Source organism: Dermacentor silvarum, chromosome 5, assembly GCF_013339745.2.
Source record: "Dermacentor silvarum isolate Dsil-2018 chromosome 5, BIME_Dsil_1.4, whole genome shotgun sequence".
NCBI lineage: Eukaryota > Metazoa > Arthropoda > Arachnida > Ixodida > Ixodidae > Dermacentor > Dermacentor silvarum.
The window spans coordinates 134,917,047-135,061,225 of record NC_051158.1 but is presented as its reverse complement, the minus strand read 5'-3'; the positions used below and the strand labels follow the sequence as shown (position 1 = coordinate 135,061,225).

Here is a 144,179-nt window from a genome sequence, read left to right as displayed (position 1 = left end):
CCAACTAGGGGATGCTGCAGCACTTAAAGTGTAAGGCTGCAGGCGCCAGCCGTGCATTGCTGCTATAACCAAATATAAGATACCCGAGAGAGGGCACATACACAAGGTTAACCCAAGCCGCCTGTGAAAATCAGGAAGTGACAGAAGAGAAGAGTTGATAGGAGAGTAAAAGAAAGCAGATAGGAAAGCAAAAGGTTGGAGACGGGGACAGGAAAAGGCGACCACCAATTTCCTCCGGGTGAGTCAGTCCGGGGTGCCATCTACGTGAAGCAGAGGCCAAAGAGGTGTGTTGCCTCCGCCGAGGGGCCGTAAAGGTCCAAACACCCGGCAACGGGTCAAACCCCAGGATCACATTTTCCTCGAACACGGCTAAGCCGCGCAAGTTTAGACGCGGGAGGGTCCAACCCGCATGTGCTCGGGTTCATGGTGTCGTAACACACCAAACGCCTCCTTACGCCGACGCCCCTGCGGGGGGGGGGGGGGGGTTAACGGCCCGACCATTTGTCCCTAAGCCTAGACGGTGCTTCGAATGTTAAAGATTCGGCCACGGCTAGCAGCGCTGTCGTAGTCAAATAACTTGTGCAAGGTGCGGACTCCAGGGCCACTCCTCCGGCAGCTGTAGTGGCACACCTCACTGTGTGAACTGCACTGGTGACCACGCAGCCTACTCACGTTCCCGTCCAAACTGGAAAAAAAGGACATAATCACCCTAAAAGTAAAAGAAAATATTTATTTCAAGGAAGCCCGTAAGAGGGGCTTACTTTTCCACAGGACACCTTGTGCTGATGCGGCGCGTCGGGGGGCAGCGTCGCAGCGGCCACTGCCAGCTGCCCAGCCCGCGCGCAGCGAGCCGTCGCTTGCGGCTCCTGCCCCCAGAGTGGAAGGAACTAAGCCTACTCCACCCAAGCAGGAAACAGGCCGGGTTACCCAAGGGTTGCCGGCACCACAACAGTCCTCGGCGGCAGCCTGCGCTAAGCGTAGCGAACCCGCAGGACCACCAGCAGCTACCACGGTGGGTGCAGTCAAGGCTGCCTCACTCTCTCCGGCTCCTGCTGGCGCTGGCAACCGCCGGCGCAGCTCAGGCCCAAAGGCAGCCCTATCGACCTCCGGGCTGGTGGGCGCAAAGGTCTCGTCCTTCGAGGCGAGACTTTCTCGCGAAACTCCTCGCTCGCAACAGCGCGTGTCCGGCGCCTCACAAGAGGCAATGGACACTACACCCATCCCTTCGGCGCACCAAGCGCGAAAGGAGCAGCGAGGCTCCCTCGACCGCTTCAGAAAGGACAAATCCCGCGTTACAGGGCCCGGAAAGAGCTTGTAGTCTAAGACAACGCTTGCTTCTTTTACTTCGCACAGCGTCAATTTACTTTCAGTGTGGTTACACAAATCATACAATGGGACGTCAAAGGTTTTCTTTGGAACCTGGATGACGTGAAAGAACATCTCCACGAACACAATCCAAAAGTGTTAGAGAGGACGCTAGGTGGCGTCGAGGAGTGCGGAGGCACTCACATCGCGCTTCGCAGTTCCATGTTTTTTTGGTGTGTTCCGCCCTAAACACCCAGGAAAGTTCGATTCCATTTGACTCGTGAAGTCACCCGGAATCCGTGGACACCACTTTTGTGACCCGGGAGCCGTTACTTACACCGCGACGTCAGAAGAAGCACTCCACTACGTGGCAGCCGCGCCAAGCCTACCGATAGGTAGGAGACGCTGGCAGCTGCGCCGGTGGTGCCGGCAACGCAGACGCTGACGATGGCCGAGGCGTCTGCGCTCGACACGAAGAATGCCGACGGGCGTTCCTCTGCTACGACGGAAGAGGACATGGACCTTACCGGACCTTCGACGAGCAAGACCGACGGCATCAAGCCAACGACAACTCACTGTGAAACTATTGAAAGAACGACCACTGAGGACGACTGGCACACCGTCCTCACTTTGCGGCAAAGAAAACAACAAGCGAGAGAGAAGAAACAGGGACTAAGAAGACCCGAAGAACGAAAACCAGAGGAAAACCCACTGCGAACCCAAAGGAAAAGGAAGGGGATCAAATACCCGCCGTTTCCGAAAGACGACTTCAAGATAGTGATTCGACCCCACCAAGGCTTACCACTACGAACAATCACCACCCCGGAGATGGCTACGGCAGTCTCATCCGCCTGCCAACACACTGTAACAGGTGAGCACTTTCTGTTACGGATAAAGCCGGGATCGAACATAGTTATCATATCAACCTCGGAACAAGAAGTGGCAGAGCGAATTCGTCGCATAACCACGCTCACACTAAATGGTCGCAAACATGCCGTAAACGTGTACGCGGCGACTGGCGAAGAAGCCCTCAGGGGAGTGGTGCACGGGATACCAGCCAGCACACCCACTGAAACGCTCATGGCCAACTTGCGGGTGAGAACGCAAGGGGTGGAAATAATACATGCACGCATGATGGGGGAAACGAAGAGTGCAGCGATCACCTTCTGTGGCCCGACTCTCCCGCGCTTTGTGTATTACTGCGGAGGAGAACTAGCCTGCCACCCGTATAGAGCAACGGTGCAGGTGTGCAAGACCTGCTACAGCAAGGGGCATCGTACAGATGTGTGCCCCCAACCGGACACTCGCGTCTGCCGCATATGTGGTACGAGGGACCCGCTTGACGGACATATGTGCGCGCCAAAGTGTGCCTCGTGCGGGGGGGAACACGTCACAGGTGACCGCAGCTGTACACAGCGACTCAGACAGCCGAGAACACCCGCCAGGCAACCGAGAAAGCGCTCGCCCAGCCCAAAGGGTAGGGCTATCTGATGGTTTACATCTGAGGAAGAGGAATCGGAACTTTGCAACCAAGTGAAGTCGCGATCGCCAAGCCGACACAGGACTCCGTCACCCAACGATCGAAGAAGAGTCCGGGAACGCTCCAAGACACCGCCTCCACCCCGACGGGGATCGAGCTCAATGTCCGAGCCTTCACCGACAAACAACAGCCCGAAACATCAAGCAGGCGGATCGCAGCTGCCCACTCGACCCGCCACGGAACCGGCGGGACAGAAGTCGACGCCTCCTACGAACACGCAGGTAAGCTGGGCTAGGGTCGCGGCTCCCATGACCACCCCAATAATACAAAGTGAGGAATATCAGAGAATAATCGCAGAAAATAAGCAACTTAAATCCAGTCTTGCTGAACTACAGGCCGAACTCGCAGCACTCAAACAACATCTAGCAACTGTGACCCAAAGCCAGAACACAAAAAACCAACCAACACAAATGCGAACGGACACGACACAATACGCTACCCCCGCGGCGCAACACGGGGAGGGACAGCTACGCAACATAGAAACCCAGCTCAAACTTCTCTTTGTGGAGATAGGAAATCTCAAGCAATATGTCGACGACTCCATCAAAGGGGCCAAAAAAACACGGAAACGGGGAAACCCAAGCCCCGGAGGCCGCGATCCCAAGGTCTTGTTAACGACTGACACGGAGACAAATTTTGAGAGCTCCTATGATGGCTAAACAACACACGCGCAGTCAAGAGAATCTCGAGTTGTGGCAGTGGAATTGCCGTTCCGTGCACAACAAAGAAGCTGCACTGACACAATTTGTGGAAGCAGCGGCAATTGCACCAGATCTTATATGCTTGCAAGAAGCAGGGAAACCGAAACGCTCAATAAAAGGATACACACTCCACAAAAACGCCGATCACACGGGGACGGCAATATTGGCTAGGAAGGATCTCGAGGTGAGCGTCGAAACTATACCGGGGATTCAAATACCACATCAAATAGCCACGGTATGGCCGGTAAAGCGAGGTCGCCCGAAGAACATCGTAGCGAATGTATACAGCTCACCGCGAGACCACAAGGCGGACTTCACACCAATTATCTTAAACATCATGAACACCGCGAAACGAGGAGATAGAGTAGTATTGCTAGGGGATTTCAACGCCTGGCACACGGAGTGGGGTTACAGAAGGGACACGGCCAAAGGTACCAGCCTACTGAAGGCAACTCAGACTCACGATCTGATCCTCGTCACGGAGCCTGACTCGCCCACCAGACTGGGAAATAGCGTGTCAAGAGATACGGCCCCTGACCTCACTTTCGTAAGCGATGAACGAGGAGTCACTTGGACTAACCTAGACGAGACATTGGGGAGTGACCATTACATTATCAGTGTCTCCATTCAAACGGCAAAAATAAGACATCCGATCGGCACGGCACGTCTGACAGACTGGAAGAAATTTAGGGAATGCCAAACTGAGGCCCCGAACTTCAACACGATACGAGATTTGACGGGGTACTTACGGGACGCGGCGGAACAAGCCACCAGACAATTGCAAACTACACAGAAAAACCCAGTGGTCGACAACCATCTGAGCCACCTTTGGGATGCAAGAAGAAGCCTCACTAAAAGATGGAAGAAACAGCGGCACAATCGAAAGCTTAGAGAGCGCGTAGCACAACTCACGGAGGCCGCCAATGTGTACTCGCAAGAGCTGTGCACTACGAACTGGAGGAATTTCTGTGACTCTCTCCGCGGCACTCTAAACACGAAGAAAACGTGGGCAATCCTTCGCAGTATGCTCACCCCTGCAACCACGCGGAGAGAAACGACGCTCGCCCTCAGGCGCATAGCTAACAACTACGCAGCCTCAGACGACGAGCTACTGAACGAGCTCCAAAACACGTACGTGGGAGAAAGGGTGACCCCAACCACCACACCAAGTTATACGGGATCGGCTAACCCCACCCTTGACGAACCGATATCGTCTGCAGAAGTATACGCTGCAGCGCTGTCCTTTAAGAGGAACACGGCGCCCGGACCGGATCGTATAACAAACGCCATAATCAGAAACCTGGGCACGGAAGCTTTAGAGAAACTAACGCAGCTCTTCAACGACACGGTTTGGAAGATAGGAGGGTCCACACCACCTGAATGGAAAGAAGCTGAGATCATTTTAATACCTAAGCCGGGGAAACCAAAATCACTACAGAACCTCCGACCAATCTCGTTAACCTCCTGCCTTGGCAAACTTTTCGAAAAAGTCATCCAAACACGGCTTGGGAGATACTTAGAGGACAACGAACTCCTACCAAATTCGATGTACGGTTTCCGACATGGGGTTTCCACGCAGGACGTCTTCCTCCTACTTCGGGACGAGGTTCTCAACCCACCACCAAGAAGCATGAACAGAATCCTGCTTGCCTTGGACCTGCAGAAGGCCTTTGACAACGTTTCACATGACGCGATACTCACCGGCCTACAAGAGGTAGGCTGTGGGGAGAGGATCTACAGTTATGTGCACAGTTTTCTCAGACAGAACGGCGTCCATAGGGCTGGGCCACCTACGATCGGACACGATTCACATGGCCAACAAGGGCACTCCACAGGGCTCTATACTCTCCCCCCTGCTTTTCAACATAGGGATGAGGAAATTGGCTCTAGCGTTGGAGGAAGACCCGGAACTTGGAGTAGCTATCTACGCGGACGACGTCACCCTTTGGGCGACTAAGGGGTCCTACGGGCACAGACAAGACACTCTACAAAGAGCGATCAACACAATTGACGAACACGCGAGGAGGGCAGGCATGAGATGTGCACCGGAAAAATCAGAATTTATACAACTCAGACCTAAAAATACCCAGCAGACACGCTCCCCCATCGTCAATCTGGAGATCAACGGAAGCCAGGTCAAACAAGTGCAGGAGCTCAGGGTGCTAGGCATGCTAATTCAGGAGACGGGCAGCGTATCGTCAACGCTAAACAAACTCAAACACACATCCAGGAGCGTATCGAGGCTCATAAGAAGAATCGCCCGCAGTAAGGACGGCATGAGGGAAGACGACACCAGGAGACTGGTAGAAGCCTTCGTCATCAGCCGCATTACGTACGCTCTGCCATACCAGCTTTCACGAAGATGTGAAGCAGAGCAGGCCAACGTACTCATACGCACTGCCTACAAAGCTGCACTGGGCCTCCCTGACTGCACTGGCACAGAACGTCTGGAGAGTCTGGGTATTTACAATACGTACGATGAACACGCCGCGGCAGTCTTGATCGCGCAAAGAGAGAGACTCAACTCGACAACCCAAGGTAGAGCTTTACTACAGAGACTTCACTACCCCTTGACACCCCAATTCTGCGGGGAGGAGACGCACCAAATACCCAGACAAGACAGGGAACGCATACACGTGCACCCAATACCCAAGAACATGCACCCCATGTTTAACGCCGGCCGCAGACGAGCGAGAGCGGTGGCACTCGAACGGTTACGCAACGACCCAAACACTCACTACACAGACGCAACTCCCTACCCATCGAGGCTGAGAGCATTTGCTGCGGTCGTCACTAGAGAAAACCAAGCAATCACGTCGGCTACGATCCGTACCAAGAGCACGGCCGTGGCCGAAGCGGCGGCCATAGCACTAGCCATACGAGCGGCAGAGGGCAAGAGGCAATCTGCACACGTTCTCACGGATTCGCAAGAAGCTTGCCGACTGTTTCTGAGGGGCGTCCTCCCTCGGAGCGTCCTAGGCATACTAGGAAACAACCTTCGAGAAGACCACATCATCACATGGTGCCCCGCTCACGAAGGTGTACAGGGAAACGAACGGGCGGACCGCCTGGCTCGAGGACTAATTTTCCGAGCCGCGGACATATCGACCCGGGAGGAATACCTCACACCTACGCTGCCGCGAGATATCCTCGACAGCCAAAGACGCGCAAGGCAGACAATGGCGCCACCCCACCCTAAACTCACACGCTGGCAATCCAGGGACTGGAGACGCCTACAAACGAACACATATCCCAACATACACGCACTCAGCAAAATACACCCGTCCCAATACGATGACTGCTGTCCTTGGTGCGGCGACACACCAACCCTCAAACATATCACTTGGCATTGCAAACAAAGACCAGCAGAGGGGAACTCACCCCTCGTCACACGGAACGAACTTGAAAGGTCGTGGGAGGCGCGACTCGCCCGGCAGGACCTGGGAAGCCAGCAGGCAACCTTGGACCAAGCCGAACGAGCCGCTAGAGCCAGTGGGGCCCTGGAATAGAGGCTTCACCCGCAAGAACCTCAGTCTGCTGATTCAATAAAATGTTTATTCCTCCTCCTCCAAAAGTGTTGTGTGTAGAGGAAACTCACTTAAAATCGACACTTACAAACGTTCTCCGACAGTATGTTACGTTTCGTAAAGAGCGTGATGATGCTCTCGCATCATCAGGTGGTGTTTCCATTGTAATTCACAAAAGCATAGCCTGTCAACGTTTACAGCTGCAAACGCCCCTTGAAGCAGTGGCAGTTCGACTTGTTCTCTTTAACAAACTCATCACCATTTGCTCGCTATACATACCCCCACATTACCACTTACACAAACATGAATTTTAGTCCTTTATAGACGAATTGCGAGAACCGCACCTTGTTCTTGGGGATCTCAATGGACACAGCAGTCTGTTGGGCGACTCTCCCATCGATGCGCGAGGCCGTCTAATTCAAGACTTTCTTTTCTCATCTGGTGCGTGTCTCCTAAACAAAAAAGAACCTACATGGGATGAAATTTTACCATACGTGACGTTTGCTTACAATACCGCTGTGCAGGAGACCCCCGAGTTTACACCATTCGAGCTCATCTACGGACGTCGCGTTACGACCCCCTTAGACGCCATGCTCCCGGTAGACCACGGAACCACAAGGAATGACGCCACTGAAGAGTTCGTCGAGAAAGCAGAGGAAGCTCGCCTGCTTGGTCGGAATCGCATCCGCACCCAGCAGAATACCGACGCCTGCCGTTACAACCGGACCCGACTGAACGTCCAGTACTCATCAGGCGACCGTGTGTGGGTGTGTACACCTATCCGACACCGTGGGCTCTCGGATAAATTGTTGCGCCGCTATTTTGACCCCTACGAAGTTGTACGCCGCCTCAGCGATGTGAACTACGAGGTTGTGCCTCAAAGCTCTGACCCTAGTTCGAACCGACGCTGTCCACGTGCTGAAGTCGTCCACGTACGGATGAAGCCGTACTACGCACGCGAGTGATAAGCAACAACCTTCACAAACCGCTTCAGCATTGTGTACAATCTTCTATGCTTTTTTTTCATGTTGGCACTCTTGCCCATAGTGCTCGCCCGCTGCCCTTGAAGCGACCGGGTCGGTCGCTTTTGAGAGGGGAGCAATGACGCGAAATAAGTTTGCACGTGGCGACACTGGCGCCTTGAGGCGAGAAAGACGAAGTTCGTGGTTGCGCGCGCACTCTCCGAGGTCCAGCCATTATTAAAGGCTGACGTGTTTTTGTCTGTTGCTGGTCAACTATTCTAGCTGTACTAGCTGGGTGACAATATTATTGTCTCGCAAACAAAACTTTTTCCTCTATAGATCTCAGCATGGATTGTCTATGCACATTACCTGAACTTGAATAGGAAGTTATAAAAAACCCTTACGGGAGCGACCATTTCTCAATACTGCTGAGAAGACCAAGACAATATGAATCTCCACCACATGCTCCCCGGTGGAAGGTCGATGCAGCGGACTGGGAGAAATTCCAAACACTTGCCAGTACGCCCTCGTGGGCTGACATTTCTTCACTCGGAATTGACGGGGCCGTCGACTATTTTACTAATTTCATAATTGATGCAGCTCCTAAGTGTATTCCCTAATTAAGTGGACTTTCTACTAAACGCCATGTTCCGTGGTGGAATGAACAATGCCGGAAAGCGCGTAGGCAGCAGAACAAAGCATTGAGGCAGCTTCGCGATTTTCCCACTGCTGAAAACCTTGTCAATTTCAAGAAAATCAAGTCCCAAGGTAGGAGAACGCGCAGACATGCCAGGAAAGACAGCTGGCAAAAATTGTTATCAAGTATCAACTCATACACGGATGAGGTCATGGTTTGGAATAGGGTCAATAGAGTAAGAGAACGACCAACACATCCACCTCCACTGGTACACACGCAGGGAGACAGCCTGGAGGACCAAGCGAACCACCTGGGTGCACATTCTGAACATGTGTCCAGTTCATCGTATTATTCTCCAGCATTTACAAGATACAAAGTAGCAATGAAAAAACAAAAACTAGACCAAAAGAGCACCGGGAACGAGCCATATAACCTAACTTTCTCTCTAGAAGAGCAGCATGCATCACTCACCTGTTGCAACCAATCTGCCCCAGGCTCTGACCGCATACTCTACGAAATGTTGAAGAACCTGCCCTCGGAAACGAAGAAAACCCTTCTCTGCCTGTATAACTCTATATGGACCTCCGGCGAGATCCCCTCTGCCTGGAAAGAGCCCATAGTGATCCCTATCCTGAAGCAGGGCAAGGATCCATCGTCCGTATCGAGTTATCGGCCCATACATAGCTCTAACGAGCTGCATCTGCAAAGTCTTCGAGAAAATTATAAACCGCCGTCTGATACATTTCCTAGAATCAAACAAGCTGCTTGACCCATACCAGTATGGATTTCGCGATGGCCGATCCACCACTGACCATCTGATACGCATCTAGGCTCAGATTGGTGAGGCTTTTGTCCACAAAGAATTCTTCCTGTCTGTTTTTCTCGATATGTAAAAAGCATACGACACCACGTGGCGGTTCGGAATACTGAGAGACCTCGCGCACTTTGAAATACGTGGCAATATGCTGAATATCATTGAAAGTTACCTGTCCAACCGCAGATTCCGTGTTCGTGTGGGTAATGCCCTATCAATACCATATGTGCAGAAAACTGAAGTACCACAGGGTGGTGTGCTCAGTTGTACCCTCTTTATCATAAAAATGAACTCTGCGTCTGTACATCCTACGCAACATATTTTAATCAGAATATGTCGACGATGTACAGATAGGGTTCACCTCATGAAACCTTGCAATCTGTGAGCGGCAGGGTCAGCTTGGGCTGATCAAGCTGTCTAAGTGGGCAGACGAGAATGGGTTTAGGCATAACATACAAAATTCCACATGCGTCCTGTTCTCCAGAAAGAGAGGTCTGCACCCTGATCCCAACATCGAGATGCAGGGTGAGGGTCTCCTGCAACAACGGAACACAAATTCCTGAGCGTAATTCTAGACGCGAAGCTAACATTTATCCCACATCTAAAGTACCTAAGAAACAAGTGCATGAAAACAATGATCATCTTGAAAGTGTTGTCTCGCACTACTTGGGGTAGTGACACAAGATATCTATTGAATCTCTATAAGAGCCTCATCCGATCACGTATAGACTACGGTTCAATTATTTATCACTCTGCGACGCCGAGTGCCTTGAAGATGTTGGACCCTGTCCACCATCTGGGCATCCGCCTTTCTACGGGTGCGTTCAGAACAAGCCCTGTAGAAAGCGTCTACGCTGAATCAAATGAATGGCCGCTCCATCTACAGAGAACGTACTTATCCTTTGTGTATTTCCTTAAAGTGAACTCAAGCAACACGTACCCTACCTAAACAACTATAAATGATATGTCCAGTGCCCAAGCCTTTCAGAACCGCTCTTCCGTGAGAAAGCCCTACACACTACGAATAAGAAGTCTTGCCGAAAAAATGGATGTGTCGCTCCACGAGCACGATGTCATGCCCCCTCCTGTACAGCTGCCGCCATTGCAATGGCAGCTGATTGACTGTCCTTCGTTGATGTTTCAAAGCATGTGCCGGTCGCACATATCCGTATACACTTCCTCGAACTGCAGCACAAATACACTTGTCCAGAATATTTTACTGACGCTTGAAAGTCACAGGATGGCGTGTCTTACGCGGTGGTCGGTCTATCCTTTTCGGCTGCCGGAGTTCTACACTCAAACAGAACCATCTTTACAGCGGAGGCATACGCCATCCTGGCGGCGGTTAAACACATCAAACAGTCACACATACCCAAAGCAATCATCTATACTGACTCTTTAAGCATGTTGAAATGTTTAAAAGCTCTAAGTAGGTGCAGAAACTCCGTAATTATAGCTCTCTGTTCCATCATTTTCACCGCGTATGCATCCAAGCAGCAAATTGTGCTGTGCTAGGTGCCAGGGCACCGCGAGATCGAAGGAAATGAGCTGGCCGACAAGTTAGCCACATCCACTGCCACTTCGCCCATAGCCGTCCCTGTAATGGACCTAAAGCCCTTTATCAAGAAAAAGGTCAGTGCATACTGGCAACGTCTGTGGGACAGAGAAACGAGCAACAAACTACATACTGTCAAGCCTACTGGCTCATTGGCGGCCAGGATCGAAGACACGCCACACACAGGTTACACTTTGCAGACTCAGGATAGGACACACACAGTACACACGCATACTTATTGTCCGGTGGCGATCCGCCTGTCTGCGATGACTGTGGTGAGCCACTCAGTGTACTTCATGTCCTCATGCAATGCCGTGAACTGGAGGCTTAGAGGCAAAAACATTTTCGTTTACCATTACGGCAGAATCTTCCATTGTATCCTTGTATGTTTTTGGGCAATGAACCTATTTTTAAATACCAATCCCTTGTCGCGTTTTTAAAGCATATACATAATTTTCGAGTTATATATCCAGGTGACCTGTAGCACGGCCTCTCTGGAGAGGCCACTGTTGCGGTATTTTATTAAAGAAAGCACGTGCCTCCTGGGCTTTGTCCACAAAGGCCTTTGGCAGGCGTGCTACTTTTATACTCTTAATTTTAGCACCATGACCATTTCTCATGCATTCACGACCCACAGATCATTCCACGCGTCACTGCCATAATTCTATTCGATATATGTTTTACACTTCTATACCGCGATCTGTTCTTAGGCCCCTTTACAGCCACATTGCATCCTGTCATCGGAGCTCACTGATCATGGCAAACATATACCATTCATTGTCTTGGTGTTCTTCGGCCACATTTGGCCCTTGCGCCACAAAACACCAAATATCATCATCATCAGGAACGGAAGTCACTTGACCGTAAGTGTAGCCGAAACGAACCTTTGAATCGGCCTTTCTGCGTTGCGGAGCTGAAAGCCTCCTTAAATGCATGTCAGAACTCTGCTCCGGGACCCAACAGAGTTATGTACGAAATGGTTAAGCACCTTTACAGAGACACACAAATCACACTATTCGAACTCTTCCAAACTCTCCGGGAAGCTGGGCATCTTCCATCCTCAAGCAAAGGAAGCTTGTCATCCTTATGCTAACACAGGGTAAAGATCCCGCCTCAGTGACAAGCTGTCGCCCGATAGCTCCATGCAAGCAGCTGCATCTGCAAGTTGTTTGAAAAAAAAAGATAAATCGTCGCCTTCTACATTACCATGAATCAAACAAAATGCTTGATCCGTACCAATGCGGATTTAGAGAAGGACGGTCAACAACCGACCACCTCCTGCGCGGTGAGGGTAATATTCGTGACGCTCTTGTCGATAAACAGTTCTTTTTATCTATATTTCTTGGCATGAAAAAGGCTTGCGAGAATCCTCGGAATCCTCTCCGAGACCTGTCACGGATTGGTATTAGGAGGAATATGCGGAACGTTATCGAGTTAACCGTCGCAACGTACTTTCTGCGTAAGAATATGCAACGCACACTCGTGGCCATTTACGCAAGAAACGTAAATAACCCTGGGAGGCGTCCTCAGCTGTGCACTTTTTATTGTGAAGATGGAAGAAAGAAAATTACGCTTCGTTATATCTCGGCGACTGCTGTTCGCTTTATGGAATAAAAAAACTGATAACTTATCTTTGCTGAAGATGCTTGAATGCTTGCAGCACGGACGAGGGGGTTAAGTTAGACATTGCAAGTCAGGCAGATCTTCACAAGGTGCGGAAACCAATTGAAGGAGCGCTGCGCTAGTGCAGAAAGCACTGCAAGCGCTGTTTTCTTCGGGTTGTCTTCTGCGGTGCTGGGTGCATTTTACGTTACGCAGCGAAATGTGTCGTCAAAGAAAAATTGAAAAGGAAAACGCCTGCTTGTCTGTTCTTTTTTATGAAATGTTCATCTGTGATGTGCGATGTTCGCCGTTGTTACAAGGTCGATCCACATAGGTCGCGAAGCTTCGGGCGAAAAGTGGTTCAGAACCAAGTGTCACCGACATCAGCAAGGGTGGTTATGGGAGAAGCGATTGAATCGCGACTTTGTTTGGAGGGAATAAACACTTTGAAAAAAAGGCGTTTTTTTAATTAAAGCGAGACACAGTTAGATTCATTCAACGAAAATAAAATTCCTAATCAATTTTATATACGCATGGCGAGAAAAGAAGACACAACTTCATTTTAATTAATCATCATCAATAAATATCTCTTTTGAGCTCCCACCGTAAGAGCGCTCACCGATAGCGGCTGGCGTTGACGCCGCTATCACTTGCAATGCAATGCAGCTCTTGGAGTGCGTGGAAAGGCGCGGTCGTAAAGTTCCCCTGTTACAATACGCCCCCCTCATGTGTTGTGTTGTTTTGCTTTCGACGTTTGCCTGAATTATGTGGGCCGGGTAGTTTTATTGTTTCTTAACCTGTACAGTCAAAAGTAGTGAGTTGCGACCGTCAGATACTTGTTTACTTTAGTTGTTTTCACGCGACAGCGCTGGCCGATGGGCTTGCCGTCCGACGAAAGGACGAGCACTCTACGCAATCTACGCCCAAAGCGTTCGTCGGCCTCCAAAAAAAGTATGTTCTGTGCAGCGATGCAATTTCGCCACCCGTAAGGCTGACCTTTTCCTGCATCGCTTTCCGCGCTCAAAGCTCGGAACGCCCATCTAGTCGAATGGCGGGGCATTTGAATATACAGCTCTAGTGGCAGGCCTTCGAAAACAAATTTCGCGCCTATGAGAACAAAATGACGTCACTTCTGTTTTTAACGGATATGACGTGAAATTATTTTTTCTTCCACCGGAAGTCTTCCCTCCACACACAGATGGCGCTAAGCCCCATGAACCGCCTATAAGCCGCCATGTTTTGAACGTATGGGCTTCTATGGAAACTTCGCTACCAGGTGTATTTACCTTGGTTGTTAACTGAGAACTAAGCAGACGAGCCGATTTTGTTCAGAACGAGAGAATTTACCTTAGTGTCCAGTCGCGCTGGCGCAGTGCGTACGAAGGTGCTTACATCGGTTCTGTGCGACCCACGCGCTCCGGTGTTCCCGCAAAGTATTGCTCCCCTGTGCAAAACAAATCCTTCTAGAGTAGGAAATGGTCATGGACCGTTGACCAGTGGCTTACAACTTTTGGAAGATCGTCTTCCAGTAAAAGGCATTCTGCAGAACTAGGAAGACCAGGAATATACGAAAAGGTTGAACAAACTAATCCGTCAGTGCCTTATTGACAAGCGAATAAGAAATTCAAGGATCAAGATAATTTAGCTGTAAGAAACTGATCAGTGTTTTCAGACAACTGCTCAGTAAGCAGCATTACAAAACCTGTTCTTTCCGTATAGTAGAAGTTAAAATAGGAATTTGGATTGTTAACTTTTTGTGCCATATTTTTAGCATAAATCCCACAACAAAATATAATAAGAGTTAACATACTTGAAAGCACTGTTTGTCGTAAAGAGTGCTGAAATTTGTTCCTGCATATGCGTTGTGTGAAAGCATAAAACGTATTCCATTATTTTTTCCAGACTACAGCTCCAGCACAGCCAACTCCACCTCGTGTATCTTTCGTTATGCGAAATGTGCTGCCTTCAGTATTTCAACCTGTCTCGCGTAATGCTAAATGTGCTGCCTTCAGTATTTCAACCGGTCTCACGTAATGCTAATTTACCTGTTGCGACAAACGATTTGCATTGGTAGGATGCGACAATGGAATAGATAGCAGTGAGCCGTGTTGCCTCACGATAGTGACGACAATGGTCCTGCAGGAGGCGACTACTTGCGCACCCAGTTAATAAATCAGAGCGGAATAAATTTTCTTCAAGAAACACTTCAAGAACAAATGACGCATTTAATAAAGCGCACAAAGTTCCAGGTACCTGCGGCGTAACCTGCTGTGAGATGAATATTAGAACCAGTATTTAAAAATATGTAATAAAGAGACTTGCTTCTGGGGTGTCTTTGTGTTTACTTTAATATCAACACCGTGAAAAATTCTACATTCTGCTGCGCTCAAACTTTCTATTCCAGAAGACACATTCGAGAAACTCTATAAAAGCTTTCCATGAAAGGTCGTTGACCCGCCGTGCTGGCGTAGTGGCTTCGGCGTTGCGCTGCAAAAGCCTGAGGTCAGAGGGTCGAATCCTGGCCGCGGTGGTCGCATTTCTACGGGGGCAAAACGCAAGAACCCCAGGTAGTCAAAATTCATTTGAAGTCCCCTCTATGGCGTGCCTCATAATCATATCAGGTTTTTCGCGCGTGAAACCCCATAATTATATTTTTAAATTGTTGATTTCATGGAGCCTCGCGGAGGCTAGATAACATCTCAAACAAAAGAAATGGAACGCAACGTACGTAACGAATTACATGCAAGTAATTACTCGTTATCAATAAAGCTTTCTGGGTGTTTTGTAATTTAACGATTACTTTCTTTATCCCGTAAAGCTCACGGTAATTGAATTACTTTTTTCAATAACCAATTACTTGTGCCATTACATTTCTCTCGAAACATTGGTTAACAGGTGACGCAGCATTGAGGATGTATATTTCGCAGGAGCTACAGTGTCCATGCGGATTAAAACCTCTACCTGGGTCATCTCGTTCCCACAATCAGCGCCCCTCAGCTTGGCATCGATCGCCTGAACATGGTAGGCTTGCAAATTTGCAAACCTCTCTTCGAAGACCGGCCGACCTCTCAGCCTTTCTCTTATTTTAATTTTGACTCTGTCATTCTCTCTTCTCAAAATGCCTTTAAGTGGCCTTCATAGGCGCTAAGATGTGCTTCTCCAATCTTCTTGGCTTATTGCATTTTCTTATTGCACTGAGATTGACAGAAGTTCTTGGTTATTAAACACAAATGCTTATATCTCTGTGACATTACACTCCTCACAAACACCTAGTTTAGCTATCGTTACACATGAGCAGCGTTTTTAGAGGTGAATAATACGCGGCTTTATATTTATTTCAATAACCCATTTGGTCACATTTCCAACGAACGTGAATGTTTGCTGGCAGCCGTTACAATTAGTCGGTTTAGTGTAAATGGTTAACGAGTGAAGGGCGCAGTAAGTAGGTCTGCCAGATGTCGTACAACAAATTTCAACGGTCTGTCTCAAAGGCGTTAAAAAAAGGGAATAGGTAATGGACGATTTGTCAGTTACGGACTGGCCCTATCGGGAGAGGCTTCCCCAAGTCCCAGCAACAATGAAACACTACGCTTCACAGAGGTCACAGACCCGGGCATTCTAGGCATTGAATGACTACAATCTAGTGCGCAAGATGTTCGTACTTTTCAACACAGCCCTTCTCTCAAGCGCGCACATCGAGGGAGTTTTCATTGGCGATGCAGGTATGTTCAGAAGAAAACGAAGTAAAATTAATTAAAACATTTTCGAAAAGCAATTGTTAGTGAATGTACGTAACGTGTGAATGGGTGCACATGACGCATTAAAATGATTATTGTGCAGACACGCTGCGCAAGCGCCGTCTTCTATTGAGCAGTGCGCAAGAAGAAAAAGACAGCGGCAGAAAAGTTCGCCTTATTCATGATAAGATTCGAGTTGACGACTTGTTATTTTGGGATGACGTACTAAACACTCGGAAACTAATTCCAAATAAAAAAGACAGGGCAGAAATGCGCTCAAAACCCACCGACTAGCAACCACAGTCGCAGCAGTTCCGGCTGCTTTCACTAAATGCCCAAAGTATTGCCAATAGAGAAACTGCTGGATATTTTACTGGTTTACGATCCTCATGTGTGTGTTATATCCGAAACTTGGTTGCACGATGGGGTGCATGATGATGAAAACCACCAGCTGTTTAGAAAAGATAGGGGCTCACGAGGCGGTGGCGTCGCAGTTATTGCAAAGAATAGTGTTGTTGTAAGGGAACTAGAGCAGATTGATAACCATGAAAGTTTGTTTTTGAGTGTCTCTGTTTGGGGTGTGCCATTCATATTATGTTCTGTGTATCGGACACCAAATGCTGATGATCAATTTATGCAGAAATTATATGATCATCTTTTAAAATATAGAGGAAAAATCTTAATAATTACTGGTGATTTTCATCTCCCACAAATAGAATGGCAAAATTAGAGTTATGGACACAGTCTTTCCTCTGATTTACTCATTGATATCATGCTAACTTTCAGTCTCCAGCAGGTTGTTAATGTGTGTACTCGGGGAGGGAATATTCTTGACCTCTTATTGCTCAACGAAGTTTTCAGTGAAGGAACCGTTGAAATTGAAACAAGCATTTCCGACCATAAATTGATTTCTTTTTCGTCATCGATGGCTGTGAATAATGTCAGACTACCCAGAGAAAAAATTCAGGTTAGATATTATGCTAAAGCAGATGATGAATCAATAATTGATTACTTGGACCTGCACCTTAATATTGTCCAAGATGATGTCGAGCTTTCATGGCAAAGATTCAGAGATACTGTTACTTATTGTATTGAAAGATTTATTCCATTGAAGGGGCTCAAGAAACCTCCATGTAACCCTTGGATCAACAGAGATATTATCCAAACTAGGCGGAAGTTGAAAAGAATGAAACGAAAACAAAAAAATAAAGAGTGCGCATGTCAATGAATTAAAAAGTGAATTACTGGCAAAAGTTAAAGCTGCACGAGAAAGATTCTTCAGTCATAGCCTTGCTGATGTTATTTCAAATGCTCCACAGAAGTTTTGGCGCTATTTAAGTACATCAAAAGAGGCATCACATAAAATAAAGATTAATGGCAAAGTGACTGAAGACGCCCACATAATTGCTGAGCACTTTAATGATTACTTCGGAAGTGTATTCTCTGACCTAGATGAATTCGAACGATGCAATACAAATAGGTCTTTCTTACGCGACATTATGGTTTCCCGAGAAGGTGTTTTGGAGATGCTCCTTAATATCAACGTTAGGAAATCTGCAGGCCCTGATAAGCTTCCGAATCGATTTTTACGAAGGCATGCAGAACAGATATGTGTATTCTTAACAGATTTTTTTCAAATTATCCTTACATTTAGCAGAGATACCATCAGACTGGCGTAAGGCAAGAGTTGTCCCAATTCATAAAAAGGGCGATCGCCTTACAGTGTCAAATTATCGTCCTGTTTCTATTACAAGCACATGCAGCAAATTGTTAGAGCACATTGTCGCAGGCTCTATTCGTCAGTATTTAACAGATCACAATATCCTATCTCCACTTCAGCATGGGTTCAGAAAGGGATTATCGACTTCAACTCAGCTTGTGTCAGTTGTTCACAAAATCTCTGAAGTACTTGACTCGTCCGGACAAGTTGACATGCTCTTTTTTGATTTTAGTAAAGTGTTCGATAAGGTACCCCACGGAAATTTAATCCACAAGCTTGAGTGCATTCGTCTTCCTTCAAATATTATATCATGGATCCAGGCCTATCTCCGACATAGGCAGCAGTTCGTAGAAATTAATAAATGTTCCTCAAGTGTCCGTCAGGTAACTTCGGGCGTACCGCAAGGCAGCGTATTAGGACCCCTTTTATTTTTGATCTATATTAATGATATAATAGACGAAATCCCCGATGATGTGCATGTTAATTTATTTGCAGATGACTGTGTCATATTTAAAAAAATAGCTTCACGGAACGATCACGCATGCTCGCAGAAGTCAGTTATTGCAATTTCCGATTGGTGTAAACTTTGGGGCATGGAAATAAATGTACATAAAACAGTCTTGCTGCGAGTAACACGGAAAAAGGAACCTAGTATATTTTCTTATGTTCTAAACGATACAAAAATAACTGATGTTGAAAAATACAAATACTTAGGCGTCACATTCACTAACAGATTCTCCTGGTCAGACCATATATCCCTTACATGTTCAGCAGCTTTGCGCAAATTATGGTTCTTGAAAAGAAAACTTAGAAAGGCACCGGTAAACACCAAAATTTTAGCATATAACACATTCGTGCGATCGAAACTTGAATACGCGGCGGTTGTATGGGATCCTCATACCAAGAAGGACATCATGAGTTTGGAACGTGTACAAAGGAAGGCCGTTAGATTTATCTTTGTAAAATATAAAAGAGAGGATTCCCCGTCCCTACTAATGCTTAGAAATAAAATCAGTTCACTAGAACACAGGCGTAAAGTTAGTCGTCTCCAGTTTTTACATAACATCATAAATGGAAAAATCGGGCTTCAATTGCCTCCTTATGTAACGCCTCTTAATGCTCGAACAATAAGACATAGACACAACTTTTCCCTTAGGCCAATATTTGCTAAAACAAAATCTCACATGAATAGTTTTATCTGCGTACTATAAACGAATGGAATTCCCTCCCTGTTGATGTACTACCATGAGCGAACTTCACAAATTAGTTAGAAAACTATTTGTCACATAAATTATTACAACCATAAGCAGTATTTGTACCTATTTTCTCGTTTATTTATGTGAAATTTCGTCTATTTAGTTATGTCTAGTGCCCGATTGTTGTTGGCACAGCTTTTTTTTTCATCCACGTATAAATTCAAATGTGCGGTTCTTTTTCTTGTAGTTACATATTACATTTTGATTTTATAACGTGGCCATGGGCTGCATCCTTTTCATGCACTGTTTAAATTTTGCTCTTTTTGTCTATTTTTTTGTCATTTCTCGTCAACTGTATTGCCCCTCCTGCATGGGCCAGTATGTTGGCCTGCAGTATGAATAAATAAATAAATAAATAAATAAATAAAATACAAAAATAGCCAGGCCAGCTCGTTTTATTTAATGAATTTGTGCAATGTTAATAAACGTACGGAAGAAAGTAACGTTAAGGTAATCGATAACTTTTTTACTAATCCTTCAATTATTTGTTGGGGTAGTAATTGGTATCTAATCAATTACATTTTTCAAGAAGTAATTAGTAATCGGTTGCTTCTTTTCTGATACGTGTACGTTACAAAGGTACATACGTTACAAGAACCAAACACGTTGAAACTCAAAAACTCGCAAACCTTTTTTAAACATGCAAACTTTTAAAGTCAAGCTTTTTTCCCAACCACAACCGGGTTTGCATAGTTCTGTTGGTCATGCTCACCTACTAAGCGCAGTGGTTATCTCGCAGAGGCCGTTCTTCATTAAAAAAAAACTACGTGCTACACAGCGAGGTTTGAATCAAGGTCCCCCAGGCAGCCCGATGCTCCATCATGACTCAGGACGTTTAATTCTCAGCTTTACCGCTTTGTTCATGGCAGCTAGCGTTTCGAGATAATTGAAAAACTCCTTTGCGCGTTTAAAGCGACGAATAGCTATCAGGTTTAGCGCGATCTTTAACCAAGAAATAATTCGCACCGATTTTGATAGTGTGTAGGGCCTGAACGATTTCTGTTTCTTAAGAAACTGTGATAGGGTGGATTTTGTTCATCAATTTGCATGACTAATTCTTTGACGGACTGCACGTATTTTATATGCAGCGTGACGACGGATAGGCGTGTGGTAGTTTCGGTTGCAAGTCTCTTTAACCTGATGACACCCTGTTTCCATTTCTGTGGACATTTGTTGAAAATTATTAGATAACAAACGGCCCTTCCAATCACCCTGAACACTCGCCTATAGCTGTTTACAAGTCTATGCTACTATCCAGCTAAGTGTGTGCAGTTGAGAGCGTAACGGAGCGGCATGACGTCATTGGGAAGCGGTGGCTTCAAACGGGAACACGTTTCACAGTAGAAGATTACGTGGGTATCCCAACTAGGTATCCTCAAATGATTCTCAGGCTAAATAGAAACATTGCAATGCGTTCTTGAAGGAACTGAGGCAAACGCAAAGAGTTCGCTGCGTTTATGGCACAAATGTATCTTTTTTTAATACTGAGTAAATGTTTGTGTACCCGACGGTAGACATTGAGACTCTACTGACTCTTAGTTTGGTCCGTACGCCTAGTTGGACGAGTTGGTTTGACATGACGATGACGTCAATGCGCTTAAACGACGAGGGTGATAGGCGAAGACAAGATGGTCTAGCGCATGTGTTACGCGCATTTACGTCATCGTCAGACTACGATTTCGGCGCGCATTCCTCAAATTCGCAAGACAGAATTTGGTTTGGGCCTGCATAGCTGACTGGCTACCCACTTCGCCGCTAGAGAAGGACACATATTGGGACAAAGATGGCCTCCTAGACGACCCCCTCGGACAAAGAATCCGCTCCCACGTGCAATAATAGCGCGAACATCTCAAGCACTACATTTTATTTAAACACTGACATCAAAAACGCCGCTAGATTCCGTAACCATGGCTACTCCAATAAGACTCACATTGTTGCATTGCAAATTGTGCAACTGTGCATTGAGGTTGATCGCAGTTGTTTCGTACAACTTCACTCGAAGTGATGATGATGTTAATGCTGATAATGATAAATAAGAAGCTCTGTAGTGTTGTTGCATCTAGACTTACATAAAGGAAAAAGTTTTATGAAACTGCGGGAAGAAATGCTCTATTTGTACTTGTTGTACTACTTAAGAGTTGGTGGGTCCATGTTGCTAGACATGTATTTCTTTTGGAACTGCAAACAAGCAAAAACATATTACTTCATGAATGATCTAATTCCTGCAATGAATTTCTAAGATTTAATCCAATAATGCCAACGCAGAGTTTTTAACGGGACCGACAAGGTAATACCTTATTCTTTATCTATATTAATGATATAGGCATCGGCGTAACCTGAAAGATTAGGCTTTACGCAGATGACTGCGTCGTATACAAAAACATTACTAATGATTCAGATAAAGATGCCCTACAAGCTGACCTTAACAAAATATATACTTGGTCTAACACGTGGCTTATGTGTCTCAACATTGCTAAGTGTAAGCACATACGCTTTTCTAGAAAACAAAAGTCACTTCCAGCCCACTGCTACTTGAATGATCAGCCCATTTCACAAACAACGGAAGCAAAATATTTAGCTGTATAACAGCATGGGGCTCATCACCAGTAAGGGTATGTAGAGCCAGAATGTATAACCAACTTCTCGAAATGAGGATAGCTGACTTTGTGTCATGAAACCATCTGAAACCAGCTGTTGTTGTGGCTTCATTAAAGTCAGCAGAAGCGCCACATATGTTCCCGCCCTCACAATCCAAGCTAGGCGTGATGTTATTTCATCGAGCGTAAGGGTTACACAGAGTTCATCAGCATTTAGTTGATTGAATCTTTGTTTAACATAACCAAGATTATTCCTTTCTGAGTGATCATTTTCTGGAGACATCTTGAAAGACGTGCCCACACTTATTGTACTGGGATAAGGCAAGGTAAGAGCGCTGGTCCTCCGCAGAAAGGTATAGGCGTGCGTTGATATTGTGTGCAGAGATACATACAAGTACAGTGAGAGGTGAGCTGTGCTGAACCTGCTGTTTCCTAACGAGCAGTACCTGCTTTATCAGGAATTCTACTCTGTTTTTTTTTTTTCATGCTCATCAAGACAGTTTTGCAACTTCCGGACAAGAGGTAAAATGACATTAACGAGGCCAGAACAGCTTTGTGGTTAATCAGGTAGCTTGCAAAGTTTTTCTAAAACATCGAGAAAGGAATTCATATAACGGATACTATTTGACAAAACAGCGTCACCTAACCTAATTTTCTAATCTGGAGCCATGTTCTGTAACAATTCAGTTTCCAAAGAATTTAATTTGGCGGTGGCGTTACATTTGGGTGGTCTGCTGGCCTAATGAGAACGAGAGGAAGGACAAAACACAATCGCCACGCAGGCTTTTTCTCTGAAGGTGACCGTCACAAACCAAGGAAAAATATAGCAAATTAGGAACGCTTCTTCCTGTGAACGCCGATCTCGCCCGTGCACACGGCACGCACAAGCTATGCACACGGCACACAGCGCCTTTGAATCACACCGAAGCACCTCACGCCACATCGCTTCGTAGAAGACAACGCATTCGGTTTCCGCATGATTCACATGCGTGACGTCATCATAATATGCGTGCACACCCCGAGGCGATGGCGTCACACAGGTGGCGACGAATCACTCCTCGCAAAGCGAATTCTTCGAAAACCGACAGCGCTGATAAAAACCCCTTTCATCAGTGCCGTCCAGACAGCGACAGGGCCCGACACCGACCATGACAAGCTGACTGTCACGGAGATGCCACGGATTGGTGCGAGAGGCCAACTTCGAGGAATTACAACCGTGGGACCGGCAACGATCTTGGTTTCCCAGATGGCCACACAGTTGCAGCAGATGCAAGGGCGAGCATGCAACATCAGAGGCCGAGTTCTGTGAACAATACAACCCTCTGATTGGCCGCACCAAGGTCATTAGATTCTCTAGTCGGGCCAATTCGGAAAGACGACTGCTTTATAAGCGGACACATTTGGTTCAGTGGGGTGGTTCTGACGTGTTCTGAGACGAACTCAGACGTTTAATATACTCCTGATGGAGTGGGCGTCCGTACCAGTGGCCAGTGTACACAATGTAAATTAAACCATTTTTCCTTATTCCTACTGCTGGACGTACTCATCAATCGGCTTGGTGGAATCATGGCCCAAACGCCTCATCGAGCGGTAACAAGGCGCTAAAGAGCGATAACGGCTTATAATAATCGGAACGTCATCAGCGCACCTGGTACCGCTACCTGCAGTAGTTTTCTTGAATCAGGGTTGTCAGATTTGGCTACTTTTGAAGTCTCGTGGCGGGACAATTTTGGGGTTGGTACTTGGCTCCTTTCTGGGCACTCTTAAAGTAAAAAATTTTCTGCAAGAACTACAGACAAACCAAACAACCTGTTATAAATGAAGGGCATCATTCGCTGTACTACGCCTGTTATGACACAGAGGATGTGTATGTGCCTATTTGGAAGGGAGGACGCAGCGTACCTCCACCTTGTTACCGACGAAATTCATTTACCAGGAACACCTCCTGCTCATTCCATGGAACGTATCATTTTATAGTTAATCGCTCTGAAAATTATAAGGTGGAAACACAAGTTTTATGACGGTTCCATGATGAATTTTAGTAAAGGCATGTGAGAACACTCATATATGACTATAAAAACTACTAGAAAAACAGTTTTATTGAGTGAAAAAAAATCCTGACTAGTACATTAGATTCCCTTGCAATGTTGAGATATGGAACTTTTGTAATTCGCCTTGACGAATGACAAAAGAGCAAAAATTGTGCACGCGACATATTTGCTGGTGTTGAAGTTGTGACAACTGCTTGCGCTTACTTAATCATTTATACAGGGTAACAATTCCCAAATACGAATACGGAGCCACCACTGCAACCCGATCCCCAAAGTCACGTTCTAAATAAGTCGAAGAGTACCAAACGTCAGAGCTCCAAAGGGAGCAGATGATAACCGGCTACAGCAATGTTTCGTTCTTACGTGATTGGTCATGGCGCCAACCTCGCGACTTTTTTGGCTACATTTTCAGCACCTGCAACGAAGTGGATACTTTTCTGGCTACATTACGCGATTTCCTGACCACTTTTCACTTTTCGGACCTGGAAACCCGGCTTGCGTCATCATTTCACCTTGCGCCGCCATCCACAGGAGTTCGTGCCGTCGCAGCGCTGGCATTTGTACTGGCCGGATCTGGCTTCATATTGATAATGACACCAGGCTGTCTGGAGATGAGCAAGTGGCACACTGCTTACGCAGACTTAGATAACTCCCACGGAAGCTTTCTCGTATTTTTTTTCTCGTCTCTACAGGTCGTTTTTGTGACCTTACTCAATCGTGTTTTAGCACCGAGAAGAAGCACTTTTAGGGGAGGGAAGGTTGCCATGCGTGTTTTGCATCTTCATTCCACAGTGGTCATCCTCAGATCGGGCGCCCATTTTCGGACTAGCTGGACGTAGAATACGACTTGAACGACGTTGGTGGTTGTTGCCACTTTGCTGCCAATGGACTTCTCTCGCCTTTACTTTATCGACAATATTCTTTAGGTAATGTGCTTCTTTTTAATACCGTATACTGCTGCACAAAAATAGCTGCCAAGGCACAATGTTTAGGGGATGCCCGATTCCCGAAAACGTACGCGTTACAGTTTGTAGAGTAATAGGTACATGTTTGCAACAATGGTTCTCTGAAACGCCGCTTTAGTTTGACACAAATCATTGCTTTTATTGCAGCGGCTGTAGGGTTGCTGCAAGAGCTGCTATATTCTTGCAATTGCCATAGTAGGAAAGTAATGAAATCAGTTTTATGCACAAACCTCTGAAGTCACATTGAGACTCCCTTCGCAACAGCTTATTTCTTGGTTCAAAAGTTAGAATGCCTATGAAACACTTTGTGCATTGATCTTGTAAGATTTCACTACGCCGGACATCATTATGCGAGCGTTGAAAATTGCGAACAATAAAAAGGAACAGGTGAGGTGGAGGTCTGAACCAAAATAACGGCACCTAGCAGCGTCGCCTTGCGTCATAGAGCACTATAAAATAATTAAGGCTATTCAGGTACTCCACTTCCGTTGCATGTTAGTCACGCCATATATGCGCTGTTCCTGTGGTGTTTTATGATTTTGATACGTTCACCATTGCTACATTGGGCGTTTGAGCACGCCTGTGTCAAACTACTAAAAATGGCGTATCTGAGACACGATGATAGATTTCTTCTGGAGGAGCTTGCCATCAGGGCCGGGCAACAGAAAACAATCCGCCTGAACAAGGCTTACAAGTGTGAACAATTCGCGTGTTCAGGGAACAGTGCACCATTAGTTTACAGCGATCGCTAATTTATACTAGAAGTTCAAAAGTGTTCTGTGGTAACATAGGGCAAGCTAAATGCCTGTGTGGACCAAGCGCACACTGTCAGCTCGTGTGCATTCACCTTATACAATACAAAACCTACATGTGTTATTTAGTAGTCTATTTAAGTAAACTTTGCTAATTCACTTTTTATTCATACATGATAAATTATCCGTAGTATATATTTGAACTTAAGTTTGAAACTTTATTTCTGGACGCATGCAAGTCCATTGCTTGCAGGCCCTGATTCAGGCTCCCTTACAAAGTACACGGCTTCTAGGTATAAACATAGGTTCACTTACGTTCACATTCACCGAGTCACGCCTGATTGAGACGTGCGTAAACAAGCTCGTACTGATGCTGGCTCGAGTTCACACAAGTGCCGCAGCACTTCTCAAACTCAGCTCGACTCACTTACACTGAAACGACGTTCACTAAGACTCCCTCGACTCACTAAAACTCAGACTCAACCCTTTAGGACTCTCTCTGTCTCACTCAGACTCAGATTCAGGGGTCTGTCTCAGTGAGTCTGTGCGATTCGAGTCAAGTGTGAGTTTGTCAACCTATGTCTTCAGCTACTCAGCATGTAATATGACGGCTTGCTTCGGGCATTGGGAAAAAAGGCTTACACTTGTGAAAACATGTGTATAAGTCGAATAACGAGCATCACGGGGTGCACGTTGAACGCTGAAAATACAGCGATGAGGATAAAGTGCATAGAACAGGTACTGGAGGACCAATTTCCTTAGGGTCATCTGCATCAGCAAGTGTTTAGTGTGTTGCGACACCAGGAAGCGCATTTACATTCGCACGCCCGTACAGCCGGTCGATTGCAGCGCGCCCGCGCGGCGCTAAAGGGAACTACAGATCTAGGTACTTGCTGGAGGCGCGTCTCCGCGAACGCCCCTAGCTCTGTGAGTCCCTGCGCCCTAGAGCCGCCGCCTCCCCAGCTTTTGCATGGCCTCCCGGAGCGCGCCGCGCTAATGGCCAGGCGGGCGCGTCGCCGTGGTCCGTCAGAATGATGCATTGAGTTAACGGTGTTTAAAACTGACTGGACACAATTTGTCACTTAGCTTGGATCTCAATTTCTTTCCCCTTTTAGTTCTACCATACGTTACCGCATACGCTAACGTGCGTACCATGTTTTGCGAGCCGAGCCGGACCAAGTCTAAACATAGCGAGCAAGTGGCGTCGGCCACAGAGCCCACGCCGTGCGTGTCCGCGTCTCGCGTGCGTTTTTCACCATGGTAGGACCAAGGGACGAGTTAAATTTAATTCACCTTCTGCGACGTGGCGAAGTGGCAGCAAGTATGACAGTCCCTCTAACCGGAAGCATAACCTTGAGCTGAACTGAACTTGTGGCCGTACCCTTCGTACAGGCGAGTAATATTCTCAGGCCGAATGAGAAAAAAAGATTCAAATAACCGGAAAAAAAACTGAATATAAAGCGTGGCACAAAAAAAAAAACACTTCAGGTTGGTGGCGCCATCTAGTGACGCAGACTTTACTTAGAGGGGGCGCTGAGTTTTTATTGCAGTAACTAACTATATTCTACTTATCTGCTGGTGTAAAGTGTCGACAGCGGTGCAATTTACAACAAAGAGTCTTATTTTTATTATTGCTTCGACAAACACACCTACGTAACAAAAAAAGGTTTCACGTGTTATTGAAGGCAATTCCGTAAATAATACGTGTATAGACAAGCTAAAGCTTTCTAGTATCTGCCAAAATTAATATTTCGCACTCAGCACATAGTTCTTGCATTCTGCAAGGCCTAAATGTTAGCCGTTATCATCATTATCAAGTTACCGTACGCATCGAGCACACACGCAGCCCAAACGTATTCGGTCATCGCCGAATACGTTTGGTAATGGACGATTTGTCAGTTACGGACTGGCCCTATCGGGAGAGGCTTCCCCAAGTCCCAGCAACAATGAAACACTACGCTTCACAGAGGTCACAGACCCGGGCATTCTAGGCATTGAATGACTACAATCTAGTGCGCAAGATGTTCGTACTTTTCAACACAGCCCTTCTCTCAAGCGCGCACATCGAGGGAGTTTTCATTGGCGATGCAGGTATGTTCAGAAGAAAACGAAGTAAAATTAATTAAAACATTTTCGAAAAGCAATTGTTAGTGAATGTACGTAACGTGTGAATGGGTGCACATGACGCATTAAAATGATTATTGTGCAGACACGCTGCGCAAGCGCCGTCTTCTATTGAGCAGTGCGCAAGAAGAAAAAGACAGCGGCAGAAAAGTTCGCCTTATTCATGATAAGATTCGAGTTGACGACTTGTTATTTTGGGATGACGTACTAAACACTCGGAAACTAATTCCAAATAAAAAAGACAGGGCAGAAATGCGCTCAAAACCCACCGACTAGCAACCACAGTCGCAGCAGTTCCGGCTGCTTTCACTAAATGCCCAAAGTATTGCCAATAGAGAAACTGCTGGATATTTTACTGGTTTACGATCCTCATGTGTGTGTTATATCCGAAACTTGGTTGCACGATGGCGTGCATGATGATGAAAACCACCAGCTGTTTAGAAAAGATAGGGGCTCACGAGGCGGTGGCGTCGCAGTTATTGCAAAGAATAGTGTTGTTGTAAGGGAACTAGAGCAGATTGATAACCATGAAAGTTTGTTTTTGAGTGTCTCTGTTTGGGGTGTGCCATTCATATTATGTTCTGTGTATCGGACACCAAATGCTGATGATCAATTTATGCAGAAATTATATGATCATCTTTTAAAATATAGAGGAAAAATCTTAATAATTACTGGTGATTTTCATCTCCCACAAATAGAATGGCAAAATTAGAGTTATGGACACAGTCTTTCCTCTGATTTACTCATTGATATCATGCTAACTTTCAGTCTCCAGCAGGTTGTTAATGTGTGTACTCGGGGAGGGAATATTCTTGACCTCTTATTGCTCAACGAAGTTTTCAGTGAAGGAACCGTTGAAATTGAAACAAGCATTTCCGACCATAAATTGATTTCTTTTTCGTCATCGATGGCTGTGAATAATGTCAGACTACCCAGAGAAAAAATTCAGGTTAGATATTATGCTAAAGCAGATGATGAATCAATAATTGATTACTTGGACCTGCACCTTAATATTGTCCAAGATGATGTCGAGCTTTCATGGCAAAGATTCAGAGATACTGTTACTTATTGTATTGAAAGATTTATTCCATTGAAGGGGCTCAAGAAACCTCCATGTAACCCTTGGATCAACAGAGATATTATCCAAACTAGGCGGAAGTTGAAAAGAATGAAACGAAAACATAAAAAAATAAAGAGTGCGCATGTCAATGAATTAAAAAGTGAATTACTGGCAAAAGTTAAAGCTGCACGAGAAAGATTCTTCAGTCATAGCCTTGCTGATTTTATTTCAAATGCTCCACAGAAGTTTTGGCGCTATTTAAGTACATCAAAAGAGGCATCACATAAAATAAAGATTAATGGCAAAGTGACTGAAGACGCCCACATAATTGCTGAGCACTTTAATGATTACTTCGGAAGTGTATTCTCTGACCTAGATGAATTCGAACGATGCAATACAAATAGGTCTTTCTTACGCGACATTATGGTTTCCCGAGAAGGTGTTTTGGAGATGCTCCTTAATATCAACGTTAGGAAATCTGCAGGCCCTGATAAGCTTCCGAATCGATTTTTACGAAGGCATGCAGAACAGATATGTGTATTCTTAACAGATTTTTTTCAAATTATCCTTACATTTAGCAGAGATACCATCAGACTGGCGTAAGGCAAGAGTTGTCCCAATTCATAAAAAGGGCGATCGCCTTACAGTGTCAAATTATCGTCCTGTTTCTATTACAAGCACATGCAGCAAATTGTTAGAGCACATTGTCGCAGGCTCTATTCGTCAGTATTTAACAGATCACAATATCCTATCTCCACTTCAGCATGGGTTCAGAAAGGGATTATCGACTTCAACTCAGCTTGTGTCAGTTGTTCACAAAATCTCTGAAGTACTTGACTCGTCCGGACAAGTTGACATGCTCTTTTTTGATTTTAGTAAAGTGTTCGATAAGGTACCCCATGGAAATTTAATCCACAAGCTTGAGTGCATTCGTCTTCCTTCAAATATTATATCATGGATCCAGGCCTATCTCCGACATAGGAAGCAGTTCGTAGAAATTAATAAATGTTCCTCAAGTGTCCGTCAGGTAACTTCGGGCGTACCGCAAGGCAGCGTATTAGGACCCCTTTTATTTTTGATCTATATTAATGATATAATAGACGAAATCCCCGATGATGTGCATGTTAATTTATTTGCAGATGACTGTGTCATATTTAAAAAAATAGCTTCACGGAACGATCACGCATGCTCGCAGAAGTCAGTTATTGCAATTTCCGATTGGTGTAAACTTTGGGGCATGGAAATAAATGTACATAAAACAGTCTTGCTGCGAGTAACACGGAAAAAGGAACCTAGTATATTTTCTTATGTTCTAAACGATACAAAAATAACTGATGTTGAAAAATACAAATACTTAGGCGTCACATTCACTAACAGATTCTCCTGGTCAGACCATATATCCCTTACATGTTCAGCAGCTTTGCGCAAATTATGGTTCTTGAAAAGAAAACTTAGAAAGGCACCGGTAAACACCAAAATTTTAGCATATAACACATTCGTGCGATCGAAACTTGAATACGCGGCGGTTGTATGAGATCCTCATACCAAGAAGGACATCATGAGTTTGGAACGTGTACAAAGGAAGGCCGTTAGATTTATCTTTGTAAAATATAAAAGAGAGGATTCCCCGTCCCTACTAATGCTTAGAAATAAAATCAGTTCACTAGAACACAGGCGTAAAGTTAGTCGTCTCCAGTTTTTACATAACATCATAAATGGAAAAATCGGGCTTCAATTGCCTCCTTATGTAACGCCTCTTAATGCTCGAACAATAAGACATAGACACAACTTTTCCCTTAGGCCAATATTTGCTAAAACAAAATCTCACATGAATAGTTTTATCTGCGTACTATAAACGAATGGAATTCCCTCCCTGTTGATGTACTACCATGAGCGAACTTCACAAATGAGTTAGAAAACTATTTGTCACATAAATTATTACAACCATAAGCAGTATTTGTACCTATTTTCTCGTTTATTTATGTGAAATTTCGTGTATTTAGTTATGTCTAGTGCCCGATTGTTGTTGGCACAGCTTTTTTTTTCATCCACGTATAAATTCAAATGTGCGGTTCTTTTTCTTGTAGTTACATATTACATTTTGATTTTATAACGTGGCCATGGGCTGCATCCTTTTCATGCACTGTTTAAATTTTGCTCTTTTTGTCTATTTTTTTGTCATTTCTCGTCAACTGTATTGCCCCTCCTGCATGGGCCAGTATGTTGGCCTGCAGTATGAATAAATAAATAAATAAATAAATAAATAAATAAATAAATAAATAAAATACAAAAATAGCCAGGCCAGCTCGTTTTATTTAATGAATTTGTGCAATGTTAATAAACGTACGGAAGAAAGTAACGTTAAGGTAATCGATAACTTTTTTACTAATCCTTCAATTATTTGTTGGGGTAGTAATTGGTATCTAATCAATTACATTTTTCAAGAAGTAATTATAATCGGTTGCTTCTTTTCTGATACGTGTACGTTACAAAGGTACATACGTTACAAGAACCAAACACGTTGAAACTCAAAAACTCGCAAACCTTTTTTAAACATGCAAACTTTTAAAGTCAAGCTTTTTTCCCAACCACAACCGGGTTTGCATAGTTCTGTTGGTCATGCTCACCTACTAAGCGCAGTGGTTATCTCGCAGAGGCCGTTCTTCATTAAAAAAAAACTACGTGCTACACAGCGAGGTTTGAATCAAGGTCCCCCAGGCAGCCCGATGCTCCATCATGACTCAGGACGTTTAATTCTCAGCTTTACCGCTTTGTTCATGGCAGCTAGCGTTTCGAGATAATTGAAAAACTCCTTTGCGCGTTTAAAGCGACGAATAGCTATCAGGTTTAGCGCGATGTTTAACCAAGAAATAATTCGCATCGATTTTGATAGTGTGTAGGGCCTGAACGATTTCTGTTTCTTAAGAAACTGTGATAGGGTGGATTTTGTTCATCAATTTGCATGACTAATTCTTTGACGGACTGCACGTATTTTATATGCAGCGTGACGACGGATAGGCGTGTGGTAGTTTCGGTTGCAAGTCTCTTTAACCTGATGACACCCTGTTTCCATTTCTGTGGACATTTGTTGAAAATTATTAGATAACAAACGGCCCTTCCAATCACCCTGAACACTCGCCTATACCTGTTTACAAGTCTATGCTACTATCCAGCTAAGTGTGTGCAGTTGAGAGCGTAACGGAGCGGCATGACGTCATTGGGAAGCGGTGGCTTCAAACGGGAACACGTTTCACAGTAGAAGATTACGTGGGTATCCCAACTAGGTATCCTCAAATGATTCTCAGGCTAAATAGAAACATTGCAATGCGTTCTTGAAGGAACTGAGGCAAACGCAAAGAGTTCGCTGCGTTTATGGCACAAATGTATCTTTTTTTAATACTGAGTAAATGTTTGTGTACCCGACGGTAGACATTGAGACTCTACTGACTCTTAGTTTGGTCCGTACGCCTAGTTGGCCGAGTTGGTTTGACATGACGATGACGTCAATGCGCTTAAACGACGAGGGTGATAGGCGAAGACAAGATGGTCTAGCGCATGTGTTACGCGCATTTACGTCATCGTCAGACTACGATTTCGGCGCGCATTCCTCAAATTCGCAAGACAGAATTTGGTTTGGGCCTGCATAGCTGACTGGCTACCCACTTCGCCGCTAGAGAAGGACACATATTGGGACAAAGATGGCCTCCTAGACGACCCCCTCGGACAAAGAATCCGCTCCCACGTGCAATAATAGCGCGAACATCTCAAGCACTACATTTTATTTAAACACTGACATCAAAAACGCCGCTAGATTCCGTAACCATGGCTACTCCAATAAGACTCACATTGTTGCATTGCAAATTGTGCAACTGTGCATTGAGGTTGATCGCAGTTGTTTCGTACAACTTCACTCGAAGTGATGATGATGTTAATGCTGATAATGATAAATAAGAAGCTCTGTAGTGTTGTTGCATCTAGACTTACATAAAGGAAAAAGTTTTATGAAACTGCGGGAAGAAATGCTCTATTTGTACTTGTTGTACTACTTAAGAGTTGGTGGGTCCATGTTGCTAGACATGTATTTCTTTTGGAACTGCAAACAAGCAAAAACATATTACTTCATGAATGATCTAATTCCTGCAATGAATTTCTAAGATTTAATCCAATAATGCCAACGCAGAGTTTTTAACGGGACCGACAAGGTAATACCTTATTCTTTATCTATATTAATGATATAGGCATCGGCGTAACCTGAAAGATTAGGCTTTACGCAGATGACTGCGTCGTATACAAAAACATTACTAATGATTCAGATAAAGATGCCCTACAAGCTGACCTTAACAAAATATATACTTGGTCTAACACGTGGCTTATGTGTCTCAACATTGCTAAGTGTAAGCACATACGCTTTTCTAGAAAACAAAAGTCACTTCCAGCCCACTGCTACTTGAATGATCAGCCCATTTCACAAACAACGGAAGCAAAATATTTAGCTGTATAACAGCATGGGGCTCATCACCAGTAAGGGTATGTAGAGCCAGAATGTATAACCAACTTCTCGAAATGAGGATAGCTGACTTTGTGTCATGAAACCATCTGAAACCAGCTGTTGTTGTGGCTTCATTAAAGTCAGCAGAAGCGCCACATATGTTCCCGCCCTCACAATCCAAGCTAGGCGTGATGTTATTTCATCGAGCGTAAGGGTTACACAGAGTTCATCAGCATTTAGTTGATTGAATCTTTGTTTAACATAACCAAGATTATTCCTTTCTGAGTGATCATTTTCTGGAGACATTTTGAAAGACGTGCCCACACTTATTGTACTGGGATAAGGCAAGGTAAGAGCGCTGGTCCTCCGCAGAAAGGTATAGGCGTGCGTTGATATTGTGTGCAAGATACATACAAGTACAGTGAGAGGTGAGCTGTGCTGAACCTGCTGTTTCCTAACGAGCAGTACCTGCTTTATCAGGAATTCTACTCTGTTTTTTTTTTTCATGCTCATCAAGACAGTTTTGCAACTTCCGGACAAGAGGTAAAATGACATTAACGAGGCCAGAACAGCTTTGTGGTTAATCAGGTAGCTTGCAAAGTTTTTCTAAAACATCGAGAAAGGAATTCATATAACGGATACTATTTGACAAAACAGCGTCACCTAACCTAATTTTCTAATCTGGAGCCATGTTCTGTAACAATTCAGTTTCCAAAGAATTTAATTTGGCGGTGGCGTTACATTTGGGTGGTCTGCTGGCCTAATGAGAACGAGAGGAAGGACAAAACACAATCGCCACGCAGGCTTTTTCTCTGAAGGTGACCGTCACAAACCAAGGAAAAATATAGCAAATTAGGAACGCTTCTTCCTGTGAACGCCGATCTCGCCCGTGCACACGGCACGCACAAGCTATGCACACGGCACACAGCGCCTTTGAATCACACCGAAGCACCTCACGCCACATCGCTTCGTAGAAGACAACGCATTCGGTTTCCGCATGATTCACATGCGTGACGTCATCATAATATGCGTGCACACCCCGAGGCGATGGCGTCACACAGGTGGCGACGAATCACTCCTCGCAAAGCGAATTCTTCGAAAACCGACAGCGCTGATAAAAACCCCTTTCATCAGTGCCGTCCAGACAGCGACAGGGCCCGACACCGACCATGACAAGCTGACTGTCACGGAGATGCCACGGATTGGTGCGAGAGGCCAACTTCGAGGAATTACAACCGTGGGACCGGCAACGATCTTGGTTTCCCAGATGGCCACACAGTTGCAGCAGATGCAAGGGCGAGCATGCAACATCAGAGGCCGAGTTCTGTGAACAATACAACCCTCTGATTGGCCGCACCAAGGTCATTAGATTCTCTAGTCGGGCCAATTCGGAAAGACGACTGCTTTATAAGCGGACACATTTGGTTCAGTGGGGTGGTTCTGACGTGTTCTGAGACGAACTCAGACGTTTAATATACTCCTGATGGAGTGGGCGTCCGTACCAGTGGCCAGTGTACACAATGTAAATTAAACCATTTTTCCTTATTCCTACTGCTGGACGTACTCATCAATCGGCTTGGTGGAATCATGGCCCAAACGCCTCATCGAGCGGTAACAAGGCGCTAAAGAGCGATAACGGCTTATAATAATCGGAACGTCATCAGCGCACCTGGTACCGCTACCTGCAGTAGTTTTCTTGAATCAGGGTTGTCAGATTTGGCTACTTTTGAAGTCTCGTGGCGGGACAATTTTGGGGTTGGTACTTGGCTCCTTTCTGGGCACTCTTAAAGTAAAAAATTTTCTGCAAGAACTACAGACAAACCAAACAACCTGTTATAAATGAAGGGCATCATTCGCTGTACTACGCCTGTTATGACACAGAGGATGTGTATGTGCCTATTTGGAAGGGAGGACGCAGCGTACCTCCACCTTGTTACCGACGAAATTCATTTACCAGGAACACCTCCTGCTCATTCCATGGAACGTATCATTTTATAGTTAATCGCTCTGAAAATTATAAGGTGGAAACACAAGTTTTATGACGGTTCCATGATGAATTTTAGTAAAGGCATGTGAGAACACTCATATATGACTATAAAAACTACTAGAAAAACAGTTTTATTGAGTGAAAAAAAATCCTGACTAGTACATTAGATTCCCTTGCAATGTTGAGATATGGAACTTTTGTAATTCGCCTTGACGAATGACAAAAGAGCAAAAATTGTGCACGCGACATATTTGCTGGTGTTGAAGTTGTGACAACTGCTTGCGCTTACTTAATCATTTATACAGGGTAACAATTCCCAAATACGAATACGGAGCCACCACTGCAACCCGATCCCCAAAGTCACGTTCTAAATAAGTCGAAGAGTACCAAACGTCAGAGCTCCAAAGGGAGCAGATGATAACCGGCTACAGCAATGTTTCGTTCTTACGTGATTGGTCATGGCGCCAACCTCGCGACTTTTTTGGCTACATTTTCAGCACCTGCAACGAAGTGGATACTTTTCTGGCTACATTACGCGATTTCCTGACCACTTTTCACTTTTCGGACCTGGAAACCCGGCTTGCGTCATCATTTCACCTTGCGCCGCCATCCACAGGAGTTCGTGCCGTCGCAGCGCTGGCATTTGTACTGGCCGGATCTGGCTTCATATTGATAATGACACCAGGCTGTCTGGAGATGAGCAAGTGGCACACTGCTTACGCAGACTTAGATAACTCCCACGGAAGCTTTCTCGTATTTTTTTTCTCGTCTCTACAGGTCGTTTTTGTGACCTTACTCAATCGTGTTTTAGCACCGAGAAGAAGCACTTTTAGGGGAGGGAAGGTTGCCATGCGTGTTTTGCATCTTCATTCCACAGTGGTCATCCTCAGATCGGGCGCCCATTTTCGGACTAGCTGGACGTAGAATACGACTTGAACGACGTTGGTGGTTGTTGCCACTTTGCTGCCAATGGACTTCTCTCGCCTTTACTTTATCGACAATATTCTTTAGGTAATGTGCTTCTTTTTAATACCGTATACTGCTGCACAAAAATAGCTGCCAAGGCACAATGTTTAGGGGATGCCCGATTCCCGAAAACGTACGCGTTACAGTTTGTAGAGTAATAGGTACATGTTTGCAACAATGGTTCTCTGAAACGCCGCTTTAGTTTGACACAAATCATTGCTTTTATTGCAGCGGCTGTAGGGTTGCTGCAAGAGCTGCTATATTCTTGCAATTGCCATAGTAGGAAAGTAATGAAATCAGTTTTATGCACAAACCTCTGAAGTCACATTGAGACTCCCTTCGCAACAGCTTATTTCTTGGTTCAAAAGTTAGAATGCCTATGAAACACTTTGTGCATTGATCTTGTAAGATTTCACTACGCCGGACATCATTATGCGAGCGTTGAAAATTGCGAACAATAAAAAGGAACAGGTGAGGTGGAGGTCTGAACCAAAATAACGGCACCTAGCAGCGTCGCCTTGCGTCATAGAGCACTATAAAATAATTAAGGCTATTCAGGTACTCCACTTCCGTTGCATGTTAGTCACGCCATATATGCGCTGTTCCTGTGGTGTTTTATGATTTTGATACGTTCACCATTGCTACATTGGGCGTTTGAGCACGCCTGTGTCAAACTACTAAAAATCGCGTATCTGAGACACGATGATAGATTTCTTCTGGAGGAGCTTGCCATCAGGGCCGGGCAACAGAAAACAATCCGCCTGAACAAGGCTTACAAGTGTGAACAATTCGCGTGTTCAGGGAACAGTGCACCATTAGTTTACAGCGATCGCTAATTTATACTAGAAGTTCAAAAGTGTTCTGTGGTAACATAGGGCAAGCTAAATGCCTGTGTGGACCAAGCGCACACTGTCAGCTCGTGTGCATTCACCTTACAATACAAAACCTACATGTGTTATTTAGTAGTCTATTTAAGTAAACTTTGCTAATTCACTTTTTATTCATACATGATAAATTATCCGTAGTATATATTTGAACTTAAGTTTGAAACTTTATTTCTGGACGCATGCAAGTCCATTGCTTGCAGGCCCTGATTCAGGCTCCCTTACAAAGTACACGGCTTCTAGGTATAAACATAGGTTCACTTACGTTCACATTCACCGAGTCACGCCTGATTGAGACGTGCGTAAACAAGCTCGTACTGATGCTGGCTCGAGTTCACACAAGTGCCGCAGCACTTCTCAAACTCAGCTCGACTCACTTACACTGAAACGACGTTCACTAAGACTCCCTCGACTCACTAAAACTCAGACTCAACCCTTTAGGACTCTCTCTGTCTCACTCAGACTCAGATTCAGGGGTCTGTCTCAGTGAGTCTGTGCGATTCGAGTCAAGTGTGAGTTTGTCAACCTATGTCTTCAGCTACTCAGCATGTAATATGACGGCTTGCTTCGGGCATTGGGAAAAAAGGCTTACACTTGTGAAAACATGTGTATAAGTCGAATAACGAGCATCACGGGGTGCACGTTGAACGCTGAAAATACAGCGATGAGGATAAAGTGCATAGAACAGGTACTGGAGGACCAATTTCCTTAGGGTCATCTGCATCAGCAAGTGTTTAGTGTGTTGCGACACCAGGAAGCGCATTTACATTCGCACGCCCGTACAGCCGGTCGATTGCAGCGCGCCCGCGCGGCGCTAAAGGGAACTACAGATCTAGGTACTTGCTGGAGGCGCGTCTCCGCGAACGCCCCTAGCTCTGTGAGTCCCTGCGCCCTAGAGCCGCCGCCTCCCCAGCTTTTGCATGGCCTCCCGGAGCGCGCCGCGCTAATGGCCAGGCGGGCGCGTCGCCGTGGTCCGTCAGAATGATGCATTGAGTTAACGGTGTTTAAAACTGACTGGACACAATTTGTCACTTAGCTTGGATCTCAATTTCTTTCCCCTTTTAGTTCTACCATACGTTACCGCATACGCTAACGTGCGTACCATGTTTTGCGAGCCGAGCCGGACCAAGTCTAAACATAGCGAGCAAGTGGCGTCGGCCACAGAGCCCACGCCGTGCGTGTCCGCGTCTCGCGTGCGTTTTTCACCATGGTAGGACCAAGGGACGAGTTAAATTTAATTCACCTTCTGCGACGTGGCGAAGTGGCAGCAAGTATGACAGTCCCTCTAACCGGAAGCATAACCTTGAGCTGAACTGAACTTGTGGCCGTACCCTTCGTACAGGCGAGTAATATTCTCAGGCCGAATGAGAAAAAAAGATTCAAATAACCGGAAAAAAAACTGAATATAAAGCGTGGCACAAAAAAAAAAAACACTTCAGGTTGGTGGCGCCATCTAGTGACGCAGACTTTACTTAGAGGGGGCGCTGAGTTTTTATTGCAGTAACTAACTATATTCTACTTATCTGCTGGTGTAAAGTGTCGACAGCGGTGCAATTTACAACAAAGAGTCTTATTTTATTATTGCTTCGACAAACACACCTACGTAACAAAAAAAGGTTTCACGTGTTATTGAAGGCAATTCCGTAAATAATACGTGTATAGACAAGCTAAAGCTTTCTAGTATCTGCCAAAATTAATATTTCGCACTCAGCACATAGTTCTTGCATTCTGCAAGGCCTAAATGTTAGCCGTTATCATCATTATCAAGTTACCGTACGCATCGAGCACACACGCAGCCCAAACGTATTCGGTCATCGCCGAATACGTTTGGTAATGGACGATTTGTCAGTTACGGACTGGCCCTATCGGGAGAGGCTTCCCCAAGTCCCAGCAACAATGAAACACTACGCTTCACAGAGGTCACAGACCCGGGCATTCTAGGCATTGAATGACTACAATCTAGTGCGCAAGATGTTCGTACTTTTCAACACAGCCCTTCTCTCAAGCGCGCACATCGAGGGAGTTTTCATTGGCGATGCAGGTATGTTCAGAAGAAAACGAAGTAAAATTAATTAAAACATTTTCGAAAAGCAATTGTTAGTGAATGTACGTAACGTGTGAATGGGTGCACATGACGCATTAAAATGATTATTGTGCAGACACGCTGCGCAAGCGCCGTCTTCTATTGAGCAGTGCGCAAGAAGAAAAAGACAGCGGCAGAAAAGTTCGCCTTATTCATGATAAGATTCGAGTTGACGACTTGTTATTTTGGGATGACGTACTAAACACTCGGAAACTAATTCCAAATAAAAAAGACAGGGCAGAAATGCGCTCAAAACCCACCGACTAGCAACCACAGTCGCAGCAGTTCCGGCTGCTTTCACTAAATGCCCAAAGTATTGCCAATAGAGAAACTGCTGGATATTTTACTGGTTTACGATCCTCATGTGTGTGTTATATCCGAAACTTGGTTGCACGATGGCGTGCATGATGATGAAAACCACCAGCTGTTTAGAAAGATAGGGGCTCACGAGGCGGTGGCGTCGCAGTTATTGCAAAGAATAGTGTTGTTGTAAGGGAACTAGAGCAGATTGATAACCATGAAAGTTTGTTTTTGAGTGTCTCTGTTTGGGGTGTGCCATTCATATTATGTTCTGTGTATCGGACACCAAATGCTGATGATCAATTTATGCAGAAATTATATGATCATCTTTTAAAATATAGAGGAAAAATCTTAATAATTACTGGTGATTTTCATCTCCCACAAATAGAATGGCAAAATTAGAGTTATGGACACAGTCTTTCCTCTGATTTACTCATTGATATCATGCTAACTTTCAGTCTCCAGCAGGTTGTTAATGTGTGTACTCGGGGAGGGAATATTCTTGACCTCTTATTGCTCAACGAAGTTTTCAGTGAAGGAACCGTTGAAATTGAAACAAGCATTTCCGACCATAAATTGATTTCTTTTTCGTCATCGATGGCTGTGAATAATGTCAGACTACCCAGAGAAAAAATTCAGGTTAGATATTATGCTAAAGCAGATGATGAATCAATAATTGATTACTTGGACCTGCACCTTAATATTGTCCAAGATGATGTCGAGCTTTCATGGCAAAGATTCAGAGATACTGTTACTTATTGTATTGAAAGATTTATTCCATTGAAGGGGCTCAAGAAACCTCCATGTAACCCTTGGATCAACAGAGATATTATCCAAACTAGGCGGAAGTTGAAAAGAATGAAACGAAAACATAAAAAATAAAGAGTGCGCATGTCAATGAATTAAAAAGTGAATTACTGGCAAAAGTTAAAGCTGCACGAGAAAGATTCTTCAGTCATAGCCTTGCTGATTTTATTTCAAATGCTCCACAGAAGTTTTGGCGCTATTTAAGTACATCAAAAGAGGCATCACATAAAATAAAGATTAATGGCAAAGTGACTGAAGACGCCCACATAATTGCTGAGCACTTTAATGATTACTTCGGAAGTGTATTCTCTGACCTAGATGAATTCGAACGATGCAATACAAATAGGTCTTTCTTACGCGACATTATGGTTTCCCGAGAAGGTGTTTTGGAGATGCTCCTTAATATCAACGTTAGGAAATCTGCAGGCCCTGATAAGCTTCCGAATCGATTTTTACGAAGGCATGCAGAACAGATATGTGTATTCTTAACAGATTTTTTTCAAATTATCCTTACATTTAGCAGAGATACCATCAGACTGGCGTAAGGCAAGAGTTGTCCCAATTCATAAAAAGGGCGATCGCCTTACAGTGTCAAATTATCGTCCTGTTTCTATTACAAGCACATGCAGCAAATTGTTAGAGCACATTGTCGCAGGCTCTATTCGTCAGTATTTAACAGATCACAATATCCTATCTCCACTTCAGCATGGGTTCAGAAAGGGATTATCGACTTCAACTCAGCTTGTGTCAGTTGTTCACAAAATCTCTGAAGTACTTGACTCGTCCGGACAAGTTGACATGCTCTTTTTTGATTTTAGTAAAGTGTTCGATAAGGTACCCCATGGAAATTTAATCCACAAGCTTGAGTGCATTCGTCTTCCTTCAAATATTATATCATGGATCCAGGCCTATCTCCGACATAGGCAGCAGTTCGTAGAAATTAATAAATGTTCCTCAAGTGTCCGTCAGGTAACTTCGGGCGTACCGCAAGGCAGCGTATTAGGACCCCTTTTATTTTTGATCTATATTAATGATATAATAGACGAAATCCCCGATGATGTGCATGTTAATTTATTTGCAGATGACTGTGTCATATTTAAAAAAATAGCTTCACGGAACGATCACGCATGCTCGCAGAAGTCAGTTATTGCAATTTCCGATTGGTGTAAACTTTGGGGCATGGAAATAAATGTACATAAAACAGTCTTGCTGCGAGTAACACGGAAAAAGGAACCTAGTATATTTTCTTATGTTCTAAACGATACAAAAATAACTGATGTTGAAAAATACAAATACTTAGGCGTCACATTCACTAACAGATTCTCCTGGTCAGACCATATATCCCTTACATGTTCAGCAGCTTTGCGCAAATTATGGTTCTTGAAAAGAAAACTTAGAAAGGCACCGGTAAACACCAAAATTTTAGCATATAACACATTCGTGCGATCGAAACTTGAATACGCGGCGGTTGTATGAGATCCTCATACCAAGAAGGACATCATGAGTTTGGAACGTGTACAAAGGAAGGCCGTTAGATTTATCTTTGTAAAATATAAAAGAGAGGATTCCCCGTCCCTACTAATGCTTAGAAATAAAATCAGTTCACTAGAACACAGGCGTAAAGTTAGTCGTCTCCAGTTTTTACATAACATCATAAATGGAAAAATCGGGCTTCAATTGCCTCCTTATGTAACGCCTCTTAATGCTCGAACAATAAGACATAGACACAACTTTTCCCTTAGGCCAATATTTGCTAAAACAAAATCTCACATGAATAGTTTTATCTGCGTACTATAAACGAATGGAATTCCCTCCCTGTTGATGTACTACCATGAGCGAACTTCACAAATTAGTTAGAAAACTATTTGTCACATAAATTATTTCAACCATAAGCAGTATTTGTACCTATTTTCTCGTTTATTTATGTGAAATTTCGTGTATTTAGTTATGTCTAGTGCCCGATTGTTGTTGGCACAGCTTTTTTTTTTCATCCACGTATAAATTCAAATGTGCGGTTCTTTTTCTTGTAGTTACATATTACATTTTGATTTTATAACGTGGCCATGGGCTGCATCCTTTTCATGCACTGTTTAAATTTTGCTCTTTTTGTCTATTTTTTTGTCATTTCTCGTCAACTGTATTGCCCCTCCTGCATGGGCCAGTATGTTGGCCTGCAGTATGAATAAATAAATAAATAAATAAATAAAATACAAAAATAGCCAGGCCAGCTCGTTTTATTTAATGAATTTGTGCAATGTTAATAAACGTACGGAAGAAAGTAACGTTAAGGTAATCGATAACTTTTTTACTAATCCTTCAATTATTTGTTGGGGTAGTAATTGGTATCTAATCAATTACATTTTTCAAGAAGTAATTGTAATCGGTTGCTTCTTTTCTGATACGTGTACGTTACAAAGGTACATACGTTACAAGAACCAAACACGTTGAAACTCAAAAACTCGCAAACCTTTTTTAAACTTGCAAACTTTTAAAGTCAAGCTTTTTTCCCAACCACAACCGGGTTTGCATAGTTCTGTTGGTCATGCTCACCTACTAAGCGCAGTGGTTATCTCGCAGAGGCCGTTCTTCATTAAAAAAAAACTACGTGCTACACAGCGAGGTTTGAATCAAGGTCCCCCAGGCAGCCCGATGCTCCATCATGACTCAGGACGTTTAATTCTCAGCTTTACCGCTTTGTTCATGGCAGCTAGCGTTTCGAGATAATTGAAAAACTCCTTTGCGCGTTTAAAGCGACGAATAGCTATCAGGTTTAGCGCGATCTTTAACCAAGAAATAATTCGCACCGATTTTGATAGTGTGTAGGGCCTGAACGATTTCTGTTTCTTAAGAAACTGTGATAGGGTGGATTTTGTTCATCAATTTGCATGACTAATTCTTTGACGGACTGCACGTATTTTATATGCAGCGTGACGACGGATAGGCGTGTGGTAGTTTCGGTTGCAAGTCTCTTTAACCTGATGACACCCTGTTTCCATTTCTGTGGACATTTGTTGAAAATTATTAGATAACAAACGGCCCTTCCAATCACCCTGAACGCTCGCCTATTGCTGTTTACAAGTATATGCTACTATCCAGCTAAGTGTGTGCAGTTGAGAGCGTAACGGAGCGGCATGACGTCATTGGGAAGCGGTGGCTTCAAACGGGAACACGTTTCACAGTAGAAGATTACGTGGGTATCCCAACTAGGTATCCTCAAATGATTCTCAGGCTAAATAGAAACATTGCAATGCGTTCTTGAAGGAACTGAGGCAAACGCAAAGAGTTCGCTGCGTTTATGGCACAAATGCATCTTTTTTTAATACTGAGTAAATGTTTGTGTACCCGACGGTAGACATTGAGACTCTACTGACTCTTAGTTTGGTCCGTACGCCTAGTTGGACGAGTTGGTTTGACATGACGATGACGTCAATGCGCTTAAACGACGAGGGTGATAGGCGAAGACAAGATTGTCTAGCGCATGTGTTACGCGCATTTACGTCATCGTCAGACTACGATTTCGGCGCGCATTCCTCAAATTCGCAAGACAGAATTTGGTTTGGGCCTGCATAGCTGACTGGCTACCCACTTCGCCGCTAGAGAAGGACACATATTGGGACAAAGATGGCCTCCTAGACGACCCCCTCGGACAAAGAATCCGCTCCCACGTGCAATAATAGCGCGAACATCTCAAGCACTACATTTTATTTAAACACTGACATCAAAAACGCCGCTAGATTCCGTAACCATGGCTACTCCAATAAGACTCACATTGTTGCATTGCAAATTGTGCAACTGTGCATTGAGGTTGATCGCAGTTGTTTCGTACAACTTCACTCGAAGTGATGATGATGTTAATGCTGATAATGATAAATAAGAAGCTCTGTAGTGTTGTTGCATCTAGACTTACATAAAGGAAAAAGTTTTATGAAACGGCGGGAAGAAATGCTCTATTTGTACTTGTTGTACTACTTAAGAGTTGGTGGGTCCATGTTGCTAGACATGTATTTCTTTTGGAACTGCAAACAAGCAAAAACATATTACTTCATGAATGATCTAATTCCTGCAATGAATTTCTAAGATTTAATCCAATAATGCCAACGCAGAGTTTTTAACGGGACCGACAAGGTAATACCTTATTCTTTATCTATATTAATGATATAGGCATCGGCGTAACCTGAAAGATTAGGCTTTACGCAGATGACTGCGTCGTATACAAAAACATTACTAATGATTCAGATAAAGATGCCCTACAAGCTGACCTTAACAAAATATATACTTGGTGTAACACGTGGCTTATGTGTCTCAACATTGCTAAGTGTAAGCACATACGCTTTTCTAGAAAACAAAAGTCACTTCCAGCCCACTGCTACTTGAATGATCAGCCCATTTCACAAACAACGGAAGCAAAATATTTAGCTGTATAACAGCATGGGGCTCATCACCAGTAAGGGTATGTAGAGCCAGAATGTATAACCAACTTCTCGAAATGAGGATAGCTGACTTTGTGTCATGAAACCATCTGAAACCAGCTGTTGTTGTGGCTTCATTAAAGTCAGCAGAAGCGCCACATATGTTCCCGCCCTTACAATCCAAGCTAGGCGTGATGTTATTTCATCGAGCGTAAGGGTTACACAGAGTTCATCAGCATTTAGTTGATTGAATCTTTGTTTAACATAACCAAGATTATTCCTTTCTGAGTGATCATTTTCTGGAGACATCTTGAAAGACGTGCCCACACTTATTGTACTGGGATAAGGCAAGGTAAGAGCGCTGGTCCTCCGCAGAAAGGTATAGGCGTGCGTTGGCATTGTGTGAGAGATACATACAAGTACAGTGAGAGGTGAGCTGTGCTGAACCTGCTGTTTCCTAACGAGCAGTACCTGCTTTATCAGGAATTCTACTCTGTTTTTTTTTTTTCATGCTCATCAAGACAGTTTTGCAACTTCCGGACAAGAGGTAAAATGACATTAACGAGGCCAGAACAGCTTTGTGGTTAATCAGGTAGCTTGCAAAGTTTTTCTAAAACATCGAGAAAGGAATTCATATAACGGATACTATTTGACAAAACAGCGTCACCTAACCTAATTTTCTAATCTGGAGCCATGTTCTGTAACAATTCAGTTTCCAAAGAATTTAATTTGGCGGTGGCGTTACATTTGGGTGGTCTGCTGGCCTAATGAGAACGAGAGGAAGGACAAAACACAATCGCCACGCAGGCTTTTTCTCTGAAGGTGACCGTCACAAACCAAGGAAAAATATAGCAAATTAGGAACGCTTCTTCCTGTGAACGCCGATCTCGCCCGTGCACACGGCACGCACAAGCTATGCACACGGCACACAGCGCCTTCGAATCACACCGAAGCACCTCACGCCACATCGCTTCGTAGAAGACAACGCATTCGGTTTCCGCATGATTCACATGCGTGACGTCATCATAATATGCGTGCACACCCCGAGGCGATGGCGTCACACAGGTGGCGACGAATCACTCCTCGCAAAGCGAATTCTTCGAAAACCGACAGCGCTGATAAAAACCCCTTTCATCAGTGCCGTCCAGACAGCGACAGGGCCCGACACCGACCATGACAAGCTGACTGTCACGGAGATGCCACGGATTGGTGCGAGAGGCCAACTTCGAGGAATTACAACCGTGGGACCGGCAACGATCTTGGTTTCCCAGATGGCCACACAGTTGCAGCAGATGCAAGGGCGAGCATGCAACATCAGAGGCCGAGTTCTGTGAACAATACAACCCTCTGATTGGCCGCACCAAGGTCATTAGATTCTCTAGTCGGGCCAATTCGGAAAGACGACTGCTTTATAAGCGGACACATTTGGTTCAGTGGGGTGGTTCTGACGTGTTCTGAGACGAACTCAGACGTTTAATATACTCCTGATGGAGTGGGCGTCCGTACCAGTGGCCAGTGTACACAATGTAAATTAAACCATTTTTCCTTATTCCTACTGCTGGACGTACTCATCAATCGGCGTGGTGGAATCATGGCCCAAACGCCTCATCGAGCGGTAACAAGGCGCTAAAGAGCGATAACGGCTTATAATAATCGGAACGTCATCAGCGCACCTGGTACCGCTACCTGCAGTAGTTTTCTTGAATCAGGGTTGTCAGATTTGGCTACTTTTGAAGTCTCGTGGCGGGACAATTTTGGGGTTGGTACTTGGCTACTTTCTGGGTACTCTTAAAGTAAAAAATTTTCTGCAAGAACTACAGACAAACCAAACAACCTGTTATAGATGAAGGGCATCATTCGCTGTACTACGCCTGTTATGACACAGAGGATGTGTATGTGCCTATTTGGAAGGGAGGACGCAGCGTACCTCCACCTTGTTACCGACGAAATTCATTTACCAGGAACACCTCCTGCTCATTCCATGGAACGTATCATTTTATAGTTAATCGCTCTGAAAATTATAAGGTGGAAACACAAGTTTTATGACGGTTCCATGATGAATTTTAGTAAAGGCATGTGAGAACACTCATATATGACTATAAAAACTACTAGAAAAACAGTTTTATTGAGTGAAAAAAAATCCTGACTAGTACATTAGATTCCCTTGCAATGTTGAGATATGGAACTTTTGTAATTCGCCTTGACGAATGACAAAAGAGCAAAAATTGTGCACGCGACATATTTGCTGGTGTTGAAGCTGTGACAACTGCTTGCACTTACTTAATCATTTATACAGGGTAACAATTCCCAAATACGAATACGGAGCCACCACTGCAACCCGATCCCCAAAGTCACGTTCTAAATAAGTCGAAGAGTACCAAACGTCAGAGCTCCAAAGGGAGCAGATGATAACCGGCTACAGCAATGTTTCGTTCTTACGTGATTGGTCATGGCGCCAACCTCGCGACTTTTTTGGCTACATTTTCAGCACCTGCAACAAAGTGGATACTTTTCTGGCTACATTACGCGATTTCCTGACCACTTTTCACTTTTCGGACCTGGAAACCCGGCTTGCGTCATCATTTCACCTTGCGCCGCCATCCACAGGAGTTCGTGCCGTCGCAGCGCTGGCATTTGTACTGGCCGGATCTGGCTTCATATTGATAATGACACCAGGCTGTCTGGAGATGAGCAAGTGGCACACTGCTTACGCAGACTTAGATAACTCCCACGGAAGCTTTCTCGTATTTTTTTTCTCGTCTCTACAGGTCGTTTTCGTGACCTTACTCAATCGTGTTTTAGCACCGAGAAGAAGCACTTTTAGGGGAGGGAAGGTTGCCATGCGTGTTTTGCATCTTCATTCCACAGTGGTCATCCTCAGATCGGGCGCCCATTTTCGGACTAGCTGGACGTAGAATACGACTTGAACGACGTTGGTGGTTGTTGCCACTTTGCTGCCAATGGACTTCTCTCGCCTTTACTTAATCGACAATATTCTTTAGGTAATGTGCTTCTTTTTAATACCGTATACTGCTGCACAAAAATAGCTGCCAAGGCACAATGTTTAGGGGATGCCCGATTCCCGAAAACGTACGCGTTACAGTTTGTAGAGTAATAGGTACATGTTTGCAACAATGGTTCTCTGAAACGCCGCTTTAGTTTGACACAAATCATTGCTTTTATTGCAGCGGCTGTAGGGTTGCTGCAAGAGCTGCTATATTCTTGCAATTGCCATAGTAGGAAAGTAATGAAATCAGTTTTATGCACAAACCTCTGAAGTCACATTGAGACTCCCTTCGCAACAGCTTATTTCTTGGTTCAAAAGTTAGAATGCCTATGAAACACTTTGTGCATTGATCTTGTAAGATTTCACTACGCCGGACATCATTATGCCAGCGTTGAAAATTGCGAACAATAAAAAGGAACAGGTGAGGTGGAGGTCTGAACCAAAATAACGGCACCTAGCAGCGTCGCCTTGCGTCATAGAGCACTATAAAATAATTAAGGCTATTCAGGTACTCCACTTCCGTTGCATGTTAGTCACGCCATATATGCGCTGTTCCTGTGGTGTTTTATGATTTTGATACGTTCACCATTGCTACATTGGGCGTTTGAGCACGCCTGTGTCAAACTACTAAAAATGGCGTATCTGAGACACGATGATAGATTTCTTCTGGAGGAGCTTGCCATCAGGGCCGGGCAACAGAAAACAATCCGCCTGAACAAGGCTTACAAGTGTGAACAATTCGCGTGTTCAGGGAACAGTGCACCATTAGTTTACAGCGATCGCTAATTTATACTAGAAGTTCAAAAGTGTTCTGTGGTAACATAGGGCAAGCTAAATGCCTGTGTGGACCAAGCGCACACTGTCAGCTCGTGTGCATTCACCTTATACAATACAAAACCTACATGTGTTATTTAGTAGTCTATTTAAGTAAACTTTGCTAATTCACTTTTTATTCATACATGATAAATTATCCGTAGTATATATTTGAACTTAAGTTTGAAACTTTATTTCTGGACGTATGCAAGTCCATTGCTTGCAGGCCCTGATTCAGGCTCCCTTACAAAGTACACGGCTTCTAGGTATAAACATAGGTTCACTTACGTTCACATTCACCGAGTCACGCCTGATTGAGACGTGCGTAAACAAGCTCGTACTGATGCTGGCTCGAGTTCACACAAGTGCCGCAGCACTTCTCAAACTCAGCTCGACTCACTTACACTGAAACGACGTTCACTAAGACTCCCTCGACTCACTAAAACTCAGACTCAACCCTTTAGGACTCTCTCTGTCTCACTCAGACTCAGATTCAGGGGTCTGTCTCAGTGAGTCTGTGCGATTCGAGTCAAGTGTGAGTTTGTCAACCTATGTCTTCAACTACTCAGCATGTAATATGACGGCTTGCTTCGGGCATTGGGAAAAAAAGGCTTACACTTGTGAAAACATGTGTATAAGTCGAATAACGAGCATCACGGGGTGCACGTTGAACGCTGAAAATACAGCGATGAGGATAAAGTGCATAGAACAGGTACTGGAGGACCAATTTCCTTAGGGTCATCTGCATCAGCAAGTGTTTAGTGTGTTGCGACACCAGGAAGCGCATTTACATTCGCACGCCCGTACAGCCGGTCGATTGCAGCGCGCCCGCGCGGCGCTAAAGGGAACTACAGATCTAGGTACTTGCTGGAGGCGCGTCTCCGCGAACGCCCCTAGCTCTGTGAGTCCTTGCGCCCTAAAGCCGCCGCCTCCCCAGCTTTTGCATGGCCTCCCGGAGCGCGCCGCGCTAATGGCCAGGCGGGCGCGTCGCCGTGGTCCGTCAGAATGATGCATTGAGTTAACGGTGTTTAAAACTGACTGGACACAATTTGTCACTTAGCTTGGATCTCAATTTCTTTCCCCTTTTAGTTCTACCATACGTTACCGCATACGCTAACGTGCGTACCATGTTTTGCGAGCCGAGCCGGACCAAGTCTAAACATAGCGAGCAAGTGGCGTCGGCCACAGAGCCCACGCCGTGCGTGTCCGCGTCTCGCGTGCGTTTTTCACCATGGTAGGACCAAGGGACGAGTTAAATTTAATTCACCTTCTGCGACGTGGCGAAGTGGCAGCAAGTATGACAGTCCCTCTAACCGGAAGCATAACCTTGAGCTGAACTGAACTTGTGGCCGCACCCTTCGTACAGGCGAGTAATATTCTCAGGCCGAATGAGAAAAAAAGATTCAAATAACCGGAAAAAAAACTGAATATAAAGCGTGGCACAAAAAAAAAACACTTCAGGTTGGTGGCGCCATCTAGTGACGCAGACTTTACTTAGAGGGGGCGCTGAGTTTTTATTGCAGTAACTAACTATATTCTACTTATCTGCTGGTGTAAAGTGTCGACAGCGGTGCAATTTACAACAAAGAGTCTTATTTTTATTATTGCTTCGACAAACACACCTACGTAACAAAAAAAGGTTTCACGTGTTATTGAAGGCAATTCCGTAAATAATACGTGTATAGACAAGCTAAAGCTTTCTAGTATCTGCCAAAATTAATATTTCGCACTCAGCACATAGTTCTTGCATTCTGCAAGGCCTAAATGTTAGCCGTTATCATCATTATCAAGTTACCGTACGCATCGAGCACACACGCAGCCCAAACGTATTCGGTCATCGCGGTACGTTACCGCACTTACCGTACCGTAACACGGCACTACTTAAACTTGACTAAACAGTCGCGACAGGAGTAGAGCAGCAATGTATTGTCTTCTTGCCTGTTTACTAATGGCAAGAAATTAGGCTCTAGCACTGTGGCATAATCACAGAATAAAAGTTAAAAGTTCTTTGAGGTATGACTCCGAGCTTGATGCTCTACCATTGGTCCACGATCGCATGCATACTTCCCTCCGAAATGTAATCACGTTTTAACACTTCGCCGGCGCACAAATGCCATCGTCGTTTTAACATTGACCATATGACACAAACGTAAGTCCGTACGGTTGTATACACTGTCGCTAATCGTATCAAAATCCCGTGTTTCTCTAGTTAATGCGCGTTCAATACCTGCGCTAGAACCCAACAGTCGGCTCGCCACGGCCGCACTAGAAAACGATCGTCTTCTCAACGTGGTCGTCGTCGCGCTGTTTGCGCACGCACAGCTCCGTTCACGCAAACGCGTTGTTCCACCTTGTATCGCTTCGTTTTATCTCAAACAATGCAGGACAGACATCGATTCCCGCAGTGTGCGCACCACCTGCTCGCGGCGAGTTGCCGAGCCTGGCCGAGCGAAGGCGTCCCCGCGGCTATGGCGGCGAGCGGCGACTAGGAGGATCGACTATGCCACCATAGCTCGACGGAGATAGGTACGCGCGACCCCTATGACCGAAAAGCACCTAGATGCGTAGTTCCCTTTAGCGCCGCGCGGGCGCGCTGCAATCGACCGGCTGTACGGGCGTGCGAATGTAAATGCGCCACCAGGAACCCGAGCACATGGGGGCTGGACTTTCCCGAGCCTAGCCGTGCGCGGCTTAACCGTGTCCGGAGAAGAGGAGATGCCGGGTGTTCGGACCATGAAGGTTCCTCGGCGGAGGAACTATGCCCCTTTGGTCACGGCTTCACGTAGGTGGCCCCAACATTACTAGAACCACCTCAGTTTCATAGCTACGCTGAAAACATGGGCCCGTGGCGGTTGCCAGAAATAACAGCGCTACGATCGAGTTGTGCTTAGTCGTGCCACGGGCAGCGCTTGCGGCGGTGCCTTTTTCGCTGCGGCTACATACCGTGTAGTGTTTCGTTGCTGTGCTTTTGATGCGTCGTGTACAAGTTTATTCGGAGCTCGCGCTGGTCGGCGGAGGTGTCGAGCATGCAATACGACGATTTGTTTTGCTTCGGGTTGTAAACGCGGCTGTCGTCAGCTAAGTGCCACATTTAATGCGTAAGCCTTATTGGGCGAGTACCATAGGTATGTCACACGAAGAGTGTGGCTAAATATCTCATGTAGGTTTTGTATTGTATAAGATGAATGCACACGAGCTAACAGTGTGCACTTGGTCAACACAGGCCTTTAGCTTGCCCTGTGTTACCACAGAGCACTTTCGAACTTCTAGTATAAATTAGCGATCGCTGTAAACTAATGGTGCACTGTTCCCTGAACACGCGAATTGTTCACACTTATAAGCCTTGTTCAGGCGGATTGTTTTCTGTTGCCCGGCCCTGATGGCAAGCTCCGCCAGAAGAAATCTATCATCGTGTCTCAGATACGCCATTTTTAGTAATTTGACACAGGCGTGCCTAAACACCCAATGTAGCAATGGTGAACGTATCAAAATAATAAAAACACCACAGGAACAGCGCATATATGGCGTGACTAACATGCAATGGAAGTAGTGTGTCTGAATAGCCCTAATTATTTTATAGTGTTTTATGACGTAAGGCGACGCAACTGGCACCGTTATCTTCGTTCAGACCTCCACCTCACCTGTTCTATTTCATTGTTCGCAATTTTCAACGCTCGCATAATGATATCCGGCGTAGTGAAATCTTACCAGATCAATGCACAAAGTGTTTCATAGGCATTCTAGCTTTTGAACCAAGAAATGAGCTGTTGCGAAGGGAGTCTCAATGTAACTTGAGAGTTTCTGCATAAAACTCATTTCATTACTTTCCTCCTATGGTAATTGTAAGAATATAGCAGCTCTTGCAGCAACCCTACAGCCACTGCAATAAAAGCAATGATTTGTCTCAAACTAAAGCGGCGTTTCAGAGAACCATTGTTGCAAACATGTACCTATTCATCTACAAACTGTAACGCGCACGCTTTCGGGAATCTGACATCCCCTAAACATTGTGCCTTGGCAGCTATTTTTGTGCAGCAGTATACGGTATTAAAAAGAAGCACATTACCTAAAGAATATTGTCGATAAAGTAAAGGCGAGAGAAGTCCACTGGCAGCAAAATGGCAACAACCACCAACGTCGTTCAAGTCGTATTGTACGTCCAACCAGTCCGAAAATGGGCGCCCGATCTGACGATGACGACTATGGAATGAAGATGTAAAACACGCACGGCAACCCTCCCTCCCCTAAAAATGCTTCTTCTCGGTACTAAAACACTATTGAGTAAGGTCACAAAAACGACAAGTAGAGAACAGAAAAAAAATACGAGAAAGCTCCCGTGGGAGTTATCTAAGTCTGCGTAAGCACTGTGCAACTTGCTCATCTCCAGACAGCCCGGTGTCATTATCAATATGAAGCCAGATCCGGCCAGTACAAATGACAGCACATACCCGCCGGGGTGGCTCAGTCAGCTAAGGCGTTGCGCTGCTGAGCACGAGATCGCGGGATCGAATCCCGGCCGCGGTAGCCGCATTTCGATGGAGGCGAAGTGCAAAAACGCCCGTGTGCTTGCGTTGTAGTGCACGTTAAAGAAACCCAGGTGGTCAAAATTAATCCGGAGCCCTCCACTACGGCGTGCCTCATAATCAGAACTGGTTTTGGCACATAAAACCCCAGAAAGAAGAAGAAGTACAAATGACAGCACTGCGGCGACACGAACTGCAGCGAATGGCGGCGCAAGATGAACTGATGACGCAAGCCGGGTTGCCAGGTCCGAAAAGTGAAAAGTGGCCAGGAAATCGCGCAATGGAGCCAGAAAAGTAGCCACTTCGTTGCAGGTGCTCAAAATGTAGCCAAAAAAGTCGCGAGGCTGCCGCCATGGCCAATCACATAAGAACGAAACATTACTGTAGCCGGTTATCAACTGCTTCTTTGGAACTCTTACGTTTGGTAGTCTTCCACTTATCAAAAACGCGACTTTGGGCATCGAGTTGCAGTTGGTGGCTCCGTATTCGTATTTGGCAATTGCTACCCTGTATAAATGGTTAAGTAAGCGCAAGCAGTTGTCACTGAACTCAAATACCAGCAAATATGTCGCATGCACAATTTTTGCTCTTTTGACATTCGTCAACCTATCCCTGTTCCATATCTCAACATTGCAAGGGAATCTAATATACTAGTCAGAATTTTTTATCACTCAATAAAACTGTTTTTCTAGTAGTTTTTGTAGTCATATATGAGTGTTCTCACATGCCTTTACTAAAATTCATCATGGAACCGTCATAAAACTTGTGTTTCCACCTTATAATTTTCAGAGCAATGAAATGTAAAATGATACCTTCCATAGAATGAGCAGGAGGTGTTCCTGGTAAATGAATTTCGTCGGTAACAAGGTGGAGGTACGCTGCGTCCTCCCTTCCAAATAGTCACATGTACATACTGTGTGTCATAACAGGCGTAGTACAGCGAATTATGCCCTTCATTTGTAACAGGTTGTTTGGTTTGTCCGTAGTTCTTGCAGAAAATTTTGACTTTAAAAGTACCCAGAAAGTAGCCAAGTACCAACCCCAAAATTGTCCCGCCACGAGACTTCAAAAGTAGCCAAATCTGACAACCCTGATTCAAGCAAACTACTGCAGGTAGCGGTACCAGGTGCACTGATGACGTTCCGATTATTATAAGCCATCATCGCTCTTCAGCGCCTTGTTACCGCTCGATGAGGCGTTTGGGCCATGAATTCACCAAGCCGATTGATGAGTACGTCCAGTAGTAGGAATAAGGAAAAATGGTTTAATTTACATTACGCCCACTCGATCAGGAGCAAATTAAATGTCTTAGTTCGCCTCAGGACACGTCAGAACCACCCCACTGAAGGAAATGTGTCCGCTTATAAATCGCCTTACCTAGTTGGCCTGACTACGGAATCTAATGACCTTGGTGCGGCCAATCAGATGGTTGTATTGTTCACAGGATTCCGCCTCTAATGTTGCATCCTCGCCCACGCATCTGCTGCAACTGCGTGACCATCTGGGAAACGGAGGTCATTGCCGTTCCCACGGTAGCATTCCCTCGAAGTTGCCCTCTCGCATCAATCCGTGGCATCCCCGTGACTGCTACCTTTTCATGGTCGGTGTCAGGCGCGTCGCTCTCTGGGCGGCGCTGATGAAAGGAGCTGCCTCGGGGCAACAGCCAAAGGTTGCGTATTGCCGATTTGGGGCGCTTGTTTGCCCATCACCGTCGGTGTCGGGCACTGTCGCCGTCTGGGCGAAGCTGATAAGAGGGGATGCCTCGTGGGAAACATCCAAGGTATACGCTGGTCCAGGCTGAGACGTAACAGCCTTATCCAACCGCGCCGAACCACCATTGACCGCGAGGAACTGTATTGTTGCGGCCGCGCAGGCTGTATATCTTCAAAGCAATCTGCGATGAGGACAGAGAGCGCCGACTGCTGATAGCTTTGTGTGCTCTGTATTCACGCCGCTTAGTATGTGTTGAAGAGAGACACGGGGGCCGCTATCTTGAAAGCGATCAGCCATAGGGGCACAGTCCGGTGAGTGCTCATAGCTTCGTGATAGCTGCGTTCTCGCCGCTTAGTTCGCGTTGAAGGCAGAGGTAGCACGAAGGCGAATTCGCTCGCTTCTGCGGGCCGTACTTTGAAAGCAATCGTCTCACGGAACGGACGAACGGTTTTTGTCGTTGGGTAAGCTTACATATGCTTACGGATTTAAAAAAAAACACCGACGATTACGATACTGTAAACAGATGTGGAGCTGCGTTTTCATTTTGTGGTATATAGGCTGGCGCGGATAATCGGTCTCGTAAGGCACGTTGCAAACGGAGCGAAGTGTTTCGCAACAGCCTCGCTAATCTGGAGTTCGCGCAAGCGAGCCCGTGGAGCCAGGGCGTGAGGGACGCGTGGGCGCGATTCACAGAAGCCAGCGCCGACAGACCTCCCAGACGACGCGCGCTATTCTGGCACCGCCATCTTGTAGCCATCGTCACCGCACTGCTGTGCTTTTCTTCTCACGCTTTCGCCATCCATCCTCCGCTTTCCGCCTCATGGTTCCGCTGCACCCTCTTCTTCGTTTTCCCCCTTGCGGCTATTCGCTCTCGCCACAGCGCGCCACGTTCGGTCTCCTCTTTCGCTAAGCTCTTTCGCTTGGTTACGCTGGGAACGATGACAATCGTCGCAGGAATGGGTGCCTAAGAGCGGTGCTCTAAAATTTGCCTCCATTCTACCCTGTAAAAGTGGATGTAAAACGAAGCTGGTGCGGGCATTAGACAAATGCCACCACCCTAACTGACGTTAGACGACGCTAGACAAGAACCACCACTACCACAAGCGACGTACGTCACGCATGCACGCACGTGTGCGGAAGTGCAGCATACATCCTCATTCTTCTACGCCCTCCGCCAAGTGCAAGTGCCTCATTCAAGCAAATTGTTGTTTAAAAGTAAATTGCCTCAGAAAATGCGTAAAGTACGACTTACACAAGCTGCAGATTGTAATACGAATATATCAGAATGCATAATTTTGTTTCACAGAAACTGAAAGAGAAAGCCCTTTTCAAGCTGCCGTTTGAGGTCTGCCTGAGTGGCTGCTAGGTCGCGGTACTGTAGTTAGACAGTGTTTGCTGTAATGTCGATTACCGTCGCAGTACACGTTGTGCGACAGACGTTGTAAATTAGTATGGAACTGAGGAGGAGGAAAAAACTTTATTTATTTAGAGAGAGAGAGAATAAACTTTAATCAAAAGAGCAATCAGCAGACGGTAAAATCGTCCGAGGTGGGCAGCGTCTCTAGTCCAGGATGCCGTGGGCCTGAGCCGATAGCTTGGCCCTGCTCATCAAGCGATGCTGGTCTTCAGTGCTCGGGCTTGTCAGCTGGGCCTCCCACTGCTCGACGGTTGGTCCGGTGATGGGTGGTGTCGATGGGTTTTGTCGACATTCCCATACCATGTGGTAGAGGATATTGGGCGCAGAGCAGAAGGCGCATTTGTGAGTATGATACATGGCTCGTAGGACACATGGCGTGTAGCAGGGTGCAGTGCGGGAATGTGATGGTCTGTAGTTTGCGGAAGATCACCACCTCTTCTCTTATCAGCTTGGGATGCAGGGGTTGGTATATCCTCCTACCCAGTCTGTGATGACTCAGGATATCGGCGTATCTTTTCGGGACGCTATCATGTTGGTCAAACGGTGCTCGTGAACCCGGTGGGATAGCCCGGAGAATGTGATCTCGGGCAGTGGCGTTAGCTGCTACATTACCCGCCAGGGACTCGTGTTCCGGGGCCCAGACAATGTACAGTTCTTGAAAATTGTCTAGTTTTTCAAGGACGCTCAGGGCTTGTTTGGAAATGCGGCCCTTTTGGTAATTTCTACATGCTGTTTGTGAGTCCGTGATGACTGTGATGTGGTCTTCCTCTCGCTTGCCCGTAGTGGCCGCCAGGGCTATCGCCGTTTCTTCCGCGCAGTCGATGTCTAGAGTGCTTACCGAGGCTGCTGCTACCTCTGGTCCTTGGCCGCTGATCGCACTGATAGCGTGGGCCGCTCTGTTCTTGTACTTTGCCGCGACGGTGCATCTGACTTCTCCTTGTTTTGGTCCTTCGTAGGCCTTACGTAGAGCTTGCAGTCTCGCTCGCCTCCTTTCTCTGTTGTACTCAGGGTGCATAATTCTCGGGATGCCGGCCACCGTGATCTTCTCCTTCAGAGGTAGAGAAACCCCCTGTTTTCTGGACTCATATTCGACTGGGTAGCCCAGTCTTATTAGGGTGTCCCTGCCCGTGCTGGTGAGCTGCCGGAGTCCAACAAGGGGACGCTGCAGCACCATTGTGTAAGACTGCCGGCGCCAGCCGTACATTGCCGCGATAACCTTATATATAAACCCAAGAGAGGGCACCTACACAAGGTTAACCCAAGCCGCCTATGAAAAGTGAGGAAGTAACAGAAGAGAAGAGAATTTCTCCTTTTCTGCTGACAGTTTGTATTTATGAACTTGTTGGAATATTTCGCCGAGCTAGAGACATTATAGAAGTGCTCCCCAAGTTTATTCGCTTGTTCTTGTAGTGTTCTACTTCGCTTGTTCGCTTGTTCTTCGCGTACTTCGCTTGTTCTTCGCTTGTTCTTCGCGTACTTCGCTTGTTCTGAGTGCCTGAAGGCATAAGCACGGCCGCTCGATGAAAACCACACGGTGTGGCCTGCCGCGTGGAGCGGATACTGCGTGGCGCGCCTAGTGCTCCGGGCTGCCGCCGCGGCGCCACCAATAGGGGAGCCTCTGGGGAGACCGAAAGCGAGAGCGCCGGAATTATTGCGGCGCATCGCGGCTTGACAGCGCAGCTGCTATGCGCTTGTTAGTTTTTAAAGGGTTACAATAAACTTGCTCTAGCGTTAACTATATTGGTAATCGTCCTACCGAATGTGCGTCGGCGATGCTTCAACCTAAATATAGCAAGTGTTAGTTTTATCTGAAGTGGTTGCTCGTGCGAGTTGCGATTTTTCGCGTCATGTTTTCTCTCTTTTGTTGCCGTTGCGCTGTTCACCCTCGATAATGTATGTTTGTGCTACAGTTATTTTTGCAATAGGAGAGTCGCTCACTGACAGGTGCGGTTGTATTTCCGGAATGATTGTTGCTCACACCTTATAAACAAAAGCATTGTGAACATCAAGGGAGTCATAATTTCTTTATTGCACGTGCGTGAAAAAAGGATCACTGTGTTATTGGAATCACAGGCGCAGCACTTTCCTGGCCAGAGGTTTTTGAGCCAAGCGTTCGAGACGTTCAACAGACATATTAACATTTCCTGCCCAGTTGGCAAGAAGCGCTCGTAAGAGCTTTCTGATGAAAACTTTGCAGACTTCCATGGCGTGGTCGTCCGCCCCGCAAGTCAGCTCCCGGCACAGCAGCAGGTGTGGCGAAAGCGCAGACGATGTGCTCCTCGTTTGGTGCTTGGAATTTCGAGTATGGGCCGTGCGCCCTAACACTGCCAATGTCATGAAGGGCATACCATTTCGCCACCATTTTCATAAGTTCAATGGTGGCAGAACATTCCTGGAATTCCTCTGTATCTGGATGGCACTGGGGATATTCCTGAAGATACTTGAGTGTCCCAATTACAACGTCTGAGAAAACTTGTGTTGCCCTGCTGACTTTCATTTTTTGTAGGTTGTTGTGCTCTACGTGAGACCTCGTGAGAAACCTAACTGGCTTTACCAGCAGATGAGCTTGAATCTCGAGCAGCTTTTTCAGATACGTGCCTCCTCGTATACTGCTTCGTTGCCATCTGTTAGCTCTCTCTCCGGAAAGTTAGTCCGGATGTTCTTTATCAAGTGATTTGGATCAAATGACAGATAGAGAGGAGCACCTTCTCGCAGAGGGTGCGGCACTGCGTGATAAAGTGTGCCATCTTCGTTCAGGCGTTTCAAAAATGCTACGTTCGTCTGATGGTTATCGGTTACAATACTCACAACACGAAATCCCACGTGCTCAACCACTTTCAGCACTTCCATGGTCATAGAGAACAGCTGGTCACCTTTCAGACATCTCGTGAAAAAATATCCGACAGGAATAATATATGATGTTGACAAGCCTCTTTGTCACAGACCCCGGTGAACGAGGCGCAGACGCCGGACTAAATTCCAAAGCCGACTTATCAGCTTCCGAAAATAATCCCACGAAAGCAAGGACAATTAAGAGTGGGCCCTCTGGTGCGCCAGCGAACGCCGGTTGCTGTCCAAAGACCGAGTCAGAGCCCAGAGTTGTCAGAACACAACAAAATATATTCTTCACACAAGGCAGTTACACACACACTTGCACACTTAGGCTAGACACAACACAATACAAATCAGATGGGTATTAAACACAAGAAAATAATTCACGACAAGCACTAAGAGTCCAACACGTAAAGTACAAAATAAATAGGAACACTAAGTGTCCAATCGTATTCACCAGTGTTGGTCTTGGAAGTCAGACGATCTCGGCGTAACTTGGGGGCAAATCTCGAAGAAAGAACTTCTTCCGGAAATGCAGACGCTCGATGAACTCGTCGACTAGCTTGCCGGGGAATCCCCTTCTTCCGCAGACGCTCGGTCTTCACGTTACATCACTTCACCGGTGCGGACTGAACTCCTGAATTCCCGGATTCCTGGATTCCACTAAACGATTCTCGCACGGCGGTTATATAGCTTCCACAGGCGTTCTCGAACATTCCTATCGGTGTCGTGATCTCGTAGCATGGCCAAAGCTTGGGAAGCTTCTACTCTTTTCTCGTACCTTCGACCGCTGCTTTCGGAACATTCTCGAGGGGGGGGGGGTGATGACTCATGCTGTTGGCGCGCGCGCTCACGCTGTAGTTATGTCTGTCGACTCGCCGGGTGAGAAGGTGTCTCGGCGCGCGCGTGTGCTCCCTCTCTCTCTCCCTCTCCGTTTAACGTCGCTTCGTCGAGCCTCTTCTAGACGTTTCGGCGCCGTTGTTAGCGTTGTTGCTTGAGGCGTGTGCGCTGTCCGTCTATGTTGATGTTGCCGGGGGGCCGGCGTGTTCTTTCGCTGGCTTGCGTATACGCGGCGCGCGCTTGGATTACGCGCTCTTTTGTGACACTGCCCCCAACTTTAAGAATAGTATGCAATAATATTCAAGAAAACACAAAAGAAGCGCGCACAAAAGTCCACTACACACGAGTCCGTAAGTCCATAAATCAGTCCACCACAAATCACACATCACTCGCGATACATCGAATACAAGCACAAGTCACACAAGTACACTTGGACTACACAATAACACATCGCTCGAGTAACAATTACACTTGTACTATACAAAAATACATGTCTCGTGTAACAAGACAATCCTATGAAATGTAACATGTGCAACAAGTATACAAAACTATGACATGTTAGTTTACAGAACACACATAAACATGATACATAAACAAACACTCGGTGCACTCAATCAAAACGCTTTGCACCACGGATAATCGTCAACGGCTCTTAAATTTAAATTTCCTGTCCTTGGTCTTTCGATAGTAGTGTTTCGCGTGGTCATGGGTCCCGGTCGGTTTATTTTCGGAATTGGGCCTGGAAAGGGGCTGGAAAGGTCTTGCCTGGGCCTTCGCTCGAGCTCGGAAGACAGCTGCCGCGTTGTTCTCATCAGCAGTTGAGGGTTTTCCGCGAGCTTCTTCAATCGTCGATGATTCGATTTTCGGTGATTCCTTCAAAGGTTTCGGGTCGTCTGGGCCTCGAACTCCCTCGATGTTTCCTATGATTAAGTCATACAGTGGGCTGTCCATGCAAAGCGCAGTGACATTCCCACTGTAATAGGGGGTATCGACCTCAATTTTGGCTTCGGCAAGCTTCCTAGCCGTACCATCGACTAGGTAGACCAAACTGGTTTCGCCCGTGAGCTCTTCTTTTACTAAGTCCCTTCGCACTATCACTGTGCTGGTGCCGGAATCTCGTAACACCGTGATTTGTTTGTCTGCCAATTTTCCGGCAAGTACGGGCATTCCCTTATCGGGAAATTCGGGGCGTTGGGTCATCACCGCATTAACAACCGGAATTCTTTTTCCGTCTCGAAGTTCTACCAAGCTGTCGTTTATGTCTTCTTTATGTTTTGGCGGGGTATACACACAGGATGCTTGGGGAGTTTCCTTCACTCCGTTGCGACATGAATCGGCTTTGTGCCCCGTTCGCCCACATTTAAAACATTTAACCTCATTGGTGCGTGTAAAGTTGGTACGACAACTGCTAGCATGATGGCCCAGTCGGTTACAAAGATAACACCTCGGAACCGGCTTCGGAGGGTATCTCCTTTCATCGGATGCCGGTTTCTTTGCGTCCCCTGGCTCCTCTTTTCTGATCTTGGAGAGATTGGTGCCTCCCTGTGCTTCCAAAAATTGATCTGCCAATTCCAACATATCTTGAAGCGTTTTAGCTTTCCTTTCTTTCAGATAGAGTGACAGGCTCGGGTGGCAACTGATGAGGAATTGCTCCTTGATCAGAAGCTCTCTAAGTGCACCGTACTCCTGTGCAGTCTCTGAAAGTTCGGTCCACCTATCAAAATAGTGACTAAGCCGCGCGGCAAATTGCGTGGCAGTCTCGCCATCGGCGGGCTTTCCAGTCCTAAACTTATCTCGGAAGCCTTCTACGGTGAACCTAAATCTTTTCAGTAAAGCAGCTTTCACCCTTCCATAATTAGAGGCATCGGTTGGCGTCAGCCGACCGTACACACTAAGTGCTTCGCCACTCAAACACGTGCTCAACGCAGTGGCCCATTGATCCTCTGGCCAATTCTGGGTTTTAGCAACTGTCTCAAATCTATGCAAATAAGCATCCAGATCATCTTTTCTTTCATCGAATGCCACAAGCAGTTTGCTTGGGTTCAGACGGAAGCTAGTTTCTTCCCTTTCAGTGCTATCGACTCTTGCCTGGGCGGGAGCGTCTGTACGCTGCTGCAATCGAAGTCGTTCGAGTTCTAACTCATGCTGTCTCTGTCTTTCTCTCTCAGCTAATTCAGCTTCTCTTTGTTCTTTTCGCTCCATTGCCTCTCTTTCTCGCTCTTTTGCTTCTCTTTCTTCTTTTCGCTCCATCGCCTCTCTTTCTTCTTTGGCCCGTTCGGCCGCTAGCTTCTCTCTTTCTACAGCTTCTTTTTCCTTCTGACTAACCCACTTCCGTAGTTCCGCTCCGGAAAGACCCATCTTCTCACCAAGGGCAACTAATTTGTCAAGATCCATATGCCCTTCAAAATTCTAGCCGCGTGCAAAAATTATCTGCCTGGATTTCAACAATCGAACTGCTCTCTGCACACAAGTTAGCGAAACGTGGTGCAACACTCAAAATCGTTTACAATAGCAATGTAAACGACCCTAGGCTCTTTCTCCCTACTATGGACACACAATTTGCACCATAAAGGTCCTGTCGCGGACGCCAGAAATATTGTCACAGACCCCGGTGAACGAGGCGCAGACGCCGGACTAAATTCCAAAGCCGACTTATCAGCTTCCGAAAATTATCCCACGAAAGCAAGGACAATTAAGAGTGGGCCCTCTGGTGCGCCAGCGAACGCCGGTTGCTGTCCAAAGACCGAGTCAGAGCCCAGAGTTGTCAGAACACAACAAAATATATTCTTCACACAAGGCAGTTACACACACACTTGCACACTTAGGCTAGACACAACACAATACAAATCAGATGGGTATTAAACACAAGAAAATAATTCACGACAAGCACTAAGAGTCCAACACGTAAAGTACAAAATAAGTAGGAACACTAAGTGTCCAATCGTATTCACCAGTGTTGGTCTTGGAAGTCAGACGATCTCGGCGTAACTTGGGGGCAAATCTCGAAGAAAGAACTTCTTCCGGAAATGCAGACGCTCGATGAACTCGTCGACTAGCTTGCCGGGGAATCCCCTTCTTCCGCAGACGCTCGGTCTTCACGTTACATCACTTCACCGGTGTGGACTGAACTCCTGAATTCCCGGATTCCTGGATTCCACTAAACGATTCTCGCACGGCGGTTATATAGCTTCCACAGGCGTTCTCGAACATTCCTATCGGTGTCGTGATCTCGTAGCATGGCCAAAGCTTGGGAAGCTTCTACTCTTTTCTCGTACCTTCGACCGCCGCTTTCGGAACATTCTCGAGGGGGGTGATGACTCATGCTGTTGGCGCGCGCGCTCACGCTGTAGTTATGTCTGTCGACTCGCCGGGTGAGAAGGTGTCTCGGCGCGCGCGTGTGCTCCCTCTCTCTCTCCCTCTCCGTTTAACGTCGCTTCGTCGAGCCTCTTCTAGACGTTTCGGCGCCGTTGTTAGCGTTGTTGCTTGAGGCGTGTGCGCTGTCCGTCTATGTTGATGTTGCCGGGGGCCGGCGTGTTCTTTCGCTGGCTTGCGTATACGCGGCGCGCGCTTGGATTACGCGCTCTTTTGTGACACTCTTATTACAAAAGATAGTAATCGGTTTGCCACTTGGGGTACCGCTGTTGAGTGCTCTTCTTCACCACGGTCAACGAGACCAAAACGTTTGTCGACTTGTCGGTCGTTTATGACCCTCTGCTGTATGGCCATCTCGTCAATGATCAGGGAGCAGAACGCTTCTTGCTCTACAGTGAGACCCTTGAATTCGATGCTCGAAGTGACGCCGATTTCACCTGTTGAATGGCCTACATATTTCTGGAGCCTTGAGCGACAAGGGAGCCTAAAAAGATTTCTGGACCTTGCATGCTCATAACCTTTGTTGGAGCATGCCTTCCAAATTAGACATTCCCTTAGAATGACGTCACTGTAGTGGGGCTTCTTCGTCGAGAAACTGCGGACTTGGTTTCTAACGAAATCGGCAGTCTTGTCACCTTGCGCAGCACCATTGAGCACCTTCATAAAACATGCAATGTCCGTGTTATTTTCATAAAATTGTGCGCGCTCCTCAGCCTCATCCACGTTTTCTTGAAGGGCCTGCAGTGCTCCTTTCATACGAGAGATCTTCGCTTGGAAGCAGCGCGTTTTTCGAATGTAGTTTCGGTAGGTCGAATGTAGTTTGACATGATGCATCTGAAAATGATGCAATTTCCACACACGCTTCATTCCCTAGTTCGGAGTTGTTGGGCGTCGTGGCTTCAGCGTCGTGGGCGTCGTTCGGAGTTGTTGGGCGTCGTGATTTGACGAGCCGTTTTGGCTAATTACAGGCCTGCCTCTTGAAGCAGCATTGCCCGAGCACACGGCACGCGACTGCGCATTATCGTCTTCTATTTCCAAGCGTGGCCGCTTCTTCCTCGGAGCAGGCATGCTCCTCGTGCTCATGTAGCTTGGATAACCGGGGAATACTGTCGGCACAGCCGTTGGCAAAAGTATCCTCAACTTCTCGGTCTTCTTGTAGTTCTGCTCCGTAAAATGCAAGGCGCACACCAGGGACCTGTCATTCGGCTGCCATACTGTTCCCTTCCCGCCGGGTCCTTCACGGGAAATATTTCGCAGCCATGCGGCCCTGCGTTACTGGGAAACTCGTGGTAGCGTATTTGCGGGTCCTTCGATGCATTCGTGGAACACAACGGCACACAACAGTTGCGCGGCATTTTGCCTAACGCATAAAATATCACACATGGGCACACTGTCTTGAGTGACACTCAGTGCGAGCGATTCCTGTGGAGAAAAACCACTATCTCGACCTACGCGCTTAAGGCGCGCTCCTCCCCGCCCGCGCGTCGCGTGGAGCCCTCCCCTACTACTGGCGCCCTCCTAGCGAAATGCGGCGACAACTGTCAACTCCTCTTCCACGCTCTCGCCCATTGCCTGCGCCACGACGCGGCAGGCCGCACCGTGTGTTTTTCATCGAGTGGCCGTGGCATAAGTAAGAGTATCGTGTATGATGAGTGGTCCCCTATAAACTTTCTGACCTGTTCCCACATCCTTTTGGATGTGATGGTGCTACTAATTGTACATGTGTTTTTCTGCCAAGACAATATTTCAGCTTGTCTTCGAATATATCGAGCTTTTTCATTTTTGAAATTGAGGAAGTTGCTACGTGTTGGATATCTACGCAAGATTCCCCAGGCCTTATTTTAGTTCTTTTTTGCTTCTGTGCATTCGTGTGTCCACCAAGGATTCAACTTTTTTCTAACCATGCCCGAAGATTGAGGAATAGTCTTTTCAGCTGCGGCAATTATAGACTCAGTAATTTTTTCATTAATTTTATCAATGCTTAGGTTTGTCGTAATAAGCTCCTCCAGCCTGGCACTTTCCGTGAAAATAGACCAGTCTGCCAGTTCTAATTTCCAACGGCGCGGTTTATGAAGTATAATAGGCAGCGTTGGTGAGAGCTTGATTATGGCAGGTAAATGATCACTGCCATATGAGGTGTCTAGTACTTCCCATTTAAAATCAGTAAAAAGAGACGGTGAGCAGAAGGTTAAATCAAGGCAACTAAAATTACAGGAGTTCGGTGAAAAATATGTTGGCGCACCCGCGTTCGAAAGACAAATGTTATTTGTTCAAACGAAGTCTTCCATAAGTTGCGCTCTTTGGTCAGTTTTATCGCTGCCCCAAAGGGTGCAGTGCGCATTAAAATTTCCTACTAAGACAAAAGGCTGAGGCAGCTGGTCTGTTAAATGTTCCAGGTCTCGGGCTGTCAAATGGGTATGTGGCGGAATGTACAGGGAACAAGTGGTGACAGTTTTATAGGATAAAACGGTGACGGCTGCAGCCTCGTACGGGGTAATTAGTAAAACGTTCCGTGTATAGGGATGCCGTCTTGCACAACAATAGCGACTCCTCCAGATAGACGGCTGGAGCATTCGCGGTCCTTACGCACAACAGTGAAACCTTTGAGAAAATGTGTATTTTTGGGGCCTAGGTTTGTTTCTTGAAGGCAGAATGTTACTGGCGATAACTTATTTATTATGTCTTCAATGTCACCTAGATCGTGGCTCAGGCCTCTGCAATTCCAATGAATGATGAAAGCCATTTTATAGGCACTGAAAATATTTACTTATGCGTGTAAGCTTAGAATTTGTACGTGAGAAATATTAGAACAATTGATTACTCTTAAGGGCGGTAACCGTTCAGGTTACCGGTCCCTTTCTCGGCGCAGTTACAAGAAGTTTCTCCTTCTTGGCGCGCTCCAGAGAGCGCGGATCTTTTGGCGTCAATGACACTGGGGCTTTCGGGTCGACCTCCATTGTCTTCTCCGAGGCGCTGGACGATCGAGAGCCTGGCACCGAAACGCGCGTCTCGGGCCATGAAGTTCGGTTCAACTTTGGGCCCTGCGACACTGTGGTCTGCCGGCCCGTCTTCGATGATGATGGCGCAGCACTCGCTGCATTGGAGTAGAATCAATAGATGTTGAGCATAATATTTTGAAGGTCCTAGGCCACTCCAACCCACATTCTGTAACATGGTATGACGATATGTGATGTCCTGATTCTCGCCGGAATAAACAGCTTTCCGAATAAAACCTGCATGTCTGGGTGGCCACTGCCAAACCAAAGTCCAGCCAAAAGCATGTTGCTCCGCTTCAGAAATATTGGAAGTTCGTTAACCACAAACTGGATTGGCCACAGGCTGTCTTTTGAAGAGTTGAACACTCTTGCACCATCTCTGTTAACTGTGATTGTGATGTCGGCCCACTCCGAGTGCTTCCGGCATTTCTTCAGTAACGCTCCGTCGGTGATGTCTTTCATACATGATGCATCTCCAGGACTACTCAGTTGATCGAATAATGCTTTTGCTATTGATTCGTTCTGAAGAAGGTCCTCCAGCTGTTTCTTTACATTACGTGTAGAAAAGAAGTTGCTCTTCTTGAAGTTTGACACGCAGACATTTTCGCCACAAGTGCTGCAAGTGATGGCTAGGACAGCTGGGTCCCCGGCGTAGGTTTTACATGTGTAACAAAAGAAATTATGTTGCACAGAGCTTGAACTTGCCCACATTTTTCGAAGAATGTGTCGTGAACATGGAATAACTTTGTCTCCGAGCAAAAAGTTCACCAGTTTAACAAAGTCTTCCACTTGATTCCAGTTGAGACCAGCAGACACACTGTAGGTTAGGATGCTCAAAAGTGCTTCAGCAACAGTGAGCACAGAATTGGGCAGTGTTGTTTGGAATAGTGCGTTCCAGTCATCTTCTGGCACTTCATCACTGCACATGTCAGCGTCGTCACAGGAGGTTTTACCTTTATCCAGATCGAAGCCGTCATTGCCTGCACAGAAACAAAATGACAAAAATTAAATTAAATTATGGGGTTTTACGTGCCAAAACCACGATCTGTTTATGAGGTACGCCGTAGTGGGGGACTCCGGAAATTTGGACCACCGGGGGTTCTTTAACGTGCACCTAAATCTAAGTGCACGGGTGTTTTCGCATTACGCCCCCATCGAAATGCGGCTGCCGTGGCCGGGATTCAATCCCGCGACTTCGTGCTCAGCAGCCCAACACCATAGCCACTGAGCAACCTCGGCGAGTAAACAAAATGACAAACTTGGGCTGATAATAGAGTACAAGCGTGATCACGTGAAGTTTGAAAATTACAAGGTCAATAAGGTCTTGCTATTATGTACTCAGCCATGCACAATGACTAATTTGATTGCTTTCTCCGATTACTCAACTGCAGCTCCTAACACAAGGCTACTACTTAATTCTCAGGTGTAATAATACGTACTGTCACTGTTGGGGCCTTGGTATTCGTCTTGTGGGACACTGGACGCGTGCAAGCAGCCCGTGCTCTCGCTTTAAGTCTGAGCTAGCTCGTCGGCTTCAGCGGATGCTTGAGAAGCGGACCCGCTGTCGGCAAGTTCGGCAGACTCCTATGGTTGCAAAAATGCTTTTTCACGCCATTTAGTTGTTCTTGGCGGATCACAGCGCACATCCGGCTCAAGATAAATCTTCCTCTTGCCTTGAACAGCTTTAGAAGTGCTTGCCTCGGCAGCATCCAAGCTCGGCAGCCTTCCTCCATGCTCGGCAGGATCAGATGATACCATTGTTAGCAGCATGCGGAGCAAGACAGCTAGACTGCTGTGTGCACAATGAAGGCGATTCTGTATATCAGCTTCCGATGCGCGAAGATCAGCAAAAAAGGTGTCCATAACTCAAATCCCACGCGACAGTTATCCCTGAGCATCAATATCAAATACTATGCTTTAAAATTTGCAAGCCAAATTTCAAAAGCCGAAAATACGTCATGGCCGCCATGTTTTACGCATCTACTCGTTTTCCGTCTAGATAGAGTGACCTAGAATATGGGAGAGTGTGCAAAGCGCCGGCCGAATGCATGGGAGGAGCGAGGACGTTTTTGTGTGAACTCCCAAGCCGCGGCGCTGCTGGACCGGACCCGTGGGCTTTCTCCGCTGCGGAAGCTGCGCCAAGGCGGCGGGCGTCTGCTACGAGCCTGATATTTTGGTTGCTATTAGCCAACATCGTCATAATTTGGGATATATTAACTACCACGTCACCGCAAGGTAATACCGCAGTGATTCACCGCACAGAGAACGCCTTTGCCGGCTGTGAATATGGGTATTTTGACTATTTCCTTCTAGGTCGCTTGGTCCGCGCTTACGCGGCTGTTTGAGCAACGCATTCCGCGCGCTTACTTCATTTAGTCATGCGTGGAATGAGCAAGGTGAACGTGCTGCAGAAGAAAATAAGCTGGAGATCGCGATGATAACCAGGAGAACGTAGCAGATATGGCTAGCTCATGCTAACGCTTTTACACCCTATCGTTTTCTTTCTTTTATTTCATGCATTCGATTTATTTTACGAGACTTCCTCCCGCGCTCTGCTCTTTCTTTATTAAGGCGAAATCCTTAACTGGCTCTTGGGAAGCGGGATGTGTCCGTCGGCGGGGCTGCGGTACTAAAAATAAATACAAACCGCGTAACTCTCGCGTCTCGTTCACTTGGTATGTATTCCAAAGTATAGTGTGGAAAGGCACAAATGTGTGACTAAGATGACTGATGGGTCATGGCATTAGTAACTTGACATCCTTGCATTCACGTCGCGATTAACGACAACAGTATCATGTGTGGTGCAAACCCACATTTTTCGGCCAGAAATCCCTCTTATGGTGTGGGTCTGACGATAAGAACGTGTTGAATGCCAATCTCGATCTCAGCGTGTCGAACTTGCTCATATATCATGAAGATCTGAGAGTACAGGTAAAGGGTAATAATAGTAATGATAATTTCTGGGGTTTTACATCCAAAAATTACAATACATTGGCTATGAGAAACGCCGTATTGGAGGGCCGGTACTTTCAACCGTCAGGGGTTCTTTAACGTGCACCTATATCTATGTACACGGGTGTTTTATGCATTTCGCCTCCATCGAAATGTAAGCCGCCGTGGCCGGGAATCGAACCCACCTCTTCGAGTTTAGCAGTCCAACCTACCAAAGCCACTAAGCTAAGTACGTAAACGCCACTAAGCTAAGCTAAGTACGTAAACGGTACGCTAGAAATATACGGCGGCAAAAAACACGACAAAATAAAATAAATGAAACGCTAACAGTGCAACGTTGTTGTACGTACGCCTAATTTCATAATTACGAGCGAACGTCAGAAAACGAACGTGATGCATTACGGATGTGCAACTCGTCTTTCGCCTTCTTGTACTGCAAGAGCACAAGCACTAAGCGAATTTTAACAGGAAAGTAACTTTAGGAATATTTATTGCGCATGCTCGCTGGTTCGTACACAGCAAATATACTTACTGATAAATAATTACGTACTTGTAGTTACGTAATGGAAGAGGCAACTAATCACCAGAACATAAACTTCTCATGTTTTACTGATTGAAGGTAACTATTTTAGGGATATGTAGAATCAATAGCGATATTTGTAGTGCATCAAAGATTGTAATTTTCAAGACGATTTTCCACTCAATATAATGCAAGCACAAACATCATCACGCGCCATGAATGCTTGTTAGTTTATGTAAAAAATCACAGGTTAAGCAATAACTATTATATCATGAGAAGTTATATGTTGGTAATTTCAGAGAGGATTCACGGATTAATAAAACAAGGCTATTGCTGCAATAATTTTGCATAAGAAATGAGTGAATAGCTAGGCCAGTAGTAGCTATCTGTTCATTTCAATGTAGAAAAATATATATTTGTTCACCTTTTTTATGTTTGTTTACCTATTGGGTGGAATGGCTTTTCTTTCGAATGTCTGAATATTAAACCAGCTTCGCTCACGGTGAACCTTAAGGTACATCGTTCGCGAAGTTTGTATTGAAGAGATAGCGTACAGCAAGAATTGTTCGTGTACGCTATTTCTGAAGCGAAATAGGCCAACAATATTGCGGCGTTAGGGCCGTTTCTGCTCCTTCTCTTGTTTCTCTTACACCTTCTCACGGCGCTTTGTTCATAATAAAGTATTGTCGAGGCTAAAAAAATTAGGAATAAATACATATGGATATCGCTCTAAACCACTACTGACCGTAAGCGAAATGCGCGAAGTGGTGAGCGAAACGGTCATTGCACGCACGTAAGTATTTCACTTGACTGCGCGAGTAATTTACTTTTTTCGCTACTCTTATTCTTGCAAGCATGGTGCTATTGCCCGCGTACCCATGCGAATAACGTTTCTTTTTTTACGTTCTTTCCTTGCGCGGGCTCATTTAGCACGTTTCTACGCACGCACAGTTACCGTGATACCGTTCCCGAACTCTAGCACCGGAGCTAGGCCGCGCTGATGAGTTTGATACGTTAGTTTTTGCATTATCTTGCTGCACAAGCACAAAGAAACGCTCAAAGATGGGTAAGTTCCATGCAGCACCACACTGTCGAAGTTAAATAGACTTTAAGTGCTTTGCGTGGAAAATGAACGCAAAAAACTACAGCGCGTAGCAGACGACCCTCGCTTCCCGCGCGCTTCGCGAGCGCGAAAAGCCCACGGGTCCGGAGCAGCAGCGGCGCGGCGCGGCAGTTCACAGAAAAAGGCCCTCGCCGGAGCCGGCGCTTTGGACACTCTGCCATATTCTAGGTCACTCTAGTGTAGATGCGGCTAGAGTGTACTAGACAACGTATTCTAGTACACTCTAATGCGGCTTTCGGACGCCGCGGAACCGTTAGCCGAGCCGCTTACCGGTGACATACGCGGAGGGTAGCAGCGCGTATGAGCAGCATGCAAGAAAACGAGCACGCCCCCGTGTTATATTACCCATATGTAAGGTTTGTGGATGATTGGAAATGGCCCAAGCCGGGAAAGGTTTACAGAGCAAGACGATGTCCAAGATGGCTTTTTCGGCGCGCAAGTTTGGTAAGTTTACTGTTTGCATTATCTGTATCAAATATAGATGTTCTTATTTGTTTTATGTAGTTGTTTTTTATGATATTAGTGTCGCCGCAGTTGTTCTAAAGCGCGATATAGGCTGCCGGCCGCTTCTGCAATACATGTAAAAGGAGAATTCGTTTTTCTCGGCAACCACGGCACCAAACTTGACGAGGTTTGTTGCATCTAAAAGAGAAACCTAAAATCTAGTGACTGGTTGCTTCGAATTTTTGGGTTAGGTCTTCCATTTTTTGTTTAAAAGTTGGCAAAAATTGAAAATGAAACTTTGGTTTACAACTGTGTAACTCGGCAAAAAATTATATCGCGCAGTTATGTGGATTGCACCTAATAGTACATCTAAAGCGGACAAAATTGATATGTCACAAATGAATCTCAAAAATTTAGTAATGGAAATACAGCTTTTCTAGAACCCATGTACAGAACGTAACGAATCGCCTCAGATATAAATTGACATATCGAATTTGTCCGCTATGATCTAATGAATGCCCTGTAACGAACCCCGATATCCGCTCTTGATGCAGAGCTATAGTAATTTGTAAACTTCGTGCTTCTATATTCTCGAATTTTCGAAAAATCCTTTTAAGAAATCTAGGCCTTAAATTGAAATTTCGCTTCTAACAGTCACTAGAAATAAACTTTTTCTCTCAAATACAACACATTTCATTAAAATCGATGCAGGTGTTATCTCAGAACAACGTTTGTGCGTTTTACATGTGTTTGAATAGGCCGCGTCGGAGTTGCGCTCGAGCTAAAGCTTCCTCTTAATTACTTTCGCCGGCATCGACTGTTAATTACACGCCTAGTTTTACATCATGGGCACGCATGCAGCTACAGCTAGACGTTCAGTTTGGCTACATGAAAATAAACGATTGCAAAGTTTGACCCACCACCTCTTTGTTTTTGCGATAGCCTGTGCACGCGTGCTTGTTGATCTGCGGAGGTATAATCATAACGAGGAAAGGGTTCGTACAGGTTTTCCAAGGAAAAAATTCAAGGATATTCCAGGAATTTCCAGGACCTGTCACAGGTTTTTCAAGGACTCAAAGCGCCATCCAAAGTAGGATTTCTTTACTCTAATATTTCCAAAAATGACTAGTTTTATTGCACTTAGAATAAATAAATGTATACCACAATTATAATAAAAATGTCTAGCCTTGATAACTTCTCAAGATCACAACACAAATGAACGCTTACAACAGCGGCTGAGATTTCTCCAGTATAGACCTTTTCGCTGTTTACAAACATGCGCCCTGGATGGCTTCCAGTTTGGCTCAATGAAGTAGTCCGCTAACTATAGCGAGCAAGAAAGGCAGTGGCGGTGATGTAGATTAGCAGGAGTGAGCTTTGTGATCCGGCACAGTAGAGTGATAAGGCCCGTGAACGGAAGTTTCTTGGGAGCGCACTATCGCTTCTGTTATCGCGCGAGAGAAAAGGCGAATAGGCCGAGTAAAGTTCATCAAAAATATTCAAAACATTCAGCATATACAGGTTATTGCACTAAAATAAAAAGAAATGTATATCCAAATGACGTGAATAATCTCTAGCTTTGATCACTTTGCAAATTCACAAATACCAAAAAAAAACAGGTCACAGATCACAATGAACGTTCCCAACAGCTACTCTGACTTCTAGCTCCAGTATTAACTGGGCAAGCTTTTACCGAACATTTCCAAACCATTCAATGTATAGTGTTGCTACACACATCCATTATACTATAACACATGTATATTGCAATTTTAAAAAACATGTCTTGATCATTTCTCAAGTCCGCAGTATTAAAAGTTAACACAACGAACACTCACAACAGCTGCTCAGGCTTCTGCAGTATTAGCTGGGTTGGTTCATCAAACATTTCAAAAGCATTCAGCATACTGTATTTTGCGGTGTATAAGACTTTTTTTTCTGAATTTTTCGTCGGCGCGTCTTATAGAACGGTGCGACCTATGTACTTTTTTTTTCCAGAAAAACTGCCGTCAAAATCGGATCCGCTGTTATGGCCACGCGAAGCGCACTGGCTGACTTAATCCGCCTTTTTAATTTTCCTGTGCTGCCCTCTGCCGCACACCGCTGGTAACGTTTTGGAAGGGTACCGGGGCTTTCGCCGGTTGATTTCTGTACCTGCGCCCGTGTTGAGTGCGCATCGGTCGTGCGTTTCGTGGATCGCGAATAATTATTAATGCCTTCTCCGGGGCGCCGTGTCGTTCCTGGACATACAGACAGACAGAAAAACTTTATTTGTTGCAAGTAAGTTTGGACTCCTTTAAGTCCCTGGACCACCGCACGGTCTCACACTACGTCGAGACGGTCATGTTCCTTTTGTTCATGACATCGGCGGCCCGAGCCACCGCAGCAAGCTGCGATGTCGGGTCCGTAGACGAGAGCAGGACCTCCCAGTCCTCCCAGCTTGAGATGGCGGGCTGTCTGCGGGCGAGGATCAGCAGGGCAGCCAAAAAGGATGTGGGAGAGTGTGGCGTGAGGGTCGCCGCATAAGGAGCACGTAGGGGAGGTGCCACAGTAGTGGGATAGCAGCTGAGGGGATGGGAGAGAGCGGGTCTGGAGGCGTCTCCAGAGGATCTGTTGGGAGTGGGTAAGGGAGGGGTGGGGAGGAGGGTAAGTCCGACAGTCCAAACGGGATACTCTGCAAAGCTGTGCGCCCGCTCCCACGAGAAGCCCGGATCGAGGCTGTCCTGAGCCCGGCAAATCAAACCTCGGGCCAATTTATCGGCAGCCTCGTTTCTGGGGTTCCCAGCGTGAGCCGGCACTCACCGGAGCTCTATCCTGCGTGGTAAATTCTGGGTGGGGGTGTTCAACAAGTGCCAGGCGGGGGTGTGGATCCTGCCTCTGGCAAAGTTGGACAGAGCAGTCTTGGAATCGCTAAAGATGTATTCAGCATCCGAATGTGCAAGGGCTAAGGCGATGGCGGTCTCCTTTGCCTCCTCAGGTGTAGAGCCCGAAGGAAGATGGTGAGTTAGTGGTCGGGGCTTGGTTTGGTTGTAAGCAACTGCTACAGCTTCATACGTTGTACATGCGGCGTCTACCCAAGCGGCATTCTCGGCTTGTCCGTAATACTTGTGGGGGGCATTTGCGCGAGCTACGTGGCGAGAGATGTGATGCTGGGGATGGACGTTTCGAGGAAGGGGTTTAACTACGAGGGGGTATGGATGTGTCGAGGAATGGCTATAAGGGGTGACTGATTAGCGGGTATGTTGATGCGAAGGGAGGCGAGGATATGGCGGCCAGAGGCGCTCGCGGCAAGTCTTAAGTACTGCGTCTTAAGGTGCGCCTCAACTAGTTCAGAAAGCGTGTGATGCATGCCTAGTGCAAGGAGTTTGGCTGTGCTAGTGCTGCGGGGTAGGTTTAGGGCTGTCTTAGTTGCAAGGCGGATCATGGCGTTCTCGCGCTCGGTTTCGGTGCGGTTCAGCTTGAGATATGGGGTGGCGTACAGAATGCAGCTAAGCGTAAAAGCATGTACAACTTTCATGTTGTCTGCTTCGTCTAAACCCTTGTGCAGGGGAGATATGCGGCGTAGAAGCTCCAACACTGATTGCGTGGAGGTCTTGAGTGTTTTAAGGGTATGGTCATTGCGTCCAGAATCCTGCAGGTAGAGGCCAAGGATGCGCAGGGTGGGAGTGAGGGGGATAGGGGATCCTTTTAAAATGATTTGGACGGGCGAGTTAGCGGCAGAGTTTGGTCTAATTAGGAGGAGCGCGAACTTAGAGGGGGAACACTCGAGCCCGATAGATGATGCGTGAGTGGAGATGGTGTCGGCTGCTAATTGTAGAGTTTCCTCAATTTCCCCGTCAGAGCCATGAGTGGTCCATGTGGTAATATCATCAGCGTACAGCGTATGCTTTAGGTGTGGGATGACATTGAGTTACTGGGCTAAGGGATGAGAGCAATATTAAATAGAATTGTGGCGAGAGAACCGCGCCTTGAGGGGTTCCGAACTCGCCGAATGTATAAGGGGGTGTGCTGAGCTGATCAATGTGCAAGGACGCAGTGCGGCCAGAGAGGAAGGCGCGAACGTAGTTGTAGGTTTTAGGGCCTACCGGTAGCGCCTGCAGATGCCGTAAGATGGCAGCGTGTCGAATTCTGTCAAATGCCTTAGTGAGGTCAACTGCCAGAATAGCTTTAGTGAGATGGGGGATGGTATCATCAAGCACGTCGTGCGTAATTTGGAGTAGGGCATCCTGCGCAGATAGATGCGCACGAAAGCCCACCATACTGTGGGGGAAAAGGTGATTCTCTTCCGTGTATGTTATTAGTCGGGCAAGGATTATGTGCTCGAAGGCCCTGCCGATACAGGATGTAAGAGAAATGGGGCGGGTGTTCTCGAGGGTGATGGGCTTGTGGGGTTTTGGGACAAATATGATTTTTTCATGCTTCCAGGAGGCAGGGAGGGTACCTCCTTCCCAGCCGTCGTTAAACTATGGTGAGATATGAAGGCATCATCAAGATTTTGGATGGCAGCATTCGTAATTGGATCTTCCCCGGGTGCGGTATTGCGCAATTTCAATAGGGCTGCGCGAAATTCTGACTCTGTAATAGGGGCGTCAAGCTGTGGTTGGGGTGAGCCCGTGTACTCGGGATGTTTGCAAGGAAGACCTGGGGTGGTATAAGTGCATTTCACCTGCACGAGGAAGGCGTCGGTGTCCTGCCGATGGTTATGAGTGAGGCGGTGAATGCTAAGGCGCGTCTGAGTTGTAGATTGGGAGGGATCTAGCATGTGGCGTAACAGCTGCCAAGTGCGGGTTGTGGAGAGATTGCCGCGGAGGCCGTCACAAATCTGAGCCCAGTCAGCTTTGCAGAGAGTGGCACTATAGTGTTCTATTTGGGATTGAAGCTGGGTGAGTTTGAGTTTTATTTGCCTGGTGTGCTTTTGAGTTTTCCACCTTTGCGTTATATTGTCTTGAGCTTCAAGGAGGTGGGCGAGCTTCCTGTCGATAGCAGGGTTGTCTGGAGTAGTATCGAGCGTTTGGATATGTTGGCGAATGTCCTTCTGTAACTGAGTAGTCCAGGTGTCTAGGTCGAAGGGAGCCTGTGCTGGCTGCGCTTGCCTAAATTTACGGAGCTGGTCCCAATTAGTGTGCCTAGCGGTAAATTTGCGCTCACGTCGGCGATAGTTTACCGCTGTGAGAATTAGGTGGTGGTCGCTACCTAGTGTGGCTTGCGTTCTTTCCCACTGTAGACGGGCCAAGTAACGCTGTTACCAATCCGCGTAGGTTGGCTGAAATCATTAAAGATGGTCAGGTGGAGCACCAGTGTTTCATTGTATATAAAACTGTGCCTCTGTGGTTAGTGCGTCGATAGCCCCAGTCCACGTGAGCGCAATTAAAGTCGCCGCAACCAGTATGGGGTTTGATCCGGCCATTTGGGTTACGGATTCGAGGAGTGGACGGAGTAGGTGAATATACTGTCGCGGGAGAAGATAGCAGTTAAGAATGAACAAGGGAGATAGTGCAGGGGTGGGGGGGGGGGGGGCAAAATTTTGACGAATGTGTAGGAATAGGGGAGGTAATGTCGTGCACCGCGTAATGCAAGGAGTTACAGATATATGTAACCACCCAAGGAAGATGAGTGGAGTCCGGTGGGATAACAGCGTATCCTGGCAGTTGCCTGCAAACATTGGCGTCCTGGATAGCGATAATGTCTGGTAGGGACAAAAAATTGGCGATAATCTGTTGCAGAGGGTCGCGCTTTCGCCGAAAGCCCCTGCAATTCCATTGAATAATTTGTAAAGAATTATGGCCCCTCGGATGAGCCATGTTGAGGGTGGCGGGACGAAGGAGGGGTGTGGAAGGTGCGACTCCGGGAGGAGAGGCCGTTGAGAGTCCAGGTACAAGCTGAGCCGCTCCTCTACTTTGGTCATGATGCTAGATATGACCCTATCCATTATACGGGTAATGGTAGCTTCAATCATAGTCTGGCACTGTGCAGTGACCTGCGCAGTAATGCACTCTGTGAAGTTGGCTTCTAGGTTTTGGGCGAGATCCTGAAATTTGGCTTCCAGGTCTTTATGTTGGGCTGGGCTCTCATGAGGCCTCCTCTATTTCTGAGAAGGTTGGTCCGACGGGTTCCGTCTGCCGTCGCAGCTGCTTTGGAGTTTGTTGTCACTCACTTCTGCACTTGCACCTCGCTTTTTAAAATTATTTTTACACATTCTTTATACATTTCACATAAATAAGAAGTCTTCGAGCGCACAGCCTTCCGCGTCGGATTTAGCAAAGCGGTGCACTTGTTTACATCGACATCTATAGCCACAGATCGTTGTTAGCGTCAAATATCGGCGAAAAGGTGCATCGCTGATATGACATAATGTCAAAACGTACAATAAACCAGACATATCTGCGCATATGAGCCGCGTTGTTCCACCGTGAGACGAGTCAGTATGAGAGGCTGAGCCACTTAAACAACGGCGACTGTGATTCAGTTACATATATCCGGCTGTTAATTTATTACTGATTCTCGCTTTTCTTTAACTTCATCATACTTGCAGTTTGCGAGTGTCATAAAGCATTATTATAGAAAACTGTGCTCGCATAAGCGCTCATTTAAAGGCCCTGTTGTTCTCCCATGATGATGATGATGTGTGGTGTTTTATGGCGCAAGGGCCAGTTATGATGATGATGATTAGTAGAGTTTATTGGCGCAAGGGCCAGATGTGGCCAAAGAGCGCCAAGGCGATGATAATGGCGTGTCAGTGGTACATGAATAGTGAATTATCAGGCGTGGATAAAACGTTAGATGAAGCATGGCTGTAAAGGGGCCTAAAAATAGTCGCTGTAAAGAGCGTAAAATCTACATGTAATAAGGTTATGACAATGATCAATGACGTTTACTATGAAAATGAAGAATGCATTGAAAAAGGAGTGAAGATATTCAAGTTATTTCACATGTTGCAATTGGCAAAAGCACTACTGCCTAAACAGAGCCCTTGAACCACAAGGGCCTGGAGGCAGGTGCTATACTGAACTACTGTCACAGCGGCATCCTCTGGCGAGAGGATGCGCTACGAATTTATTCGGCTTATGACATGTAGGATAACATCGTTCAAGAATGCGAGGACTGCTTTGGTTGTAAAAAGTGGTTCTTTACCAAGAAACATGGACGGATGGAGCGGGACACAATAGCTGTATGCAAGAGGAAAATGTTTCCTTCTCTCTGTTTCGGCTTCCCGACACTCCAGGAGGACATGGAGGATGGTGAGCCTCTCGCCACATCTACCACAGGTTGGAGGATCATTACCATTCAATAGAAAATTGTGGGTGGCGTACGTGTGTCCTATTCTGAGGCGACAGAATAGGACATCAGTTCGCCGGGTTTTTGTTGTACAGGGCCAGAAGCCTAGCTGTGGTTTAATCAAGTGGAGCTTATTATTTGTTGCGGCGTCCCACAAGCGTTGCCAGTGGTTTCGCAGTTTCGCTCGCAAAAAAGGCTTGAGGTCTATGGCAGGAATAGCAGCGGTAAGATTAATTGATTGAGATGTAATTGATGTGGCCACTTTGTCTGCCAGTTCATTACCCTCAATGCCTCTATGGCCAGGAACCCAGCATATTGTCACATGTCTACCAGATGAATAAATATTGCACAGGTATGTGTAAAGCTCAATAAAAACAGGATTTTTGTGTATTCTTATAGACATTAGTGCCTTTACGACACTTAAGGAGTCCGTAAATATTATTGCATTCTGTGGTTTTAACTTCTTAATGTGTTTAACCGCAGACAGCACCGCATAGGCTTCTGCAGTAAAGATGCTTGTATAAGGGTTCAATACGTCCGATTCAGAGAAAGAGGGACCAATTGCCGCGTAAGATACGCCAGCGTGCGACTTTGATGCGTCAGTGTAGAATTCAGCACACGAATACTTAGATTGGAGTTCACGGAAATGCATTCCAATTTCGAGGTCTGCTGCGTACTTTGTAACTTTTACAAAAGATATATCGCATTCTATCACCTGCCATTCCCAAGGAGGTGGCAGTTTAGCTGGAGGCATTATGCGATGTTCGAGAAGTGGGACATCCATTTCAACGCTAAGCTCCCTCACACGCAGTGAAAAAGGCCGTCTCACAGAGGGTCGATTATGAAAAAGTGTAGTACACGTCAAATCGTTAACGGTCTTAGAACACGGATGTTCATGATTAGAGTGTACATTGAGGAAATATGTGAAACTGGTGTATGATCTCTGCAGATGGAGTGACCATTCATTCGATTCTACATATAAGCTTTCAATAGGGCTTGTTCTGAAAGCGCCTGTGGCTAGTCGGATACCTAGATGGTGAACGGGATCTAGCATCTTTAGTGCGCTTGGGGCGGCAGAGTGATATACTACAGCCCCATAATCTAGTCGTGAACGAATCAGACTCTTATAAAGGTTCAATAGACACTTCCTGTCGCTGCCCCATGTTGTGTGAGATATAATCTTCATTAGGTTCATTGTTTTTAGGCATTTTGCTTTGAGATATTTGATGTACGGGATGAAAGTTAGCTTAGAGTCAAGTATAATGCCTAAAAACTTGTGGTCTTTGTTCACAGGTATTTGCTGTCCACACAGTCCTACACAAGGATCTGGAATCAGGCCTCTCTTTCTTGTGAAAAGAACACAGGAACTTTTGTGGGGGTTAACTTTGAAACCGTTTTCGTCTGCCCACTTAGACACTTTGTTCAACCCCTGCTGTACCTGTCTCTCGCACACGGTCAGGTTACAGGACTTGAAGCCCATTTGGATATCGTCCACGTAGACAGAATAAAAAATAGCCGGTGGTAATGAGGCACGAAGTGTGTTCATCTTCACGATAAACAGTGTGCAGCTGAGCACGCCTCCCTGGGGTACACCTGTTTCCTGTATAAATGGACGCGACAGTGCATTACCTATTTTAACCCGGAATGTGCGGTTGTGTAGGTAGCTTTCAATAATGGTTAACATATTACCGCGGATGCCCACTGCCGACAGATCGCGTAGGATTCCGTAACGCCAGGTCGTATCGTACGCCTTTTCCATATCGAGAAACACGGATAGGAAGTATTGTTTATGTATGAAAGCATCACGAATGTTTGCTTCGATGCGCACGAGATGGTCGGTTGTAGACCGTCCTTCTCTGAAGCCGCACTGATATGGATCAAGAATTTTGTTTGACTCAAGGAAGTGTAAAAGGCGACGGTTTATCATTTTTTCAAAGAGTTTGCAGATACAACTTGTGAGGGCTATTGGGCGGTAACTTGTTACTAATGTGGGGTCTTTACCTTGTTTTAAAATCGGAACGACAAGGGATTCTTTCCATGCAGTAGGTAGGTATCCGGCAGCCCATATAGCATTGAAAAGTGCGAGTAGCGTTATTTGAGTATCACTGTGAATGTGTTTAATCATGTCGTACATGATCCTGTCGGGTCCAGGTGCAGAGCTCCGACAGGCAGTCAAGGAGGCTCTCAATTCGGCGATGTTAAATGGCATGTTATAGGGTTCATTCTGTCTGCATTTACGGTCAATAGCCTTGCGTTCTGCGATTTGTTTGTGCTTAAGGAATGCGTCAGAATAATTATTCGAACTGGACACGCGCTCGAAGTGTTCGCCAAGAGCGTCAGCTTGGTCTTCCAAGCTGTTCGCTTCGTCGTTCACTAGCGGCAACGGATGGATTTCTTTTCCCTTTAGCCTCATTAGCCTGTCCCATACTTTTGCCTCTTGAGTGTACGAATTGATACCTGAGAGAAACCTCTCCCAACTTGCCCTCTTGGCCTGTCTTCGCGTCCTTCTTCCCTGGGACTTAACATGTTTAAATTCTGTTAGGTTTTCAGCCGTAGGACATTCACGTAGTTTGCCCCAAGCTTTATTTTGTTTCCTTCGTGCCTGTCTACAATCGTTATTCCACCAGGGGACCCGTCTTTTGAATGAAGTGCCACTTGTTTGAGGAATGAACTTCTCAGCGGCGTCAATGATAAAAGCAGTAAAATATGATACGGCATGATCTATAGTAAAATTGTTTATAAAATCTCGTGATAAGTACGTGGATTCCCTAAAGCATTCCCAGTCAGCTGAGGCCAGTTTCCAGCGAGGGACATGGGGAAGAGAGTCATGTTCGCTTACTAAGTTTAGTGTTACTGGGAAATGATCACTTCCGAATGGGTTTTTAATTACATGCCAATCTAAATCAGGGAAAAGTGAGGCAGAGCCAATTGACAGGTCTATTGATGAATATGAACGATGATGGATATTGTAATATGTTGGTTCCTTCTTATTGAACAGGCACGCACAGGAGTTAACAAGGAAGTTTTCGATGAGCCGACCTCTCGCGTCGCATCGCGAGTCTCCCCAAAGAGTATGATGAGCATTAAAATCACCAGTGATAATGTAGGGTTCTGGGAGCTGGTCGATGAGGCTGTAAAATTCCGTTTTAGTGAGGTGATGGTTGGGTGGTATGTAAATCGAGCAAATGGTTATAAGCTTGTTGAATAAAATTGCTCGCACGGATACAGCCTCGAGAGGCGTGTGTAGGGCAAACTGTTGGCAGGCAATAGACTTATTTACAACTATGGCTACACCTCCGGACGAGGCAGAAGCGTTGTCACGATCTTTACGAAAAATCGCACATTGCTTCAGAAAGTTGGACTGTGTAGACTTTAAGTGTGTTTCTTGGACACACAGCACCTTCGGATTAAATTTATGTATGAGTTCTGTGATGTCGTCGAGGTTACGAAGTAATCCTCTGACGTTCCACTGTAGTATCTGTGTGTTCATGTTGCAGACAATGTTTGTGCTGTGTGTCTCGTGTGAAAACACTGACTTAACTTACAGAGCCCTTGTCGGGCCCTGTGATGCGGGCTTTTTCTTTTTTGGAGCGGTCGAGAGATTCTCGCCGCTCCTTTGGCGCTGGCTGCGCCGACTGGCTGGAAGATGTGTCCATCGGCTCTTGCGGAGCGCTGGACACCCGCTCTTGAGAACGGTTTGTTCGCGGTGAAGGCCTCGTCTCGAGGGACGAGACCTTGGAGGCCACCAGCCCGGAGGTGGATGGCCCCTTCTGCTGGGGTGGCGGAGCAGCGCTAGCTGCAGTCGCCGAGGGGGCAGATGGCTTCACCGCCGGCTCACTACGCATGGGCCGGACAGCAGCCGGAAGCCGCTGCGACGCTGCCCCCGGACGCGTCACATCGGCAAAGCTGGTTTTAGACAGGTAGGTAACCCGCCTTCGTGCCTCTTTGAAAGTTATGTTTTCTTTTACCTTAATTGTCACTATTTCCTTTTCTTTTTTCCAAGATGGGCACGACCGCGAGTATGCGGCGTGCTCCCCATCACAGTTAACACAATGTAGAGAACCTTCACAAGACTCGGAGGAGTGTTCGTGAGCACTGCATTTCGCACAGGTTTGGCGGCCTCGGCAGTTCTGCGAACTATGGCCGAACCGCTGGCATTTGAAACATCGAAGGGGATTTGGCACGTATGGCCTAACACGGAGCTTGATGTACCCGGCCTCGATGGACTCGGGCAGGACACTTGAGTTGAAAGTAAGTATTAGGTGTTTGGTCAGGAGTTCTTTGCCATCTCGCCTCATTTTAATCCGTTTAACATTGATGACATTCTGATCACTGAAACCCTCAAGGAGTTCAGCCTCACTCAGCTGCAACAGGTCATCATCTGAGACAACGCCACGGGTGGTATTCATAGTACGGTGTGGGGTTACTGTTAATTGGACATCTCCAAATGACACTAGATTGGGCAGTTTCTCGTATTGTTTGAGATCACGGAGTTCCAAGAGGAGATCCCCGCTTGCCATCCTGGATGCTTTGTAGCCTGTTCCAAAAATATCAGTCAAAGACTTTGAGACAAGGAAAGGTGAAATTGTACGTACTGATGTGTCTGACTTTTCTGAGTGAATTACATGAAATCGGGGGAAATTCTGTGTTTGGCGTCCAAAAAACTGGAACACATCTTCGGTGCGCCCTCTTTTCAGACGGCGATCAGGGAGTGGCGGGAATTGTTCAGCCATAGGTATAGAATTTTTCGGCAGCGACGCCAGCCACCCACCATGGAGCCCAACGAGGGGACGCTGCAGGACCTGGAAAAGACAGGTCCTGCAAAACGCCAGCTGTACGCCACTACTATAACCAAATATGTACAGCCAAGGTTGGTTGCACCACACAAGGTTAACCCTCGCTGCCTGGAAAGTCGGAAGTAAATAGAAGAGAGGAGAAGACAGGAAAGATTGAAAGTGAGAGAGAAAGACGAAGATTGAAGAGAAGGATAGGAAAAGGCAACTACCGATTTCCCCCGGGTGGGCCAGTCCGGGGGTGCCGTCTACGTGAAGCCGAGGCCAAAGGGGTGTGTTGCCTCCGCCGGGGGGCCGTAAAGGTCCAAACACCCGGAATTGGCTCAACCCCCAGGATCCCCTTTTCCCTGGACACGGCTAAGCCGCGCACGGTTAGACGCGGGAGGGGCCAACCCTCGTGTGCTCGGGTCCGTGGTGTCGCAACACACCAAACGCCTGCTGACGCAGACGCCCCTGCGGGGAGGGCCAGTTATGGCCAAAGAGCGCCATGTCAGTGTTTCTGAGTGTGCAGTGGAGCGATGAATTCTGGGAAGTAGATGAAGGATGGCTGTAAAGGGGCCTAAAAATAATCGCTGTAAAGTGCGTAAAATATACAGGTACTAAAATCATGGAAATGACTAATGAGGTGTACTATGAAGGGAAAAATGCGTTGAGAAAGAATGACACGACATTTAAAATATTTAAGATGCAGTAATTGGTAAGAAGCACTACTGCCTATACAGAGCCCTTGAATCACAAGGGCCTGGAGGCATGTGCTATAAAAACTACCATCACAGCAGCATCCTCTGGAGAGAGGATGCGCTACGAACTCACTGGGCTAATAACATGAAGGACCACATCGTTCAAGAAATCGACGACTGCTTTGTCGTTAAAAAGCGGTTCTTCACCAAGAAACATGATGGGATGAAGAGGCAGATGATATCGGTACGCTTGAGGAAAATATTTCTTTCTCTCTGTTTCAGCTTCCCGACACTCCACGAGGACGTGGAGGACAGTCAGCCTCTCACCACATCTACCACAGGTTGGTGGTTCATCACCAGTAAGCAAAAAATTGTGGGTGCCATATGTATGTCCTATTCTTAGGCGACAGAACAGGACATCAGTTCGTCGTGTTTTCGTTATGGGGGGGCCAGAAGCCTAACTGTGGTTTTATCAAGTGAAGCTTATTATTTCTTTCCGCGTCCCATAAGCGTTGCCAGTGGCTTCGCAGTTTCTTTCGCAGGAAAGGCTTCAAATCTGTTGCGGGAACAGCAGCTGTAGGGAGATGTAACGCCTGAGATGTAACTGATGTGGCCATTTGGTCTGCTCGAACATTACCCTCAATGCCTCTGTGGCCCGGCACCCAGCATATAATCACATGCTGGTTAGAGATATATGCTTTACACAGGACGGAATAGAGCTCGTTAAGTACAGGGTTTTTGTGTTTACAGAGTGACTTCAATGCTTTCACGACACTTTGGGAGTCTGTAAATATGATAGTTTTTTGAAGTTTTGATCTCATTATATACTTTACAGCCGATAATAGTGCATAGGCCTCAGCCGTAAAGATACTTGTCTCCGGGTGCAGTACACCGGATTCCGAAAAGGATGGACCGATGGCTGCATAAGATACCCCGGCATGTGACTTGGAAGCGTCTGTGTAAAACTCTGTACACGAGTATTTACATTGGAGTTCTCGGAAATGCATTTTAATGTGTGCCTCTGGCGCGTGTTTCGTAACTTCTATAAATGATATGTCACAATCTATGAGCTGCCACTGCCACGGGGGTAACAGTTCCGCTGGAGCCATAGGACATTGTTCAAGCAGCGGAACACCCATTTCCTCACTAAGATTCCTCACACGCAAAGAGAACGGCTTTGTCGCTGCAGGTCGATTGTGGAAGAGTGTGGCAGCAGTCACATCGTTTATTGTTGAATAAGACGGACGTTCAATATTTGCTTGTACTTTCAGAAAATATGTAAAACTGCTGTATGACCGCTGCAGATGAAGCGACCACTTATTCGACTCTACGTAGAGGCTCTGGATTGGACTTGTCCTGAAAGCACCAGTCGCGAGACGGATGCCCAAGTGGTGAACGGGGTCTAGGACTTTTAATTTAATTTTTTTCCCGCTTGGCGTTGCGGAATTATAAATTATAGACCCGTAATCAAGGCGTGAAAGGACAAGACTGTTATACAACTTTAAGAGACACTTTCGATCACTGCCCCATGTTGTGCGCGATAGAAGCTTTAGGAGGTTCATTGTCTTCAGGCACTTTGTCCTCAAGTACTTAAGATGAGGGATAAACGTCAGCTTGGAATCTAAAATGATTCCTAGAAACTTATGCTCGCTCCTCACAGAGAGCGTATCTCCTTTTATTTCAATAGTTGGGTCTGGCGTTACACCTCTCTTGTTTGTAAAGAGTACGCAAGTACTCTTCTGTGAATTAACTTTGAAACCATTTTCATCTGCCCATTTAGACAATCTGTTTATTCCCAGCTGTATTTGTCGTTCACAGATGGCAATATTACATGACTTAAAGGCTATCTGCACATCATCGACATAAACGGAATAAAACATAGTGCGTGGGATGGCTGTATGCAGGCCGTTCATTTTTACAATAAATAGCGTGCAACTAAGCACACCCCCTTGCGGCACACCGGTCTCTTGGGTGAAGGGCCTAGAAAGAGCGTTACCCACTCTTACACGGAATGTGCGGTTAGACAGATAACTTTCGATTGTGTTTAGCATCTTAACACGGACACCCACCGCCGAAAGATCTCGAAGAATTCCGTAGCGCCATGTCGTATCGTAAGCCTTTTCTAGGTCCAGAAATATTGAGAGGCAAAACTGCTTATGTATAAAAGCATCTCTAATATAAGATTCAATGCGAACAAGGTGATCTGTTGTGGACACACCTTCTCTGAAACCGCACTGTAAGGGATCGAGTATTTTGTTGCTTTCAAGAAAATGGATGAGGCGCCGGTTAATCATTTTCTCGAAGAGCTTGCATATACAACTTGTCAGAGCTATAGGCCTATAGCTACTGGCCGAAGAAGGTTCCTTGCCATCTTTGAGGATAGGAATTACGATTGCTTCTTTCCATGCAGTCGGAATGTAGCCGGCAGAGAACATGGTGTTAAAGAGTGACAATAGTGTTTTGTGGGTTTCAGGGTGTAAGTGTTTTATCATTTCATATAGTATTCTGTCACTTCCTGGAGCAGAATCGTTACAACAATTCAGTGAAGCCTGAAACTCCGCCATGCTAAATGGACGATTGTATGCTGCATTGGCTGTGTCTTTCCGACTCAGCGGCTGTCGCTCTGCTTGTCGCTGGTATTTTACAAATGTGTCTGTGTAATGGGATGTACTGGAAATATGCTCGAAATGTGCTCCTAGACAATTAGCCTGGTCCTCAAGAGTGTCTCCTTGTGTGTTTACTAAAGGTAGAGGATGAGTTTCGCGGCCTTTTATTTTGTTTATCCTGTTCCAGGCTTTGCGTTCGTCTGTATAAGAATTGATATTGCTTATGTATTTTCCCAACTTTCCCGTTTAGCACGTCGGCGTGTTCTTCTACCTTGTGACTTAATCGCCTTGAAGTTAATTAGGTTTTCTGCGGTTGGGGAGTTACGAAGGAGATTCCAGGCCTTGTTTTGCTTTTTCCGGGCTTCCCTACACTCCTCATTCCACCATGGAATACGTCGTATCGATGGCGACCCATTTGTTTGGGGTATACATACTGATGCAGCATCAATAATAAACTCTGTAAAATATGCTACTGCATCGTCAATACCAAGTGCGCGGACATCGTCCCAGGGCAAATGTGTTGCTTCACAAAACCGCGTCCAGTCGGCTGAGTCGACTTTCCATCTAGGGACATGTGTAGAGCACTCAGCTTGTTTTGTAAGGCTTAGTACGATGGGGAAGTGATCACTTCCATAAGGGTTATAAATAGCATCCCACTTCAGATATGGCACAATTGTACTGGACGCTATGCTTATGTCTATGGAAGAAAATGTTTTGTGTGTAGGGCTGTAGAATGTTGGTTCTTTTTTGTTAAGCAAGCAGGCATTTGAAGACAGTAGAAAGTTTTCTATTAATCGTCCTCTCGCGTCACAGCGAGAGTCGCCCCACAGTGTACTATGTGCGTTTAGATCACCAACGACTATGTAAGGGTGATGGAGTTCATCAATAAAGCTTTGAAATGTTGTTCTAGACAGTTGATAAGTTGGGGGGATGTATATAGACGCGATGGTGACTAGTTTATTGAATAGCACTGCTTGGACAGCAACTGCTTCAAGAGGGGTTTGGAGTTGCAATTTCCGACATGCAACACCTCTGTCAGCTATTATAGCTACACCGCCTGAGGCTGTAACAGCCTCATCCCGGTCTTTCCGGAAAATAGCGTATTGCTGGAGAAAGTTTGTTTGTGTAGGTTTAAGATGTGTCTCCTGAACACACAGCACCTTAGGATTGTATTGGTGTAAAAGTTCTTTAATGTCATCGAGGTTATGCATTCGGCCTCTCACGTTCCAGTGTATTATTTGTGTATCCATATTGTTTGTGTTTTTGGGCTGTGTGTCAAGAGACGAGTCTAGTTGGCTTATGGAGCCTTTCCAGGCCCCGTAATCCGGAGTTTGTCTTTCTTGGAGCGGTCGCGAGAATCGCGTCGCTCCGGAGGCGCTGGATGCGCCACCTGGCTTGGGGTTGTGTCCATCGACTCCAGAGAGCCGCTGGACTTCCGCTCAAGCGAGCGGGGTGTTTTCGGGGTGGGCCTTGCCTCGAAAAGCAGGGCCTTGGAGGCCACCAACCCAGAGGTCGATGGGCCCTCCTTCAGAGACGGCGCAGCAGCGCTGGCTGCTGTCGCCTGGGGGGCTTGTGGCACAGCCACGGTCACACTCTTTGTGGACCGGGCCGATGCCGGAGTCTGCTGCAGCGTTGCCCCCTTTCGCGCTGCACCAGCATACCCTGCGGTATGCAGGAAGGAAACGCGTTTCCGCGCTTCTTGAAATGAGATATTCTCGTTCACTTTCAAGGTAATGATATCCTTTTCCTTCTTCCACGTAGGGCATGATCGGGAATATGAGGCATGCTCACCGTCGCAGTTTGCGCAGTGGAGCGTGTCAGTGCAGTTGTCGGAAGCGTGTTCTTGTTTGCCACATTTTGCGCAAGTAAGCCGGCCGCGGCAGCTTTGCGAGCCATGGCCAAATCTCTGACATTTGAAACATCTGCGTGGATTTGGAATGTAGGGTCTTACTCGTGTCTTTGTGTAACCAGTTTCGAGAGAGTCGGGCAGTACACTCGTCGCAAAGGTGAGAATGAGATGTTTTGTACGGATTTCTTTGTTGTCACGTTTGATCATTATTCTTTGCACTTTGATGACATCCTGTTCCTTCCATCCTTCAACTAGTTCTCCTTCGCTCAGATTCATGAGATCATCATCAGATACCACACCTCTGCATGTGTTCATTGAGCGATGTGGGGTTACCGTGATTTCAACATCACCAAAAGCAAGGAGATTTGAAATATTTTCATGTTGTAGTTTGTCGCGTACTTCAAGCAGTAGGTCGCCGCTAGCCATTTTAGTGATTTTGTATCCGGGACCCAGCACGTCTGTGAGAACTTTTGCAACGGTAAAAGGTGAAAGGGTTCTGACTATCTTTTCGGCGCATTTGCTATGTATAACATGGTAGCGTGGGAAGGATTCCTTGCGTTGGACAAAAATTGAGTTTCTTCGGTGCGTCCTCTTTTCGAAAGAGGGCGATCAGGTAGTCGGGGAAAGGTACTTAAAGCCATAAATACTTTTTGTTTTCGACAGCTACGCCAGCCGCCCACCACCGAGCCCAACAAGGCGACGCTACGACACCCGAAGGAGACGCAGACGCCAGCTGTACGTAGCTACTATAACCTAATATAAATATCCTAGGTTGGATAGAATACACCAGGTTAACCCTTGCTGCCTGCGAAGTCGGAAGTAATATAGAAGAGAGTAGACGACAGGAAAGATGAAAAGAGAGAGAGAAAGACGCAGATTGGAGAGAGAGACAGAAAAAGGCAACTACCGATTTCCCCCGGGTGGGTCAGTCCGGGGGTGCCGTCTACGTGAAGCCGAGGCCAAAGGGGTGTGTTGCCTCCGCCGAGGGGCCGTAAAGGTCCGAACACCCGGCATTGGCTCAACCCCCAGGATCCCCTTTCCCCCGGACACGGCTAAGCCGCGCACGGTTAGACGCGGGAGGTTCCAAACCTCGTGTGCTCGGGTACGTGGTGGCGCAACTCACCAAACGCCTGCTTGCGCAGACGCCCCTGCGGGGTCTCCCATGATAAAGCGGATGCCATCGGTGAAACCGTTAGTATATAACTGAGCGAGGCGTTGTTTATGCTGGTGTACCGAATGCACCGTCTCTTGTTACGCGTTTGACGCAGAGGTAAACAATACATCTCAGGAATTAAGAAATGTGTCAGCATGACAACACGTACAGACCCACCCATCTACGTTGCGAATGCGACCGGCAGCCTACGGGAGCGGTGACGTAAAGATGTTGGCACAGCCGTTGGGCACAGCGCTGGGTCCCCGCGGGCAGCTTATTGTATACGCGCCGTGCGAAGCGAAGAGTAGTTTATTTCAAATCGCGAAGACCAGAACTGAACTATTAAAGCAGTTTCCTTCCTAACTTGTTTACTTTTCAGTTCAGGTCCGCCTGTAGCGGGTGCACGAACTCGACGGCGCCAGGCCTAACCTTCGCTGGACAGGATCAACTTTGGCTCAAGCTTCATGTGCACAGCTTGAGAGGGCTGAAGCTTGTGCATTTCAACTTCACAGGCATGTTTTGACTCACTTTGAGTGCGATTAATTATATATACAAACGAAGGCATTGCGGCATCGCGTATCGGTTCGACGGCCGATCGTGCGGGGTTCGGTCGAACAATGGTTGGCACGCTGATTTTATCGGTGCCGTCGACAAGAAAGCCCGTCGCAGTATGATAACTCGCGCTCATCGGTTGTGTCGTTGTCGGTCTATTATGATTAAATGGTTTCAGTAACACACTGTGCTGAATAGTCGGCCGCTCGTTGGCGTAAGCGTCTTGTCGGTCTCGTGTCGACCCAGTGTTACCGCGTCTTAAACGAGTATACGTATACGTGAAGTCCAGTGGCGTACCAACCATTTCTCGAGTGGGGGGCATACCGCAAAAAATCTGACCTCTCTCCATCTCTCTATGTATGTATGTATGCATGTATATATATATATATATATATATATATATATATATATATATATTGCCGCGACGCTATCTGTGCCCAACCACGCTGACGACAAAGACGACGACCTCGAGCTTGCAAGAGAGGTGCTAGAGAAGACGAAGTTTTGAACTGAGCGCTTTGTCCTCATTGCCTCAATTAAATACCGCTCTTCGCTCTTGTCTCCAGTGAGCCGTGACACTGGTGGAAGTGCTGGGTATCGCATCCTCGCCTAATGATTGGGACGACTCCGGCGAGTAGCCCTGCATCCAGCCCTTCAAGACATCATCCACGCGTCGAGACACCTGTGCACCGCGCAAGCCGCCGCCTGCAAGGTCTGTGCCCGGAATTCGGTCCCTTGCAAGGAAGTTTATCAGCGACCGCACCGACTCAGGAAATGGCGCTTGCAAGTACAACACAGGTGACTGTTCAGAACAATCTAGTCCCCAAACGCTTCCGCGGTGACACGTATGAAGACGCCGAAGACTGGCTGGACCAGTACGAACGCGTGGCTAGGGTCAATCAGTGGCGTCCAGACCAGAAGCTTTCCAATGTGTACTTCGCTCTTGACGGTAGCGCAAGGACGTGGTTTCAAAACCGCGAGGCACATTTGACAACGTGGGACGAATTTTGCCGTCGGCTAATTGATACCTTCGGAAGCACTGATCGCCGAGATAATGCACAACGCCTTCTCGAGTTGCGCATTCAGAAACCCAACGAAAGTGTCTCCATGTTTGCCGAGGACATGTCTTGTTTGTTTCGCCGCGCGGATCCCAACATGCCTGATTCGAAGAAGCTGAGCCATCTCATGCGCGGCGTCAAAGAACAGCTATTCGCTGGTCTCGTGCGAAACCCGCCTACAACAGTGGAAGAATTTATTAAGGAAGCCACAGCAATTGAGCGGGCGCTCCAGCAGCGTAGCCGGCAAAACGAACGCCTAACTAACGATGCACCTGCAGGAGCCGCAGTTCTGGCAGTGACCGACGAGACCTCGCTGCGTCAGCTGATCAGAGACATTGTTCGCGAGGAGATTGCGAAGCAAACTGCGACACCGAAGGAGTTTACTGTTGCTTCGGTCGCTGAAGTTGTCCGCCAAGAAATCCGGCAAGCATTTGCATCTCCTGAGCCACTCCCTGAACCGTGTCCCGAGCCGCGCTTCGAGCCACGCTTCGAGCCACGCTACGAGCCACGCTACGAGCACCGTGCATATAGCTACGCAGACGCTGTCCGTCGCCCTCTTTCTACCGTGCCAGTACAGCAGTACCACCAGCGGCCACCTACTGCTGCCTGGATACAGAGAGAGCATTTCAGGCGACCCCAGCTTCGCAGGACCGACGCATGGCGCACTGCTGATCGCCGACCATTGTGTTTTCACTGTGGCGAACCAGGGCACATTTATCGTTTTTGCCCTCATCGCCAGGGTGGCATCCAGGAAATGTCACCTGCTACTCCGCGACAGTTTCCAGAGAGAAATGCACGCTTCGACGACAGCATCACTCGGGAACAAGGCAGCTCAGCTAATCTCCGGTCGCGCTCGCCGTCTCCGTTACGCTATTCTTCGCCGGACCGTCGCAGTTTCGCCGACGTGGTAAGAGGCCGCTCTCCAAGCCCACGGCGGGGAAACTGAAATCAGCGACCTCCGGGGGGAAGGTTGCAAGTCGTCGAACCGCCGAAAATCCCCCATTACTGAGCAAGGAGCAGAGCAACCCGGAGAAACGGAACACCGACGAATTTGTGAGTGCCGACCTACTCTTAACGATTGATGGACACGACGTGACGGCTTTGGTTGATACTGGCGCAGACTTTTCGATAATGAGTGAGCAGTTGGCAGACCGGCTTAAGAAAGTCAAAACGCAATGGACGGGCCCTCATATTCGAAATGCCGGGGGCCAGATAATGACACCTACAGGAAAATGTACTGCACGACTCCAGATAGGAAATACAGCTTTTGTCGCCTCTTTTATGATTTTAAAAGAGTGCTGCAGATCACTCATCCTTGGAATGGACTTCTTGCGGGAGTACGGCGCCGTGGTTAACATACGGGATGGCGAGATAACCTTATCGAACAGTATAGACACGAGCCACGACGACGAGCGCCAACGTACATCGTTACGTGTCACCGACGACGACGTCTGCATACCACCACTATCATGCAGTCTTGTCTCCGTCAGTTGCGGAGAACAGTTTGACAAGGACGGTGTAGCCGAACAATTAACTGCACTTCTGTTCCATCAAGGTGTTGCTATCGCTCGGGGTATCGTCAGCCTAATCGGTGGTTGCACAGAGGTACTACTGACAAATTTTACTAATGAACGCCGGCACATCAGTAAAGGCACCGCTGTGGCATACTTTGACGAAATTGACCACGTTCAATACTGCTTTGCTGTCAAAGAGGAATCAACCACCGATACGATGCCACATGCACCCGTCGTCGACGTTGACCCAGGTTTAGCGCCGCAACAGAAACAAAGTCTCAGGGAACTGCTTGACCATTTTAAGGACTGCTTTTCTACAACGTCCCGAGTTCGTCAAACACCACTGACGAAACACCGCATTATTACGGAGGAAACAGCAATACCCATCCGGCAGCATCCGTATCGCGTGGCTGAGAAAGAGCGTGAAGCAATACAGCAGCAAGTCAAGAAAATGCTAGAAGATGATGTCATCCAGCCGTCAAAAAGTCCTTGGGCGTCACCCGTGGTACTCGTTAAGAAGAAGGATGGTAGCCTGCGGTTTTGTATCGATTATCGCAAGCTCAATCGGATTACGAAAAAAGACGTGTATCCCTTACCACGCATCGACGATTCCCTCGACAGGCTACGGCATGCTCGGTACTTCTCGTCAATGGACTTAAAAAGTGGGTACTGGCAAATAGAGGTCGATGAACGGGATCGCGAAAAGACTGCTTTTGTGACGCCTGATGGGCTCTATGAATTCAAAGTTCTCCCTTTTGGTTTGTGCTCCGCCCCAGCCACGTTCCAAAGGCTAATGGATACCGTTCTCTCTGACCTTAAGTGGAAGACTTGCTTAGTGTACCTAGACGATGTGATTGTTTATTCTGCCACATTTGATGAACATCTCAGACGGCTACGGTTAGTTCTTCAAGCCATACGGTCCGCTGGGCTTACTTTAAAACCTGAAAAGTGTCACTTTGGCTATGAAGAACTGCAGTTTTTGGGTCACGTTGTAAGCCACACAGGTGTCAGACCTGATCCTGAGAAAATCGCAGCTGTCGCAAAGTTTTCAAGGCCTACGGACAAGAAGGCAGTCAGACGCTTCCTGGGCCTATGCGCATATTACCGGCGATTTATTGCGGGTTTTGCACGCATCGCCTCACCGCTGACTTGCCTAACCAGAGAAGATGTCGCGTTTGTGTGGGGCGAGGAGCAGGAGGCGGCATTTAACGAGTTGCAGCACCGTCTACAAACTCCACCTGTTCTTGCCCACTTTGACGTGGATGCGCCCACAATGATCCACACCGACGCCAGCAACGTGGGTCTAGGCGCCGTCCTTGTTCAGCAGCAAGACGGCGCTGAGCGAGTCATCGCTTACGCGAGTAGAACACTGTCACGTGCCGAATCTAACTACTCCACCACAGAGAAGGAATGCTTGGCTGTAGTATGGGCAGTTACCAAGTTCCGCCCGTACATATACGGCCGCCCATTTCAAGTCATAAGTGACCACCATTCTCTCTGTTGGTTGACCAACATGAAAGATCCATCTGCACGTTTGGCACGCTGGAGCCTACGGCTTCAAGAGTACGACATGACAGTGGTCTATAAATCGGGACGGCAGCACTTAGATGCTGACTGCCTTTCCAGATCGCCGATCGAGTCGTCAGGTGGAGATGATGAAGAATCCATAGGCTTTTTAGGAGTTGTTGATGCGGCCACCATCTCTCAACAACAACAAGAGGACCAGGAGCTCGCTTCTGTAATTGATTTCTTAGAAGGCCGCACCACAAACAAGCCTGGATTGTTCTCAAGGGACCTGTCATCATTCTGCATACGCAACAGTGTTCTTTATAGAAAGAACTTCTCTTCAACAGGGAACAGATATCTACTAGTCGTCCCTAAAACTCTCCGCAATGAAATATTGCAGGCCTGTCACGATGAAGCTACCTCAGGCCACCTCGGGTACACAAGAACATTAGCGAGGATCAAAGAGAAGTACTATTGGCCACGGCTTGCAGCACAGGTGAAGCACTACGTTCGAACGTGCCTTGACTGCCAGCGACGAAAAGTACCACCTGCGAAACCTGCCGGACTATTACATCCTGTTCCAGTGCCGGAAACGCCGTTTGCACAAATTGGGATGGACCTTTTGGGCCCATTCCCGATATCTGCCGCCAGAAATAAGTGGATCATAGTTGCGACAGACTACCTTACGCGATATGCAGAAACCAAGGCACTTCCGAGCAGCACAGCAGCCGAGGCCGCACAGTTCTTCATTGAAAACGTCGTCCTGAGGCACGGTGCTCCAGCGGTCATCGTAACTGACAGGGGAACCACGTTCACGGCTGAACTTTTGCGAACTGTACTAACGCTCAGTGGCACGGCACATAGAAGGACGACAGCCTATCACCCGCAAAGCAATGGACTTACGGAGCGCCTCAACAAGACTCTCGCAGACATGCTGTGCATGTATGTCGATGTGGACCACAAGAACTGGGACCAAATATTACCCTACGTCACGTTCGCTTATAACACGGCTCGGCAAGAAACAACAAAAATGACACCATTCAGTCTCCTCCACGGTCGAGAGGTGACTACAATGCTGGATGCTATGCTGCCTCATGATTCCAGTGATTCCGAGACTGACGCCGCAGATTTTACAGCACGCGCCGAAGAAGCAAGACAGCTCGCGCGCGTTCGCATAACTGGCCAGCAAGAGCGAGATGCTCGACGTTACAATCAACACCATCGATGCGTCGTCTACCATCCCGGAGAAAGAGTCTGGGTTTGGACTCCCGTACGCCGCCGGGGCCTCGCGGAGAAACTTCTACGCCGATACTTCGGACCATACAAGGTTCTACGACGCCTTAGCGACGTCAACTATGAAGTTGTTCCTGACAGCCCATCCTGCTCGAGGCGCCGTATGAACCTGCCTGAGACTGTGCACGTGGTGCGCATGAAACCTTATGTTCCTGAATGACATGGGTACTCTCTGGTTTGCTGATCACCGGGTGCTACCCGCCGAGCATCGGGTCGATGCTCCTTATAGAGGGGGCAAATGCCGCGACGCTATCTGTGCCCAACCACGCTGACGACAAAGACGACGACCTCGAGCTTGCAAGAGAGGTGCTAGAGAAGACGAAGTTTTGAACTGAGCGCTTTGTCCTCATTGCCTCAATTAAATACCGCTCTTCGCTCTTGTCTCCAGTGAGCCGTGACAATATATATATATATATTACTATTAGAATAGGTGAAAGAGCCTGAAAATGCGCCTGACAGTTATTTGCATATTTAATAGACATAGACCTATTTCTCAATCACACATATTGACACGTATACATGTTTATCTTTCACCGGTGGCCGCCTTCCACCGGCTAACAAATGTTAAACGTTATCGCTCGGCGCAGGACGCGCCTGTATCGGAAGTTTCTAGAACGTTATCGATGCTTCTTTCGGTTGCCTGTTTTCACCGACGCTTATGTTATCTGATTGTATGACCGACGCGAATTGTCTAGAACTTTCTGGAAGACCCGCGGGCATCTGCGATTAATCTGGAACCTTCGATGACTCAGGTATAAAAGCCGACGCGTTTCGCCGCTGATAAGATTTTCGACGACCGCCGACTGTGTTCGCCGCTTTCAATATGCTTGGAGTGTAGCTTGCTTTTGTGGGCACAGGTTCGCCCAATAAAGAATCAGTTTCGTCATACACAGTTTTACGACTGTTTACTTCAGCGTCACTACTACGTGACATCTGGTGGAGGTGCTTTTGTGTCCATGCAGCGGACGCCCCCGCAAAGCCGCGACCCAAGCCCGAAACCGGAGGACGAGACCAACGTCGCCAAGGACCAGCGAGCTAGCCGTACGCAGCAAGGACTTTTGCCAGAATACGGACTTCTTCCCGAGAAGACCACAGCGATCAAGGCCAAGTCAACGACCCCAATGGCAGCCCCAGCGTCCCCCATCCTGCTTCAGCAACCTCGGGAGCCACCGACCTTCCGTGGATCATCAGCTGAAGACCCTGAAACATGGCTGGAGACGTACGAGAGGACCGCGACATTCAACAAATAGAGCGAGGATGACAAGCTGCGCCATGTCTATTTTTCGTTCGATGACGCTGCTCGGACATGGTTTGAGAATAGAGAGACCACCCTGGTGACTTGCGACCTATTTCGCGAGAACTTCGTGAGGACCTTCGCGAGTGTCGTACGAAAAGAAAGGGCTGAAGTTCTCCTGGAAACCAGAGTTCAATTGCCGAACGAGAGCATCGCGATCTTCACGGAGGAGATGATCGCCACGCCGACCCCGACATGTCTGAAGAACGTTAGGTTCTTGATGCGGGGCGTCAAAGAGCATCTATTCACCGGATTGATGCGCAACCCGCCCAAGACTGTGGCAGAATTTGTTTCGGAGGCGACAACGATCGAGAAGACGCTTGAAATGCGAGCCAGGCAATACAACCGCCGTGCGCTGACAAACTACGCCGAAGCTCAAACTCTAGGCGCCGACGACCTGCACGAGACGATCAGAGCGGTTGTACGGGAAGAACTACAGAAATTATTCCCAAGATCGCAGCCTCAGGTGACTTCAATCGCTGACATAGTTAAAGAAGAGGTTCAGCGATCACTGGAAGTGCCAGAAGTTCCGGCATCGCCTCAACCACAGCCGCAAGCGATGACCTACGCCGCCGTCGCCCGTCGTCAAGGCCCCCCTCCGCGCTCGCGCCAGGGCCCCGTAACGCCGCAGTACCGTCGTCCACCGCCGCCACCGCCAGCACGCCCGCCCGTCGCCCAGCGCAGCTACCAGCGGAAGACGGACATTTGGCGCGCCCTCGACCACCGCCCGTTCTGCTATCACTGCGGGGAAGCCGGCCATGTCTACCGCCGATGCCCATACCGCGAGATGGGCCTACGAGGGTTCGCCGTCAACGCGCCACGTCCACAGCTTGGCGAGCGACCACGTGACATCGCCGACTACCTTGCCGGAGCCCAGTGGCAACCACGACGACCCTCACGCTCGCCGTCACCAGGCCGCTACATCTCGCCGCATCGCCGCCTGTATGCCGGCCCAACCCGGGGCCGATCTCCCAGCCCATACCCGGGAAACTAAAAGCAGCAACCGATGGAGGTGCGGTTGCTGTACGACGCGATGCCGAAGATCCTCCGCTGCCGACGACGACGATGATTCGCGAATCATCACGACGAGATATCAGCACGCCGCCTAGCAACAGCCTTGACAACACATCGCCGCCGAACGAAGACCTTCCGACGCGACGTAGCAGCAGCAGAGCAAGCCGACGCAGCCGTGATCCGACGCCACGAATTAACCGCAACGCCAGACGCCGGTCTACCGATCTAGACGTGCTCATCGATGGTCATAACGTCACCGCTCTCGTCGACACTGGCGCCGACTATTCAGTTTTCAGTGGCGCGTTCGCCGCCAAGTTAAAGAAGGTGAAGACGGCCTGGCAAGGACCCGATATACGGACAGCGGGAGGTCACCTAATAACGCCGGCTGGAATCTGCACAGCGCGAGTCACGGTAAACAACCGCACTTACCCGGCGAGCTTCGTAATCCTGCAGCACTGCTCCAGGGACGTCATCCTAGGCATGGACTTTCTAAACCAACACGGTGCAGTCATCGACTTAAGGTCCAAGTCGATAACGCTTTCAACACACAAAGCGATACCGCCGGATACAAGCATCAGTTACCATGCCTTGAATGTGCTTGAAGAACAAGTCACCGTTCCGCCTCGCTCAAGCGTAATGATTTCCGTCGGTACCGAAGTGTCTGCAGACATGGAGGGCGTCATCGAGGGCGATCATCACTTACTGCTCGACCGTGAAACTTGCGTCGCTAGAGGCATAGGTGAACTACGCGAAGGGAAAGCAAGAGTGATGCTCACGTACTTCAGCCACGAATGTAAGCACATTAACAAAGGCACCACGGTCGCCTACATCGACGAAATAGTACAAGCCAGCAGTGCTTTCGCCTTCACGGATTCTAGTGCACCTTCAACGACGACTGTAGTACCTGAACCAACTTTCGACGTCAATCAGAACCTTCCCAATCATAAGAAAGAACAGCTAAAGGCTCTTCTCCTGCAATACAAGGACTGCTTCTCGTCGTCGTCAAAAGTTCGACAAACCCCTGTCGCCAAGCACCGCATTATAACCGACGAATATGTCCGCCCACTCCGTCAGAGCCCGTACCGAGTTTCGGCGCGCGAACGCGAGGCCATAAGGCAACAAGTCGACGAAATGTTACGCGACGACATCATCCAGCCGTCCAAGAGTCCGTGGGCGTCCCCCGTGGTGTTAGTGAAGAAGAAGGATGGAACCCTACGTTTCTGCGTCGATTATCGTCGCCTCAACAAGATCACGAAGAAGGACGTATACCCCCTCACACGGATTGACGACGTCTTGGATCGACTCTACAACGCAAAGTATTTTTCGTCGATGGACCTCAAAACCGGCTACTGGCAAATCGAAGTCGACGAGAGGGACCGGGAGAAGACTGCCTTTATAACACCAGACGGACTGTTCGAGTTCAAGGTCATGCCGTTTGGTCTTTGCTCGGCACCTGCGACTTTCCAACGCAGCATGGATACAGTACTGGCAGGCTTGAAGTGGCAGACTTGCCTCGTCTATTTGGACGACGTCGTTGTGTTTGCCTCAAGCTTCGAAGAACACCTGCGGCGCCTTGAAACAGTTCTTCAAGCAATCAAAACCTCCGGACTCACGTTAAAGCCCGAAAAGTGCCGCTTCGCATATGAGGAGCTCTTGCTTTTGGGCCACGTCATCAACAACTCTGGAGTGCGCCCCGACCCTCACAAAACTGCGGCCATCTCCAACTTTCCTCCGCCCGCTGACAAGAAGGCAGTGCGTAGATTTCTTGGACTGTGCGCCTATTACAGGCGCTTCGTCAAGAATTTTTCACGGATCGCTGAGCCACTGACGTATCTCACGAAGGCCGACGTCGAGTTCAAGTGGGAGACGCCACAAGTCGAAGCATTCGAAGAACTGAAGCGACGCCTGCAATCGCCGCCAATACTTGCGCATTTCGACGAAAACGCCGATACCGAAGTCCACACCGACGCAAGCAGCGTAGGACTCGGCGCCGTGCTTGTGCAGTGGACTGACGGGCTAGAAAGGGTTGTAAGTTACGCTAGCCGGTCGCTATCGAAGGAGGAAGCAAATTATTCCACAACAGAAAAGGAGTGCCTCGCCATCATCTGGGCTACATGAAAGTTTCGCCCCTAACCCTATGGCAGGCCCTTTAAAGTTGTGAGCAACCACCACGCCTTGTGTTGGCTAGCTAACTTGAAGGATCCTTCAGGTCGCCTCGCACGCTGGAGCCTGAGACTTCAAGCATTCGACATCACCGTCGTTTACAAGTCCGGGCGAAAGCACTCTGACGCCGATTGTTTGTCTCGCGCCCCCGTCGAACCGCCGCCAGAAGACGACCAGGATGACGACACTTTCTTGGGACCCATCAGTGCCGACGAATTCGCCGAACAACGAGCCGACCCGGAACTAAGGAGCCTTGTAGACTACCTGGAAGGCAAGACCGTCATTGTGCCGAAAGTGTTCAGGCGAGGATTGGCGTCGTTTTTCTTGCAAAACGACATTCTCCTAGAGAAGAACTTCTCGCCTCTCCGAGCCAACTACCTCCTCGTGGTACCCTCAGCATTGCGTCCAGAGGTTCTGCAAGCTCTCCATGACGACCCAACGGCTGGACATCTCGGTTTTTCACGCACTCTCGCCAGGATACAAGAAAAATACAACTGGCCTCGCCTCTCTGCCGACGTCGCCCATTACGTAAGGACATGCCGAGACTGTCAGCGACGCAAAACACCGCCGACAAGGCCAGCTGGACTTCTACAGCCGATCGAACCACCTCGCCGACCATTCCAGCAGATCGGGATGGACTTACTGGGGCCTTTTCAGACGTCGACGTCCGGGAATAAATGGATCGTCGTCGCTACGGACTACCTCACCCGCTACGCCGAAACAAAAGCCTTGCCCAAAGGCAGTGCCGCCGAGGGAGCCCGATTCTTCGTTGAGAACATCCTCCTGCGTCACGGTGCCCCAGAAGTCCTCATCACCGACAGAGGCACGGCCTTTACGGCAGAACTAACTCAAGCCATCCTGCGGTACAGCCAGACAAGCCATCGCCGCACCACCGCCTACCACCCGCAGACGAATGGCCTCACCGAGCGCCTAAATAAGACCATCGCCGACATGCTGGCAATGTACAGGTCGGTCCACTGTCAGAGGGAACACGCGAGCACGTGGCTTACGTAGGGTGCCTTGATGCCCGCGCGCGCCGCTGAGGGTGAGGACACGCGCGTCGTCTGCTACGGCGGCCGCCATTACGCCGCCCGCCGCAGCTGGTAGCACCGTGGTAGCATGCGAAACGCGGTACCGCTTGCGGTGCACCGATACGTTCGGAAACAAGTACACGTTAGCGAGCTTGTTTTCTTGTTTTTTTTTTTTAAGCTTGGACAGCGCTTAGTGCTGTTGTTCCTTAAATGCTTATTTAGAGAACGATGTACTTCATGTAAGCTGACGGCCTGTGCATGTGTTAAGCGCTAGAGGTTGACGTAGACTTCGTTATATTAAAAACGATTCCACTTGCTTAGGCCGGAAACAACAGTTTCGATAGCGTAAACCCTTACTTATTACTCATACATGTCAGCAGCAGCGGTATATGTATATCAACACACAAATTTTAGCGTCGCGAAGCTACCTGAGCGCGATTATGGTGGTTTATTTCGCTAGGTTTACACAATTTACTCATTTGTTATAAATGGCATCGTACGTATTGTACACAGGCTAAAGTACCCAGGCGCAGTATGGTGCAAATAGCCTGGTAAGGAGAAATGACAGCTTCTTTATCATTATTATGCTTGCTCAAAGGATTGAAATAATGAATATATATATATATATATATATATATATATATATATATATATATGAAATAGATACGCGCTCGCGCGCTGCTACTCAAGCGCCTTCAAACAACCTTTGGAAGATATACGGATGCATTCGTTTATCGCCGCATCGCACAAGACTTCGTCATGTAGGATGGCTCGAGAGGTATCGCGACCTAACTAGCGTGGTCCCGTAAGCGTCAGATCTGCGCCGTCACGGTTTCCCTGCTTCAAAATCCCCCCTCCCCCCTACCGCTCCGCTACGCTTATCAATGAGTCAACAGCGTGTTCCAATGATGCCGCAAGCATCAAATAGCGTGACGCCCTGTATCGAGCTGCCGCCGCTAGTAAAGCCCTGTATCTGTGGCTATTCGCTTGGAAGCGCTTGAGTAGCGGCGCGCGAGCGCGCATCTGTCATATTTCGCGTATTTCGCGGGCTTTAGTTTTTTACTTAGAAAAAAAAAAACCAGGCACACTTCAGCACGAAATATATGTTTGATTCGGAGGTGCTTTGAGGTGCCCTGCAACTTTGTAATTTATATGTTTGCAATTCAAGCAACAATTAAAAAGTTAACTAATTAAAGCAATCAAATATGTAATACTTCGTGATGAAAAAAATACTGGCCGTAAGTACACACGCCTGTCGCTACCATGCAGTCGGTACAATTTCTCTAGCGCTCTTGGTCTTTTTTAAAGCTTGGTCCAACTTAACGGGGACAGCCTGTATATATATGTATGTATATATATATATATATATATATATATATATGTGTGTGTGTGTGTGTGTGTGTGTGTGTGTGTGTGTGTGTGTGTGTGTGTGTGTGTGTGTGTGTGTGTGTGTGTGTGTGTGTGTGTGTGTAAGAAAATAGGCAACAATTTGCAGTTGGCCATGGTGTTGTAAATCTGTTTCCGTCAGCGGATTACACGCGCGAGACGCACCACAGAGACGTTATTTGGCGTGTCCAACAATGCCGTCTCCGAATGAAATTACTTCCGCAGCTGCTTACTCACATTCTACGCCACTGCAGTAGGGTTGAGTGTAGTTATGTGTTTTCTACGTCTCACAGTTGGCAGTGCACGAAATTAAATGTTTCACCTTTAAAAGAGGGGCTCTTGACGTGCGATTGCACGGCAGGGCCGTGGCAGCGCGGCCGCGCGCTGCCGAAGCAAGAGGGTGGCTCCGTAGCAGACGACGCGCGGTATGCGCCGCCCCTGCATAGTTTCGCGCATGCGCTTCGTTTTCGCCGCTTCCCGTGCATGGCGCTGCGCGGAGCGTGAGCCACGCGCTCGCGTGTTCCCTCTAACAGTGGACCGACCTGTACGTCGACGTCGAACATAAGACGTGGGATGCCATCCTTCCGTACATGACCTTCGCATACAACACGGCCGTGCAAGAAACGACGCACATGGCGCCGTTCAACCTGGTCTACGGAAGGAACCCGGCAACGACGCTTGACGCCATGCTACCAGACGTCGCTGACGAAGAAAATCTCTACGTTGCCACTTATTTGCAGCGTGCCGAAGAAGGTCGACAGCTCACCCGCCTGCGCATCAAGAACCAGCAGAGGACCGACAGCCGACACTACAATCTACGACGACGCTACGTCGAGTACCAGCCCGGCGACCGTGTTTGGGTCTGGACTCCAATACGCCGACGAGGACTTAGCGAGAAATTGCTACGACGCTATTTCGGACCCTACAAGATTATCCCACGGATTGGCGCACTGGACTATGAGGTCGTGCCAGACGGCATTTCGCAATCACAGCGGCGCCGCGGACGGCCCGAAGCCATCCACGTGGTGCGTCTTAAGCCTTTCTACGCCCGCTGACGAACTTGGGTACTTTGTTACTTTATTTTTTTTTCTTTATTACGCGTGGTTTTGTTTTCGCTTTCGTGTTTGTAGCATCGGGACGATGCTTTTTAAGGGGAGGGTATTGACACGTATACATGTTTATCTTTCACCGGTGGCCGCTTTCCACCGGCTAACAAATGTTAAACGTTATCGCTCGGCGCAGGACGCGCCTGTATCGGAAGTTTCTAGAACGTTATCGATGCTTCTTTGGGTTGCCTGTTTTCACCGACGCTTATGTTATCTAATTGTATGACCGACGCGAATTGTCTAGAACTTTCTGGAAGACCCGCGGGCATCTGCGATTAATCTGGAACCTTCGATGACTCAGGTATAAAAGCCGACGCGTTTCGCCGCTGATCAGGGGCGCGATCTTGTACGCGTTCCAAAATGGAACGGAGGCGTTCCGTTCCATCGAGCCGCACACGATTGGTCAATTTCAACCGCGACGTTCAAATTGACCAATCGTGTGCGGCTCGATGGAACGGAACGCCTCCGTTCCATTTTGGAACGTGTACAAGATCGCGCCCCAGATTTTCGACGACCGCCGACTGTGTTCGCCGCTTTCGTTGTGCTTTGAGTGTAGCTTGCTTTTGTGGGCACAGGTTCGCCCAATAAAGAATCAGTTTCGTCATACACAGTTTTACGACTGTTTACTTCAGCGTCACTACTACGTGACAATATACAGTGAACCATCGCGGCCTGAAAAATTGTTTGAATTTGCATTTATTCATTGCAACTATACAAATTCAAGATGATTCAGGAACCAAAGGCAATGAGTGTCTCACAGAGGTCGCGGCTTCCACCCTGTAGCAGCAGTAGAGCACACATAAAAAATGTACATTTGCTACAAACGATATCAATAATTAAACGTACTTGGTATTTAAGATTATACAGCCTAAATCTATCGCTAGTTTAGGTAACAGTATTGTCGAAGTTCTACGCAACAAAGTACAATAAACATAAATTGCTTGCAATATTCACTAGAAAAAAAAATGAAAGCAGATGTGTGCGACAACCCGATTTCCACTGAAGCTGTTTCTTACGAACCGTTGCAATAAAACTTTCCATTTCTTGTAATTATATTGCATACATTAAAAAGTTGCTCGTATATGACTGTACCATTTGAAGCTTTACCCGCAAGTAATCCTTTGGAGCACTTCTTGTCGGGAATATTTAAACAGCCAGTAATTCATCAACGCACATGTTACGTACTTCACCATAACATTTACCATGGTGGCCTCCCTCTCTCCCTCCCTGCCTCCTCCCCTCGCCCTCTTTACTCAATTTCCTCTAGATTTGATGTCGGTTGAGTTTACAGTTCTGCCAGAGCTACGAGATAAATTCTTTCTTCGCAAAACACATTAATAAGGCTCTGATCACTTGCATGTGTAATTTACTGCAAATGTCATAATTAGTCCCCTGTCTTTAAAGTTTACCTACATATTGTCCATACCACGGTTTTTACTTTCGCCAAATATAAACAAAATGTCATTCACCAAGGACATCGCTGAAAGCAAGTCTCAACGTGTTATGGCGCCTGAAAATAGGGACAGAAAAAAGACGGTTCAATAATTATTCGCAACGCTTCTAGCTGGATCAGGAACGTAAACATTTTGTCGCACATTGTAATTACCATGTCCCCCCCTCCCCTTCCCTCGAAATATAAACCTGCTGCAACCTACAGCTATGTCGGGATACTGAGAAGCATAGCATATCACACGCTTTAGCACATGAATAAGAATTTTTTTTACAAACGCTGTGTATGATCCAACCACATTTAACTTCGCACAGTGTTTCCATAGCATACCACCAATTCTGGCTAAATTTGGTTTTGGTGGCTTTTATAGTTCAGCCAGGGCAGCGGACTCAATTCTTCCCCGCTGATTAGACACGCACATAAGATTCTAGAGTGATTGCATGCGTAATTTATCGCGAAAGCTCCAATTACTCATCTGCTCTGAACTTCACCTACACATCACCAATGAACTTATCCTTACAGTCACCAAATAAAACGAAGCAGCCTCCTTTAGTTCAGCGATTACGCCAGGTGAACCGTTCTATTATATTATGCATGAAAAGTAAAAATAAATAAAATATGAGGATTCAATAATTATTGGTAATCCTTATAAATAAGCCAGAAACGTTAAAACTACACGACACATTGCACTTAAAATCCGCCTATTCCTTCAAAGTATAGAATATCTGAAACTCAGAGTTGTCTTGGGACATTGGAAACCTAGCAGCAGCGTGATACTTCCGAACAATTGGTGAATTTTTTTAAAACCTGTGTTTCAACAACACGCATTTACCAACGCACATAAACATGCCGTGTTGTTCCCCTTATATTCGCAAAATTTCAGCTCAGTTGTAGTTGTAATTATGCCAGCACAGCCGTTGAAGTTCACCGCTCGCAAAACAGACTAATAACGCAATGGACTACTTGCATAAGTATTCTACTGGAAACTGTGCATTTAAACGACCCATTTGGAACATTGCCTACAGATTGCCCATACCATGCCTTGTTTAGCTCACAGAGGAGACCGGAGAAACAAACTACGAATCTCGCATTATGCACGAAAACACATGGAAAAACGAGGGTTTAGTAATTATCTGCAACACTTGCATTAAAAGCAGGAAAGTGAATGTTTCGCAACGCATTGCGCTTAAAATTATCGCTATTTTCACGGAATTTCAACCGTCTCTCGTGCTGTTCCTTTAGGAGTCTGGGAAACACTTCGATTTGCGGCAGTATGACTCCCTGGAATGCTCCAAATGAATAACTTTCTAAAAAGACTGTAATGAACCTACACAGAATAAACATTTATCTCTTGTCACTTAGAACATTTTTTTCGTACTTCGAATAAATAAAAACACCATGCCCCGCATAGTTTACCGAGGATACTGTGGGAAAACAACTAAATGTCGTGTATAACGCATAAAAATTACGAGAAAGAGACTATTCAGTAACTGTTTTCGGAGCACATAAGCAACCTACAAAGTGCGAATTTTCGATACACGTCACCAAAAAATGACCCTCATTTCTTCTAAATATAATACATCTGCTGTTCTTGCTCCGGTTCGGACACAAGTAATAGTGTAGCTCTTATTTAGAAACAGCCTGAAAATGAAATCGACAAGGTCAAAAGTGACGCAAACATTTAAAAAACATTCTAGTCCGGTTCTATTGGTATTAAATGGCTCTGCACGTTCGACCTAGGTCACTTTCACGAACATATATGCAATAAGTCGTGATTACACAGTGAAACTTGGCAGCTATACCTGTAAAAGGTTTCATTAGACTTTTTGATGGTGATTAAATAGTGAGACTGCAATGCTATGTCGGCTGTCTCCGGACAGAGGTTAAATCCAACGATTCCATGCTGTAAACCACAGCAGTCGTTGGGCGCGGCTGATTATAATACGTTATCCTGACCTCCCCCTCACCCGCAGGTTAAATAAGCTGATTGTGTTTTCAAATATGGATATAGTGGTCTCAAAACACTGGGCATGATGAAAATAGCGCAAGCTGACATTTGTTAGTGCGGGAACTGCCCAGTGCCAGGCCTTCTCCGCAGCGCGAGCGTGTATGGAGAATCCCGCATGTCGTCCGCTACAGCGCGTCCCGAGGAGGCAAAAAAGACAATTCTTACTCTCCAAGCATGCAGGGGATAGGCAGTAAAGAAAAGCATTACTCACATGGTCACTCTATTAAGAAAGAAAATTTAGCTGCAGCTGTAGTTTTGTTGGACTTTCCACCATGCAGCCTCCGGGAACGTGCCCGCTTTCAAAAGTGTGTGTGTGTGGGGGGGGGGGGGGAGGGCAAATGGCATACTTTGCCCTCCCCTCCACTTTTGACAGTGGAGGGGCAAGTGCCCCCCTTGCCCCCCTGGTAAATACGCCTATGGTGAAGTCAGGCACACGCTGCCTCTAGCAGCAAGCGAGGACCGACGCTGCAAGAAGTCTTCGTCAGCAACGTGATGTTTTTAAGTGTCGTCCAAGTAAAACGCAGGGGGCTATCGATAAATTTGCTATTATAGCCATCAATGAAAGGCGGCAACTATACGTGGTCCCCTGTGCAGTCCGGACGAAGCCCTCATCGCTTTATGTTTTAAAGTGGAGTTGCAGTCACGTTTTCGGTACCACATCGACGTCGGTGTACCAGTGGAGTTGCAACGCGATACACGGCACGAGTGTTCGCAGTAGCGCGCTTCCAAGCGTCGTTTTTTGTTTTTTATTTTTTTATTTTTTTTTTTCGGAGACTTTCCCCCGAGATGGGGCCGCGCGGCCGCGCGCGCGACCCTTCCAAAACGTTTCGCGACTTATCCGCCAGGGCAGGGCGCATGCGCCGTCGGGCCGTGAAAAAGGCTACGGGTTCTGTGCGCGCTATTGAGGTGCCGGGTTCTCGTGATCAAGTTCTCAAGCGCCGTGCGAGAAGGACGGAGCAGCAACATAAGCGGCGGTAGGCCGACCGCGCGTCAATCGACGCCGAAGTCATCGCATCTGCAGATCGCTATCAGATACAGCGCGCGCCGCTTGCAAACTACGCAATTGCTATGAGAGTACAAGCAGCCCCCCTTCCCTTTCGTACTGCCTTCCCGCTTTCCTCCCTTGTGCGCGATTCGACTCACCGTCGCATGCTTTCATACGCACATACAGCATACGGCGCGCGGGGACGATGTTATCGCACTTGGACTTCATACGGAACATCGCGGCAAACACGACGGCAGAAATGCGCCTGGAGTGGAAATATGTGGCACCCATACGCTTGCGCGTGACCCGCGTTCACGGTGCGAAACATAACTTTTTTAAATCGCTTATCGAAAGAACAGGTGCGTCTTATACACCGGTGCGACTTATATACGTTTTCTTTTTTGGAAAAATTGCTATTTTGAGGGAGGTGCGTCATATACAAAGGTGCGAATTATAGACCGGAAGGTACGGTAATGTCATTGCACTTATATTATTATAAATATTATAACAAACTTCCACCCAAAGGCACTGAGCATCAGTGGTAAAGTTGCTCCACTATAGCTCTATTTAGCTTCACTAGCTTCACCTCGCGCGCAAGAGTGAAAGTGGGACAAGGCAGACCGACGAGGGAGGAGTCAAACGAACGATAGGGTGAGGTAAACACTGCCAGCCGAGCCAGCACCGAAGCGCGGCACGGTACGTCTCTCGGTCCGTTCGTGGTTTGACGCGGTGAAGCCTTTTATTTTTTCAGGGCAGTTCTGCAAAACATAACCAAGTGTGCGTATTGTTTCTGAAATGGGGAGTTTGTCAGATCGGCGCCCATCCAAGGCCAATTCACATAGGTCGCGAAGCTTCGGGCGAAAAGCGGTTCAGAACCTATTGCCAGCGACATCAACAAGGGGAGTTGCAATTGAAGCGCGACTAGTGGAGGAGGGAACAAACACCGATAAAAAAAAACAATTTTTTGTCAAGGGCGAAGCAATTTTTTATACTGTTCGAACGACATTTATGTCCCAATCAATTTTGATTAGGCGCAATGTGTAAAGAAATTATGACAGTGCTTTCTTTTTAACCTTTTTCTCAGCGGCCCCTGAAGAAGGGGCGCATGTCGTAATCATACCATGCAGCCCTTGTAGTGCACGGAAAGGCGCGCTCGTAAAGTTCGTCTGCTACGACACGCCTCCTCGCATGCTTTGGTGTTTCGCTCCTGCATGCGTTCTCTGAATTATTGTGGCGCCAATTTACTTTTTGCTGAGCGTGGTGTTGCGAGGTGCGTTTCATCGTGGATGAAAGTGCTGAACACTGCGTCCAACGGGCACGGCGTCCTACAGGACGATGCGACCAACAGTTCACGCCGAACGTTTTCCTCGATACCCGCGCAAACGAGGTGCCGTGCAAGGATGCAACAGCAACGACCGTACGGCTGGCGTTTCACTACACCGGTTTCCTCTCTATTCCACAAGGTGAGGCAAAACTCTATTACTATTAATGCCTTCCTGTAGGGTTGTGTGGAGGGATGCCGTGGTGCTTTGAAAAATATGTGTGAAACTTCTGTTACTTTACAATTAGCGCTACGTTGTGGCCTTAGTTTTGGCTCGGAGCTTTTGGTGTCAACTTCCCCAGCGCTTAACCACCTATTCAAATAGTGTAAATATTGTGCTTCAGTCAATTAAAATTCACATCGCTTTAGTTCTATATAAAAACAACGCTCCAAATCGTTATTACTGTGCTTAGATGCACAACTAGGCCGATATTTTGTAGCGATGCCTTTCATGTAATAATGCCTTTTTGCGCTTATCGCGCTTTGTCAGTGGTCGGAGCGACGGTCCGCTCGCGTTATCAACGGGATCAGCCGGAACAGACTGAGCGGTGGATGATAAGACTAGAGTAGAATAAGTAATAATGCCTCGCTACAAAATACCGGTCCTAATCTCTCACACGCAGTACTTCATGCTTTCACTTTGTGCTACAGCCACATCTTTCCTGCCATGGGTTCTTCATTTGCTGTCATCCCCCTGCTTTGCGTTGATCTAGCTTTCTTTTTTTTTCTTCCTTATTCACCGGGACACTGGCCTAAATAATGCTACATGCTACTTTAAATTTGCAGGCGTGAATCCTGGGTGAAATTTTGTAGGAACCCCTGCCTGCTGGATAAGACGCCGGGACAACTACGGTCGAGAGTAGTGTGCTCTCTGCACTTTCATGAATCAGCCTTCCTACGGCCCGGTTTACTTCGTCACGACGCAGAGCCTACAATATCTCCTGTTATCAGTAAGCAAATCGCCAAGCCGTCTTTCGCGCGACAATAGGCATGCCTGTACTATAGTCGTTCGTAAAACAGTGCTTATCTTTAATAGAACAAGGGGAATGCATGGACAGAATTGATCTAATGCATTCCTTGGTATAAAATCAACGTATATTTACTACACCTTTATGGCAGGCACCGGATCTGACACCCATGGCGACAGGTGTGGTGACGTTGGTCAGAATCGTCTCCAGCCTTCCAAAATTGAAGGTGACTTTCATTTTAACATTACACGTAGTTGCATATGGCATAAATAAATTGTCCACATTACGTTTGCAGAGTGTAACTTGTCAGGCCACGTGAGCTCGTTCATCTCAGATGGTGTCTCGCCAATGGGCTGCCAACCAACCACCGTGAAGAATTCACCTAGTGTAGGAGGTAATTCCTTGCCTATTTATGTTAAGGACACATATAAGGAGCGAAGACACGACTGTTCCCTTAGTACCCGAAAAAAACTGCAGGGTGGAGCACAGTAAGGGACCAATGTGATCACACGTACGCCAGTCCTCCACTTGGACGTGCAGCCTCTCCGCAGGAAGTCCCACGTAATTACTGGCGCAATGTGCTCTCTGTGCCACTCTCCATCATTTCTTTCTTCCTTTTTTTCTTTCATTTTTTTTGCTGCGTGTTTGACGCACTGAAATGCACCATATTATGTCCCTCATTCGCAGCACACCGTGGCTACATGCAATTGGAGGAGGCTGTTCCTGCACAAGATGGCAGTGGTAACGCCGCTCCCCAGGTGCCATCGGTTCTTGAGCCAACATCCTACCGGCTTGCTGAAGGCAGCGCCTCGGTGAAGGAGTTCTCTCTTGTAGAGGGTAACCTTGCCTTTTTATGTTAAGGAAACATATAAGGAGCGAAGACACCACTGTTCCCCAACAATAGGTTCCCTAAAAAAATTGCAGGGTGGAGCACAGTAAGGGACCACTGTGATCACACGTACATCTGTTCTTCACTTAGAGGCGCAGCACCTCCGCAGGAAGTCGCTGGCAACTCCTGGCGGAATGTGGTCTCTCCGCCACTCTCGTCACATCTTTTCTCTTTTGTTATCTCTCCAGGTTGGACAAGATAAAATGCCCCACATTTTCTCCCTCCTCCGCAGATCAAGAGGATTACATGCAGTTGGAGGGGGCCGTTCCTGCACAAGAGGCCAGTGGTGACGCGGCTCCCCAGGTTCCGTCGGTTGCACAGACTTCTCGAAAATTACTAAGGTGTTATTGCGCAACAAAAGGACAAGGACGGCAGAGAAAAATACACACACCAAGCGCAAGCTTTCAACTAAATTTATTGTGCCACTGAATCAGTTTATATGTGTCAGGCAGTATAGACTGCGCATGCACTTACATGAACTAAAAGGATTGCGTATTCGTGTAACATAGTTACGAGTCAAGTGAGGCCGCCTCCAAGAACATTGTCGCGATCATGGCTGCAAGCCTATCGAGGACGAGTGCATGATTGTGTCCCGTGGTAGGACGCAGCTTATCCGGGAAATAACTGAAGCGCAGATGATTGAAAAACTGGGTGATAAGTGTGTCAGTTTCCCTTCACTGGCTCTCACAGAAAAAGAACTAAGTTTCTTGGAGGCGGCATCACTTCACTCGTAACTATGTTACACGAATACGCAATCCTTTTAGTTCATGTAAGTGCATGCGCAGTCTATACTGCCTGACACATATAAACTGATTCAGTGGCACAATAAATTTAGTTGAAAGTTTGCGCTTGGTGTGTGTATTTTTCTCTGCCGTCCTTGTCCTTTTGTTGCGCAATAATACCTTAGTAATGGACTACCAACTTGCCCGCAATGCTGCCTTCTCGAAAATGCTCTGTCACTGGCACAGCTGCTGAGGCTTTCCGCAAATGTAAGTATATTTACATCGTGTAAAATCATATTGGGCGCCAACGCGCCCTTTAAATTTTACAAAAGTGTAAGGTAAAACAAAAGTGGAAATTTTCTTACGAATGACATCACCCAGTTAGGATTACAAGACATCTGTTGTTGCGGTTGCCTGCTATCGGCTGTTTGTCTTGAGCTCCCTTAATTATTATACTGGTAAAGTATTACAAAAATGCTAAAAAAATCTATAGCGTTGCACATGAAGTCGCTAACGATATGAAAGCAATTGAAAGTCATCCAGAAAAACAATTCTTTCGCAGATTTATGTAAGGCTAAAGATGTAAAAACAGAAAAGATATTTCTGTTATGCTTTTTGTGCTCGCCACAGAGGGCGGGCATTAAAATAAGGTCATGTTTCACTGCTTTGTTAAATATTTCTCTATCTTCAAACAATAACTTTTATTTGGTCTCACTGCGCTGAGCACTGATTCATGCAACATGAAGTGTGCAGCAGACAGGTCTGCTTACGCGCCAAGAATGACTTGCCAAGCGGGCCCCCTGTCCTCAAATACGCAGAAACCTTCGCACAAGTTCATTCAACGATGTAAAAGTCAGCCGGGGCTGCAGTAATCAGCATTCCTTAGCGTTACACAAATAGCCCTCGTAAAAAGCTAAATACAATCTGGTCATGCCTCAAAGCTCAGAACTATGTAAAAATTAGCCAGTATCACATGCTCATCTTCACGGTTTCTAATATACATTGAATATCTATGAAGCAAACTTTTTGAAAAACCCACATCTTTCCACACCCACAGCGCCCTGTACCAGTGAGTCCGAGGCTCGAAGAAAAACCAAGGAGCTCAAGAAAAAACTGCGGAAACAGCGGGATTTTAACCGGAGGCTGCAAAGAAGACTGCAGAGGAAGCGTCAAGCCTTAACGATTGAAGAAATCGTCCGGAGCGTCCGCTTACACGTGTCTCCACCTGTTGCTGCACTCCTGGAGGCTCAGCTGAGGATGAGGAATGTGAGCCGGTTCAGTCGCCGATGGTCAAGCCAGAACAAATCCTTTGCCTTATGGCTCTACTTTCATAGTCCGAAGGGTTATAGGTATTGCAGGCGACTTCTCAGGCTGCCATCAGTGCGATCCTTGTAGTTATGGCTTCAGCGTGTGCCGTAATGCATAATGGGTTGGGTTTTTCCCGGAAATCTTCGACCTTATAAAGAGACGAGCGGCTACCTTTTGCATGAGTGACAGAGCCTGTTGCATTGTTTTCGATGAAATGCATGTTAAAAAAGAACTTTCATACAACCCGTCGCATGACAGGTTTGAAGGTCTGGAAGAGTATAACGGTTTTCAAGGAAATAACCTCTGCAACAAGGCTCTTGTCTTCATGGCAAAAGGTATCCGAACGCCATGGAAACAACCTCTTGGTTATTTTTTGGCCTATCGAGGAACACCCGCAAGCATTTTGCAAGACCTGCTTTTGCAATGCTGCAAGTCCCTTGTGGACGCTGGCTTGCAACCAGTAGCGGTATTCTGTGACCAGGGAAGCCAGAACGTGTCCCTTTTTGCAAGCCTAGTCACCACCGAAGAGACGTATACAGACATAGACGGAAGGAGGCTCTTTTTTCTTTTCGATGCTCCGCACTTACTTAAATGCCTCCGAAACATGCTATTTAAGTATGATTTCAGAATAGGTGATCACCTTGTGAAGAGCAGTTACATTAGGCAGGCGTATGAAAAGGACCGCACGCATGAGATTCGTTCGATACCAAAGCTGAACCACAGACATTTTAACCTAACCTTTGCATCAAAGATGTCTGTAAAATTGGCTGCACACGTTTTCAGCAACCACTGTGCTGCTGCAATGTAACCTTGGTCACTTTTCAGCAGCTGCCCGCTGAAGCAATTCATACTGCACGATTTGTAGAAAGGATAGATCGTTTGTTTGACTGCCTGAACAGTTCACAGAGAGCGGCAAAGACACCTTATGCATCTGCGATGTGCGATGGCTCTGTCCATAGAGAGTTTCTGACGGAATGCATTGCAGTATTTGAAAACATGCGAGTAGTGGGTTGTCCGAGGCAGCCGCCTTGTATACGCGGGTTTTGTTTAACCATGCGGTCTCTTTTGATGCTCTATGATCATCTCACAATGAATTATGGATTTTCTTATGTTCTCGCCAGGCGATTAAACCAGGACACACTTGAAAACAGCTTTTCGACGATAAGGTCCAAATCAGGTGCGAACACCAACACTACAGCCCGTCAGTTTCAGGCCGCTTTCAGGCATCTTTTGATCAATAACCTGTTCAAGTTGTCTGAAAACTCTAACTGCGCCGAGGACATGACAACAGTCTTGGCAACTCTTCCTGTCGGCATTTCGGCACTGTTTCCGGCTCTTGGTATCGAAGCACAGTCTCGCTTAGCATGACAGATGATTCTTTCTCGGACGAACTTTCGGACATACAGCAGAATACTGAAAACTCTAACTGCGCCGAGGACATGAACACAGTCTTGGCAACTCTTCCTGTCGGCATTTCGGCACTGTTTCCGGCTCTTGGTATCGAAGCACAGTCTCGCTTAGCATGACAGATGATTCTTTCTCGGACGAACTTTCGGACATACAGCAGAATAACCTAGTTTATTTTACCTACTAGTTAGCGGCGAAATTTTTGCGGTCCCATTCGTGCGTCGGAACAACCCAGAAATGTAGCCTGAAGGTAGAATATGCGTCATTTAGTGAGGCCAACTAAGTGCTACTATATTTGAGCGTAAAAGGTACTGCGGAATCTGACTTTGGAAGTCTCTCAGTTCCTTCCCCTCCATTCGTGTCTTTTGTTGAAGGCTGCGAAAATGTTTTTCAGGAAGCCATCGGTAGCCTTTTTTCCATGGAGAGAGTAGGACATACGTTGTGTACGCGTCTTCATGAGAAGGTTGAAAAGACACTCACCGTTTGTGAAGAGGACGTTTATAATGCCTTGTTTTGCCTCTGCCCGAATCAGGTTGCATTGGTTTGCACGAAAAAGAAATGTTGAATTTCAATGTGCACAAACGAAGCGTCAAGCTAAGCAACAAGTGCAAAGGCTAAACAGTTGAGATTTCTCAGGGTATATTCCAGGCGGTGAGCAAGGTGGTGAGTCTCCTCACAAAGAAGGCAAACTTATTTGAAGAAAAAAAAGTTTGGTACATAATTCGAAGGCGTAAAATGGGAGAACGCCATATCTGGCACTATATTATGAGCAGTAAACTGTGTACACTTTCCATGCTTTTTCTAAAAGATAAAACTGCCTTTAATGTCGACGTCCATGTCCTATGGTTTGTGGAGGTGACCCTTCGCGGTGGTGAAGTAGAGCGGCACAGCTTGTTTCTTCTTTCTTATCCTGGATTATCCTTCTTAGCGCTGACTTCGTGGCCTCATGCAATTATAGCTCGCCAGGTAGCATTCTTTTGTAGCATTTGGGCGCAGTAAGGCTTGCACTGTTTCGTGCGGTACTGCTTGCAATAAACATTCGCAGATGCACCAGTAGCGATCTCCTCTTGTGGAAAAGAAGAAATTTTAATTAATGTGTAGGTGGAGTTCCCCAGTAGTAAAGGAGGTATACATGGCAATTCCTTCCTCTTCGTTTCTGTCCTGCCTTCCCATTTTACCATGGTCTTTATTTAGGTTACAAATTTCAACTCAGCCTCGGTTTATAGATGAGTGGCAAGGCGTGACGTGATGTTGTCATAGTGCCGTGACCGCCACTTAGCATCGGCGGACTAAGTGAGGAGTAAAACCTCCGGCTGCTACATTATGAAACACGATTTCCAGTTCACTCGGGTCATTGTACATTTAATGTTGTTATAACTTTTTTGCAAAGCACTTTTGATATCCGCCGGCTTCCATAGCGAAAATCCAAAACTACTACGGGAGTGAGTCTATACACATCTCTCTGCAGAATATAGTATTTTTTCTGGTACACGCTCCTTATTTTAGATTCCCATTAGGACATCTTTCATTTGATGATTGATTGACTGACTAAGTGTCGGAAATTCTGTCGCCCTCTTTTTTATAAAGGCATATAAGTGTCAGTAATCAGACAAAAAACGGCGTAACTTGCTAATAGCAACCACTCGGCTGCTTATTTCGTCGGGACTCTTGTTCTTCCACCTTAAATATCGGTGTGCACCAGCCTTCTTGTCATTTTCCATTACAACATCTTTAGATGCAATTTAGATGCAACTGTAGGCCTCACAATGGATAGGCAAATATGTGCTGGCGCGTTCACGTGCTTCTTTTCCTGCGATCCTGAAACAAAGGCGGAATATTGAGTAATGCTTTTAAGGTGTTGAAAACACATTGCTTTGTTTTGAAACCCTGTAAAATTCACCATACTAACAGAAATAATGTCCATACTGGATGTCAATTGAACTCGTTCTAACCTGTATACCTGCCGATCAAAAATTTTAAAAAGGTATATTACTAGCAGATAGACAAGCGGAAGGTCGATTTTTATTTTTGAGACATGGACCCTGGTGTGTGTATATTTCGGTTAAGTTAATTTTCGAGGCATTTTCTCTTGTTTTAAAGCAGTTGTTATTGAGACGTTGATTGCGCATGTTGCTATATGTTATGGGCAAGTCTAATTTATCAGCGCGTGATGTATAGGTAGTGTCGACGCACTTTTTCAACTTATTGCCACAGTCGGTGCTGACTGTACAGTGTATTAAAATTGTGTTATGAATTTCAGTGAATAAAATTGAAATGTTGTCATAATCTTGCGCATGAATACGCGTTATTTTTGCTTCTTAGAATTCAAACCCACAAGCCACACAAGCAATGTACACCTTAAGACACCTGCGTATCTGCGAAACATAAACTAAACAGCGCTATAATTATTAGGTACGCTGCTGAGGCTAAGGATGAAATCTCCTAGTAAAACCAAGGCGAATTAAACGGCAGTATTCCTAAACACTACTGTCGAGTCATGAGTCTATATTAATTTAGTCATTAGAGATGGAAAGCTGACATTGACTTGAAGCGGACTCAAGGTGCGGACTCACCAAGGACTTGCGCCGGTTGGCAATCGGCGCGATTCCTTGGTTGTGGCAGGCCTACGAAAACTATTTTGAGGTCAATTTTCGCGCCAGTGCCAGCAGTATGACGTCACTATTGTACCGGACATTGCGTCGCATCCGCTTTATTTTTTGTTCCGCCGGAAGTGTTCCCACCACATACAGATGGCGCCAAGCCCCATGAGCTGCTGAAGAACCGCCATGTTTTGAACGTATGGGCTTCTATGGAAGCTTCGCTACCAGTTTACATATACCTTGGCCGATCTACGACAAAAAAAGAGGTCGCAATATCGATATCAGAGCGCATTCCTCACGAAATTCAAGGATTTTCAAGGAAGGAAAAAAATTCCAGGACTTTCAAGGCCCTTGAAAACGCACTTTTCTATTTCAAGGGTTTTCAAGTATTTCAAGGACCTGTACGCACCCTGCCAGTGAGGAACACAAGTAGCCAGTTAATCGACAATTAACCCTGTATTTCCCAACATATATCCTGTATGCCACGCTGAGTTTGATGCCTCAAAATGCTGACTGAAGTGTGGGAAACCAAATATAAAGCACACAGCTCTGTTTTTAATATCCTGCAGTGAAGTTTCAGCAGTGGACAGTGTAACAAACCATTTGCTTATTAATTAGTACAGTAATTATGCTGTAACCAAAAACATTACTTGTTTCTTTCTCTACAAATTACTCTCCATGGTCCATATGTCAACAATTTTCCTTGATGTGGAACTGTGTTTGGGCATTACAGGGTTAAACCTGTTTTTTTAATTGCACGTGCATCTGATTGCTCTACTGATGTTTTCTAACCTTGCACACACTAAGTGAAACAACAGCTGAGCTGATGGACAGCGTTATCGTGGGAGCACCATGTCATAAAATCCTTCGCTTGTTTTTTGTTGTGATATCGCTTGTGAGGGGCAGGAAAGGAAGTCAGGCTAAAACAAAAAAAAAACATGCGATACACACAAGTAGCATTTTTAGGGTGAAGTAAGTTAAATGAATTGGGGGAAAGTGAATGCTTTATGTGTAACAGATTCATTTAGTCATCAACCACACCCTGTTAGGATAGTCACTGCATTTTACTAGAGCATAAATTGTTTTGCTGGTGGAACATCTAAATGACATGTCTACAGTGCTTTATTGCTCTTATAGAGACCTACGAAGAAGCAGCGAACGAGGCTGCGAGGAAGCGATTTCCCATTGCACCTTTTGCAGAGACATCTATAGTCGGGTACAACTTTAGAAGACAGGAGGAGGCCCCGCCCAGTTGACCGAAGCGCAGCAGCCAATTCCTCCGCGACTAAAGAAATAGTCCCACTCAAAAAAATGTGACTGCTTCTAAAACACGTATTTGTCGGTATAAATAAGATTTGTGTATCTTGACGAGTGGTTTGGTAAAACTCTCATGATGGAAATGCTACCGCACTTGCCGGATCGCGAGAGAAAAATAACTCCGTGCCTTCTACAACGCTGTGGGTCGTCTGCTACAGAGCAAGATCGACGGCACCGGGCGTAGCAGTCGCTGGCTTAATTGCATAAGATTCATATATACTTTTTGTGTGTTTGCACAACCTTATTTTTTTAATGTGTTGGGCTTATTTTTAATTAATATTTTTTTCTTTTTTTTTCGCGGTTGCGAACCTGCGATCTCGTGAGTTCGCGAACGATCGCGCGCGGCATTCCGTGCCAGTTTTCCGCCATGGAGCCCAGCGAGGTGACATCAGAACGCGATCCTTTGTTGCCGAACGAGCCTTGTGTCGCCTCGATGACCACACCACCAAGGAGCCTCGGCAAGAACAAGAGCGGCCACATCCTTAACAGCTATTCACGCAACATGATCTTCCACTGCTACACGTTTTGGCGTAACAGGCAGCCTGAACGCAGCGTGGAGGACACGAGCAAGTTTGTCGCCGACATGCTTGGTGTAAGCGAAAGGACTGTGTTCAGGGTGAGGCAGGAAGTTAAAGCTTCGCATTTTTCGGGTGGCAAACTGACGACGCCCTCGCGAAAGCGCCCACGCAATGCGGAGAAGAGGAGACGCAGCGCGAAGTTTGACAGCTTCACGTTGTGCGCGCTGAGATCATGTGTGCACGATTTCTTTCGCCGCAACGAGATACCGACGGTCGAGAAGGTAACTACCGAGTTCTCGGAGCGTATGGAACTACCATCACTAAAGCGGTGTACTGTGCGTCGCCTGCTTGCCGAGATCGGCTTCAAGCACGAAAAGAGAAGCCGCAACTCGCTGCTTATCGACCATGATGACATCACCGATTGGCGGAATCGCTACCTCCGTGACGTGGAGCGCTACCGGGCGGAAGGCCGAAAGATCTACCTGGACGAGACATGGGTGACGGCAGGACACACTCGGTCGATCGTGTGGACAGACACCGTGGTGCAGAAGCGCGGACGCCTGTTCGCTCGAGCAAATGGCCTGACGACGGGTCTAAAACAACCTTCTGGGAAAGGTCAGCGCCTGATCGTGACGCACATCGGCAGCGAGGATGGTTTCGTCGACGGCGGCTTGGATATATTCCGAGGCCAAAAAACAGGCGACTACCACGAGGAAATGGACGGCAATCGCTTTGAGGGCTGGTTCAATGACGTTCTGCAGAAGTTGCCAGCTGGTAGCGTCATTGTGTTAGACAATGCACCTTACCATAGCCGGCGAGAAGAGAAATTGCCGACGACAGCCTGGAAGAAGGAAAAGATACAGGAGTGGCTCACAAGCAAGAACATCACCTACGGTGAAAGGATGATAAAGAAGCAGCTGCTTGAGCTGGTGGCATCTGTAAAGTCACGCTTTCTGAGCTACATCGTAGACAACTCAGCTGTAAAGGCCGGTTGCATTGTACTCAGGCTCCCGCCGTACCACTGCGAATTTAATCCCATTGAGCTTGTGTGGGCCAAGGTCAAAAATGGCATCGCTGCGGACAACAGAGACTTCAAGCTGTCCACGGTCGACGTCATCTTGAGGAAGAAAATCAAGCAGGTAACGGCGGAAGACTGGAGGAAGAGCATTCAGCATGTGATGGACTTGGAGGCAAAGTTCAGACTTGACACGTCTGGGAGTGAGCACATTCAACCCATCATCATCCAGCTGGGTGAAGATGACACTGAAGAAAGCGACTCCGACTGCGAGCTGTCTGGCATTGAGTCACTCGACGAAGCATAAACGCTTCTTATTAACAAAAGAACAGCCCTTATTAGGGCTACCAAAATTTTGCCGGTGGGTTCGCAACAGCCAACCATCCATTCCGTGACCTCTCAAATAAATAAGCAGCTCCATTTATGGCATATTGCTTATAATAGAAGCTCAATTCTGATAAGCAACGTCCTGCACACATTGTGCTCGATTTAAGAAGTGGCATAGAAACACATTTAAATGCTGGCATATCTGAATTGAAACACTATTGTTAACCCTGATTATCGTTGGCGGGCTCAAAATGCTCATTCGGGCAGCCATTCATGTGGTTGCATTGTTTATTTTGTTATCTGGCTCACACAAGTAATGCGATTAAGAGAACAAATATAAAACATCATTAGCTTAGAGAGGCCCAAAATGCTCATTCAGGCAGCCACCGTCGAGTTTGACGTGCCCCATAGTGAAATAGCAGAAGTCAGAGCACGCTTTATGGTTCTGTTAGCAGTCTGCACTGTAAATCACAGTCATGTCATAGCGAGTGGTGGTGAAATAGCAGCAGACAACACCACACTGCCACTGTCAGCAGCTTGAATGCCAAAGCACATTCATGTGGTTGCATTGTTTATTTTGTTATCTGGCTCACACAAGTAATGCGATTAAGAGAACAAATATAAAACATCATTAGCTTAGACAGGCCCAAAATGCTCATTCAGGCAGCCACCGTCGAGTTTGACGCGCCCCATAGTGAAATAGCAGTAGTCAGAGCACGCTTGATGGTTCTGTTAGCAGTCTGCACTGGAAATCGCAGTCATGCCATAGCGAGTGGTGGTGAAATGGCAGCAGGCAACACCACACTGCCACTGTCAGCAGCTTGAATGCCAAAGCACATTCATGTGGTTGCATTGTTTATTTTGTTATCTGGCTCACACAAGTAATGCGATTAAGAGAACAAATATAAAACATCACTAGCTTAGAGAGGCCCAAAATGCTCATTCAGGCAGCCACCGTCGAGTTTGACGCGCCCCATAGTGAAATAGCAGAAGTCAGAGCACGCTTTATGGTTATGTTCGCAGTCTGCACTAGAAATCGCAGTCATGCCATAGCGAGTGGTGGTGAAATAGCAGCAGACAACACGAAACTGACACTGTCAGCAGCTTGAATGCCAAAGCACATTCATGTGGTTGCATTGTTTATTTTGTTATCTGGCTCACACAAGTAATGCGATTAAGAGAACAAATATAAAACATCATTAGCTTAGAGAGGCCCAAAATGCTCATTCAGGCAGCCACCGTCGAGTTTGACGTGCCCCATAGTGAAACAGCAGAAGTCAGAGCACGCTTTATGGTTATGTTAGAAGTCTGCACTGGAAATCGCAGTCATGCCATAGCGAGTGGTGGTGAAATAGCAGCAGACAACACCACACTGCCACTGTCAGCAGCTTGAATGCCAAAGCACATTCATGTGGTTGCATTGTTTATTTTGTTATCTGGCTCACACAAGTAATGCGATTAAGAGAACAAATATAAAACATCACTAGCTTAGAGAGGCCCAAAATGCTCATTCAGGCAGCCACCGTCGAGTTTGACGCGCCCCATAGTGAAATTAGTCTGAGCACGCTTTATGGCTCCGTTAGCAGTCTGCACTGAAAATTGAAGTGTTGTCATAGCCAATTTTCAATTTATTAATCTGACTCGAGCAAGTAATGCGAATGCAACCACAATTATTAATGTGATTAACTTTGCTAGCATTTTTTTGTCATATTTACGTACCGGAAAAAAGTTGAACGTGTTTTAGTGAGTCACTTTGTTCATTACAAGCCGTAGGCAAAGTGACGGACAGATTCAAACAGTGATATTGGGGAATAAATGGTGAAAGTTGCAAAAGCTCTCACAGCACTGCTTCGCTGGACTCCATTCACTAGAAAACTGCATTTGTAATAATGAAAGCGTCATGACAGGAAATGATACCACACTGCACAATGTTATATATGTGTACCACTACATGTGACGGGCAGCAAAACCATCTGTTTATAAAGACTGAATGCAACAACATAGCAAGGTGCTGTTTCACAATATGGCACCTTTTCATGTGCACTTCTGGTAAGCTACCGTATGCACTGATGCATAAACACATTAACAGGGGAAAGAGACGAAGTAACTGTGGAAGCCACGTGATGCTTTTAACATTTTGTATCTGTCAATGTTTCTGTTGTAACAGCTGATAGAACTTTCTTTGGTGCAAGTTGATTAATCACGTTGCAGCAACAGCACAAGAAGCAAGGTCAGAATAGTAGGAGAAAACAAAGCAAGGTGGCAGACTGAGGAGGCAAGGTAGACAAGAGAGAATAGCTTTAATGACATCAAAGAGACCAGCCCGGCTATTCACAGGACTTGGTGCTTTGAATGAGACGAGTTAATGGAATTGTTGAAAGTCGTGGCTGCAGCATGCTTACAAGAACAAATGCAAAAATAAAAGGATAGAAATAGGAACAAATACATACACGCACGGAAGAACTCACATATTCACACACATGAACACAAACGCGAAAACTAAGATCTAAAATACAAAAAAGGGCAAAATAACAAATATACACAAAAACACAAGAAAACACGCACACACATTTAACGCAGACACGAGTAGAACTATTAGGAGTCAGTTCACAAGCAGCTGTGCCTACTTTGTCGTACTTCTTTTTAATGTACATATTGGCTCTGTTGCCTTCACTGTCATGGGAATTTTTTAGTAGCGACATATCACGACAAATCGCAAAGCTGTGTTGTCGGAAAGCAAGTCGAGCGCTGACAGCACAACTTATGCGCGATTGTGTCACAGCAGGCTTTCTACAGCTGGCGCGTGCAGTGAGCGAAGAGTTCTAAGCCACACAGCGACGCGAATTCATGCCAAGCTCCCTTGCAACGGCACCAGTGTATCAGTCATAATTTTAAATTAGCATTCAGGCTGACATTAAGGAAACAAACACTGCTTCCAAACGCCTGACCGTTAACAATCCAATGGCATTCACTCAAGCTGCGCGTGTTAGTCACTGATTGTTAGCATTGGTGGAAAGCAATCAATCGACGGTGCTACACAACACTCGAACGACGCCGCTAGACGCTCGGCTATCTTATCACACTGCTGCCAACGATCGGTCGTTTGCACGCTGAGCTGGCAGCAACGAATCTTTGCGTTGGAGGTTGCTTTCACAAATCTTTTCTGTTTAGAAACTCGCAGGTTGGTTTCATCCGCGCACGCTTCTCATTTATCCTGATAATGGTTTTGCTCCATCACTTCACCACGTCCGACGAGAAACGCAGGGGCACAGTACACAAACACACCCGCCGCTCACAGTAGGTACCAGACTTTGGCGAACTCTCCTCGTCGTAACTTCACTTAGGAGCAAAACAAAACACCACGGAACAAACACGTACGATGTTTGTTTGCAGCGGTATGCCGCCGCGGGATCTTGTTTCCACACGAAGCGCAGGGCAGCGCCACCGATGTTCGCTGCAATCTTTCTTCGCCGGCTCAAGGCTCAGAACAAACGCACGCGGCACAAATTGTGCATCGTAAGCTCACAATAATATTTCCGGCATGACAGACCACCCCAAACAATTCGAATTCACTCTGACGAAGGGAGACGCACAGAGCTGACGCGACTCGGCCCAGTTCGAAGCGAGGGCGGCCATGTTAGGCATGTTCTCCGTCGGCGGGGACACCGGCCGTCCGGCTCATGACGTCACCTAAAGTGCGCGCCTATTGGTGCCGGCTCGTGTCCATCCGCCTTTGAGGGTCAAATGCCGCTGTCTTCTAAAGTTGTATCCGACTATAGTGGAGATGATAGCGATGAAGTAAGTTGAACACTTGGCATAAGTGAATAATGTTTACTAATTCAGAGAATAGCAACCCAGGACACCCCAAAAAGGCCACGGGGAGAAAATGCTGTCAACAGGCTTAAGGCAAACCAACCTGTACTGCTGGAGAGCAATTCAAGCACTGATGATGATGATGATCGATGGGTTTTCATGGCGCAAGGGCATCTTTGGCCAAAGAGCGCCAAGTCTATGGATGATTCAGTGATTTATAGTACAAATACAAAAGCCGAAGAAGGATGATAAGGATGTTGAAATGTGCAATATAAAGGGGTCAAAAATCTTGTAGTGACAAAGATGTAAAAGGCCTAGCTAAACAATAGTGTTGCTGTTATATGAGGCATTTCAACTGTGCATAGGTTATAAGGAGATATCGGTGACTATGAGCGATCACTTGTTGTATGTTATATGCTATGTATATGTTATGCAGATTATTTGTACTTTTCAGTGAGTATAGGCGATAAATATTTGCCTCGAAGCCAGCAGCAAAGTACTTTAACCATGCGAAAAAGCTGCGAGACCTCGAGGCATTAATAGCTCAGGCTCCTCACGTATGTGATGGAGCATGGTGGTTTGATTGTAGTATACAGTGTTTAAGAACTGGACGTCGGCGAGGTATTTAAAAACGCTTTTGACACTAAACATCAGGTCATGGAATAGAAATAATGCAAGGTGAGAGGGTATATTATGTGTGTAAAGTTCTCTAAAATGCTGTACTCTTGTTTGGTGAAGTCTTGGACATTCAATTAAGATGTGCCCGACAGTGAGGTGTTCTCCACATTTTTCGCACATGGGTGGTTGTGTGCCTGTTAACAGGTATATGTGTGTTGCGCAGTGGCGCACCGACGGGGGGGGGGGGGGGGGATTTGGGGGTTGTAACCCTCCCCCCCCCCTGAGGCCGACGTAACCCCCCCTTTTGTTTAACCCCTTTTCTTTCCTTACGCATTTGAGTACTGTAACTAAGATGTAAGACGCGCAATCGTCTGCACACTCGCAAAAAGCGCATTTTTTTTACAATTTCCCGTTAAGAAATCGAAATTAGTGCTGTTTAGATGGTATTGGCAAACTGTCAACCCCCCCTGGCAGAGAACCTGGGTGCGCTACTGGTGTTGCGTATGTGTGTCCTATACGTAGCCTGCACAGTGTGGTTTCTGTTAGTGTTGTGACTTTTTGCTGGAAAAATTTGCCTAGTTGTGGTTTTATTCCGTGTAATTTATTTTCCGTTTTTTTATCCCATTGGAACTGCCAGTGCGGACATAGCCGGTTACGGGCGTAAGGTTTAATATCTCAGCTAGGGACCTCAGTAACTTCAATGTCACCACGTAGAGCAGCTTCTCTAGCACTCTGATCAGCCGTCTCATTTCCTGCTATGCCGCAATGCCCCGGTACCCAGCATACCACGAGGGAAATGTCTTCCTTGTAAGCGTTATAAATTGATTTTAGCAGGTGATTAAAAACAGGGTTGTCTCCCATCTTTCCCGAAGCTAGTGCAGTTACGACATTTAGCGCATCTGTGTAGATAACAGCTTTTTGTATCCTACGTTGTCGTATATGATCGACAGCCAGTCGAATACCATATGCTTCCGCAGTGAATGTGCTGCAACTTGTATTGAGAGTTCTTGAAATATTATAGCCGTGACTATGTATTGCGCATGAGACTGCGTTGTGCGTCTTTGAGGCATCCGTAAAATAGGACGTTGCGTTGTACTTATCTTCCAGTGATAGGAAGTGTTGCATAATAGCCTCGCGTGGCACGTTTCTCTTGTCAAGCGCTTTAAAGGACATGTCACACAGAACTGGGCGGAGGCACCAAGGAGCAATGAAATCACTACGCCCAGTTTTGCGGAGATCTGAGAAACTAAACCCAAGTGATTCGGCAACATTTGTGATAGCCAAAGGGAATGGCTGAGCTAGTGATGGCCTATTTGCGCACAGCTGTTCCGATGTTCGATTATTAATTAGTGTTCTGCAAGGGTGTTCCCTCTGAGAAAATATGTTTAGGGCGTATGTAATTCCTAAATATGTTCTTTGATACTCCAAGGGCCATTGATTGGACTCTGCATAGAGGCTTTGAACAGGGCTAGTCCGAAAAGCACTAGTAGCTAGCCTAATGCCTAAATGGTATATGGGGTCAAGCATCCTTAACGCGGTTTTAGATGCTGACTGAAATACTATGCTGCCATAATCCACCTGGGACCGCACAAGACTATTGAAGAGTGATAGCAGACATTGCGTGTCAGTCCCCAGGAGTAATGAGTAAGGATATTTATGATGTTCATCGATTTTAGGCATTTTAAATTCTTGATGTGGGGAATAAATGTAAGTTTGCTATCAAAAATGACGCCGAGAAATTTATGTTCACTTTTGACCGTGACTTTGTGTCCATTTAATTCAATGGATGGATCAGGGTGCATGCCTTTTTTTCTTGTAAATAGTACGCATGTTGTTTTTTCTGTATTAAAGCGGAAACCATTCTCGTTTGCCCATTTCGATAGTTTATTTACACTAAGCTGAACTTGACGCTCACATATGGATAAATTGCAAGATTTAAAGCTGACTTGCAAATCATCTGCGTAGACCGAGTATGCGATTGTAGGCGGTACAGAAGTTCGAAGAGAATTCATTTTCACAATGAACAGCGTACAACTAAGTACACCTCCCTGGGGAACACCGTTTTCCTGCACAAAGGTTCGAGAAAGTCTGTTTCCTATCCTCACTCGGAACTTTCGATCGGAGAGGCAGCTCTGTATGACCTGGAGCATGTTTCCGTTTATCCCATATGCGGTCAAATCTTGCACTATGCCATGCCGCCATGCTGTGTCGTATGCCTTTTCGAGATCAAAGAATACAGAAAGGCAGTACTGATTATGGACAAAGGCGTCTCGTATGTACGATTCGAGGAGGACCATGTTGTCGGTTGTTGATCTACCTGCACGGAAGCCAGCTTGGAGTGTATCTAGTATACCATTTTATTCCAAAATGTGTATAATGCGGCGATTCATGAGTTTTTCAAACAAGTTACATAAGCAACTTGTTAAAGCTATCGGACGATAATTTGCAACCATGGAGGGGTCCTTGCCTTGCTTGAGGATCGGTATAACGATTGTCTCTTTCCAACTGTTGGGCAAAATATCAGCGTCAAAGATTTTGTTAAAAAAGCCCTGCAAACACTCAAGCGTCTGCTTCGGCAGTTTCTTTAGCATGTCGTAACTGATCTGGTCCTTACCCGGAGCTGAACTTCGGCAATTGTTTAGAGCAATGTTTAGTTCGTGCATTGTTATACTGCTGTTATAGCCCTCTCGACTTCGTTTATAAGAAAGGAGTGGTCTGAGTTCAGCCTGTTTCTTGTGCGCTAAAAACTCTTTCGTATAGTGATGTGAACTAGAAATACTTTCAAAATGCTCACCGAAAATCAAAAAAGATGGCTGACTAATGGAGTAGCACACGAGGAATAAGGATTATAAACAGGGATAAGGTGCCACAGAAAGGCTGGCCAACGTTTCGATAGGAGGACCTATCTTCGTCAAAGGCGGCCTCGTCATCCTCGGCGGGTTAGTTTTAAAGGGTTAGTGGAGTGACGTCAGGTCGACGTTGGCTGTGGCTGGCTGTAAAGGGAGAGACAGAAAAGAAAATGAGCGCTGGCGCTTGACTGGCTAGGCGCGGTTTCTAAGACGAGGGGACAAGAGCGGGAGAGCGAGAAAGCGGCAAAAAAAGGAAAAAAAACAAACATTAAAAAAAGAAAAAAACGTCAGAGGGGGTTGGCGGAGCGAGAGGCGAGTGAGCGTTCGGAGGTGTCGTGGTCGGCGTGCGTTTGGGGTCCCTGAAGAGCCGGTCAGTGTGCAGGTCACAATACGAGTTGAAATCATGACTTGAGTAGCGTAGCATCAAGGCATCGGGTAATTTTGTGGTTGACAGGGAGCAGCTTAGTCCGTCAAGGGACGTTAGCCTCACTAGTTCGCCGTAGGCGTCGTCGCGGCGGTATACAGAATTGGCGAGACCCTGTGTGGTCAAGGCGCCGAAAAGGTATCCTGGCGTCTGGGATTTTGGACTGTCTCGGTGTGGATCTTGTGTGGAGAAAAAAAAAACGGCACAGGAGGGTGACAGTGTAGAAAAAATATAATTACAAATTTAAACATGGGGGGGGGGGGAGACAGGTGTACATGGAAAAGCGCTCGTATGGTTGATCAATGCGTAAAAGCATGGAGGACGATAATAAATTGAGTGGTAGGGGAGATGCAGGGAAGAACTGGAAATGGAAGAATAGGTGAGATTGAGGGAAACAAAAAACGGCACAGGAGGGAGACAGCGGAAGAAATATAATTTGAAACAAAAACACGGAGGGGACAGGTGTACCTGGAAAAGCGTTCGTATGGTTTATCAATGAGTAAAAGCACGGAGGAGGATAATAAATTGAGTGGTAGGGGAGATGTAGGGAAGAACTGGAAATGGAAGAATAGGTGAGGTTGAGCATCGATATTAGCTGGAGGTTTAACTTGTTTTGCGCCTTTGTTAATGGTATAACAATTTAAGGTTTATGTTACTGCTTTTAGCGATTCTAAGTTGCCACGTGATAAATTCATCCCTGTCGGGTGCAGGCATTTAAACTTGTGTATGAGGTATGATTCTGTATATTTTCTCTCGCGAGGTGAACGAAAATTTGTTTGTAGTATATACAGTCTTGCTTCATCAAATATATGGCCGTGCTCATTGAAGTGGCTGGCTACTGCTTTAGGTAAATTGTGTTTTGTATCTGCGCGACGGCCGTTGAGTCTCGTGTGCATTTCTTGTCCAGTCTCACCTATGTATTGCTTGTTACAAGCGGCACATTCTAGACAGTAGACTACGTTGCTTGACGTGCAAGTGAAATTCGAAGTTACCTTGTGAATGTAATCTGACGCTGTACTTTTTACCGTAGTAGTAGATTGAATATGTTCCACATGCAAACATATTCAATCTAATCTGTATGACGTACCGCTCAAGTCAGCAGCTTGTACATTATAAACGGCTGCTTTCAGTTATTCGGTGCACTATCATAACGATCATAATGAAACAACTAAAGGAACGGCATGCCTCACATACACGTAGAGATGTGCAGATCTGTTGTGTTCGTTGAAGAAGATAAGTGTGGTACCACATGAGGCACCCAGTTTTAATGGGTTGCAAACATGATGACACTGTCAAAAAAAAGTTTTCCTTGTCTGAATCAAGTGAGCAGATTTACAGGCTGCCCCAAAACGGGGCGTTTATATTGAATGACAGCTATAGGAACTTGTTAAGCAGGACTTATTAACACCCATGCGTTAATTCTCTCAGAAACTGCGCCTCTGCGCAACAGCCACGACTCTCCGGCAGCACTATCATCCGGAATAACAGTCCTCATTTCCATCGGTCCCTCACCTTTGAGACTTCAACAGTGCTGTTATGCGTTACGTTCGAACGGAAACGACTATTCGGCGTCGTACAGTATATCAACAACACTTGCACGCACGCACGCACACACGCACACACGCACGCACGCACGCACGCACGCGCACGCACGCACGCACGCACACGCACACGCACGCACGCACGCACGCACGCACGCACACACACACACACACACACACACACACACACACACACACCAACGCGTGCGCTTATTCCGGTCGGGAGTTCTCGCTTTTTCAATTCGTGCATTTAGACTATTTGTTATTTTTTCCTTACATATATATCGTGAACATATATGTATATGTACCCATCGATTTAATTATCTAGAAATACATTGGTCATTCTTCGCGCCACGCAGTTATTAAACCTAGTTTATTTCACTCTAATGCTGTTTTCTTCGATGATTTTCCCTGATAAACATCCACCAACAAAAAGCGTGCGTAAAATGACATGATATCAATAATAAAATTACGTAGCTTCATGTTGCAGAGATACCAGTTACTTTTAGAAGACAGTGGTAAAAACAGCAGTTCACCTTGCTAAAACTACATTTGGTACCGGCCGTCAAGAGTCATGGGCTCACCAAAGCAACTAAACATAAAAAAATGTACTGCACAGACGTTCTGCGAGGAAAACTGGGCGTCCGCCAGCGTCCACGTAGCGAACGCGCGCTCGCTAGCAGACGATGCGCTTGACAACGACAGCAAAATTGAAGACGTCGCGCTGTGTAATCCATGCCTCAAATATATATGTTTGGCAAAATGGTGTAAGCATAAATTTGCTGTTGAAATAAAGCACTATTTTAAGAGCTACTATGCGCAATCGGCCTCGGCGCCCGCAGCTAAAGTACGTTGAATATGCCGCGGAGCGCGTTTCCGCCCCAATCCAGTTCGCTCGCAGCGCCCTCGCATTTTTCCACACGCGGCGCCTCAGCGGGAGAGCGCCGTTCGGCCCACTCGACCATTGTCTAGTACACTGTACTAGTCAACGTTACTAGAAGAAATCAGTTTTCAAACTCGCCTGTGTTGCGCGGGACCGCCACCGCGCTTGCTAGGTGTTGGCGCTGCTGTCGCAACGGGATCCAGCTTGTGGCTGCTGCAGTAGCAGAAGCGGCGAAAGCGTTGGCGTGACGGTTGGCTTTCTCTGCTCTAGCCCGTATTCCTACTGCCCTTTCCAGCTTTTGCGGCGCCATTTAGCCTTGTTGTGTTGTGATGCACGGCCTGTTTGTTGTGGTGTAACTGTTGTGAGGTTTCTGTGTGGAAAATGCCGACCTGTTGCGTGCCGGGGTGCGCGAGCGGCTATCGGAAGGATGCAAGCAGTTCAGACCGGCATTTCTTCTACGCTCCGTCCGACGTGGGACTTCGCTCTGCGTGGAACAAAGCAATTCCACGTGCGGACAAGGAATTGACAACGAAGTCACGAGTTTGCGACCTGCACTTCCATGAGCAGGACATCTTGAAAACTTACGTCCATGTCATCGACGGGAAACCCATTGAAATCCCACGAGGGAAGTGGAGCCTCGCGAAAGACGCTGTTCCAAAGGTGTTTCCGAACCTCCCTGCGTATTTGTCCAAGCCCGCGGCGAAAAAACGCAAGCCAAGGCGTGAAATCATGAAACAAACCTCCACTGAAACACCTGGGCAGCACAACGATTCGCCATGTGTTTACCTTGAGCAGCCTGAAGGCTCCCAAACTCTTGACGCTCAGAAACTGACTATAGCCGACATGAAATCAGTAGAGCTGCCTTCCGGCTGGCGCATGATCACGTTGGTTAGCGATAACAGCAGCGAAGGTGAGTCCGTGGCATTTTTCACGTTAAAGCACGGAACCGAATGCTTGCAAATTGAGAAGAGCGTAGTGGTGAACAGCGAAAGTTCGGCTACAGCAAGTGCCTACGGTCGTGCAGCGACAGCTTACGCGAGTATTCCCATCCGCGCTGTTGAAGACCTGACCTCTCTCTTAAAAGCTGTACATAAGCTTCATGCGTGCGAAGGATGCCAGAGGCAGTGCTACGCTTGCATATCACCAAAGTGCAAGGTTTTGTCACCTCAGCAAACATGTGCAGCATGTCGCACTCATGACAAGAAACTTGGTCGAGAGGCCACGCGACTGCGAAATGCACTCGTCGATAAAGGCAGCAGGATAACAAATTTACGAAAAAAAGTGCTGAGGGCATCTGCAAAGAGAGCATCCTTCATGCAGGAAGTAAAGATGCTGAACGACAAGCTAAGAAGTGAGAAGTCTCGGTCAATTAGTCAAGCCTTGAGCACGCTTCCACCAATACAGCAGCTGGCATTTGAGACGTCCCTGAAGCAGGTGCATGCAAAAGGCCCCAAGGGAGTGAGGTACACACGTACGTGGCTCTTGAACTGCCTGCTTTTGCGAGTGGCCAGCCCAAAAGCATATAACATGCTTAGAAACATGAAGCTGCTTCCACTGCCCACTTCGAGCCGAGTCAACCAAATTATTTCCGGTGTGCCTTGCGACTATGGCTATAATGAAGTATCGCTGAAGGCCATTCAAGCGTTCTTCAAGGACAAGCCTGAGGTACAGCGGTTTGGCACACTTGTGCTGGACGAAATTAAGCTCCGAGAATGTATTGATTTCAACAAGTCAACGTATAAATTTGATGGATTTGTTGACTTTGCAACACAGGGAAGAGACACGGCTGTGGCTGCTGACCATGCCCTTGTTATCATGTTTATTCCACTTTTCGATAAGTGGGTACAGCCAATTGCAAGTTTTGCAACTAAAGGGGCTGCCCCTGGCTTTGTTTTATCTAAGCTAGTTCTAGAATCCGTGCTACAGCTTGAGCGACATGGTGCCTTCGTTACTGCAGTTGTGAGCGACGGTGCCGGTAACAACAGATCAATGTGGACGCACGTAGGAGTGTCGGGAAAGATCTGCCAGCCAGTCAACAAAATACCTCATCCATCACTTGAAGACGGACGTTATCTTCATTTCTTGTGTGACGTACCTCACATCATGAAGTGCGTGCGGAACAACATTTTGGCACACACTTTTGCGAAGGTATGTTTTGGTAACATGGCTCTTAGGTGTAAGCCCATGAATTTGACCAGCTTTCTGAACATGCTGCTGCGATTGCCCTCGTTTACATTTTTTAGGCTGGCTCAGACTGCATCAACTTTGGCCATTACCGGCTGCTGCAGAGAACAGAGAAGGAATTTCAACTGAAAGTTGTTCCTAAACTCACTTCATCTCATGTTAATCCTGGCAAACTAGAGAAGATGAGTGTCCGGTTAGCAACACAGGTATGTTGGCGTACCTATCGTGCTCATTCATTCTTGGTCGTCTACATTTTGAAGATTATTTACATGTCTTTTTTTCCATTACTACTTTAGTTTACATGTTTGTTTTCTGTATTCTAGCTTTTCAGTAGGAGCGTTGCCACTGGCCTGAAATTTTATAGAGAGCAACGGTATCCTGGATTTGAAGACACACAGGGCACAGAAAACTTCACCCTTCTAATGAACGATGTGTTCGATGCACTCAACGCGAAATGTCCTGTAGCTGGCATCTACAAGAACTCCCCCAAAATTAAGGTGATAAAAGCGGGTTGTATTTTTATTCCTGCACTTGACTACAGTTTGTGAGCGTACCCTCCATAAGTAAACAGTTTAATGCAGGCAATCCAGGATTTCCTTGAAATGGTGAACACCACTGAGAGAACCTGCAGATCGGACGGCACCAGAACGTTCGCATCCCAGATGACAATGGAGTCTCTCAGGGTAACCTTGATGTCCGTCTTGGACATAATCACCCTGCTTCACAGCAAAGACGTACCTTATGTACTCACTGCGAAGCTGAATCAAGATCCCTTGGAGGTATGTGCCTATTTATATTTATTTTACTGCACACCTTGTTGAATTAAAAAAGAAAGCATCTATCAATTTCTAAAAAAAGTGCAAGAATGTTGCACCGTCCTGAAGTTACAATAATTTCATATGCGATATTAAACACAAAATTCAGTTAGTGCTGCTCCTGATGTGAGTATTCTGTACCTTATTTTGCAACTCTGGAAACTTCATTTGCACAGTTCTTAGCTTCTGGCTCAACATGCTAAGAATATTCCCTTTCTTTCCCGGTTTGTAGCGTTTTTTTGGAGTGGTCAGGAGCTTTGGAGGAGACGAAGATCATCCGACCATAACACATTTCAGCCAGATATTCAGGCTTCTCAGCCTGTACACGCCACTAAAGATGGCTACAAAAGGAAACTGCACTGGCGAAGCAGACCCAGTCCTTGTGGCAGTGAACGATAGCCTCAGCAACGAGAAGGTCATCGCCCTTTCAAAGAAAGAAGCCCGGGAGGAACAACTGGCGAAGGTTGTTTCGCAGATTGAGTTGCGAGAGCCAGTGGCTGCTGATACACTTCAGCACAGTTACGTCCGCACAACTGCACAAGCGAGTGCGCTTTATTATCTTGGCGGGTATGTCGCAAAGAAGGCGCACAAGTTCACCAGTTGTGAAGATTGCCTTGCAACCTGTGTGTCTGATGGGCACGTACCAGCAGCAGCTGCCTTGACAGAAATGAAATCTTTTGTTCCCGGGTCACTGCAGCATCCATCAGGCGCTTTGACCTCTATGCTTAGCAGCATTGAACATGTCATCCAAAGAAGCACCAAGGACAACAAAGTGTTTGGAGACCTCTTCTGGAACATTATGGAAGAGCTGTCAGAGTGTGTCCTGACTCGGGTTGGATGCACTGAGCATTTTGAGGTGCTCTCTGCGCGAATTATTAAATTCTATTTGACCACGCGGATGCACTTTTATTCGAGGTTTATACGCCAGCAGCAAGATTCAAGTGTGCCAGTGAAATCGGCGAGAAAGCGTGCTAAGTTGCTGTGAAAATGAGACTGAGCAACTGGGATGTAGATGTGCATGATCTTATCTTTTGTGTGTGTGTATGCGCAATAAAAGCAAAGTTAGCTTTGATGTGCTACTCTTGCGGTGAAGTACTCTGTATGGTTTTTCATAACCCGGAATGTGACAATTGGCCAAATGTATGCTTTTTTTTCTTTTACTAGACTTATTGTATAAGTGTTCTCGCGAGTGTTGATAGTACTGGGCTCAAACGCGGCCTGCGGCACTATGCTACCGATGTTGGCCTGCCAGCGTACTGCCCGCTCTGCCTAAATTACCTACGGTACTAGGAAAATTGTATTTTTGTCCCCAGAAGCACGCTAATGTGGCCGCGGGATGGTGCAGCCAATGTACGATACACAAAGCGCGAATTCGAAATCCTTAACAAAACTGGCGGCACTGGATGTCACAATCCTGACATCGTATAAAAGATCTTCATCGGTGAGTACCCGTTTCACTCGTGAAAACGCTGTGCACATTCAGCGCATCAATTTTTGTGGCGTAAAACTCAAGAAAGTGCAGAATATGCATGTTTGTATTGTTAAAGCAGCGCGCGCGGTCAAGCAATACCTTCCGATCTACTTTTAGATCTATTGAAGGAATTGTTACGCATTGCCTGTGGTTGTTACAAAAAAGTACACAGAGAGTATTACCCCAGGAACGAACAAATGTCCAAGTAGACCGAGCTAACGCTATACCGGCCGGCAAACGCGGTCTAGCACGCCTCTTCCATGCAGACGACACCACAACAGCTCGAGCCCGATGCTGCGGTCCCGCCGCCTGGCGGCAAGCACAGAAAAGGTGCCGCCTACCATGCAAAGCGGGAGCGGAGAGTTTGAAAACTGGTTATTCTTCTAGTAACGTTGCTACTAGTAGCGTCACAACAGTAGGCCAGAGTTGCCAGACTTTCGTAGAGAAAACGTTCAGAACGAACGGAGGCGAAACTTAGAGCATATTTATTGATTCATTCGGTTTTTTTTTGTTAACCTTTATTTGTTCATTGTGTTTTAGTTCAGTGCATTCTAGTTTGAATGAGTTTTTAGTTTGAGGTCTTTTGGTTTCGAGTGTGATTAAACATCTGCTTGCTGTGTTGCCATGCCTCTTCCCTCTCCATCTCTCATAACACCCGCACGCTCCCGAGATCGGTAACAAAACACATCACAATTGGCGAGCTTGCCAGGATCCGTCCCGGATTCTATCCAGCCCAGTCACTGATACTCGGGAGTTGCAGAGATGGATTGGGAGGCGATATCGGCCACTATTCGCAAGCAGAAGCTCAGCAAGGAGCAGGGCCTCAAACTAATTGAGGATGAAAGGAAACGCGTAGAGGCCGCTCGATTATCAGAACTTGCTGTAGTTGAGAGAGCTTATGAGGAAAGAAAACAGCGCCTAGAGAAAGAGATAAAGATGCTACAAGAGAAAGCTCAGGCATCAAAAATGAAAGAGGGTGAGTCCGAGTTAAAGATAGAGATTAGGCTCACTAGCGTAGTAGAGCAGCTTGACAGCAGAGGGACGTCAGAAGACGCAGGCAGTTTAGATAGCGCCCGTGACAGCGTAGAGAAGTTCACGACTGAGGAAGTCTTGAGTCAGAAGGACAATGATAAGAGGATGATTGCCATCTCGGTAGAGGTTTGCAGAACCAAAGAGCAGAATGTAGCAGAGGAAAAAGTAGCTTCACCTCGGAACGATATGGGGTTGATAAGTGAAGTTGAGTCCAGGGAGCACCAGGCACCAGATAAGATGAGTCATTCATACTCTGAGAGAAACGAGAAAGACGATAGATGCCCGAGTTGTCTAAGAAGTGAAACGCGCAAGGGTAAGAGGATTCACGGGAGATGGAAAGCACGACGGCGCAAGAAAACGCGCGTGCATGTGAAGACGTGGACGTCAAAAGAAAAGATGAAGCTAAAGATAAGGCAGAGAGCTTCCAAGCTACACGAGAAATGTGCTAGAGGAGGAAAGAGAAGGAAGCAGGCTGGACGGAGAGAAGCGTGGGAGCTTCGTAAAAGGAGGAAAAAATAGTGTAGGTACAACTGGTAGGATACAAATGAATACGATTTAGGAACGACCTCGATCAGTGGTTAGTTTTCACAAATGTATATTTTGGAAGAAGTTTATTCATGTAGGTTTAGGGACAATGAACATTATGAACTATTGAATGCAGTGTATTGTGCGGTGAAAGGTGAAATGTGCGCGAAAATGTTGTGGTGACAAGCGAACCGCGAGCACAAGGGAAGTGCGCAAGTCTCAGAACAAGAGTCCAGTAGGAAAATTAAGGACAAGAGAAAGCAGTTTTTTGAAAAAAAAAAACTCTTGAAGAGGAGGCCTTTGTCATGAGTAAGAGGCCGGAGGCGAAATAAAAGAAGACAAGGACGATGTGATCGGAGCGTTCCGAACGGCGCGAGCGCGCGAGGCGCGTGATACGAGCTGTGATCGAGGGAGAAGCAAGACTGAGCGAGCATTATCGACGTGGCTCCGGGCCAGGAAGGTCGCATCGCCAGCTCCGCTCTGGCGACGGGAGACTTGGGGGTCTGGCCGAGTCCGTGACGTTGGCCGTCCAAGGTGTGGCCGTCGACCTCGGCAAGTTCGAGTGAGGCTCCTGGACCGGCTGCAGCCTCTCACGGCAGGACCGGGCACCCCAGAAAGGACCCCTCTTCCACGGCAGACCGGCACGATCGATGATCCCCGGAACGCCACGTCGGCACCAGAGAAGAGAGATAGACGGAAGCAACGGGCGAGGACATCAATAGGCCTACTCCGTCAAGCCTCCCTGCCACGTAAACAGCGACCGGGTTACCCAGGCTCCCGAGACGAGCGAGTTGAAGGGTAGGACCGACTTCAATGCAGCAAGGTTTATGCGACGGTCGGCGAAAAGACAACCACATGGAGAAAGATCCCACGAGATTCCCGCCGGGAAAATACGTGCAACGAGAACAACGAATTCAGTAAGAGCGTCCCATCCTAGTAGCGTCACAACAGTAGGCCAGAGTTGCCAGACTTTCGTAGAGAAAACGCTCAGAACTAACGGAGGCGAAACTTAGAGCATACTTATTGATTCATTAGGTTATTTTTGTTAACCTTTATTTGTTCATTGTGTTTTAGTTCAGTGCATTCTAGTTTGAATGAGTTTTTAGTTTGAGGTCTTTTGGTTTCCAGTGTGATTAAATATCTGCTTGCTGTGTTGCCATGCCTCTTCCCTCTCCATCTCTCATAACACCCGCACGCTCCCGAGATCGGTAACAAAACACATCACATTAAATTTGTAATTATATTTTTTCTACACTGTCACCCTCCTGTGCCGTTTTTTTTTCTCCACACAAGATCCACACCGAGACAGTCCAAAATCCCAGACGCCAGGATACCTTTTCGGCGCCTTGACCACACAGGGTCTCGCCAATTCTGTATACCGCCGCGACGACGCCTACGGCGAACTAGTGAGGCTAACGTCCCTTGACGGACCAAGCTGCTCCCTGTCAACCACAAAATTACCCGATGCCTTGATGCTACGCTACTCAAGTCATGCTTTCAATTCGTATTGTCACTTGCACACTGACCTGCTCTTCAGGGACCCCAAACGCACGCCGACCACGACACTTCCGAACGCTCACTCGCCTCTCGCTCCCCCAACCCCCTCTGACGTTTTTTTCGTTTTTTTATGTTTCTTTCTTTTTTTTGCCGCTTTCTCGCTCTCCCGCTCTTGTCCCCTCGTCTTAGAAACCGCGCCTAGCCAGTCAAGCGCCAGCGCTCATTTTCTTTTCAGTCTATCCCTTTACAGCCAGCCACAGCCGACATCGACGTGACGTCACTCCACTAACCCTTTAAAACTAACCCGCCGAGGATGACGAGGCCGCCTTTGACGAAGATAGGTCCTCCTATCGAAACGTTGGCCAGCCTTTCTGAGGCACCTTATCCCTGTTTAAAATGCTCACCTAATGTGTCGGCTTGTTCTTCTAGTGTGCTGCCAAGATTACTTACCAATGGGAGTGGGCTAGGAGCTTGGCCCTTAAGCCTTCGCACCCTCGCATACACCTTCTTTTTTATCTGTATATGAGGTTATGTGCGATAGATAGTTTCTCCAGCTTTCTCTCTTGGCCTCACGCCGGATGTGCCTTCCACTAGCCTTTGCTCGCTTGAAAGCGATTAGATTTTCAGTGTTGGGGTAGCGCGAAAGCTTACCCCACGCTTTATTTTGCCTCTTTTTAGCTATTTCACACTCACGGTTCCACCACGGCTTGGTATTACCACGAGTGCGTCCTGTTTGCGGTATGGACTCTTGGGCCGCGTTTAGTATGTGTTCCGTGAGAAATGCATTCATTTCCTCAATTTCTAAGTCCATGATTGAGTCATATGAGAGAACGGAGAGTTCTCTAAATTTCTCCCAATTGGCAGTACTAAATTTCCATTTTTTCGGGTTGACAAGAGGATCGAGCGTGTCTGCAGTGGTCAAAATTAGCGGAAAATGGTCACTTCCGTACGGATTTTTTATGACATTGCACTCTACATATGGCAGTAGTAATGAGGAACCTATGGCAAGATCAACTGAAGAAAATGTATGGTGTGCTGAGCTATAAAATGTGGGTTCTTTTTTGTTAAAAAGACACGCGCCAGTTGAAATAATAAATTTTTCTATGAGACGTCATCTCGAGTCGCAGCAAGTGTCACCCCAAAGCGGATTTTGGGCGTTGAGGTCTCCGAGTATTATGTAAGGTTCCTTATGTTGATCTACCGGCTTCTGATGATGATGATGATGTATGGGGTTTTTTGGCGCAAGGGCCAGGGATGGCCAAAGAGCGCCAAGAAATGGTATGATGAAGTCGATGATGCAGTGAATGAGAAGTTTAAAATGTATCGAGGCTATATAGAGGCCTAAAATGTTCGCTGCAAGGTACGTAAACTGTACAGGTATTTAAAATAATGTCAATAATGAGTGATACCAGCTATGACCATGATGTATACTCTAGGAAAAAGAAATATTATAATAATAATACGAAAAAGATGCGTCGCTTCCCTTAGCACTATCACCTCACTGAGACCCTTGGGCACAAGGGCATGGAGGGACGTGCTCTACAAAAAGAGTACGCTCGCAGCAATACCCTCTAGATAGAGGGAGGGCTACGAATCTCTCGGGCTAATAACATGCAGTACAACATCATTTAAAAAGTTAAGCACTGCCTTAGTTTCAAACAGAGGTTCTGGGCCAAGAAACAGTGTCGGATGTAAAGGGATATGTTGTTGGTATGCTAAAGGAAAGTGCCTTCTACGCCCTGTTTCTGCTTCCCGGCACTCCAGCAAGACGTGGAGTACGGTCAGCCTTTCACCACATCTGTCACAGAGGGGGGGCTCAGCACCAGTTAAAAGGTACGAGTGTGTACCATATGTATGCCCTATTCTGAGTCGGCAAAAGAGAACTTCAGATCGTCGTGACTTTGTTAATGATGGCCAGTTCCCTAAATGTGGCTTAATTACATGAAGCTTGTTCAATGTTTGTTGATCCCATAAGTGTTGCCAATAGTTTCGGAGTTTTTTGCGTAAGAATGGCTTCAAGTCTGTGGCAGGAATGGGTATGGACGAATTGCTAGGTTTTGAAGCTGTGGTAGTTGCCATTTTATCTGCAAGCTCGTTACCCTCTATACACCTGTGCTCAGGCACCCAACATATTACAGCCTGTTGGTTAGAAGCATACATATTGCAGAGCAGAGAGTAGAGGTCGTTTATAACAGGATTTTTCTGTTTTCGTAGTGATTTTAACGTTTTGACGACACTTAGGGAATCTGTGAATATAATGGCCTTTGGGAGCTTTGCTTTTCTAATGTGTTTAGCAGCTGACAGTATTGCATAGGCCTCTGCCGTGAAGATACTAGTTCCAGGATGTAGAACGTTGGATTCCGAAAATGATGGGCCAACAGCCGCGTAGGATACGCCGGCTTGTGACTTTGACGCATCTGTGTAAAACTCTGGGCAGGTGTACTTTGACTGAAGCTCTCGAAAGTGCATATGTGCACATCTGGGGCGTGTTTTGTTACATCTACAAATGATGTGTCGCATTCAACGATTTGCCATTGCCACGGTGGCAACAGCTTTACTGGAGCCATTAGAGGATTTGTAAGGACCGAAACACCCATTTCCTCACTGAGGTTCCTTAAACGCAGTGAAAATGGCTGTCTTATTGCAGGTCGGTTACTAAAGAGGGTGGCACTAGTCATATCATTTATAGCTGAATGAGAGGGGTGCTCCTCGTTAGAGTGTACTTTCAGATAATACAAGAAGCTGGAGTACGACCTCTGGAGATGCAGTGACCACTCATTTGATTCTGCGTAAAGACTTTCTATTGGGCTTGTCCTGAATGCACCGGTTGCCAGGCGGATACCTAGATGGTGAACAGGGTCCAGTATCTTTAGAGCGCTTGGAGTGGCAGACTGATACACTATGGCCCCATAGTCTAAGCGTGTGCGTATAAGGCTTTTGTATAGATTCATGAGGCACTTTCTGTCACTGCCCCATGTTGTCTGCGACAGAATTTTAAGGATGTTCATTGTTTTGTGGCATTTGTTCTTTAGGTGTTTTATGTGTGAAATGAAGTTTAGTTTAGAGTCTAAAATAATGCCTAGAAATTTTTGTTCGGTGTTCACAGGCAATCGCAGTCCATGCAGCTTTATGTCAGGATCCGGGAGTAGGCCTCTCTTTCTTGAGAATAGAACGCAGGAACTTTTCAGTGGATTTAACCTAAATCCATTCTCGAATGCCCATGTTGACACTTTATTGAGGCCAAGTTGAATCTGTCGCTCGCAGACTGCGAGATTACAGGACCTGAATCCTATTTGCACGTCATCAACGTAAGTAGAATAAAATATATTTCGTGGCATGTATGCACGCAAAGAATTCATTTTTACTATAAACAGAGTGCAACTAAGTACACCACCTTGTGGTACACCAGTTTCCTGAATAAATGGCCTGGACAGGGCATTGGCAACTCTAACACGGAATGTACGATTGGATAGGTAACTTTCTATTATATTAAGCATATTACCACAGATGTCCATTTCTGAGAGATCCCTCAAAATACCGTAGCGCCAGGTTGTGTCATATGCTTTTTCGATGTCAAGAAACACGGCCAGAAAGAATTGTTTGTGGACGAAAGCGTCACGAATGCATGTTTCAATGGTCGGTTGTGGAAGATGGTCGGTTGTGGAACGACCTTCTCTAAACCCACATTGGTATGGGTCGAGTAATTTGTTTGCTTCAAGGAGATGTAAAAGCCGACGATTAATCATCTTTTCAAATAGCTTGCAGATGCAACTTGTTAATGCTATGGGCCGGTAACTTGCGACTGAGGACGGATCTTTTCCTTGTCTCAAGATAGGTACCACAATAGCTTCTTTCCATGAATCTGGAATGTACCCTGCTGCCCAGATGGTGTTGAAAAGGGACAGTAGTGCTACTTGTGTGTCAGGATGAAGATGTTTAATCATTGTGTACATGACTCTATCAGGTCCCGGGGCAGATTTCATACAGGTGTTCAAGGCAGCTTTGAGTTCGGCAGTTCTAAATGGTAGGTTATAAGGTTCATTGGGGCTACATTTACGGTTCAACGCCTTATTTTCCGCTACTGCTTTGTGTTTGAGAAATGCCTCTGAATAATTGGCTGAACTGGATACACGCTGAAAATGTTCCCCAAGTGCGTTAGCCTGGTCTTCAAGGCTGTCGCCTTGATCATCTACCAACGGCAATAGGAAAGGTTGCTGACTTGATAATTTGCGTAGTCTGTTCCACACTTTTGCTTCCTGCGTGTAGGAATTTATACTCAAGATGAATTTTTCCCAGCTCTCTTTTTTAGCTCTACGTCGCGTTCGCCTGCCTTGCGACTTCACGTGTTTGAAATTTAGGAGATTTTCTGCCGTTGGACACTTTAGTAGCAAGCCCCAAGCCTTATTTTGATTCTTACGAGCAGTCCTACAATCTTCATTCCACCATGGAACACGCCTCTTTTTTGGAGCCCCATTTGTTTGTGGTATGCACTCGAATGCGGCGTCAGTTATAAAATCGGTAAAAAAGGTGACAGCATCGTTGATATTCAAATCGTTAAGAGCATTTCGAGGCATCTGTGTTATTTGGTGAAATTTTTCCCAATCGGCGGAATCTAGTTTCCATCGAGGGGTCCGTGTAAAGAGATCATGTTGTTCTGATGTTTTAAGACAGATTGGAAAGTGATCACTGCCATATAGGTTCTTAATTACGTCCCATTCCAGGCAGGGCAGAACTGTGGCAGAGCAGATAGCTAGGTCTATTGCAGAGTAACTGTTGTGTGTCATACTGTAAAATGTCGGCTCTTATTGAGTAGGCATACACCGGAGTTCAAGAGAAACTGTTCTATCATGCGGCCCCTCGCATCACACCGCCGGTCACCCCAGAGCGGATTGTGTGCGTTGAAATCACCGAGTAGGATAAATGGCTCCGGAAGCTGGTTTATGAGAGATTTGAATTCTAATCTGTTTAGTTTATAGTCAGGAGGGATATATATGGAGCAGATTGTTACAAGCTGATTAAGTATAATCGCTCGAATAGCAACTGCTTCGAGAGGGGTTTGAAGTATCAACTGCTGGCTAGCAGTAGAGTTTATAGTGATGATTGCAACGCCGCCTGCCGAGGCAAGGGCGTTCTCGCGGTCTTAACGAAATATGACAGGAATTCAGGAAGTTCGTGTTGATAGATTTTAGATGTGTCTCTTGGATACAGAGTACTTTGGGGTTATATTTTTCTAGCAGTTCCTTAATGTCATCAAGGTTACGCAGTAGACCTCTAGCATTCCACTGAAGGATCTGCGTCGCCATAATAACAAAAAATAGAGGGGAGGTGTACTCTGCATGCCAAGAGTTCTACATTTATGAAATGCTTTTCTTTCCGGGACATGTTATTCTCGGCTTTTCTTTTGCGGCACGCTCAAGAGAGCTGCGCCGCTCATTCGACACCGATGGTGCCGAGATGCTTGGGTTTGTATCCATTGCCTCCTGGGAGGCACTGGATGAGCGCGCTGCGCGCAAAGAGACATGTACTTTAGGCCTCCCCTCACGAGGAGAGGCGCGTGGGACCACCGAGCCGCTAGGCTGCTGGTCCGTCTTCGAAGATGGCAGAGCGGCATCTGCCGCGTCCGCCTTGGGGGCGGGAGGCGGATCCGCCGGCCCTACATGTGAAGTCCGAGCGGTCGCCTTCAGCCGTTGTGACACTGCCCCCTTCTGTGCCACATCGGCGTAAGTAGTGAGAAACGCTTTCGTGCTTCCTTGAAAGAGATGTTTTCTTTGATTTTCAGTGTTATGATTTCTTTTTCCTTTTTCCAAGCAGGGCAAGAACGAGTGTATGAGGGGTGCCCACCGTCGCAGTTCGCGCAGTGGAGTTCATTGTTACAGTCGTCAGCGGGATGGTCATGGTCACCGCACTTAGCACAGGTGAGCCGCCCGCGGCAGCTCAGAGATCCGTGGCCATACCTCTGGCACTTGAAACATCTCCGAGGGTTGGGTATGTATGGCCTGACGCGTATTTTGATATATCCTGTTTCAATATACTCAGGAAG

The 144,179-nt window shown here is 46.6% G+C and overlaps 1 pseudogene; it reads left to right on the top strand.

Annotated features, from left to right (window-relative positions):
- The first annotated feature begins 114,224 nt into the window (after positions 1–114,224).
- Positions 114,225–115,533, top strand: LOC119452598 (uncharacterized; annotated as a pseudogene).
- The last annotated feature ends 28,646 nt before the right edge of the window (positions 115,534–144,179 follow it).